The sequence below is a fragment of the Solanum dulcamara genome, chromosome 3 (genome assembly GCF_947179165.1).
Source record: "Solanum dulcamara chromosome 3, daSolDulc1.2, whole genome shotgun sequence".
Taxonomy (NCBI): Eukaryota; Viridiplantae; Streptophyta; class Magnoliopsida; order Solanales; family Solanaceae; genus Solanum; species Solanum dulcamara.
In genome coordinates, this window is record NC_077239.1 from 82,283,243 (window position 1) to 82,405,138 (window position 121,896).

The 121,896-nt window shown below is 33.6% G+C and overlaps 12 protein-coding genes and 1 long non-coding RNA gene across 21 annotated transcripts; 11 read left to right on the forward strand and 2 right to left on the reverse strand.

Moving 5' to 3' along the window:
• The first annotated feature begins 268 nt into the window (after nucleotides 1–268).
• LOC129883752 (ABC transporter G family member STR2-like) lies at nucleotides 269–3,215 on the forward strand. Its single transcript, XM_055958350.1, has 4 exons — nucleotides 269–727; nucleotides 1,068–1,807; nucleotides 2,002–2,468; nucleotides 2,692–3,215. The coding sequence occupies exons 1-4, from the start codon at nucleotides 269–271 to the stop codon at nucleotides 3,213–3,215; spliced, it is 2,190 nt and encodes a 729-aa protein (XP_055814325.1).
• A 1,337-nt stretch (nucleotides 3,216–4,552) lies between these two features.
• LOC129883397 (leucine-rich repeat receptor protein kinase MSP1-like) lies at nucleotides 4,553–11,405 on the forward strand. 3 transcript variants are annotated; one of them, XR_008765914.1, is made up of 4 exons: nucleotides 4,553–4,841; nucleotides 6,899–7,004; nucleotides 7,276–11,326; nucleotides 11,360–11,405. XR_008765914.1 is itself a non-coding variant. In XM_055958064.1 (3 exons), exon 3 carries the CDS (start codon nucleotides 7,308–7,310, stop codon nucleotides 11,118–11,120), a length of 3,813 nt encoding a protein of 1,270 aa, XP_055814039.1. In that variant the 5' UTR covers nucleotides 4,553–4,841; nucleotides 6,899–7,004; nucleotides 7,276–7,307; the 3' UTR covers nucleotides 11,121–11,405. The 3 variants fall into 3 exon arrangements, 1 of the variants encoding a protein (XP_055814039.1); XR_008765915.1 differs by lacking the exon at nucleotides 6,899–7,004; XM_055958064.1 differs by having other exon boundaries at nucleotides 7,276–11,405.
• Nucleotides 11,406–12,360: 955 nt separating this feature from the next.
• Nucleotides 12,361–13,406, forward strand: LOC129881954 (CRIB domain-containing protein RIC4-like). The gene is made up of 3 exons (XM_055956067.1): nucleotides 12,361–12,638; nucleotides 12,783–12,905; nucleotides 13,011–13,406. Exons 1-3 carry the CDS (start codon nucleotides 12,515–12,517, stop codon nucleotides 13,229–13,231), a joined length of 468 nt encoding a protein of 155 aa, XP_055812042.1. The 5' UTR covers nucleotides 12,361–12,514; the 3' UTR covers nucleotides 13,232–13,406.
• Nucleotides 13,407–14,336: 930 nt separating this feature from the next.
• LOC129883398 (V-type proton ATPase subunit e1-like) lies at nucleotides 14,337–17,675 on the forward strand. The gene is made up of 4 exons (XM_055958065.1): nucleotides 14,337–14,456; nucleotides 14,539–14,666; nucleotides 16,175–16,222; nucleotides 17,337–17,675. The coding sequence occupies exons 2-4, from the start codon at nucleotides 14,569–14,571 to the stop codon at nucleotides 17,401–17,403; spliced, it is 213 nt and encodes a 70-aa protein (XP_055814040.1). The 5' UTR covers nucleotides 14,337–14,456; nucleotides 14,539–14,568; the 3' UTR covers nucleotides 17,404–17,675.
• A 920-nt stretch (nucleotides 17,676–18,595) lies between these two features.
• Nucleotides 18,596–40,271, forward strand: LOC129883399 (uncharacterized). Of its 4 annotated transcripts, none has more exons than XM_055958066.1 (15): nucleotides 18,596–19,141; nucleotides 20,878–21,016; nucleotides 23,035–23,254; nucleotides 23,347–23,447; nucleotides 25,484–25,605; nucleotides 25,676–25,767; nucleotides 27,712–27,817; nucleotides 29,352–29,506; nucleotides 36,649–36,773; nucleotides 37,731–37,840; nucleotides 38,559–38,656; nucleotides 38,749–38,996; nucleotides 39,140–39,536; nucleotides 39,606–39,692; nucleotides 39,803–40,271. In XM_055958066.1, the coding sequence occupies exons 1-14, from the start codon at nucleotides 18,752–18,754 to the stop codon at nucleotides 39,679–39,681; spliced, it is 2,379 nt and encodes a 792-aa protein (XP_055814041.1). In that variant the 5' UTR covers nucleotides 18,596–18,751; the 3' UTR covers nucleotides 39,682–39,692; nucleotides 39,803–40,271. The 4 variants fall into 4 exon arrangements, with proteins under 4 accessions (XP_055814041.1, XP_055814042.1, XP_055814044.1 ...); XM_055958067.1 differs by having other exon boundaries at nucleotides 39,920–40,271; XM_055958069.1 differs by lacking the exon at nucleotides 18,596–19,141 and adding an exon at nucleotides 19,222–19,869.
• Nucleotides 40,272–45,307: 5,036 nt separating this feature from the next.
• On the reverse strand, nucleotides 45,308–52,152 carry LOC129881955 (uncharacterized). Of its 2 annotated transcripts, XR_008765708.1 has the most exons (4): nucleotides 52,070–52,152; nucleotides 51,868–51,935; nucleotides 48,509–48,570; nucleotides 45,308–45,442 (listed from the first exon to the last, which is right to left on the reverse strand). It is a non-coding gene; the product is annotated as an uncharacterized LOC129881955 (long non-coding RNA). The 2 variants fall into 2 exon arrangements; XR_008765707.1 differs by lacking the exon at nucleotides 45,308–45,442 and having other exon boundaries at nucleotides 48,439–48,570.
• A 10,544-nt stretch (nucleotides 52,153–62,696) lies between these two features.
• LOC129883753 (galactolipase DONGLE, chloroplastic-like) lies at nucleotides 62,697–64,139 on the forward strand. The gene has a single exon (XM_055958351.1). The coding sequence runs from the start codon at nucleotides 62,697–62,699 to the stop codon at nucleotides 64,137–64,139; it is 1,443 nt and encodes a 480-aa protein (XP_055814326.1).
• A 10,661-nt stretch (nucleotides 64,140–74,800) lies between these two features.
• On the forward strand, nucleotides 74,801–77,200 carry LOC129883755 (uncharacterized). The gene is made up of 8 exons (XM_055958352.1): nucleotides 74,801–74,920; nucleotides 75,047–75,139; nucleotides 75,244–75,408; nucleotides 75,555–75,605; nucleotides 75,798–75,953; nucleotides 76,046–76,099; nucleotides 76,245–76,382; nucleotides 76,829–77,200. Exons 1-8 carry the CDS (start codon nucleotides 74,801–74,803, stop codon nucleotides 77,198–77,200), a joined length of 1,149 nt encoding a protein of 382 aa, XP_055814327.1.
• A 1,779-nt stretch (nucleotides 77,201–78,979) lies between these two features.
• Nucleotides 78,980–80,915, forward strand: LOC129883756 (uncharacterized). Its single transcript, XM_055958353.1, has 8 exons — nucleotides 78,980–79,138; nucleotides 79,239–79,331; nucleotides 79,428–79,610; nucleotides 79,770–79,823; nucleotides 79,944–80,099; nucleotides 80,184–80,237; nucleotides 80,329–80,469; nucleotides 80,562–80,915. The coding sequence occupies exons 1-8, from the start codon at nucleotides 78,980–78,982 to the stop codon at nucleotides 80,913–80,915; spliced, it is 1,194 nt and encodes a 397-aa protein (XP_055814328.1).
• Nucleotides 80,916–84,812: 3,897 nt separating this feature from the next.
• LOC129881956 (protein CURLY FLAG LEAF 1-like) lies at nucleotides 84,813–85,990 on the forward strand. Its single transcript, XM_055956068.1, has 2 exons — nucleotides 84,813–85,204; nucleotides 85,462–85,990. Exons 1-2 carry the CDS (start codon nucleotides 85,040–85,042, stop codon nucleotides 85,801–85,803), a joined length of 507 nt encoding a protein of 168 aa, XP_055812043.1. The 5' UTR covers nucleotides 84,813–85,039; the 3' UTR covers nucleotides 85,804–85,990.
• A 2,066-nt stretch (nucleotides 85,991–88,056) lies between these two features.
• LOC129883400 (clathrin interactor EPSIN 2) lies at nucleotides 88,057–100,991 on the forward strand. 2 transcript variants are annotated; one of them, XM_055958072.1, is made up of 15 exons: nucleotides 88,057–88,137; nucleotides 88,292–88,329; nucleotides 89,166–89,258; nucleotides 89,492–89,543; nucleotides 90,869–90,948; nucleotides 91,035–91,113; nucleotides 91,419–91,502; nucleotides 91,606–91,751; nucleotides 92,980–93,339; nucleotides 93,579–93,620; nucleotides 93,820–93,927; nucleotides 94,010–94,200; nucleotides 97,003–97,211; nucleotides 99,296–100,256; nucleotides 100,339–100,991. In XM_055958072.1, exons 3-15 carry the CDS (start codon nucleotides 89,224–89,226, stop codon nucleotides 100,779–100,781), a joined length of 2,790 nt encoding a protein of 929 aa, XP_055814047.1. In that variant the 5' UTR covers nucleotides 88,057–88,137; nucleotides 88,292–88,329; nucleotides 89,166–89,223; the 3' UTR covers nucleotides 100,782–100,991. The 2 variants fall into 2 exon arrangements, with proteins under 2 accessions (XP_055814047.1, XP_055814046.1); XM_055958071.1 differs by lacking the exon at nucleotides 88,057–88,137 and adding an exon at nucleotides 88,185–88,202.
• Nucleotides 100,992–101,626: 635 nt separating this feature from the next.
• LOC129883402 (vesicle transport protein GOT1) lies at nucleotides 101,627–106,783 on the forward strand. Of its 2 annotated transcripts, none has more exons than XM_055958075.1 (7): nucleotides 101,627–101,816; nucleotides 102,478–102,548; nucleotides 102,705–102,796; nucleotides 102,880–102,954; nucleotides 105,205–105,302; nucleotides 105,409–105,484; nucleotides 106,419–106,783. In XM_055958075.1, exons 2-7 carry the CDS (start codon nucleotides 102,521–102,523, stop codon nucleotides 106,440–106,442), a joined length of 393 nt encoding a protein of 130 aa, XP_055814050.1. In that variant the 5' UTR covers nucleotides 101,627–101,816; nucleotides 102,478–102,520; the 3' UTR covers nucleotides 106,443–106,783. The 2 variants fall into 2 exon arrangements, with proteins under 2 accessions (XP_055814050.1, XP_055814049.1); XM_055958074.1 differs by having other exon boundaries at nucleotides 101,629–101,816; nucleotides 102,487–102,548.
• A 5,279-nt stretch (nucleotides 106,784–112,062) lies between these two features.
• On the reverse strand, nucleotides 112,063–116,991 carry LOC129883401 (extensin-2-like). The gene is made up of 3 exons (XM_055958073.1): nucleotides 115,563–116,991; nucleotides 112,537–114,590; nucleotides 112,063–112,451 (listed from the first exon to the last, which is right to left on the reverse strand). The coding sequence occupies exons 1-2, from the start codon at nucleotides 116,848–116,850 to the stop codon at nucleotides 112,576–112,578; spliced, it is 3,303 nt and encodes a 1,100-aa protein (XP_055814048.1). The 5' UTR covers nucleotides 116,851–116,991; the 3' UTR covers nucleotides 112,063–112,451; nucleotides 112,537–112,575.
• Between the last annotated feature and the right edge of the window lie 4,905 nt (nucleotides 116,992–121,896).

The following is a 121,896-nucleotide window of genomic DNA, read 5'->3' on the forward strand; positions in this document are numbered from 1 at the left end:
AAGCAAACAAGAAAATATTTTCTCCCTATTGATCAAAACAAATTCAAAACGGATTACTCAATGCTAATTAATATAATTATCTTAACTTTGGAATTCCCCCCTTTCACTAGGCCATCAATTTTGGCAAGTCATTTTCTTAGCCTTAAACTTATAATTCCCCTGCAGATCATCCAATTTTCTTGGGAGACATACAATAAGTCCCCAATAAGTCGATAAATCACACAGGTGAGCTTAAGTTTTGTGCACTGACAACGTAAATTACTTGACTATGGGGCATGTTGTGGACATAGGGAAGCCGGTAAATTACACAGGGGGGCTCGAGTTCTCGAGCCTAACATACACAGTGACAAAAAGGATCAAAGATGAAAATGGAAAATGGTTAAGTCAAGAAGTGGACTTGTTGCACCAGATAACAGGCTATGCACCTAAAGGTTGCATTACGGCAGTTATGGGCCCAAGTGGTGCTGGAAAGTCTACACTTTTAGATGGATTGGCTGGAAGAATTGCAAGTGGAAGCCTTAGGGGTAAAGTGTCTATGGGTGGGCTGGATATGAGCCCAAGTTTGATCAAAGGAAGTTCAGCTTATATAATGCAAGATGATAGACTTTTTCCAATGCTTACTGTCTATGAGACATTCATGTTTGCTGCTGATTTTAGATTAGGATCACTCTCTAGGACCGAAAAACAGGAGCGTGTTGAGAGGCTGATTGAGCAACTTGGATTGTCTGTAAGTCGACTACAACTCATTCCCTGACGTTATACAGTCAAACCTTTTTATATGTCATTTGTCTGCTGCTATAGCAAAATGTTGTTATGCAGAACATATAATATAACATAATATGAAAAATTGATTTCAAAGAAAGCTTGATTGTTGTAGTGAAATGTTGTTATAGAGAATGATTGTTATAGAAATGTTTGAAAGTGTATTCGTCGTGTTTCTTGAGAGCCAAATAGTAAACTCTTAAACTATGTTATTAGATATATTTAATTTGAACATCATTCTTGAGGACTATGGAATTTCTTACGTCTAAACCGTTGTATAGTTATGAATGTTTATTTGAATGCAGTCGACTAGGAACACTTACATAGGTGATGAAGGGACTCGAGGAGTATCTGGAGGTGAACGTCGTAGGGTGTCAATTGGAGTAGACATTATACATGGACCTTCATTGCTGTTCTTGGATGAGCCTACTTCAGGTCTTGATTCAACTAGTGCTCATAGTGTCATTGAGAAGGTGCACGATATAGCCCGAGATGGAAGCACTGTGATTCTAACAATTCATCAGCCTTCACACCGTATTCAATTGCTTCTTGATCATCTAATCATCTTGGCTCGCGGACAACTCATGTACCAAGGAGCACCAAATGATGTGTCTCATCATCTTGTTAGGATGGGACGAAAAGTGCCAAAGAATGAAAGCTCAATAGAACACCTGATTGATGTAATTCAGGAATATGATCAATCTGAGCTTGGAGTAGAAGCAGTAGCTGCATTTGCACTTACTGGTATGAAACCTCCACCAATAGGTGCAGCAGCACACGAGATGTCAGCTTCCACTGTGCTTCCATCACCTGCCCGTCCATCACACCGTGCTAAACATCAGGTCGTGGAGGCACAGGGTCGTGACAAGTCAAGCAAACGTCTTCGTTTGCAAACCCATGCACAAGATGACAGAGGATTTGATCACAGTGTTAGGAGTCCCTGGAATACATCTAAGTCCTGGAGTGCCAGCCGCAGTGGTGTCCTACAATCTGTAGGCTTTTCACCAGCTAGGCGCAATGATCATAGAAGTCCAACTGTTATGGGGTAAAAACGTTCACTTCACTTCTACTAGAAATTAGAATTCAACTTTTATACACAGGACAATCTAAAAGATAACTGGGAAAATAAGACAGATAGCTTACTACAACATGTTGAAATTTTATGATATTGTAAAACAATTTATACTGTCAGTATATATAAGTTAAATTTGACTAACAATATTTGGGATGTTTGTGCAGTTCTTCTCCAGGATGCTATGCCTACTCTACAGAAATCGTTCAAAGTACTCCAACTCCGCATAGTAGTGACTACACTGTTAATGAAAATGACTATTTGACACCCAATGATTTTGCTCATGACATCAATCATTCTTTCCATGATCTCGGGCCAAAGTTTGCGAATTCTTTCTTCTCAGAGACATGGATATTGATGAGACGAAACTTTATAAACATCATGCGTACCCCTGAACTTTTCCTCTCTAGGCTTGTAGTACTAACAGCCATGGGAATTATGATGGCCACTATGTTTCTGCATCCCAAAGACAACCTTCAAGGGATCACAAATCGCCTCAGTTTCTTCATCTTCACTTGCACCCTCTTGTTCTTTTCATCCAATGATGCTGTTCCTGCTTTCATTCAAGAACGATTTGTCTTCATCCGCGAGACCTCTCACAATAAGTATAGGGCCTCTTCTTACACAATTGCAGGTCTGATTACTTTTTTTGAACTTATTAGTCCATGTTAGCAAGTCTTTTTGAATAAATCTACTAGTAAACGTCGTCCTAATAAGTCTTGTGTACATAATGTTGAAAGTCTAATTACTTTCTTTGAACTTATTACTCCATGTTAGTACTTAAAAAGTACATATCTTTTGGAATAAATCTACTACTAAACGTCGTTCTAATAAGTCTTGTGTACATAATGTTGCAGGTCTAGTTACTTACCTTCCATTCCTAGCTCTTCAGGCTGCAGTTTATGCAGTGATTGTTTGGTTTGCACTATCGCTTCGAGGGCCATTCATATATTTTTTGGTAATTCTGTTCATGTCACTACTCTCCACGAATTCATTCGTTATATTCGTGAGCTCAGTGGTACCAAACTACATACTAGGATATGCAGCTGTCATTGCTTTCACCGCGCTATTTTTCTTGTTCTGTGGCTATTTCTTGAACAGCAATGACATGCCAAGTTACTGGAAATGGATGAATTATGTTTCAACAATGACTTATCCATATGAAGGACTTTTGATGAATCAGTATCAAACAAATGAATCATTTGGAAAAGACCCTCTTGGAAGAGATGTTACTGGTTTTGGAATCTTGAAATCACTTAATATTTCACAAGATTCAGGCAAGAAGTGGGAAAAAGTATATATAATGTTGGGATGGGCTGTTTTTTACAGGGTTCTGTTTTATATTGCTCTTAGATTCTTTTCAAATAACCAGAGGAAATGAAATCTGTAGGGAAAAATCCTTGATACGGTGCGCTTTTCCCCGAATGGCCATACTTGGTGGGCGAAAATCCGAAAAAGTCGGGCTCTAATGTGGATACCAAACACCAAGTGGAAAAAAATATTTTGTTTACATACAATTTATGATTAATATCAATGTATCATCTCTCGTCAAAATATTTTTACAAAGATTCTTTTTGTTTGATATGTTGTCTATATAGTCACAATATAAAAAATATATTAGTAATTAATTAAGCAAATTATAAGAAAATAAAGAAAGAAACTAAATTAAACTTGGAAAGGGTCGGGCGGATCAAGCTATGATCCATCATTTAGCCCATTTCATCTTAAGTAAACTAATCTATCTATTTATTAATTCGATCAATTTTGATCCTTTTAAATTCAGGCAACCCCACTATATAATACTCCTACATATACACTAATGTCCTTCAATATATGGGAACGATTAATCAACTTGAGAGGAACATAACCAATTGATTTTCTATAGAACTTTTTCCTCCAATAAAATAAAACTTAATCACAACTTTTTTATAATCATGTTATTTTGTAAATCTGATTGCATTATACTCCACTAATCTTTTTGTTTAATGATCTGAATCCGTTACAGTTTTAATGATGTCATAGTCTATGTCAGATTATCATAATTGAACTCTTATTTGATCATCGAATGATAAGTAATAATTACAAAATATTGAAATTAAGGAGTTATTAACCCTAAAAATAAAAACACTTCTTACTTTCCATAATATTTGGCATGGACAAACCATCTTTATTCAATGACACTCATTAATTATTTGACCCAAACAACTATTCACTTCTTTATTTTATTTTAGAGTAAGGAGTAGTTGGGTAGACATACATACGTAGTTTGGCTGTTATTAGTATCTTGTTTGATACATTTATTTAGTATATATATATATATATATATTTTATCGTATATTGAGGTGTGTATTATTAATATCATAAATTTCTATATATTAATAATAGATTTCAACATATGCATTAGACTGAAATCCATATTCATTGAATAAGTTTCTTCGATTTGGATTGGAGTAATAGTACGAGACATTTTTCATTTTTCAAAGTAAAATATTTTATTTTTACAGCATTATATAAAAATTTAATTTCAAATATAGTTAATACAAATATTACTAATACACTTTATTCATTATTAATTTTGTACATTATACCAACTAAACACATGATAATAATGAGTCAAATGCATAGCGCAAACAGAAAGTATTGTGTGAAAAAGAAGAGCCAAAAGGGTGATGTCAGGTAATGGAGCAAAGAACGTAACCGTCCTTCTCAGAGTCCCTATTTTGGATGCATATATGCTCAGACTCACGCCTTTTGCACCAGCCCCGGCTGGCATCTTCACACACACCATTCATGAGTAGTAGTAGTAGTAGTACTAGTACTAAAAAAAGGAATCAAATTTTCTGATACTACAGATTTCATTTTCACTTTCAGAGTTTCTGTTTTCTGCTTTTTTCTTCAGTCTTGGTGTTTTCAGAAACAGCTCCTAGCTCCCCCTATAAATTGTACGGAAACTCTGAAAACCCCATCATCAAAAACACCAGCTTCCTCCTCTACTTCTTCTGAAAAGGTAGTCTTTTTTTGTTTTTTGATTTTCAACAACTCAATGTTTTAGTTCGTTTTTGTGGTTATAAAATTTTGGGTTTGTGTTTTTCTGCTGATTCTTTCATTACCTACATGCCCACATTGTATCTGATCAGTTTCAAAATGTTGGTTCTTTTTTTGTGTGCTTTTCTTGAGTATAAATGATGAGTATGTGAGTTTTCAAGAACACCCACAAAGTGTATGGAACAGAATGTCACACCATTGATGAGTAGTAGAATATCACAAAAGAATCAAATTTTCTGAACCCCTATTTTCAGATTACAGATTTCATGTTGTCAGTTTCATAGTTTTTGTGCTTTTTTTTGAGTATTCGGTTTTCAAAAAGAGACCCCATTAGGTGTACGGAACATCTGCTGCTTCTGAAAAGGTAGCTCTTTTTGAAGTTCTTTTTTTGTTTCCAAGAACTCCATGTTTTGTTTTTCTTCCCAATGATTTAGCTCAGTTTTGTGCTTATAATTCTTTTGGACTGATTTTCTCCTGATGCCTATTTGTGTAACTGGATTCTGTTGTATCTGATCAGTTTCAGTGTTTTGTTATGCTTTTCATGAGTGAATGATGAGTTTGTGAGTTTTCAAAAACTCCCATTGAAACCCTTTCTAATATAACTCTAAAATCCCCATTAACAGCATCTTCTTCTTCTGAAAGGTAGCTTTTTGAGGGTTTTTTATTTCTAAGTACTCCATTTTTACTACCTTCCCTATATTTTTAGCTCATTTTTGTTGATGGGGTTGTATCCTTTTTTCTTTCCTTTTTGATTTTATGCTGCTGCTTTTCTTAAACTTTCTGATTTGCATTGCCATCTTTTATTGGTTCTTAGTTCATTTTTTGTTAAGTGAGTCTCTTTCTGTTGTACTTTCTTTTTTCTCCTTTTCCATTTATGTGGTTTCTTTCCTTTTTTTTAGCTTGTAGCTAGGTTGAGAGTAATTCTTTTTAAGGTTATATATGTTGTTTTAGCTCAGTGTTTGTGTGTGAAGAAAGTGATGTTCTTGGCAGATTTCTATTAAGTACTTTACTTGAATTTGGAAAAAAAAAAGGCATAAAGAAGTGTTATGGGAGTCTCATTTTTAATCATTTTAGTCACACATAACGTGTAGATTTATAAATGTTTTCCTTTTTTTCTCTCTTTTTGTATGGAACACATTTGCTTGTTCTCCAGTTTCTTTGCTATTTTTAGCTAAATTTATACGTGTGAGAAATGTTAAAAGATTTATGCTTTTTTTAATTGGGAATATAACGTGCATATCAAATGTTCTTCAGATCTTTCTTGAGCCCAATGCCTAGTTGTCTAATACTATAAAGTTATCAGCTTTAATTTTCTGGAGGGTCTTTTTTTGCTCCACAGTTTTGCCAAGCAGATATTCCTATTTTCACTGTTGTCTTTTTGTGACTTGCTGATTTTAATTTAAGAGAAATAACTGATAGCCTTATTTTGGCATTTTTGTGGCGTTTGACCATGAAAATTGTGAGTATTTGAAAAATGTAGTTTTTTTTTCAAAGTGAGAAATAATATTTGAAAATTGAAGTTGTGTTTGGTTGTAAATAAAAATAGGATTTTTTTTTAATTGTGAGTAATTTGGAGTGAAAAAAAATACCATTTTAGCTTATCTTCGGAAAAAAGTTTTTAAAGAAATTATGGCCAAACGCCCACTTAGCTTTAGTTATGCTGAAAAATGACAATTTTTTACAGTATAGGTAGTTGTTTGTACTTTGTACAAATTATTAATTATAACCTTATTACCAGCTTTAGATGAAGGTTTAAGAGGGAAATATATTACAGAAGATCAAACATTACCATGTTTGTGATGGATAAATATTATGGTTAACACAATATAATGATGTTTTTAAGCCTGTTTTTTTGAACTTCCCAGGCACTGTGAGTACACTTACTGATCTTGAATATTTACTTCACGTCAATCAATTCTTGACACCATTTCATAATCTAAGAGAATATCTAATAATTTGTTCTATTATGACAAAAACAGATTTGAAATTTATTCAGTTTTTTTTTTTGCTTTATTATAGGAGAGTTCTGTTCGGGTGTCTTTGAGTTTAGCAGGTTTCTTGGGTGATTGAGTTGGTACATTTAACTTGAAGGTGCCCACTGCATTTCATGTTTCAACTGCCAAAGGTATATAAGTTTAATTTTATGCTTGCCATTTGTACCAATGACTTTTGTCTTCTGATCATTAATCCATGTTAAAAATAGATTGAAGAATGTATTTTTCTTCTTTGCTGATTGTTGTTGATCGAAGAAGCTATTTTCTCCCTATCCATGTCTTTACTAAACAAACGAATTAAGGTGTATGTTTGTGTGTAGCTTTTTTGTTCATCTTGGTATGATGCATATTTGATTTCACTTTATAGCTTTGTTTCATCTTATTCATGGAATAACCTTGCAGGTCATTGTTTGAAACTAAAGTGAACCAGCATAATGACAAACAAAGCTTCAACATGGAAGGCTTGTGTACTAATGATCATTCTTCTCTGCTTTACACCACAACCAGTAGTTACAACTGGCTATTTGGTCAATGACATGGAGTTACTAAAGGCTTTACGAAATTCTCTTGTCCAGAAAAGGGATGTTATTCCCAGTTGGTTTGATACAAAGAGTACTCCATGCAATTGGACCGGCATAAAGTGTGAAGGTGAACGTGTTATCCAGATTGACTTTCCATGCACAGCATCACCGCTAAATGTACCATTTCCTGCAAACATTGGAAAATTTAAATCCCTCAAGCACCTGAACCTCAGCCACTGTGCCCTCACTGGTACTATACCTACAGATATTTGGAGTCTGGAGAATATGGAGATACTAGACTTGACTGACAACAGGTTAACTGGCGAGCTGCCTCCAACTATATCTAACCTGAGAAACCTGAGACATCTTGTACTCGACGATAATGGTTTCTCAGGCAGTTTACCATCAACAATTTGTGAGCTAAAGGAGCTCAGGGAACTATCAGTTCATGCGAACTCTTTTGCTGGCAATCTTCCTGGTGAGATTGGAAACATGGAGAAGTTGCAGTCTCTTGATTTCAGCTCAAATTTCTTCTCTGGTAGTCTACCTTCCAGCCTAGGTAATTTGGCGGAGCTTCTATATGTCGATGCCAGTCAAAACAACTTGACTGGATTGATATTTCCAGAAATTGGAAAACTAGGGATGCTTAGAATTCTTGCTCTCTCATCCAACATGTTGATAGGACCTATACCTGCAACAATTGGCCATCTGAAGCAGCTGAAGGCACTTGATCTCCAAAACTGCAAATTCACTGGAAGTATTCCTGAAGAGATCTCTGAATTGAGTAATTTGAGTTACTTGAATTTAGCACAGAATGAATTTGATGGAGAGCTTCCCTCAAGCATCGGAGAGCTAAAAAATCTGGTTTACCTTATTGCTTCAAATGCCGGGTTGTCTGGAACAATCCCTTCAGAGCTAGGGAACTGCAAAAGGCTCAGAACAATAAATTTGTCCTTTAACTCATTTTCAGGCGCATTACCTGACGAACTTTCTGGGTTGGATTCACTTCAATCACTTGTGCTTGATTCAAACTACTTATCAGGCCCCCTGCCTATGTGGATTTCCAACTGGACGCAAGTAGAGTCAATAATGGTGTCAAAGAATTTCCTTAGTGGACCTCTCCCACCACTGCATCTCCCTTTGCTATCTGTTCTTGATGTCAGTGCCAACAGTCTATCTGGTGATTTGTCTTCAGGGATATGTGGTGCCAAATCATTGAGCATTCTGCTGTTGTCGGATAACAACTTCACTGGTGACATCCAAAGTACTTTCAGGAATTGTTCAAGTCTCACAGACTTGGTGTTGTCTGGAAACAACCTCTCAGGTAAACTGCCTTCTTATCTAGGGAGGCTTCAGCTCATTACTCTTGAGCTATCGAAAAACCAATTCTCCGGGAAGGTACCAGATCAACTATGGGAGTCAAAAACATTAATGGGGATCTCACTCGGCAATAATATGCTTGAAGGTCCAATTCCAGCGACAATTGCAAAACTTTCAACCCTTCAGAGATTGCAACTTGATAATAATCAGTTTGAAGGAAGCATACCGCGTACCATTGGTAACTTGAAGAACCTGACCAATCTCTCTCTTCATGGTAACAAGTTAACTGGAGGTATTCCATTGGAGCTTTTTGAATGTACAAAGTTGGTATCTCTTGATCTTGGTGCAAACAGTCTTTCAGGTGAAATTCTGAAATCAATATCTAAGCTGAAATTGCTAGACAATTTGGTTCTGTCTAATAATCAGTTTTCTGGTTCTATACCTGAGGAAATTTGTTCTGGGTTCCAGAATATGCCTTTACCAGACTCTGAGTTCACCCAGCATTATGGGATGCTTGATTTGTCCAACAATGAACTAGCGGGGTCCATCCCACACTCAATTAAGGATTGCATAGTTGTGACAGAACTACTTTTACAGGGAAATAAGCTCACGGGAAGCATTCCTCCTGAAATTTCTCAGCTCGGTAATTTAACAACGCTTGATGTATCTTTCAATTCCTTGACAGGTCCAGTGTTTCCTCAGTTGTTCTCAATGACAAGCCTGCAAGGTCTCATACTTTCTCATAACCAGATAACTGGATCTATTCCTGATAATCTCGACTCTATAATGCCAAGTTTAGTCAGGCTAGACCTTTCAAATAACTGGTTGAGTGGCTCATTGCCACCTTCTGCATTTAGCGTCAAAAGTTTGACTTACCTGGACATCAGCATGAATTCTTTCTCAGGAACGCTGTCTTTTAATGTTGGAACCTCCAGCTCTTTGGTGGTCCTAAATGCTAGCAACAACCAACTCTCTGGTGCTCTTGATGATTCTCTCTCTAATCTGACATCCTTGTCCACACTAGATCTGCATAACAACTCAATTACAGACAACTTGCCATCATCACTTTCAGCTCTTGCTTCCCTGACATATCTTGACTTATCCAGCAACAGTTTTCAAAAGTCCTTTCCTTGTAGTATTTGTGACATAGAAGGCCTTATATTTTCCAATTTCTCTGGCAACAAATTCATTGGCCTAGCCCCTGATGTGTGCACTAAGGCTAGGAAATGCATACCAAGTGAACCTGTTTTACCTCCCAGGGAAAACTATGCATCTGCACCAGTTCTAAGCCATACATCTGTCTTGGGCATTGCCTTTGGTGCATCAATCCTTTCTCTTGTGGTGCTAATTGCAGTTCTCAGATGGAGAATGCTGAGACAAGAAGCTGTACTTGTTGGCAAAGGTAAAGGTAAACAAGGAAAGAAAACTGACCCCGCATCTACTGATGAGCTTTTGATTAAGAAGCCAAAGGAGCATCTGAGCATCAACATTGCAACCTTTGAACAGTCTTTGTTACGGATCAACCCCACAGCTATTCTCTCAGCCACAGAGAACTTCAGCAAGAGTTACATCATTGGTGATGGTGGCTTTGGTACTGTCTACAAAGCCAAACTGCCTGAAGGCCAGACCATTGCTGTCAAGAGGCTGAATGGAGGCCACATTCATGGTGATCGCGAGTTCTTTGCTGAAATGGAAACAATTGGGAAAGTAAAGCATGAAAATCTGGTGCCATTGCTTGGTTATTGTGTCTTTGCAGATGAGAGGTTCTTGATATATGAATACATGGAGAATGGAAGCCTTGATTTCTGGTTGAGAAACCAAGCAGATGCAGTAGAAGCACTGGACTGGCCAACTCGTTTCAAGATTTGTCTTGGGTCAGCTGTCGGACTTTCCTTTCTACACCATGGTTTTGTTCCACACATCATCCACAGAGACATCAAGTCAAGCAATATACTCCTAGACAGGAACTTCGAACCACGAGTCTCTGACTTTGGCCTGGCTCGAATAATTAGTGCTTGTGAAAGCCATGTTAGCACAATCCTTGCTGGTACATTCGGGTACATACCACCTGAGTATGGACAAACCATGATGGCCACAACCAAGGGTGACATCTACAGCTTTGGAGTGGTGATGTTGGAACTGGTAACAGGCAGGGCACCAACAGGACAGGCTGATGTTGAAGGAGGCAATCTTGTTGGCTGGGTGAGATGGATGCTTGCAAATGGCAGGGAGATTGAAACGTTGGATCCATTTGTTTCTGGTTCAGGATTATTGAAGGATCAAATGCTGCGCGTTCTTGGCATTGCAAGGTTATGCACCAGCGATGAGCCATGGAAGCGACCATCAATGCTCGAAGTGGTGAAACTGTTGAAGGAGGCAAAAAGCAATGGTGCTTGTGGAGAGTGATTGAATAACAAACACATAAACATGACTAGCTTATTACAAGCCACAACAGAAGGTAATGAAAGAAAGGCGTAAAAGGATTATAGTTCTCTTATGTTATGCAGCTATCTGTATTATGAGTTTATACAAGTCAGGTGTAAGTTATGTTGGAAGGAAACTAGTTCTCTTATGTTATGCAGCTATCTGTATTATGAGTTTATACAAGTCAGGTTTAAGTTATGTTGGAAAGAAATTAAAGTCAGGTTTAAGTTATGTTGGAAAGAAATTAAACTATGTTGTTCCCTTTAATTCATGTCACCTGTAAATCATAATCTTTCACTAAGGACTATAGTTTTAATTTCTTCACAGATGATAAAGCAGGGAAAACATACTCCCTTGATTGCTACCCCGAAATCGATAACTCAACCATACGAGGAATAACATAGTCCCATATTTTATGGTTAATTCTTATCCCATAAACCAAACGATGGATTCAATTAATTAATCAATGGCATAATAGTATAAAAATGGACATCGTTCTTCATGCCAGACACAATGGACTGTGTTCACGAGATTAGAGTTGGTTTAATTTGTTGGGTCTGCTTAATTATTTGGACAAGTAATAGGACAAAATCAGGCACCTAGTACTCTAACCCAATGAGCCCATCCTCGTGATTTTCTTACGGATAAATATCGTAGGATGATGCGTTCAGTCAAATACTCTTTATATAAAATGAACAAGACAAAAAATTGTACAATCATTTGTGTGCATGAACTTGCATCAGTAAATCACAATTCATCTAGTCAATGGTGGGACCAAATTATTACTAAACGAATTCAAAATATAAGACAATAAATATTTTATAAATTATAATTATTCAATGAAGTAGTGTTAATTAACTTTCTTTTGGACAAAAATAGGTCTGCCACACCACAATATCTATCCTTCACAAGCGTAATAGTTGCACTTGGACCACATGGGAAAGGTGGTTATGTTGAGTTGGTTTGTGGGCTCTGTTTGTTTTTCTTAGAAAAAATGGACAACTAATCTGACAAAATTAGGCACCACTACTTGCAACTGTTTAACAACCTAACCACTACTCTAACCTACATATTATTCTCTTCAATTTATTCTAATTATTTTTTAACTGCACATCAATGCATAAAACTTAAACTATATTTTTTATTGGTTTGTCTATCATATATTACACCAATCTTGTTCAATATTGGGAGTGTCGTCACATCTTTTTCTATACATCTAAAATCATTCTATCTTCTTTATTAAGCCAATTGCTCTCTCCTAATATAAACTCCATTTATCTCTTCAACTCTTTCCATTTCTCTCATGTGATCATTTCTATCTTCTTTTTATTATTAATTACTGGTTTTTTCTTCCAACATAAATAAATAAGGGAAGCATGAAGGAGAGATCCATGGAGAAGTTTGTAGTTTTTCCATTCTCTTTAGGGTGTGTTTCTGAATCAAGTGTTCCAGTTGCCAATACCAACACAAAGAATTCAGAACTAAATCAGGTCCCAACAAGTATGGTTCTTTCTTACGTTGTCTATATGTATTTTGAATTCTCTTTATTATATTTTGTTTTCGCCTTAATGAAAATTCCGATCCTTGTTTTTATTATTTAATTGTTGACATTATAGTTTATAATTTGGATGTGATTTTGTGAAGAAAGACAAGTAGGAGAAGATAGTCCATCAAAAGTGAAAATCAATGGTTTTTTGGTGAGACAACGAATTTCTCAAGGAGTGCACACATTGAAAAGGAATTTCAAAGGTTTCTATCAATTATTTGGTAAGTATTATAGTTTTTTGTACTCATGGTATAATAAGTTACTTGAATTAGATGATTTTTGAGTAATCTCTTGATAATTCAACTATATATTTTCTTGTCTTTCAGTGTACAAAGAAGAGATTGAAGAAATGGAGATGGAAATAGGGTATCCAACAGATGTGAAGCATGTAACACATATAGGATGGGATGGATCTACCAAAATTAATCCAATGATCAAAGGCTGGGATAATTCAAAGGAACCAGATTTACTTTCTTTTCCCTCAATTTCTATTCAACAATTTCAACTTGCTATGACTTCGCAAGCTGGTGGATCATCTAGGTTTTAGTAGTTGCAACTAATTTTCATTGACTTTTTATGTAACTTTTTTTTTTCTGTTTCGTTTGATATCGATCAACTAAATTCAAGTATGCGCGGAAAAAGTCTTAAGACAATTTTATAACTAGAGCTCGAATTTGAGATCCGCGATTAAGTATGAAAGAGTCCATTATTTTTTGTTGGTATCTGTATTGTCATTTTTGCTTTTATTTTTGTTGATGTTTTTTATGAGTGTATGGAGTAAACATTTGTATTGTGTCATGGTGGTATTAGTGTGTGGAAATTAAATGTATATAATATGTCAAAATTAGTAGGGAAGTTGTCTTTTTTTTTTCCTTCCTATTTCCCCTTCTCTATCTCTTTTTCTTTTTCTAATAATGCAATTTTTCAAAAGCTCGTCTCTCAATTTTTTTTATTGTTGAAGACTAAATTAAAGTTTGAGTAGAAATTTAATTATTTAAAATTTGAATTATGTACAAATAAGAATTGTAGATAAAAAAATAAGGAATTGAATTTTTTTAGTTGAAATATATTGATGTGGCAAGATTTCAATTTTTCAAGCTCAAATTCATTCCCTCATATTTGAAAGCCTAAAATTATCTAAAAATGAAACTCAAAACAAAGATCAATTGCATTTAAATTAAAGGTTCTGGCCGTTGAATAAAACATTGCTGCTAGCGCTTGAATAATAACCTCTTTTTTCAAAATTTAAAGTAAATTTAAACCATCTTGCATAGTTTGAGGAAAATTTAACATTTTTCTTTGTAATAAAAACCTTATGTATTAACATAAAGTAAATTTGAATCTTTTAACAAAGTTTAATACTTAAGTCATTTTTTCTATACAAGAAAAGAAGAAATATTGATATTCTCCGTTTTCTTTTTATCATAAATATTTTTATTGGCTAGTTAAATTAATTTTTTACTATGTATGAATATCAAATATATGTACTTTTACTTTGTACGTTTGGCTAGTTAAATATCATATACTATTTACTTTTATTATTAGGTTAGTTAAATTAATTTTTACTACGTACAAAATATCAAACCCTTTGAGCAAAAAATAAAATATCAAACACTTTTAAAAATATTTAATTTCTATAAATGTAAATACTACTATTACAATAATTTTTCAGATCACCGTTTCTGCTTCTCCTTCATCCAACAACAGTGAACAGTTCCATTCCTATTTTTACAAAACCCAATAATCTGAAATTCTGAATAAATTCAGATTTGGTAATAATATTTTATTTATTTATTTTTGTAGTTAAATCTTTTTAGTATATTAACCAATTTTCAAATCATAATGTTGTTGCAGAATTTATCAAAGTTTTGACATTGGAAGGAAATGGGGTTTCTGGTGACAACCTTAATTTTTGTTGTTGTCGGAGTTATTGCATCGTTCGGTGCCGGAATCTGCTGCAACAGAGGACCTTCCACTAATTTGTATGTTCAATTTATTTGGGGCTTTTGCTGTTGATTATTCTGGAACTGTCTGATTAAACTAGCTTTAACTGTCTGGTTAGTGTATTTGAAAATCATACTAATTCGCTAAAGTTAGTAACTTTTTGTTTCGATTGAACTAATTAATGGCTATTCACTTATCTAATGATCATATATAGAATTAGAGTCTGGCCCTTATTGTACTTCTTTTCCATGTTTCTTTCCCGGTTCCCATCTCAAGCTGAGGGTCTTTCGAAAACAACCTCGGTAGTGGTAAGGTCTACGTACACTCTACCCTACTCAAACTCCATTTGTGGGATTTCACTGTGTATGTTGTTGTTGGTTCCCATTCAGTGTCGGGACCAAGATCTCTTGTTAAGGGCGGAGGGATCCCAACCATATCACCACAACTCATGTTGGTCTTTTCCATGCTTCTTGATATTGCATAAGTTGTCTATTTGTTTTGTGCTTAGACTTTGTTATGTCTTGCTTAGATTAGTGAGTGAAGTCTATCAAAAATTATTTCTTTTACCTTTGGATAATGGTGGTGTTGAGCCAGCTTGATTATTCTGCCGAGTACTTGAATCCTTTCACCTATGTTGGTACTAGATAACTATACCAACCAAGCCTTCGGTAGATTTGGAAAATATCACCTGTTTCAGTCTATATCCATCGTTGTTCATGATTTGAGCACAAGATTGTTGAATGATTTATGCTGCAATTTCTTTGATCACCTCTGATTTGGAGTAGTCTGGGAATTTTTGAATAGGACTTGAGATAACAAACAACCGGGATGTATTTATGAGAGAAAATGCCAGAGTATCGACTTCATATACCCTTTTCTGAATATCGTGACATTGAATAAACCTTCAAAACTGAATTTTCATGAGATAGCAGGGTTTTCTACACTAATGTGCAGTCTTAAGATTTCCCACCTTGATATTTCTAAATTTGAGGTCCCTCCACTTTAAGTTATAAATTAGTTGAATTCAAAATGCTATGTGATTTGCTTCCTCAGATTTTGGTATACTTATAATTTGCTTGAACATCAGTAAGTGAAGTATCAGTTTAATTGTTTAAATGTTCCCACTATAATCACTCCTCAGCTCCTTCGTAGCGTTAAGATTGCAATTTAAACAAAAGAATAACACTAAAAGCAGTAAAGCTTAGTCTTGGTAGAGTTAAATATTTGAAATCATTTGAGAACAAATCGTAAAATCAAAGGGGTTTCAAATTCATCTATCCTCACTCTGCGTTATGAATATCTGTATAGTCCTTGTAGAGTTGAAGATTGAATTGACTTATGCTGGATTTCATGATTGGGCTAACTTAGATAACTAAGAGAACCAAACACGTTTTAGTAAACAGATCTGATGCAAATTATGAATTTTTTGCTTGGTTTTTCTTCTTCCATGAGTTGTCTTATACATTTACTGCCATCTTCCAAGTTTTCTGGGAACTGAAACTTTGAGCTCTGTTGCGACATTTCTAACTGAACTTTGGTGATGCAGGTTACACCTGACATTGATTATCACTGCTACAGTGTGCTGTTGGATGATGTGAGTCTCTCTCTTTCTCACATACACGTACACCCCCACCTACAAAAAAGAAAAAATGAATAAGAAAAACACACTTTTAGCATGCACAGGGTCAATAAAAGATCAAGACATGGTACATATGGCCATATTCCTTGAATGTTGACGTATCAGTTCACATGTTTGACCTGATACGAGAAACTATTTAAGTCGTAATCTGAATTATTTTCTACATTGCATTGTGTGGCTTAAATCTTTTGATGTTCAAAGGGATCACATGTGTTATGTAGACTACTCTGTCAGGCTCTCAGCTTAGTGCATATTTTGGTTTACTAGTAGTTTAATATATTGTCTGCACTCTCCAAATTGCCTGAGTGTGCATAAAATATGCAGAGGGTTGTTAGATTTATCTGTTTTTGGTTATCGGGATGCTGCTGCAATGAAGAACATATAGTCATTTACAGAGTTGTCTGGATACGTAGTTGAGCCATGTGCTCGGTAGTTCTAGGATAGATGACTGCTGACCATTGTCGCTGTAAAAGGATATACATGATGATTTTCTTTTCTAGGATTTACTTTGAATTTCTTCATTTTAGAGAGAGATGTTGTGGTGTTCACAACCTCAGTTTCTATAGGTTCATTATAGCTGTTTTTCTTCTATTCTGCAATATTAAAGAACCACCCTGTGAAAAAAAGATAAAGAAGGACATCGTGTAATTTTAGTCAGTTTTCTGCATAAGCCACCAAAATTCTCCTTCTGCCGGAAGGCTATGTTGCTAGTTCTGGCTGTCCTACAGCAGGAGAGAATACTACTTCATAGTTTCCCTTTGTTATGCTTTGCTAGCCTTGGAAATAATTTCATTTCCAATAGAAATTTTTAAAATTATTTGTATATTGCTTCTTCACCTTTTCGTCAAAATATTAGTTGAGTTGTTGCTACTCTGACTGGTTGGACCAATGTTGAACCATAAGTTCTTTTAGTTTGCCTATTTGTGTCGGCGTTTGGATATAACAAACAAGAGCTTTGAGTAAACAAACTCAACCAACATGAGTGACATATCAATGGAATTTTAACTAAATCTAATAATCAGTAGATTACTCAGATATTTTTATATTCTTTTTATGTTTTTATGGATAGGTGGGCGATTGTGTACCTTGCCCAGTTGAAACCACTCATCGTACCAATCTTGAGTGAAGGAGAATGAGATGCTCATGGAAGCCAGCAGTCATTCAGTACTCATGGAAGACTGACGAGGGGAAGAAGTATTTTGAGGCATGTAATAGATTCATAGTATTTTGAGGCTGAAGATACTGTTGTATCAAAATTTCTGTGTACTTATAGTAACAATTTCGTTCATTTTGTAGATTCATAATATGTTTTCCAGTTTGAAATCCTTTTGGGGAACTTTCTATGAGCTTTGGAGTAATTGGGCAAAAATAACAGATGGATGAAATCATTATCCATCTGCATTTGTTACTTTTTTCCCCTTTATCATCTGTATTCTCTTTTCTGTTTGGTGAAGGTAAATTATCTAGTTCTTTGAGTACTAATTTCTTCTATACAAAAGCCTTTTATACCTTGAAAATATTGGTACGATTTTTAAAAATTCTCTAGTGATGACTATGACGACCACATTGAAAGCCTTGTGAAATAGTAATTGTCTCGGTGGATAGATTTATCGTGTGTTTGTGATGACGGGAGGTAACAAGTAATCTGATCTGAATATGACAATTTTGAAAAGTAGTACTGTAATTGGCTTAGCTGTAGCCTTCCATCACCTACAAAATATTTTGAGGTTGTTATTACTAAATTCTATTGCTAAAAGTAATTAGACAAAAAAATTATATGACTAGTTGTAATAACAGTTGAGAAATGCAATTATACAAAATAAATATTTGTAAAACCTTAAGAGGGTATTGTTCCAAAATAGTCACATTCAGATTATAGAGCCCGTTTGGATGAGCTTAAAAAAAGTAACTTTTATGTATGAAGTGCTTTTAGTACTTTAAAGTGCTGAAAGTTATTTTTATAAATAAGCAGTTAAGTGTTTGGATAAAAGTGCTTAAATGAGGAAAATTATGTGAATTTTAGGGTTAAAAGAATAAAAAGGGTTGTTTGGGAATTTAGTTAAAATATAAGGGATATAAAAGTAATTTTTATGGTCAAAGAAAATGACTTTAAGCACTTGGAAAAAAAAGTTAGGAATTCTAACTTTTTATTTTTGACTGACTTTAAGAACTTTCTGGCTTAAGGTTAGCATTAGGCAAACACGTCCAAAAGCTAAAAATCAACTTAAAGCCAATCCAAACAGGCTCATACTAATTTCAGGAAAACCATAAAAAGAAAAGGATAACTTTCGAAATTCTTATATTTTATACATCATAAATTGTAAACCAAAAATTGACAATATTAACAAATGAGATTTGTGTGTTTTTGTTTGTTGTTGCAGGAGGCATATTGCTCTGTCTCCAGCGACGACGATTCTTAGGTCGAAAAAGATGATCGGAGAAATCACAACTCCTAAAATGTCAAATACATTCATCTGTTAATTCATGTCTCCTCTTCTTCCTCTTTTACCCAATCCAAGTAATTTGCGGAACCGTTCAAAGGGATTTGGATTGGGTTTGACATTCCCCAATTCATTCCGCAAAATGATGCCTATACCGGCACCGGAATTGAAGAGGTTAAGGAGGTCGGCAGTGGTGTTGGGTGTTTCCAATGCCCTTATAATTATCATGGGAACTGTTATTGTTATTGTGGCGCGTTCTACATGTGGGGAAAACGATGGTGTTGCGCCGGTTTTTGTTGTTATGATGGTTTCTTTCATTAGGATTGGTGCTATGATCGGGACTGGTATTGCTCAGCAACATACCGCTTCCAGTATTTTAACTTCTCAAACCGATTTGCCTGATTCTCAGCTTGCTATTCGACACCAAAGACGGGTAATTTTTAACCCTTTTCTTTTTCATTCTACAGTAGCTTTGATTATGACACACAATGGAACCTTTTTTATATTATATTATGATGTATGACGGTTCGCCTTTTCATCACTTTGGCCTGGAGCCAGTCGTGAGTCAGTGTTAACTAAATGTAACAGCAATGACAACATATCTAGTGAAATCGCACAAGTGGGGTTTGGGGAAGGCAGAGTGTCCGCAAACATTACCCCTCCACTAGTGGAGGTAGAGAGGAATCATTAGTTCGACCAAGGATAGGAGATACAATTTTATTGTTAAGCTATCTATTAGGGAAATAATTGAAGAGCTTATGGAAATCATGAAGGAGATCTTGACATTTCATGAAAACAAAGATAAAAAGGAAATCTTGAGATTTTATGAAATATAGTGTTCGTAGGAAGAAGAGACGGTTGCACCTATTCTAGAAAAATAAAAATAAAAAGAATGAGTGATGGTTGGCATCTCCCTAATTTGTAAAAAAGAGGTTGGCATCTCCCTTGACAAGGATGGGAAACAAAATTGAGACTTCATTCAAATGACAAGAAAAAGTAATGCCATTGAAGGAGGAAAATGAGTTGTATTGGGAATAATTTACTGATGATGAGGTGTAGCCAGTTTTTAAAGTAATGCAGGGGAAAATGCGAGGAAATGATCTTCTACGGTCACTTACAATCCAAATAGAAGAAAATGATCATTTCAGATCTGTGACACAGGTAGTGTTTGCCTAAATTTTTTCTTGAATAGACTCATATTTTGCACACACAGCTGGATTAAGTATGTCCTAGTTTTTATTTTCCAGAAGTCATGATTAGCCTTTTAGACAGACCTGATGCTGTTTATCTCCTCTGGTTTTTGTTTTCACATATGTATTTATAGTATGTTTACGTATGCAACTTTTGGTTATTGGTTATATTTATGATTTAAACAGAATATGATGCCAGCGTGCTGCTTTAGATATATTATTACTTCATTTTGGCAAGATATGTTGAATAGTTTTGGGAAAAACTTGGGAACTAGTGTTTGCCCATATAATTTGCCATTACTTGGCAAATATATTTGACAAACATACCAAGTTCCCAAGTTCTAGAAAAAACTAGAACTTGGGCCAATTTCTAGAAAAAACTAGAACTTGGGCCAAGTTCTAGAAAAAACTAGAACTCGGTCCAAGTTCTAATATTTGGGAAGTTTTAAAAATTTTAAAATTACCCAAACTTTTGTATTTTATAAAAACACCCATCATTTATTAATTCCAACTAATATTTATCTACCAACTTACTCCATTAACAGGGCCAACCAACACCATTAAATAACATCTCTATCTATTTTTGAGTGACAAGATTGTGAAAAAAGAATAATTTATTTTTAATTCGATTAATGTATTGCTCTTGCCGATATTGTTATTTTGTTGTCGTTGATTGTTATCAATTATGTTATAGGTTTTTTTTAACGGAACGTGTTCATTATAAAATGATAACACAAACTTATGGGTATTTATAATAATTTTTAGAACTTACGGGTACAAAATAATATAATTTTTGAAACAATCAAATATTCTTGGAAAAATTTGTGGCCAAACGCATGGTGAAACTTCGCCAATACTTCACCCAAAAATAACTTGCCAATAATATTTGGGAATTTATGGCCAAAAGCTAGCCATTAGAACTCTCTGAATGACATTTCTTATTTGTAACATACTTTTGAGTTTTATGTCCTGATTACAGAGGAAATATAGGAGACTGTTATTGTGGACTCGGATTGCCTCAGTAATTACAGTGCTGCAACTTCTTGGGGCTGTTTTTCTTTTGTTCAGTGTCACCAATCTTTTGCATCATGATACAGCATCAAGCAACTGTCTGAGAGGTAATATGAAATTGTATGCATGTCTTCTTGAAAATCTATCTTTCACGGGCATATTATTCAGGCTTTTACATGCTTTATTTTCTATGATGAGCACCTGGTGGATATTCTTTGTTATGATGTTTCCACAATATGTATCCTCTGTTCTCCTATTTTCTTTTTGGTGCGACCATCATTTTCTTGGGTTCAACTTTTCTTCAACTGTCAAAGATTGTTAATGGGTGGACTGGTAGATGACTGATTCTGTGAATAATTAGGCATTAAGGGGAGCAGCATAAATACTACTTTTTGAATTTTGATCAAATTACAATATTTTACCTTATTTTACTTTATCATTTTCTTATTGCTGCTTCTGAATTAAACCTGACATCTTTGTTATATTATGCTAGCAGAAATTTTCACATCCTATTATGGGCATTCTGATGCGGCTAGTTGATTGTTTCGTTTCTTTTTAATCAAGAAAAGGGTAAGTTTTATTGATGATGGTGAAAAAGTCCCATATACATGAGGTATACAAAAATTAGAGAATCTACATAAAGTTTGTCTCTCTACAAAACGCACCCAACCCCTTATACAAATAGGAACCTCGTGGATGAACCAACAAGACATTAAAAACATGAGGCCATTCTTCAGATGTACAAAACCAAGCTCTTTCCTTGTCAAAAGTTCTCCTATTGCTTTGCCTCCACACTATCCACATTAGTCCTAACAGAGAAATATCCCACGCCTGGTGTCTTTTCTTCCATACTATAATGCCCCAACTAAATAGTGCGTTCTTCATTGTACATGACATGCGCCATTGTATCCCGAGCCATCTTAAAATCTCCCATCACAGGGATGATGATATCTGACAATGCATTAAGTGATGACCCATATCCTCTCCTTAGTGTTTACACATGAACCACCAATATATGTGATCCCTTCATCTTCTAGTTTTCAGTTGTCAGAATCGTGCGCCTAGCTGCTAGCCAGGTGAGAACACACACCTTTCTTGGGTGCTCTAGAGATCCAAATCAATAGATGAGAGAAATACGACTCCCAGGGCTTTGGTCTAGTGGTAAGAGTGCAGTTCGTGATGTGTGTGTTAGGGCACGTCATGAGTTCGAATCTTGCCACAAACAAAAGCTTGGCATTTGAGTGGAGAAGGGCAGAGGGACAAGTCCATTATCCATCGAATTTCAAACCGTGTGCCATTAGCTGTTGGAAATTTCTCAGTTAAAAAAGATGAGGGAAATCCGATTTTTCTCTAGCTAGCAGCTTACTGTAGTAGCTCTTTACAAAGAATAGTCTAGTCTTCCTTATCCTAGGAAATAGGTGTCTTCTTTCCTGTTGGTAGTCTATAGTGAAACAGAATCTTCATATTGAGAGTACACTGTCTTTTTATGGTAATGTTTATGACTTGTTAATCTGAATGATCTTTCATTGGTCTTGTAACCATTTAAGACCAACATCCTAAATGATGACAATGCCATGTTATTCCAACGAAGTTGCATGTAGCGAATTGTTTCAAAAGCCTAATTCAGTTTTTAGAATCATGTCTTTGTCTGTCTTGGATACTATGTTTTAGGAAGCAACAATAAACAATTTATATAACTAAGCAAAAGAAGAAAAAATGAAAAACCTGTATGTTAGGGGTCTGCTGCGAACCTCGGTATATGTTGTATATTGTGTTGAGCCTTTTTTTTTTTGTTAAGTAAAAAGGTTATGACTTTTTTTTTATCAAGTAAGTAATATCTAATTAACAATGGAAAAAAGTAGAAAGGTTGCCTTTTATATGTGTGACTTGTGTCTTGTAGATTGGTTCCGTGCTTCACTAGTTATTAGAAGATATTAAAACACCACATGGATAACTCCATTTCTTATAATCATAACTCTTGTGACATACTTGCATTTGAAAACTTACCACCTTTCCTTTCTTCCCCGACACCCCTTCCCCTTCACTGATTGCAAATAACACTATCAACCATCATTTTTTTGTTTCAGTCATCAAACTGAAAGTACTTATGAACTATATCTTGCAGGGATTCTCTCAAATGGTTCGAAGTGGCAACACACCATGCTTATTCTTTTTATGGTTATTATATCTTATGTGGCTCCAGTACAATGTTTTACTGGGGCTGACGTCTTGAGATGGAGGTCTTTCTACGCAACAGAAGATAATGCTTGGAGGGCACATTATAGGGAGATATTTGATCATGGCATTCGTGAAGCTTTGTGCTGTCTGGGACGGGTCAAATACTTGTAGGCCTCTCTGCATATTTTGACCACAGGATTTGAATTGTCATTCAGATTGCTTAACCCGCTTTCTTTGTTATACTCTGTTTGCTGCACAGGACTGTGCTAGAGGAAGATGAAGTTTGTTCTGTGGCACAGTTACTTGGTGATCTTGTCACTTACCGTGCATCTGGAACAGGTCATTTGGAGCTCTTGGCAGGTTCGTGCTGATATAGGGGTCTGTGTACTTTACTTTTAGAGTAAATACATCAAATCCTCCCTGAACTTGACAGCAAAACTTACTTTAGCACTTTAACTACACGTCTGTTTAAATACCCCCTTAACAACTTTCAAGTGATTTAAATATCTCTCAAGGGGTGATGTGGCAGCTAAAAGCGTGTGAAAAGAAAAAAAAATCTGAATTTATAAAATTGTACACGACATTTTTTTATTGGTCAATATATAACTAATATTTTAAATATTTTTTTGTTGATATATTAACTTTTTAAAAAATATGGAATTTTTTTTATAAAAACTGTGCCCCCCTTTTAAAACAATCTTTCAAACTTTTTTCTCTTTATTTTGTTGTCTTCCCCAATACGCCTCTTCCCTCCATTGAAGCCCATCTTCCTCTATCTTCATCCCCATCTCTATCCACTATTTTCACTCCGCTATTCCTTTAGTAATCCACAAAATTCAACACCAACACCATATTATTGACCTCGATTTCACTCTATATTATTAAATATCGATTTCACAAATGTAGACTTTCTTGAATTTTGAGTGACGCATTTTGATTTTTTAATATTTGTGATGCAAAAAATGTGGGTCTATCAACTTTCTTATATAACCTTCATTTTTCATTTAAGTTGTCAAGAAATAAATGACTTCTAAAAAATTCATTCTCCCACAAGGCAGATCCGAGGGGGGGTTGAGGTGGGGAGGGGAGGGGAGGGATTCGAAGAAGATAACATGGTATTGTAGTGGTTCTTCTCTAAAGTTATTTTTTAAATTGAATGGTGAAGAGGAGAAAAAATGAGCAGTGAAGGGCTGAAAATGTTGAAGAAGAAGGAAGAAGAAAGAAGTGTGTGTGGGTGGGTGGGTGGGGGGGGAGGTGAGGGGGAATATAAATGGGTATACATTTTAAATAATGATTTTAGAAAATGTATTTTTATTTAATTAATTAGTGTAAATTAATTTTAAAAAGTGTTAGAGAAAAAATGGTGAATAAACAAAAATAAATAAATAAAATTAATGACGTGGTGTTGACATGGCTATGTTGTGACGCTTACATGGCTATGATCTGGCAAATGAGAGTGGTATTATAATCTTAGGGTGATATTTAATTCACTTGAAAGTTATTATGGGAGGTATTTAAATGCCCGAGTAGTTAAAGTGCTAGAGCAAGTTTTGAAACCAAGTTCATGAGGGATTTGATAATACAATCACCATTCTATAGGAAGTGTGAAATAATCTGAGTACTCAACCTAAAATCTTAAGATAATTAGTAGAGTGATGCAAGGCCTTAAAATCCTTTTGGATGCCCTTTTACACTCGATGTGGGATATGAAAGATTCTTAGAAAACAAAGTTGTTCTAATATTGTATTATGTAGTCTAACATCTCTGCTAAAATCATGCTGGCTGTACATGCATCTGTTGAAGTGTATCCCACATTTCTTAACTCATGAGGGTACCTCCTTAGTTTGTTAGGTGCAATCTTGTGCAAGCATATCTCACAATAGGGATGATATGGAAACATAAATAACCTTCGCTCACCCCAAAAAAGCAAAAGGACATAGGATTATCTATACTTACCACAACTAGTGTAGGATGTTAGGATGCTGCAGTTCTTTTTAGAAATAGCAATTGAGATGTTCAGAGTGATTTCACAAGGAAAAGGTGGTATTGATTTTGAAATAGTTATATAAGAAGTCTCAAAGTTTCATGTTGAAAATAAAATGGAAAAGAATAGAAAGTTCATTTGAAAAACTTACAGATTTTAACTGCAAGGGGTACTAAGAGGATAATACTAATTCAATTGACATGATCAAGTTTTTTTGTATTGTTTTGCAATCACTTTGTTCAGTATAGTTCTCATTCACCATTACAGTCAAAATGATAGTTATGAATGCCAGAAGTGCTTTAAGCATTGGATTTGGTTTCTATTTCCTCAATTTGGAAGTATTCACTTTGAAAACAAGCTTATCTATTTCTATCAGTAAGGTAAAAGAAAATGATCTCTTCTTGATATTCAGGACTAGCTTTATTGCAGAATCGTTGTTCCTTCTCTAAATCATATGAAGAGTCAATGGTTGTACCCATGGAAAGGATGCGCAAGGCTGCTTTCTACCATCCATTTGCTGAAGCAGCCTACACGGTATGACCAGGCATTTCAATTTGACTTGATTATAATTCTTCTTATTTTGATGTGGAATGGTCAATTGCAGGGTCTATTACTTGATATAGGAAGAAATCCTGTACTTTTTTCTTGTTCATGGCTCTATAGGCAAGGCATTCTTGCTCCCTGGCTTTGGAACAGGTCAGACACCCACTGGTATATCTTGGTTGTAGATCAGCTACTTGGATTTTTATAGCATGTAACAACATTTGCTTTTTAAAAGTTAAAAAGAAAGGGTTTCAGTGGAAAAATATAGAAGTGTATCTGGCTGCAAGTTATACATTAGGATAAGGATTAAATACATGGGAACAAAAGCCCGAAAATAAATGAACTCCTATGTGAGTTGACAGGATGTAATAACTGGAATATGGCATAGAAGATTCTCTAACTTCATGAGCAAAAGGATCGGCATATCAGACATGTCACACATCGTATTGGGGTAGGGTGGATGAAATGGAGGCTCGCTTCCGGAGTGCTATGTGACAAGAATGTGCCACCAAAACTTAAGGGCAAGTTCTACAAAGTGGTGGTTAGACCGGCTATGCTGTATGGGGCGGAGTGTTGGCCAGTTAAGACTTCTCACATTCAAAAGATGAAAGTTGCTGAGATGAGAATGCTGAGATGGATGTGTGGGCACACCAGGAGCGACAGGATTAGAAATGAGGCTATTCAGGACAAGGTAGGAGTAGCCTCGGTGGAAGACAAGATGCGGGAAATGCGACTGAGATGGTATGGACATGTGAAGAGGAGAGACATAGATGCCCTAGTGCGGAGGTGTGAGAGGCTGGCCATGGATGGTTACAGAAGAGGTAGGGGTAGGCCCAAGAAGTATTGGGGAGAGGTGATTAGACAGGACATGACGCAGTTACAGCTTACGGAGGACATGACCTTAGATAAGAGAGTGTGGAGGGCCCACATTAGGGTAGAATGCTAGTTCATAGTCTCGTTATTCTTCTCTATTCATAGGCGTAGTAGTGCATTACGATCTCTTGCGCTGTGACTTCTGATATCTGTTATTTCTGTTATTATTTATTACTTTCTATGCTTTGATTACTCTATTTTACCTGTGATGCTATCATTATTTATTTAATCGTTATTTGTTATTTGTATTTATTTATTTGTATTTATTTGTTAACTATTCGTTATTTGTTTGTTGTTTTTCTCATAAAGCTTTTAATTTCCTATTCTTATCTAACATTTTTTATGCATTTATGCTTTTACTGAGCCGAGGGTCTCCAGGAAACAGCCGTCCTACCTTGGTAGGAGTAAGGTCTGCGTACATTCTACCCTCCCCAGACCCCATGTTGTGGGATTTCACTGGGTTGTTGTTGTTGTAATGTTTTATGCTAAAGTTGGAGGTCACAAGTTTGAGCTGTGGAAACAACCTCTTGTAGAAATGCGGGGTATAACTGCGTACAATAAACCCTTGTGGTCTAGCCCTTCCCTGGACCCCGTGCATAGCAGGACTTATTGCACCAGGATGCCTTTTTATGGGAGGAGAGTCCAGCTTTGTTATGTGGATGAAACAAGCAAATGATATTCCCTTAAATAGACCATATACAGGCTCCAATTCTCGCTTGTAAAAGAAGTAATATTCTTCTGATCACCTCTAAGAGCTTTGGATTAAAGGAACTCTCTACTTAGCCTTCTTAAATCTGAAAGATCTTGAGAAAAATAAGGCGCTCATCACTCTCAAGTATCCAAGAAGCAAGTTTGAGTATCATACATTCATACACGGACAACCCGTGGTGCATGATAACTGCTTGCTCCACTCAGGGGACTTCAAATGCAAGTCTACTCTAGTACTGGTGGCAGCACCTGATTTTAGACATAAAAGGATGAAGTGGAATTACCATGGTTCCTGTAGCTTTGTTGATTTATATTCAAATACCTGATAATTTAAGACCCAGCACAATCAAATGAAGGTTCCTGCTAAGGATTATTGACTTCTTTAAATCTGTTTTCCTTAGAGGAATTCTAAACCCTTATTTCTATGACACTTTGTCCTTTTCAAACTGTTGTTTGATTGTTCACATAGTGGCTTGATTCTTCTTTTCTTTTTGGAATCAAAATTTATTGATGTAGGCGACCTTTACTAGAAGGTGACAACTGGTGGCGAGGTCATGCAGCAGCCTTCTTGAAACATGTTCATTTGTCAGCACATATGCTCAGGAAAGGGCGTGTTAATCAAGTAAGTCTAGCTTTAGATCTGTAGGCTATTTTTGGCCGCAAATGTTTTGTGATGACATTCCTAAGTTCTGATCTGTGATCACCTAACCATCCAGCTGTGGTACTAATAGATTTGAGTGTAATATTATTTTACGATTGTACAAGTTACCTATGTAATATCACCACCAATTTCTGATAAGAACCAATAAATCACGACCTTTTGTCCGGTTATTTATTTGGTTCTGCGTTTGTAAGGTCATATTGGAACCATGTGATCTCCTATCCTTTGAACTACATTTTTGATGTCTAAGTTATTTATAAACCATGTGAAGTTTGAACTGTCAGATTGTCATTTAAGGACTGTAATTTCGTAAGTTTAAATTGGTTTGAGACTTCGATTCTAGTTCTGAAAAGTGACCGCTTCGTCGCGTGAGGCGTGAGGGGTTATCTCGCTGGGGGTAACAGTGCAACTTCACTGAAGTGCATGCTTAGATAGGAGAAGCTCAAAGCTTGAAGATAGACAAATATTTTTTGTCTATAGTAAAGCCCATCTCATCATAAAAAGTGGGATAGACGTTTTGGCAGTAGGCATAATATATAAATATAACCCTTAACTTGGTTTCAGCTGGCAACTAAGGCCTCTAACCTTTTTTTTTTTTTTGAAAATATGACCTCTAACTTTATTAGTGCACAAGTAGGCACTTTAACTATCCAAAACTTGAGCAAATAGACACATTCATCCTATATGGCATCCTACATGAAAAATTTGTATCCTATGTGGCATCCTATATGTATTATGCTACGTAGGACACGTGTGTCTATTTGTTCAATTTTACACAAGTATGAGTGCTTACTTGTGCACGCCCAAAGTTGGAGGACATAGATGTCAGTTGTTTATTAGAGAAATTATGACTTTGAACTGGCATGTGTGACACTGCAACTCCATTCCAGTCGATTGCAGAGACTCTTATGCAACTTTTCTTCTTCTTCTTGCCCTCCGACTAGATTTGTCTTTTAGTTTCCATCTTAGCTCTTCTATGTTATTGAATTCCAGGCAACAAGTCTTCTTCATCCCTCAAAATTTTGCAATGTCCTTTATATATATATATATATATATATATATATATATATATATATATATATATATATATATATATATATATATATTGAATCAAGTGAAACCATGAGCACTTTACATGTCTTATTTTGGATTTATTTTTCTTTTTGGGCAGAAATAGGTTTTGAACTGTTGTGCTTATTGTCTTTTAGTTTCCATGTTAGCTTTTCTATGTTATTGATATTCAGGCAACAAGTCCTCCTCATCCCTCAAAATTTGCAATGTCCTTTTTTTGTTCTATATGTATATTTTGAATCAAGTGAAACCACAAGTACTTTACATGTCTTATTTTGGATTTTTTTTTTGGGGGGGGGGGGGGGGTGAGGAGGGGGGAATATGTTTTAGACCCTTGTGCATATTGTCTTTAATTTTTCTTATCCAAAAAAGAAACAGTGTCTTCCGTTTTAAAAAAGTAACAACTTCCATATCTCTTTTTCAGGGGAAGTGTAAAGCAGCATACTTTATTGTGGTTTTGCATAATGTGAAATCTGTTGTAATTGCTGTGAGGGGAACTGAGACCCCTGAAGACCTCATAACTGATGGTTTAGGCAGGGAATGCTGCCTTACTGAAGAAGAATTAGATAGCCTGCTAAAGTAATCTCTCTTTCTCTCTCTCTCTATTTTATCTTTCTATCTCCTCTACACTCATTTGGTTCTTGTTACATATGCACTTGCACTTAAAATATGCTTCTGGCATCATTCTCAGGCATCCTTTGACTGCCTTCTTTGTTGACATTTTTTTTGACAAAGGTAACAAGTTTGTATATAAATCTTCAGGCACTAAAGCAGGGATCCCAAGAATTTACATCATAGAGCTACATACAACTGAGTAGGCTCAACAACCCAAAAAAAGAAAACCGATCTCTAGGTCCTATTTCATCTTATAAGGATCCTAAGATGTCTACAATTGCCACAGGATCACCCATATACTCCGAACTACACCAATAGCAAAAAGTGATAATGCAGTTCATTTTAATCCTATGCAAAGGACTACTGATACTTTCAAAACATCTTGCATTTTTCTCCTTCCAAATGGTCCACCATATCACTGCTGGGACAATTCTCCATCTGTTTTTGTCTGTGCTACCACTCCCCTCATTGTTCCAGCTTACTAGAGCCTGCCCTGCCCTTTTGGGCATAGTCCACCATATGCCTCTGAAACTAGTAAACAGGTTCCATAGTTGGCTAACCAGTTTACAGTGTAAAAAACAGATGGTTGATTGTCTCTGCCTTTTGCTCACAAAAATAGCATCTTGGACACATTTGTATGCCTCTCTTCACGAGGTTTTCTTGAGTTATAGCAGCCTCTTTCACTACCAGCCAAGTGAAGACACCACTTTGTTGGGAATTTTCACTTTTCATATAAGCTTCCAGGATAAGAAACTGATTTGAGACCCCATCTGATTCAAATTCTTATAAGCAGAGCTGACTGTGAAAAAGCCTTTGTTATGGCATTTCCATCGGAGGGAATCTTCTCCTTCCTTGGTCCTGTTCCTGTATACTGATCTAAGGTGCCATAAAATTCAGCCAGTCTTTCCATCTCCCAATCTTACGTCATTCTTCTGAAAGTCAGGTTTCATCCATGTGTAGACCATGCTTCATGCAAAGTGGACTCCTGTTGCTGAGTAAGTTAAATATCAGGGTGCAATTGTTTAGGACTTCCATTCCCTAATCAATTATCCTTCCACCATCCTTCACATTGAAGCTAATATTTTCAACGAAGCTAGGCCATGACGACCTGACAGATTTCTGGTCATCAAAAAAAAAAAGTTCCTGATAGATTTCCACAAACTAAGTACTATTTACCCCTTTTGTCCTACAAACATTACAAGGTACTCTTTTCAACTTCATTGGTCTGGTATCCCTCTACTTGTTGAGCCATAACTCCAGAATTTGGCATAAAGCTCTAATCCTTTCAATTCATTCGCCCCCTTCTTTTTTACAATGTCTTGCTCCCCCTTGTTCATCTGATTGTTGTTTTCTATCTTCATAAATAATTCGTTGGCTTTCTTATTGCATCCTTTAAGATCTACACCCAATTCTGTACTTAGTTTGATGATGTGTTGTTGAATCCATTTTGAAGTGTTTGTGTCTCGAATGCCCTCCTCAACTAGGAATTGGATTTTCAAAGGAACTACATCTACTTCGATGCAATTTGCTACTTCATCTGGTTCCTTCTTTTGCAAGGCCTTAGATTCCTCTTTGTCTACTTGTCAAGCTTCTTCTAGTGATAAGTTTTCCTTTAATTGTACGATTTCAGTTGATTTATTCTCTGGCACCGTTGTACTAGTCATACAAATGTTGAACTGGTCTTCCTGTGTCTGTGCATGTTGTTCCTCACCCTCGTGTATCATTGTGTTCTTCACTACTTAGTTATCGCAGATGACTAAATGTGCGATCTTGTTGTTCTTTCTAAGGGTGTTTGCTTGAATTTCAATTGTGACTGGCTCTTTAGTTTGGGCTTCATTCTCAGGGAAATTGAGAAATCTCTGAATTAGTGAGTCTATTTTTGTTGGGCTTAAAATTGGGCCCAAGTTTTGTAGTTGAGTAAAAGGTCCAAGAATATCTTTAAAAGGCCCCTTTCTGTTACTTACACCCCATGTGCCTTTGACCTATACTTTCCTCCATCGACTGACGTACCCACGTGCCCTGTCGATTTTGCCCAGGTGTCACGTCTCTATCAAAGAAAGCTAGCGCTATACTATTATCCAGCAGATAATTCAAAGGCTCCCCACTTCTTCTTCCTTCTGATTCACTGTGACTGGAGCTTCCACCCAAACCGGAATTGTATAGACGAGACATTCAATTTCCACTTCAACCTCTTTAGGATTTCCTTTCCATTCCTCTTCACTTTGATTCGAGCCCAATGAAGATTTATCAGAGATGTCTCCTCCTCTGTTTCAATGAATCCACCACAACGGTTATCTATCTCTACAAATATCTTTTTTGGCCAGGGATTCAATGAAATACCCAACAATCTGACCCAGTACCAGTCCCAGTTCCAGTCTGTTGATCTTCTCCGGCCAACTTTTGACTTTAGAATTCCATCATTGGAGATTCAACTTTTTCTTTTGCCAAGTCCATTTTCCTGTCATAACATGTGGCTTTCCTCATGGAGTTCAAAAATATACTGAGATTCATTCATGTTGATGACATTAACTCCAAAAGTTGACTTCCATGAGTTACAGGCCCATTTCCTCACATCACTCAGAGTTGGCGTCTCTTTTGACGACAAGTGAAATTTTACAACTAGGCATATGCTCAACAAATCTGATTCTGTCCTTGCTAAACCCCCAATTACAGATATTTTGTTGTTCCTTGTTGTTATGTGTGCTATTTTTGTCTCCTCCATCATCCATCTGCTGTTGTTGAAAGCCTCCTTGTACGAGGTTTTTGTTTGTCTATTTCTGCGAGGAATAGGGTTCTTCACTGTGTTTGTATCATTGATAAAGTTGATATTTTTTTGGGCAATATTTCCCCAACCCTCTTTAAGAGGACCCTCTGGTGTAATAATGATAGATTTACTTCCCCCTTGAATGGCTATGAATCTGATGTACCTACCACTTTCATTATATTCAAGAGTACAAAAGAACTCTGAAAAGTGGTCCTTCATGTTCCATCTCTTTATCATCTTCCTCTTTTCTTCTGTAGCTGCATTGAAGATGAACACCAACCACTTCATGACATTAATGCTCATAGTAACTGTTCTCATTAAATATCTACTGTGCTCGATCCAGTCGAACCATACTTCTGAATCTGAATATCTCCTTGTAATGTCATAGGATTTAAACTCTGCATTATAAAAAATCCTATCTTCCCCCATATCTATTGAAAACTCTGGCCATAGCAGCCGGAAAATTTCTCCCCTGTGAAGTGAAAAAATTCAAAAAGGTTTGGTGTAATAATGATAGATTTACTTCCCCCTTGAAATACTATTAAGGCAACTAGTTTGCAGCTAATGTAGCCCACCACCTTATTCTTACATAAAAAATGGCCCCAAAACATCCGGTCAAGTTATACGGCCAAGAAAATATTTGCAATCCCTAACAAAAAAAAAAGAATAAGAAAAAGACCAGCAACCACAAAAAATCACCATAACTTTCTCTCCTACTACACTTGCAACTATTAATGTAGCTCCACATGAAAAACTTGAAGAGAAAGAAACTCCAGCAACTAAAAATAAAAAGAAAAAGAAAACTTAGATCCAGAAGAGATGAAGAACCCATTATCTATCTCTCAAAGGCCCAGATGTATAATCAATATATAAGTAGTGTATATATAACATATAAAGGTGTATATACACCTCTATACATTATTATACAACATATTTACACTACCGTATGTACATTATATAGTGTATAAGCTGTGTATATATAATTTATAACAATGTATAAAGGTGTATATACACGTCCTATACATTGTTAAACAATGTATATATTCTTTCGTGGACTCAAAAGTTCCTCTCAAACACCACTGTATCTCTATTTGTACACCACCATCCATCAGTTTATTTTTCTCCGAATCTCACTCACTCACCCCCCCCCCCCCCACGAAAAATATCAAAAACTCCACCAAAACACCATAATCACCACACACACACAAAGAATAATAATAAGATACAAGTCTGTTAGTTTTCTATTGAACCTTTTCGATTTCAGATTTGGAAGCTCTTTCTCTTTGAGATGGGTTTATAAAAAATATCCTTCCATAGCCAAAATGAATAAGAAAGGTGACAGGTGATCACCTTGTCTCAAACCTCTTTGAGAAGGAAAGGAACCTTCACATGAACCATTTATCAAAATAGAAAACCTGACCTTGCTTATGCAAATTTTCATCCATCTAATCCATTTTCCTGCAAACCCCATCTTCTGCAATAGTCCGACCAAAAAGTTTCAATTTACATGGTCATAGGCTTTCTCAATATCCATCTTGCACATGATGCCAACTATCTTCTCTTTCAATCTGGAATCTATACATTCATTGACAATAAGAACAGCATCAGTAATTTGTCTTCCTCTTAAGAATGCCATATGTTGTGTCTTCAAGTTTTCTGTAAGGATCTTTGATATCAGCTTATAGATGCTCCTTATTAAATGGATAGGTCTGAAATCCTTCAGTACCTTAGCTCCATTTGTTTTAGGAATTAAAGCCACATAAATGACATTAATGCTCTTTTCAAATACTTCTTGCGAATGGAAATTCTGCACAGTAGCCATCACATCAATTTTTAGAATCTCTCAGCACTTGCTAAAGAATCCCATGTACCCATCTGGACCTGGTGCTTTATCTATACACATAACTTGAGACCATCCAACACCTCCTTCTCATCAAAAGGTTTCTGCAGCTCATGTTGTTCCTCTGTATTAATAGTAGGGCACAAATCCATATTGTAAAATGGTCTCCACTATAAGAAGAGATGATCTCCCTTTTTATATTTTCTTCACAATTTCCCCACCTTCCACCATCAGTTAATCAATGTGGTTATTCCTCTTATGAGCATTATCATTTCTCTGGAAATAAATTGTATTTTTATCTCCTTATTTTATCCAGTGTTCTTGATCTTTGTCTCCAGGTCCAGGCTCTCTCTTCCTTTTTAGCAGTCTTCAAATTCCATGAAAAGATTGGCTTTCCTGATGGCTCTTATTCATTTAAAGGTCTGTGTTGTTGAATGTTGCCCAGTTTTGCAATTTGATTAAGAATTAGATTCTTATTCTTCTCCAGGTTCCCATTAGTATTTGAACTCCAAACTTTCAACTAGTATTTAGAACTTCTGGAGCAGTTCCTATGTTGAAGTCACCCTTTAAAAACCATACGATCTTTAGATTCTATTCTTTAGCTTTACATGCAACATCATTCAATCAACTTCACTTAGATTCTCTTTTTATCTTCATTTCTCTTTTGTTTTTTTCTTCTTGTTTGGACTTGCGGAAGGATGTTTGCATCGTGCTATAATCTAATTGCTTGAGAATATAAAATCTAAAAGGCTATTGACCTCTGGAAGGAAGAAATAGTGCTAATATGAATAAACTCGCCGCAAAATTGGACAAAAGATTCTAAAAGGTACGTACAGTTTATTTGTTTCTTTTCAAGTGAATTCTAAGGTATATGCAGTTGAAAAGCTATTAAAGGAACAACCTAACGGCTCTGTATCAAGGAAGGTCATTCATCGCCTAAACTTGTCTTTAAAAGATCCAAGTATCTAGATTGAGCCTAAATACTATACTTATGCGTACTTCTGAAGAACTCTCCTTTTTTTTGTGACAAGAACTTCAAAATAATTTTGTTTTTATTTGGAGTTCACTTAGAGTAAAAGAATATATACATGATTCTTGAAAAATGCTACACATATGCCACAATCTTCCTAGCATTGAAGTTGAGTATATTATTTACCCACATGTTACTGGTAAAGTTGCTGCCATGTGACCAGGAGGTCACGGGTTCAAGCCTTGAAAACAGCCTCTGGTAGAAATGCGAGGTAAGGTTGCGTACAATAGACCCTTGTGGTCGGGCCCTTCTCCGGACCCTGCGCATAGCGGGAGCTTTAGTGCACCGGGATGCCCTTTATGTTAGTGTAAATACTTCCAAGTGGTATAAAAAGGTTTTGGGCCACTCCATCATCTCATCTATTATTGTAATATTTTGGATTGGACTATCAACTTCTTTTATATGGCATTAGAGCCACTCCACGTGTAATTTTGAACCAGGCTGAGCCGCTGAGACTTCAACAAAAATGCTGAGTCCCTAAGGAGACATGTAGTTTATATAACACCCTAGGTGACTCCATGTCGACAAGACACAAAAGTGGTGTTACACATAAGGAAACATGTCTTAGACCCTTATGTTGCGTTTTAGAGTCGTATGATGTATGTCCAAAATGGACAATATCACTAGTGGCTCTGTTATAATTTGTACAACGCCAACCAATGATAAGCTAGTGTTTGTTTCAGTACGTTTGCACTAAAATTCACGTGTGAACCTTAAAATAGAGTTATATGTGCAAGAAGAGTGTTGAGTATACTATTGTCTGTAAGTGTAAAGAGTTCCAGACGGTTTAAAAAGGTCTTGGGTCACTCCAACCATTGTCTGAAGATCTTGCGTTGGATGTTTGGATTTTTTCATGGTATCGGGAATGGAGGAGGTGTTAGAATCCCACATTGTATGAAGTGTAGATGTAGTAGAGCTAACTTTTGGAGTTGAGTTGGGTCACTAGTTCATTTTCTCTATTGAAGCAAATGTTATATGAAATGGAAATGAAACACACAGTAGTAACACATTATATTGTTCAACCTTAAGATAAAACCATACAAATGAAGTGGGTTGAGAATTATGAGGTCAGATTCAAATTCCAGCAGAGGCAAAAAACACTAGATGACTTTTTCCAACCTTGGTGGATAGAGGTACCTGGTACTTGTGTTGGTGGGAGCCTGGAAGGTAATAGCCAGTAGGTACCTCGTGGAATTTGTCAAGGTGCATGTTAACTGACTCGAACACGATGATTATAAAAAAATCATAGAAAGTAAGGAAAAATGATCTATATTCAAAAAGTGATTTATTGGGTTAGATTAAGGAATCAAGAAGAGATTCAACATTCGTTGTAGCAATATTTGTGATTTTCTTTTTGCTCCCATTACTGCCTAAATTTTCTGTACTTGGTTTCTGCATGGCATATAAGCACCACTATTTGACTATTCTTCATTTGTTTTCTGTTTTTTTTTTAATACATCATTCTCTTTCAGTGGCAATCATTGTGACCCATGCATTCGTCAAAGAGTGGTTTCATCCACACCACACTATGCACACTCCGGAGTAGTTGAGGCCGCACGTGATCTTTACATGCAAGTAGATGGAAATTGTGGAGATGGTATAGTGAATTGCTTTCTATATTATTTATTGATTTCCTGTTTTTCTGTGGAAAAATTTAAGAGTTTCAATTTTGTACTGTTTTTTCATTCTTACAAGCACTCTCTTGCAGTGCTTTGGTGGAAGCACTGGCTAATGCTTGTACTTGTTTATTTGTGACCGGAAATCAGTCGTAGCATCAAGTTAGATGCTGAGATTAGTTACTAGTGCTAGAATTGCAGGTTGATCTGTTTGATATGAAGAAGTATGTGTAGAAAAAAGTCCTTATATAAGGTAATTTCCTCATGAGTCCATTTGGATTTTGTGAGCTCCGAGGTTGTATATTTTTGTATGGTTAGCTCTAGGGATGTGATCTTAACAACGGAGAATCTGAGAAAGAGGAGGATTACCTATGTTAGCTGGTGCTTTATGTGTAAGAGTGCAGGCAAAAAATGTAGATCATCTTCTTTTGCATTGTAAGGTGGCTAGTCGGTAATGGAGGGTGTTCCTCAATTTGTTTGGAACGCATTGGATGATGTCGGATACAATGAAGGAAGCTTTGCATAGTTGGACTCAAAGAAGGGGCAAGAGAAGCTCGAGGGCATGGTGTGTTTCCCCCTTTAGTAATCATGTTAAGTCTTTTGGAAAGACAGGAGGAATAGGAGAGCATTTGAAGGGGTAGAACTTGATTTTGTAAAAATGTAATGTAGTGTTTTGTCTCTAGTTTCTTTTTGGTGTACTTATGAGGTCCCTATTTGTATAGAGGATTGAATCTCTTTTGTTGAGAGCCATATTTTGGTCTAGTTTCTCTTCTTTTGGTATATGGCTTGTATACGGGTTTCCCTCATTTGTTAATAAATTATTTGCCTTGTCAAAAAAAGAAGTCATGCAGTGAATTGCTTTTTCTTTCCCCTTTGAATTAAACCTCCGCATTTGCTATGATATTTTTGTAAAAATATGTGTGCTTCATCTATATCAGGTGGATTTCTCTCTTCAATGCTGGGAGTAGGTTGTGAGTGTGAGGGATATGGTGTGCGAATAGTGGGACATTCCCTTGGGGGAGCTATTGCTGCAGTACTGGGAATGAAGGTATTCATTTTCTGATGAAATGCATTCCTGGAACTTTTCTTCATCATGTTTGGGCGCTCTTTGTACAGGACATGCATTGCCGTTTTCTCTCTCTCTCCCCCCCCCCCCCAAATAAAAAAAAACACACACGCACACACAAAAAAAAAACACTATTGCTTCTTTAAGCATCTGGATTCAGAATGATAGAGGATGATTGAATGAAATTCACTGGTTTGTTTATCTGGCTGATCCTCTTTGTTAAGATCACATTATGGCATTGGTAAAGAACTAAATATATTGATCTGATATTTTAATGAATAGTAATCAGCTCCAATAAATATGCTGTCAATAGATTTCAACAGCTATCTGTGGGGTATGATCTGAACTGGAGTACATATCTTCAAAATATATATAGTTGAATATGCAAGACCATTTAATAGAAAATGCAGTTCCTTTAATTGGTAACTGAATTGCTGATTAATGCACCCTGATTTTATGAATAGACTCATTTTGTGTTAACAGTGGCAGATTAGTTCAAGCACAGAACCAGGAGATTTATTGTTATATCTAGATTCAAACCCTAGTAAATATATTGAATCTTCTAATGGTCACTTTGATCTTCCAAGGTGCATGTATATCTCCATGTATTACCAATCAGTTCTTCTCTTGATAACATAAATCTCTCGAGTTAGTACATCTAGTTTATTTATAAATCAAATTACTATATTGTGTTGAGCAGCTACGCAAACAGTACCCAGATTTACACGTCTACACATATGGTGCTCTCCCATGTGTGGGTCTGGTGGTAGCAGATGCTTGTTCAGAATTCATTACCAGGTATTGCCAGTGTGTTATTATCTGTGACACAATTAAGTGTTGCTGCTCATATGCTATAAAATTAACTTCCGGTCTTGTTAACATCTTTTCAGCATTGTAAACAATGATGAATTTTCAGCGCGCCTTTCAGTAGCATCAATTATGAGACTTCAAGCAGCTGCACTCAAGGCACTATCAGAAGATGGCACTGTTGATATTACAACAATTCTTAAACTTGCTCATCACTTTACTTCATTGAGTGTCTGTCAGAAAAGCATGAACGACGGAGAATCGTCAGTGAATTCTTTGACAGCAATGTCAAGTTGTACAAACCAAATCAACCATAGCCAGCTCGAAATTGGTACTACTAGACTTTTTGAATTTGCCGTATGAATACATGCCTCATTTAATCATGTTGTGTCTAGTTAACTGTATTTGTCTGCAGTTCTTCTAATTGTAACCATTTCACTTTTTCATGCAAAAGAGCTACTACTATTTCTGCAGGATTGGTAAAGTGTGAACCAGGATCCTCTGTTTTGCATGACATAGATACAGATTTTAGCTCTGATGATAAAATCAGTTTGACTGAATCAGCAAATCGTTTCAGCAGTCCTTTCAATTGCTCCACTTCTGATTCAAGTCCATTTAGTGATCCTTTAACCGAATTTATGGAGGCTGTTCCATCTTCGGAAAATAAGTCGTCATTGAGTATCCCAGAGTTGTATTTACCTGGTCTTGTTATCCATATTGTGCCACAGAAGGATGGCCTTCATAAGCCACTGTGGAAGCGCTGGAGACCTTGGGAGAGAAGATGCAGGTTTAGGGCCTATGTAGCGAAAAGAGAAGCATTCAAAGATATAATAGTATCACCATACATGTTCCTGGACCATCTACCTTGGAGGTATTTAAATTTGCGTTCTTTTTTCAAAAAATACATTTTCCGTAGACATACTAACATCTACTTCTTCAGATGTCAGAATGCACTGGAAAACATACTGAAGACTGGACAACTTAAAACTCCAGATGATGCATCTGAAATTGTGTGATTGCTGACAAGGTCAGTTGTCACGTCGTCAACTTTGTAGTCCTTGACGTGTTAATTTCAATGTTTTATCCTTCTCTTACTCCCTATTGTATTTTGATTGAACATTCTACTCTTTCTCAAAGAGAATGCCAATTCAGTCCACTTGGTTCTTGAAAAAGCATCATTGTAGTAGTCTGGCAAACCAGATATCATTGGAAAGTACTGATTCATAGACAGGACCATGACAATTAACTGAACAGGCATTTACTTCCAAGGATGTACCAGATCAACCGAAGCATATGTATCGTCATTTTTCTTGACAAGATTCCACATATATTTCCTCAAGTAGTCAACTACGATGTATGCTATCATTGCATATGGCGACCCTTTGTCTTGGGTGATTCACAACCTCATCAGAGCCTGCATTCAGAACTGCTTCACAACAAGTCAACTGAATCATTTTATGTATTCTAATTGTATAAGCACTCTGAGGGTTATATCCTTTCTTTTTGACTTTGGAAGGGCGATAAACTGAGGGAAGGGCATCATAATAGATTTCAGTCTGGATTGTTTCATTTGATACGTTGTGTATATAGAAGAACAATTTCATCATTTGTAACTCTTTCATCAAGTCCAGCTTTCTTTCGGGTCCAAAGTTCACTCTACTAGGACTTGTATCACTCTTTTAAATCAAGTTATTTAGAAAAAAAATAATCAATGAAAACCTCGAGATGAAGAGATTCTAACAATGTATGTTAACTATCATGATATAAGAAATAATAATAAATAATTTCCCAGAAGTATGACAGCCTAGAAATAAGCATCACACTTGTTTTGATTTGTATTTTAAAAGCGATCCTTTTGTGGCGAGTATTTGCAAATAAGTGACACATACTCTTGATGTCGACTAAGTCGTCGCTAGCACGTAGCACATATACTTTATAGCGTTAGTCGCTAATAAATGAAACATATACCATTAATGGTGAGTCTTTTGCCTAACGCTAATACATGAAGACCATAAATTCAATGACATTTAGCTGCAATAAGCCGCCGCTAATTATTAAATCATAGAACTTTAGCAAAACCACAATTCATTCGACCTTTAGCGACAACCTTTTATGGCGACTATGTCGTCACAAATACTTCATTATTTAGATCTTTACCGGCGTTAACTCTTTTGTGGCGACTAAACCGCCACTAATTATTAGTAAATAGACCTTTAGCGACGCCTTTTTAGTGGCACCTATTTTGTCGCTAATACTTGGTAGATAGACTATAGCGACGACTTTTTGTAGCGACGGTTTAATTCATTTTACCTTTGGCGACGACCTTTGGTGGCGACTAAAGCGTCGCTAATACTTTTTATATAGCATTGGCGTCAACTCTTTTGTGGCGACTAAACCGCCACTAATTATTAGTAAATAGACCTTTAGCGACGCCTTTTTAGTGGCACCTATTTTGTCGCTAATACTTGGTAGATAGACTATAGCGACGACTTTTTGTAGCGACGGTTTAATTCATTTTACCTTTGGCGACGACCTTTGGTGGCGACTAAAGCGTCGCTAATACTTTTTATATAGCATTGGCGTCAACTCTTTTGTGGCGACTAAACCGCCACTAATAATAATTTCATAGAAATTACGAACTGCCTTTTAGTGGCGACTCTGTTGTCGCTAAATACTTCGTTGATAGATCTATAGCAAAACCCTTTTGCAGCGACTAAGGTGTCGCTAATACTTACTTAATGAAGCTTTAACGGCGACTAAACCACTCCTTGTAATCATTGTTTTTCGACCTTTAGCGACGAACTTTCTATGGCGACGGTGTTGTCGCTAATACTTGTTAATATTGTGACAAGTTTTTGCAGCGATGAAGTTGTCCCTAATTCTATTAGTAGAGCTTTTGTTGCGACTAAACGCCACCAATAATTTTTCGACAAAGTATTCTCTAATACTTTTTAATAAAGCTTTAGCGGCCTAAACTGCCACTAATAATTATTTCATAGATCTTTAGCGATGACCTTTTTGTGGCAACCGGTTGTCGCTAATACTTCGTTAATGGATATATTGCGACAACCTTTTGCAGCAACAATGTCTTCGCTAATACTTCATTAAGCTTTTGTGGCAACTAAATCGCCACTAATAATTATTCGACAAAGTTGTCTCTAATAGTCGTTAATAGAACTATAGCGACGACCTTTTCTTGCGACTAAAACGCTAATGCTTCATTAATAGAGCTTTAGAGGCAACGCCTTTGTGGCAACTATACCGCCAATAATTATTAATTCATAGACCTGTTAGCGATGGCCTTTTGCTACGATCAAGTCATCGTTGATACTTTATAATAGACCTTTAACGGCAACCCCTTAGTGGCAACTTAGTCGTTGCTAATACTTAATTCATACACCTTTAGCGGCGACTCTTTATTCACGACTAAGATATGGCTAATACTTAATTCATTGACCTAGTTACGAACCTTTTGTGGAAACTAAGTCGTTGCGACTATTTATTTCATATATACCTTTTGTGGCGACTAAGTCGTCACTAATATATGGCACATATTTAGTGGTGACTCTTTTGTCCACTTAGTCGCCGCTAATATATATGGCGACTACATCATCACTAATACCTTGCACATGTACTTTCAGTGGTGACTCTTTAGTGGCAACTAAGTCGATGCTAAAAAATGAAACATAGACCTTTAGTGTCAACCCTTTTTTGTCGTAACTAAAGCCTATCTTGGATCCCTTTGTGGCAACTTTGTTATCACGAAAACTCATATTTAAGCCATTTTGTGACGATAATTTTTCATTAAATGGCATAGTTTAATCATTAAATATTATTTTTAAATCTAGATTAATTTCTTTATCAGTTTTTAGGACAATAACTTTGTATAATAACCTACTGTCACCCCTACGTAAATTGAAAGTCTACGGGTCTAATTATAATGTTTTACGTCGTCCATCAATGCAATGTCAAGAGATAAAATTCGTATGCGCCATGTCAGGCTAGTGCAACAACTGCTCAACAGTGGCAGAAGCTCGGGCAACGAGACCAACGTGAGGCCCAAGGCAAGGCATGGGCTCGCGCTGGCTCTCACGATTCTTGGATAGTGAGGAGATGGACATATATATATATATATATATATATATATATATATATATATACGTGTGTGTGTGTAGCGGTAAGAGTCCTCATTTCTCTAATTTCCCAAGATAAAACCCCTCTCCTTCTCTACAGTTCTTTCCTCTCTTCACTTAGCATCCAAGATAAACTCATCTCCATATTAAATCCCATCAATTGCTCGATATTTTCACGATCCTCACATCATTTAGATTCAAAGTATTGCGGATTGTTGAAGTTGGGACAAGGAGCGTAGAACAAAGTTCCAGGCTTAAGTAAATAGAGGTAAGACTCCTTATCCTTGATTTTTCCTAATTCAGTGAGTATGTATGTTAATTTCTTGATTATGACTCACGGAATGGTGTTCGAAAATCATGAGTCCGGATAGTGAAATTGTGTAGTCAATTGAGATTGCTCTTCGATAATTGGGAACATAAAGGAGGTTGGTTTGCTCATGAATCGATAATTGGAGGGTGGTTTAGAGTACATCTTTGAGTTCTAGCCTCGAGAGCTTGTCGCGCCTTTTAGTGCTCGTTACTGTCATTGAATTTTTCATAATTGTAAATGCTTATCATCGATGTGAAGTTCAGAGGATTGGTGGGATGAAGAAGGCTCTATGCAGCCGTCTATGTACAGAGCTCGTCACTCACAGTCTAATCGTAGTAGTTTTTTTCTTGGTGATGCTAAAGTTGTTATCCCCTTTTTTTGTGAGTGTTCTCATATAGCTTCGAGAAGTCAACGTTAAGGTATGTAATGGATATCCCTTTACTCTTTTTGGCATGAATTCATTTTTATGTTGTTGTCTTCCAAAAGAATCTTAAAAGAAACATCCTAACAAAAATACTACATTCATGGTATATATTTGAAGGTCTAGTGATATCATTTGATAATGTCTTGGTTGAGTTGAGTCTCTTAATTCAAGTTGTGGAGGTATGTGTCGGAAGTAGCATCAATAATGTAAAAGACTATTGTGTCATTCCTACTCTCTGCTTATAATCACTTAGGTTCACAGGCCTACTTGTAGTACTATTTCGTTTACTGTCACTTGCTTCTTATATAAACATATAGAGTCTTGATTCATTCTGATGAAAAAGTATCGAAAGAACTGTCCATAATGTAACTAGGAAGCTAATGACCTTATGTCCTTCCGATAAAGTAAAGAGTTGTTAACAGTTGAGTCTCAGATGTCATTCCTGTTTATATATATATTGTATGAGTTATGCACACCCCCAAGCTATAATCGATCGGTTGTACAGGCCTTATATGACATATATATGAGTTATACGCATGCACTACCGAGCTATAATTGATCGGACCAGCCTTATATGACATATATTTAAGTTATACAAACCACCGATTGGTATATATATGTAAAAGAGTACTACTATGACTCTTTAGTTTTAATATTGTACGTCCGATGTGACATTCAGGCTTCAGGTTGTTTCTTGTACTTGTTCATTGTTGCTATATATCTTTCATATGTTACTCATGCCTTACATAGATGTGCATTGACATTCATGTTGTCGGTTGTCGGGGACGCTGCATTCATGTTGCATGTCTAGGTAGAGACCCAGATAGACGTCAGCGATTGGTTGGTAAGATCTATATATGTACGTAGTTGAAGGTTAGGTTTAGGCCTTGTCGTGATCGTATGTCATACATTATATTCTTAGATACTTGTAGACTTGTGGTGTACGTGTAGTATGTCATCTATAACCTTGCCGGCCTTGTTGGTTGTCATCTTAGATTGTGGCCTTATCGGCCTTATATGTATATATTTATGTTTCGGGTTGTTTCCTGATCATATTATATTCCCATCTTGTGATCATGTTATTGCATTTCGTTATAGATTATTTTATGTTGTGACTTTATCGGCCCAAACGTTCTACGAATCTAAATTGTATGATTTCTGTTTGATACGCTTGATCAAGTGAGATTTGCAGCGTGATAGATTATAGTAGTTGTCATAATAACAATCATAACATGATGAGAAAAGTTGAAATTGGGTGTATTAGGAGGAGAGATGATGAAGAGCAACATATTTATAGCCTTGGATTTCAAGAAATATATTATTATGGCCTTGGATCCTACCATCTTGACAAACAACACTAATGTTATTCTATTAATTGAAGAACAATTATGAATTTGTTGATGTTTTAGGATTTATGTATTTTTGAATCTACTTGTTACTAGATCTCTAGATTATTATTTATATGAAATCAGGTTCTTGTAATGTTTATTGAATATAGTATTATTTTTCATTTAATATATTTTACAAGGATTTTGAGTTATATATAATAATAAAGAAGCAAAAAATAATAACGGTTATTTATACAGCTAAATCCGACAATTCGTTTATAGTGGATTAGAGGGAGTAACTTCTTTTTCGATGAGATATTTTTTCATGTATATATTTTCTTTAACTAGATCATGATGAATGAACTAACTTTTGATCTAGTCAAAAGAAATTTCATCTAAAGATATATTCATATATACAGAGAGATAGAGATAGATGTGAATGGTCGAAATTAATTATTAAATTATATATAAAAAAAATGGTGTTCACATATGGCTAGCCTTACTATAGCATCATAGACTATAGGCTTTTTTGTATTTCCAATTATGTTACATGGGATTGGGCCCATTTGTTGAATCTTCTCCCTACACAAACGTGAAAAATAATGAATACACCAATTTTAAAAAACATTAGTATGTTTCTTTTGGACTAGACAATGAACAAAAACAAAACCAAAAACAAAAAATTGTTGGTCGGTGTTCAAATTGTAACACGTCAGAAATTAAGAAGAGTGAACAAAGTGTTGCAGCCTAAGATAAAATATGTTAGTTTACTAATTAAGTAGTTTTTCTTGGATCAGTTTTAATTGCTAATTATACTTGCACGCACTAATTGAGGACCTGAGGATGAAATTTTGGAGTAGGAATCGGGGTTGGAAGTCGAAACCCGAGTCAAGGTCAAGGGTCGAGTCGAATTTCAATTTGATGTCGAAAGTCAGATTCTGAGTCTAGACTGAGGTTAGGAATCTAGTCTCGAATCGGGTCAAGGTAGAAGTCGGGGTTTCAAGTCGAGTGTCGGGTCTTTGGTTTGGGTACAGAGTAGGGTCGGGAGTTAGGGTTTTTGGTCGGATTCGATGTTAAAGGATTTGCTCAGATAATACCTAAATATTTTTGGGATAATATTTTTTTCTTGCTAACCAAATATCAAAAAAAAAAAAAACTACTTATGTTACAAGAAAATATTTGTTGGAAACCTATTTCCGTGAAAAATATTTTCCGTCATACCAAACACACCCTTAAGAATCAATATTTGGTTAACTAAAGCAACTCCCTAAGCAATGTTTAAAACCCATTGGTCTATGTTATCATTTTCTTATTGGCAACCTATATTTAGGCATTGACGAATATATCTAGAATTTAAAATTTAGAGGTTTTCAATAATTTCAAATTGAAAAATAATAATTTTTTATCTGTCGAAGGAGAATCAAACTCGCATTACAAAGAACCCTACTAAGCTTAATTAAGTGGGTTCCTTCACTATTATTGAATCAAAAACGGCTTTGTTACTGAATTCCCATCAAATATTTCTTATATGTTTACTAGATTTTTCATTATAGATAAAAAAAAAAATACATAATAATTACTATATTCCCAAGAACCCACACCTAATACTCTAAATCCGCTTCAATATTATTAGACGAAAGTCTTGTTATGATAAATTCTATGTGGTGTTGCTATTATACCAGACAGCAAACTGTATGATTTGTTTATTTAGTACTATTCCTTCAATTGCGTCATTTTTAGTTGTCATGTTTATTTTTTTTTGTATCAGATATAAAGTTTGTGGCAATATGCCGGTCAAAAGCCAAAACCAATAGTTAAAATGACACGATCTATATATATTGGAGAAAAATCAATTAAATTATTATAGTTAGATGTTTACGTTCAAATCGATGAAGGAAAATTGAACAATCAAGTCAGAGTAGTTACCTTTCTTTTTCATTTTAATTTCAACAAAATCGACATAATGTTGGTAAAATAATTCTCTAGGACCGGGACCAATCCAATAATTGTGCTGTCTAATCCTTTTTTAATTGCTAAAGCATCTTTTAGTCTTTGTCTGTTATGTGCTAATTTTGTTTTTTAATTTTTCACCTGATGTTTATATTGACATTGAGGCCCCCGACATATTAATTCAAATTTGTACTATATATATAAAAAGCATTTTAAGACAGAAGTGCTCTATTAATATAATTGTTTTTTGTTCACAGAGTTTGAATCTAATTAAAACCTCGAAGTATTATCTGTCCAACACAACTCTTCTTGGTCAGCTGTGTCAATTACATCTCAATAGTATAGTATACTGCGGTGATGGCATCATGAGCCAACTGACATATATACTAGAAGTAGACATGTGTGTTTATGATGTATGATATGTGGAACACTTTAGTTTGTTAACTAGAATATAATGAGCATTAAGCCTTTATTTTATTGATTCACACCTTAATTATTTTATCTAGTTTTTTGGTACTTTCCATCCATATAAATATCAAGTAATTTTATCTTTCAACTAGTTAGGTATATAAAAAAAAATCACTTACGTATTATATATAATAAATTAAGCTGAAAATGAGCTTCGAAGTATTTGAAACACTTAAAGAGTGTTTGCATGTAACTATGTGACATATTTAGAGTTGTCAAAATGGGCTGGCTCAATCCATCCAACTCAACCCTAAAGGACTGGTGAGTTAAATGGGTTAGGGCGGGCTGACCATTTTAACTAAATGGCCTATTAAATAGCAGTTCAACCCAACTCTAAGCGGACTATGGTTGGGACGGGTTGACCCTTCAATCAAAAGATGAACAATATTGACCTCTTAGAAAGACTATCGAACATTGATCAATACAACACCAATATATAAAAAATTCACATGTCCATGAGTTTTACATACTTTAGTGAAATACTTACAAAATAGTAGAACATTCAAGATACAACCGTCAACAATCATAAGATTCATCATAACAACATACATTGCATGATCATTTTTTCATAAACTAGACAAGATAGGAACGAGAAATTAGGCATAAACACAATAGTAAAAGAGGTTAAAGATTCATAGTTATAATCAGTGGCGGACCCAGGAATTTTATGAAGGGGATTCAAAAAAAATTAAACACGCTAATCAGAAAAAAAAAATGTGCTTATTCGGATTCGAACTCGCGAGTTGAGACAAGCTAAGGCGAAATATTGAACCTCATTTGCCACTGAGCTAGTCCTTTGGCTTATGCTCAGGAGGTTCAATGTTAAATATATACACATAAATTAAAAATTTTATCTTATATATATAGTGTAATTTTTTAACGAAGGGGGTTCGGATTGTCACGCCCCGAGAGGGTACCCTAGGCGTGGCCGGCACTCAGAAACTATTTCTGGCTTCCGAGAGAACCACTTGGTCTCATTTCTTATTTATTCATCAGCGGAAGACTTAAGAATACTAATGTGGGCTTGTCATAATCAAAGAAAAATAGATAATTCTTATAAGAAGTAGTTTCTAAGGAGAACTACTCCGATTACATCATCAGACTCTGTCTATGAAGCCTCTAATACTCTTAGATTGTGACAATGACATGTCCATGGCTACCTCAAAAGAAACATCACACTCAACAATAATAAAAGGATAAGGAGTTCCTTCGAATACAAGAAGGACTCACCAAATAGCCGAAAAGAAATGATCTTTAACGATTCGCCTGTTGAGGATCTCTAATACCTGTATCTGCATCATAAAATGATGCAGGTCGAATGACGTCAGTACGTGGAATGTACGAGTATGTAAAATGGCAGGAAGGTAAGGACAGATATCAAGAAACTCCTCTCAATAAAACTCAGCTCATCATCTCAACATCAATATGTAATGCAAATTTAAAATATAATAATAAAAATAATAGTAATAAGCAATGCTTACTCAGTTGAGAGTTTCTCTAACCGACAACCATCACTTATGAGCTAGCGATGATACAACGAAGCGATGTCGTTGCCACATCCATCCAATACCTTGCCAGGGTAAAGGACATCACCATCTTGGATCCACTCATCAAAATCCTCTTTTTGGGACTTAAGAGGCATAGCCTCCATCCTACGTTGGCTACATAGTTCTGGGGTTTGAGTCAATTAAACTCTTACCCAACTCGGTGCTCAATACTACTCCCAAAATATGTGCTCATATTAAACTCATCATCTAGTCTCATTGGACTTTAATTTAAATCATTAAACTTATCTCATTTCATGTTCATCAATCATTATACTTTCAAAAACATCATTTACATCTCATCAAAACATCTTGCTCAAATTCATTCAAACTCAACTCTTTTGCTCTTTCAAAACTCAATAAAATACACATATAGTATTAATTCATATAACTTTCTTTTTATCAATGAAAAGAATAAAAAAACCAACATCTTTACTCAAAACATGTATAAAAATATTCATGAACATCAAATCAATTAGGATTCATGGGAAAGTAGCCATGAATAATAATTCCAATAATATGAGAGATAACAATAATAATATTAATGCATAAATATATCAAACTCAATAGAAGAAGAATTAATTTATTTAGAATTCAAGATTTGGATAAAACTCAACTATAACTCAATTATAATGAATTTAAATATTGGGCGCATGGACGAACTCAATTCAATGCTATGAAAGCCTTACATAGCTTAAATCCGAAGGTTTACTCCGAATTGGAACACTCTTGGACCCCTAGCCTTTTCTTCTCGCCGAAGCATTTTGTGTACTACCCGAAGTATAAGAATAACCGGAGTAGTATTTTTATACTACTAAAACTAAAACTATATTTGAGAAAAAGTATATAGAGAGAAGAAATGCTTAAGAAAGCTTGGTGAATAAAATGAGGAAATAAGGTGGGTATTTATAGGTGTGGAGGAGGGACCTAACCATAAATAAACATAATCATAAAGGATGATCTTGAAAATTCAATGGAGAATTTTGATGTCATGGATGATGTCAAATGGTTCTAGATCTTTCTATGGTAGGTGAGATGAAATCTCTTTTAACGGAATATCCATTTTCGAAGCTGCGTTTGAATAAGATAAATTCCTTATTAGGATTTGATGTCTTCATAAGAATTGTAGATATAGAAGTCTAGTTTCAGTTGGTTCAAGAATTATTCAATTTGGAGCATTCTACATCGAGATATGAATTTTATTCTACAAATACTCTATTCCGTCACAGCACTATGTCTTGCAAAGATCAATTTATTTGATCTACTTAAACTCCGAATCTTAAGATATGTTCTTCATGAAAGTTGTAGGTAATGATGTTGTGGTTACCCAGAAATTTGAATCACCTAATTTGGACCATCCTATGAAAAGTTATGCCCAAATTACTTTAGGCATGAGAGAACATGATCAAAATACTTTTAGAACATGATCAAAATACTTTAGAACATGATCAAAATACTTTAGAAATGAAAGAACATGATCAAAATACTTTTAGAACATGATCAAAATACTTTAGAAAATGATCAAAATACTTTAGAAAATGATCAAAATACTTTAGTAATGAGAAAACATAATATAATCAAAATACTTTAGTCATGAGAGAAATAATTATGATCAAAATACTTTAGACATGAGAGATCATAATATAATCAAAATACTTTAGTCATGAGAGAAATAATTATGATCAAAATACTTTAGACATGAGAGATCATAATATAATCAAAATACTTTAGTCATGAGAGAAATAATTATGATCAAAATACTTTAGACATGAGAGATCATAATATAATCAAAATACTTTAGTCATTAGAGAACATAATTATGATCAAAATACTTTAGAACATTTTTATGTCTTCATATAAGGATTTTTGATAACTCAACAATTTAATGCATTTAAAAGCCAATATAAGTTAATATAAGATAGGTAATTAAACTTCAAATATTTAATAATTTATGCATTTGGAATCATGATATGAAAATCCATAAAGTTTCATACTTGAATTAAATAGAAAATTTTGATAATTCATTTGGACTTCATGAATGAAAGGATCCATGAATCAATAACATTTTAAGGGGTGTTACACGGATGAACCCCCTGAACTTGCCTTGGGTCCGCCCCTGATTATAATAACTTCAATTGCCTACTTGCTGAAGATTCGACCAAATAAAACACTATTTAAAAAATATATAATAAACTAGAGAAATTACCCGCGCTTTGCACAGATAACACAACAAAAAAATTATTAATCAAGATATCTACGTTATATTAGCATGTAATTCTTGTTTATTAAAAATTTCTAATTTAATTATCTTATTTTTATTCCCATGTCTTTTCAAAATTCACATTGAAACCATGGAATATTAATTAAAATTTGAGATGAAAAAAAAGAAGAAAGAATATGTCACATGACATAAAATGAATTGTAAAAAATAAGTCATGATATTATTCACTGACTTGATATGATACTTACCTATTCCAATCATATAGATATTAATGAGAGAGTGACAAAGAAACATTTTTTTAAAAAGGACATGTGCATGCAGTATTGAAGATGTAGAAAAAGTACTAAAAATTGAGTAATTTTTCCCCCTTAAATATATTATTTTTATATCCAACTTTATTATTATATATAGATTATCCATTGATGTCGAATAAACAAAGTAAATTTCTATAAGAGAACCCGCTGAAAAGTGGAGCAATATTGAATTGGTCAAGAGTGTAGTGAAAGCAAAACTTGCAAATTGCATGAGTCTCTTTATATAACTATCCCAATAAAACATGGCTTTTGTTCCTCTCATATAAATGGATCTCCTTCTCTCCCCTCATACACATTTTTACATATATTTATTTTACACTTTGTAGCTGCTATTAAACTTCGTAATTGTAGCTAGCATGCCATTATTTTCCTATTTTCTTCTCTAGTGTTGTTTCTTAAGCATAAAAATAAAAATAAAAGGTTAAAAAAAGGTGGAAAAGATAAATAAATTATAAGAACAGTATGTAACTTTGCAGGAAAACCAAAGTTTAGAAATTGCTTTCAACTCACCTTTACAATATTCGATAAAAATTGATATACTTTCCATGAAAAGATCTTGCCAAAATATTTTCAACTTCCTGCCAAATTTTTAGAAAAGACAATATAAAGTTTAGACATCTTTTGTATTCACGATTAGAATAGTATCAGAGAATAAATCTACAGAAGGTTATAAAGAGGATGAAAGATTAATGGGAATTATTTCATTATTCACCAGAGAAGAACAGACTGTGAAAAGTAAATAATGAAGCATGATTCTCTGGGATCTTTATATTCTGCCTTGGCTGTTAAAAGGCATTAGTTTGGATTTAGAATTCTAAACGATGTCTGCAATTATTATAGCCTTCCTCAAGGTTAAGAGCTGCAATTAGAATTTTAAACGGTCTCTTTCTCTTTCTTAAATTTTAATTAACTAAAATTCATGAACGTGAAAAAATAGGGGGAAAAATTCAAAATCTGAGAGAATAGATAAATACATTTCCTGATCATTGAGGCATGTCACATCAACGGGTTGAAGATCCTCTTTTATATATATATATATATTTGATACTTTTAAAATTCATGACCCATGGGCCGGCCTTTGAGGCTAGCGGGTTGAGCCCATTAGACCGGTGGACCAAATGAGGCTGGGCTAAAAAACCTCGTTCCTAAATGGGCTAAAAAAATTTAGCCCAACCCTACTTAATTCAAGGGTTGGGTTGAGCCGACCTCACAGGTGAAATCCATTTTGAAAGCTCTAAATATATTGGGTAATATATATACACCCACATACTCATTGTGGCAGGTACATATATTTATTTACACATACGAATCAATATAAATGTAACACCCCCAATTTTTTTTCGCCAAGACTCGAATCATTCTTCATATGCATATAGACTCGAACTGAATGACTTCTAATTGTATATATGACTTAGGATCAATTCCTAAGTATTCTAAGTGTATTAGATGTGGTTTATGGTCATAAGGGATCTCTAATACCAGGTTAAGTCCAAAGAATTTCTATCGGCGAAGTTTTCGAATAAGTCCGTATAAGGGTCAACTTCAAACGACCATATCTCCTAAAATATAACGAATTTGGTATCCCATGACCTATCAAATTAAAGTCTTTGAGTCTTCTTTTCAATGCCACCAAGATTGTATTTTTTGAAGTTAGGAGTAAAAAGTTATGTCCAATTAACAAGAGAGGTGCGTGCCAAGTCTGCGTCGCGGACTTGGCCAGTTTTTGCTTCAACTTGAAATTTTGGGAAAAAATGAACTATGGTGAAACACCTCCATGATGCGGACTTGTTCCACCTTAGTTCAAATTTCTGCCAAGTTTTCATTTTTGGGAGGGGCTTTTCGATCTTTTCCCCACCTTTCCCCTCTACGTTTTAGGGCTAAATTTCGCCCCCATATAAGTTTCTAAGGAGTTTTCTCTCCAAAAACATCCAAGAACATTGAGAGAAAGAATTGGAGAAGAGAAGAAGAGTTAGGATTCAAGTTCTTCGAGTGAGGCCATCAAATCCTTGATTTGTTCTTCAAGTCAGGTATGTAAGGCTACTCACAACGTTGGATTTATTTCATATACATGCCCTACATCTTCATTGATTCAAGTTGAGTTGAGTTTTGAGGTTCCATGAGTTGAGTTCTTGAGTTATCTATAATTTCTATTGAGTTTTGTATATAAATTCATATATATTAATGATGATTGAGTTTTGTTAAGAGTACGGATTCATGTATTCATTCACATGAATCAAAATGAGATTTCATTTTGTCATAATTTGTCTTGAGGTTAAGATTGATGGCTTTTATGAATAAATAAAAATATTTCTTTCAAAGTGAGATGATCCATATTTTAATGAGTTTGATGAAATTGAACATAGAGCTAAATGAGTATTTTGGAGAAAGATGTTTGATGATGATGTAAATGATGTCTATCGTTAAAAAGGTAAAATGATTGATGAAGAGATAATGTTGATGATGATGTCTTGAGATAGAGTGGATTAGAGTCTAATGTGACTACATGATATAATTTGCATAGTTCGATTTGATTGGAGTCTTATGAGGATTTTGAGTATAAACGATTGTTTGAGAAGGAGTTTTAAAAACAAATGATTTGTGAGCGTTTTGAATAAATTATTTATGCACTATTTTGATTTTAAAGAATAATTATTTTCATCTTCGATTTAGAAAGAGTTTAAGCATGAGTTGAGTTTGAAAAGTCTCTTAATTATTATTTTGAATATAAACGAGTTGAGCATTTTTACATTAAAACGTCTATTTTGAGAATAAGTTGAAGGTTAAAAATATATTTTAAATGCATTTAATATTTACTACATTCATTGAGTTGAGATTGTATCAAATTTAAAGAGAAGAGTTTGATGATTGAGATGAGTTGATTTTTATGAAAGAAGGTCCAATGAGACTAGATTGATTGAGTTTTGAAAAAAGTCCAATGAGACTAAATGAGTTGATTTGAACTAAGTCTATAAGAGACTAAATGATTATTGTGAGTATTTTACTCAACTGATAGATATGAGCATATTGAGTCTTGGACGAGTATCGAGCACCAAATTGTAAGAGTATAGTCCCTACTTGAATTCCATGAACTACATAGATAACGTAGGAAAGAATTGGACGGTTAAAGTCGGATGTTTCCTATTTCGTTGTCCTAACATGATAAGACTTGATTGATTGTTGAATTAATGATTGGTTGATTCGTTCATACCCTTGTAAAGTATTAAACGGACATGGCAATAACGTCGGCTTGTTGCACATCACTAGCTCATAGATGGTATTTGTCAGTTAGAGAAACTCCCAAATTGAGTGGATTGTGCATGATATGATTGGTTTGATTGAGATTGTAGATGATTGAGTCGAATTGTAAAACATTGCTAAATTCTAATTTGCATATCTGTTGAGTCGAGTCCTTTGAGTTTATTATTGAGTTGATTCTGCATGATATGATTTGTTTGATTGGTATTGTAGATGATTGAGTCGGTTTGTAAAATATTTCTATATTCTAATTCACATATCTATTGAGTTGAGTTCTTTGACTTTATTCGTTGATTTGAATTGGATTGGATGGTATATGATCGGATTGGCTCGGATTGTCTATGATTGGATTGGATCGAATTGTATATGATTGGATTGGATCAAATTGGATTGGATGGTATGTGATTAAATTGAATTGGATTGTATATGATTGGTCTCTGTCTAAATCGTATTCTTCTTTTAGACTTATGATATTTTGATTGAGTCTGTCTTATCTTTCTGATTTGAGATATCTGAACTGGTATTGTTCTACCTTGATGCATGTTTCATTTTGTCATATTACATACTCGTACATTCCACGTACTGACGTCCATTTAGACCTGCAACATTTTATAATGCAGAGACAAGTTTAATAGATCATCAATAGGCGCACCATTGAAGATTTGTTCACACTCAGCTTATTGGTGAGTCTTCTTCTATATTCGGAGAATACCACTTATGTTATTCTTGCGTCGAGTTTAGTCTTTTCATTCTGATTTGAGGTAGCCATGAACTTGTCATTGACACTAATTAGATAGTAATGATATATGCTTCTTAGATTAGATAGTGATTGATCGATTGAGTATTTTATTTCCTTGAATTGTTCTTGTCAGACTATTTAATGACATAGATTGAAGTTCGATTTGTTGGCCTATGACCTTTCTTCTTTGAACTAGATTGTTGATTGGAATTGCCCACTAAATTACCTTTTTATTTTAAGTCTTCCGCTGATTGAATGAATGAACGGATGTGTGATCAGACTTAGTGGTTCGCTTGTGAGCCAATAATGATTTCTGAGTGCCGGCCACGTCTAGGATATCCTCCAGGGTGTGACAATAAAGTTCAAATTACACACTTAGGATTTGTTTGAAAAGTCACCTGGTAATTGAAATTGATATAATTACTAGCCTAGTAATTACACAGTCTAGTAATTACGATGGCCTATTTGTTTGCCACAATGTAATTTCAGTGTAATTACAATTGTTATGTTTTTATTGCACAAGTGTAATTACAAAGTTATATTAAAATTTTAAAATAAAAGTTAATTTCTAAATTTAAAATTTATATTAGACAAATAAGGATTTTTATATTTAGTGCATCAGGCTGTCCGTTTTTAGTATATTTTAAATAATTTAATCAAATAAACTAAAGATATAAGATTTTATGAACATCATGAAATGTATGTTTGACAAAAATGTTATTATTATAAATATAATGTCATAAAATTATTAAACCATTTGACAAAAAAAATAATCTATCAAGTTTAACTAAAAAATAAACGTTTTGCAATGTGAAATATCAAGTCAATAATACTAAAACAAATGAAATTGAAAATATGACATAAATTCTAAATTCAAAACAAAAAATTTAACATAATGCTCTTATATCAAATTTTAACACAACATATGTTGACACTCAATTTTGATCATCCACAACGCAAATTAGCTATCAAGTTTCTTTAAATTTCGAACATATTTTGAAATAATTAGCTTTTATAAAAAACCAAAGATATTTTCATGTTATTCTTAATAATTTTTATCTTTTTATAAATTTTAATATAATATACATATTTCTATATAATTATATCTTTGATTACTATTTATGTGGTTATTCAAAAATCATCTCAAAAGATTTTAGTTTTTACTAAATACAATGTTAGTTAGGTTAATTTAATTATAATTTGTATTTTTGAAATTTTTAGTTTTTTCTAAAAACACAAACCATTCTCTCACATCGAAAATTGATGAAGAATTTGAGATGTTTGGAACCTATATAAAGGCTCATATTCTCATTAAGAAGGAGGAAGAAGTGGGAGGTTTTTTAGTCACCCCAAAGTTAGAAATTTTCTTAACTTAGATAGGATTTTGGACTCTTGTCCCCAACCTAAAAGTTGTGAAAAATTTCTAACTTTCAATCTATATTTTTCTTCAAGAAAAATAGGAAATTGAAGTCAAAATTTAGGCTAAAAACAGTGTTCTTTTAACATCGAACCCACGAAGGTTCGAGTCTAAATTTTCAATTTCTCTTTTTGTCGATTGGAGTTCCATTAAACTCTTGGGTGGTGGTGAAGTTGTCTTCCGCTCGTCGTCTTTAATCTCGCTGCCCAAAAACAGGTAAAATCTTTTTTCAGCTTTATTTTATTTAATTATTTTATTTTTTATATTTAGTTGGTCTTGTTTTTTTTAGTTAGCATGTATTAAGAATAATTAGATTAATGATAGAAATTTCTTATAGTTAGCATGTGTTAGGATTAATTAGCTATTATGTGTTGAGATTATTTCATGAAAGATCTTAGTTTTGTTCATTATTTTTTTAAATAATTTTCTTTGACAATATAGATTTTCATGTTTTTAATTTCTTCTTTTAACATGATTTAGATAACAAAAATATGCTTAAAGTTTTTATTTAATTAGAAATTTCATGGCCTAATTGATTTAATTCTTTAAAATTTGAGCTAGTATAGCGTATATATTAAATCCGTGTCTTTTGTTACTTGAATATATTTCTTCTTTCCTTTCCTTTGTCTACATCTATGCACGTTGTTAGTCACTTCTAGGATGCCCATCAATTTGATAACTTAAAATATCATGATAAATTCCTTGGTTTAACTTAAAATGAGTAAATGCTTCTCTAATTTTATTTTGGTGCACGTGATATCAATTTGAGTCCATCTTTGGACTCCATCCTTGCATATCATTGAATTTTGAGTCTCCCATCATCTTGTTCGAATTGCTGAAAATTTGATACATGGAAAGGAAGTTAATATACATGGTTTGAATATTGATATTGAGTTGTATACATGAAATAGAGGTGGAAAAAAGTATCGTATACACTGATATACAGTATCTATACAGTCCGATATGTAAGAAAATAATGTTGTATATATTGATATACAGTGTATATACAGTCTGATATACAGTGATATACAATAGATACATGGAAAAAACCGGTGGTATACTGTGTGTATATAGTTTGATATATAGAAATAATATTGTATACACTATATACATCATATATACAGTCTGATATATAGTGTATATACAGTTGCAATATATAGTGGAATTGTGCTTAAGAACCAAAACGCAGATAGCCCAATAACTTAGTTTAGGCATACAGAAACTAAGTGTCGAGCCATATTTCCATGTGTTATTTATTATTTTTTCATATTGATTTGGATTGTAATAATTTATTTATTTATGTTATTTATGTTTGCTTAGATATTAATTTTAATTTATTTTAACTTAATTAGATTCCCCTAAAGATAAATCAATTCATTTTAATTTACTATTTAAATGGTTTTCTACCTTTACTTAGTTATTTGATAAATTTTTACTTTTTTCTTATACATATGTATATTATTTTCAATTTTTAAGTTTGATTGTCTTTTTTAAAAAAATAATAATTTTAAAGTCTTCATTTCCTTTTAAATTAATATTTTCAAAAGTTAGTCAAATAATTTTTTAAATCGTCGCATAACCGCATTAGCGGCCACTTTGAATGTTTAATATCTTCTCAAAGTGGAAATAAGAACCTCGTACCCTTTTCTCTAAATTTTTAAGATTTAAATTTGTTAGAGTCTTTTAAATTAAGTTTTCTTAATTTCTTTAAAAAATTAAGTGGCGACCCTTTTTTTCTAAAATTAATTTTTTCTCCAAAAAGTTGAAATTAATTTTAAATCTTCTTTTTCCAACATAAAAACGTACATAAATATGGTTTTAAAAATTAGACTAATAACAAAATTATTTTTAAAAAGAAATAGAATAATAAATAAATAAGTAGTATGAAAAATTGCATGAAATGAAAAAGTAAAGGTTGGGAATGAGAATGAAATAAAATATAAATAAAAAAATAGAAATATATATTTAAAAAATATTAATATAATAAAAATACTTTTTTTAAAATAGTAGAAATAAAAAATAAATTAAAATTAAAAAATATAAATATAAATAAAAAAAATAAAAAAAACTTCATGTAATTATATGATGTAATTACACAAATTCCTTACCTTCGCTTGAGAATAGAAGAGTGTAATTACTCTCCTTCAATTACACCAATTCCTCTCTTACCAAGTAATTACTTGGTCCACCAAACATGCTAAAGAGTATAATTACAACAATTACGCCAAATTCCAATTACATTGTGACTTTCCAAACATGCTCTTAACATTCACATTCTTTTCACAAATTTCCCTTCAATATAATCCTCCGGAATTTAAAAGTTAGTTGGAAATTTAATATTTTCAATGTGTTAGAAATTTGAATGGCCCTATAATTTTTTAATTTTTTTCTAAATCATGTTAGACGGCAAAGTAGAAATATATGCTTCACGATTTCTTACCAACTGTTGTCACTTTCAAGTTCCAATGATAGAGAAACCCAGTGTCTAATTAATTAATTGTCTTAAGATATAAGTTATATATAGTTTTTAGCTAGTAAAAAAATAGTTAGAGAAATACAATTAGTACAACGTAGCAGGTATATTTATGTTTCCATTAATTAATTGATGGGCAATTGTAGGACTATATATATAACTTCATTAAGGACTATTAATTAGTTAACAATTTTTCTATATATATTATATGAGGGTGAGAATTAAACTCACCCTTATATATAAATTTATATATATAAAATAAAATAAGGAGATTTTATAAATACCACTAAATTATAAGTCGTCATGATAATTTTGCAGCATTATATTGTATATTGCACTTTTAGACCGATAAAGTCGTAAAACAGAAAATCAACATGAGGCAATCGAAGAGACACTATTCATTTATATATGTTTAAGAAAAAATGTATACCATCATAAATTTCTAATAACTTTGGTGGTAGTAGTAGTGTGTGTATACTCCCCATGCTATAAACTTTTTTTTAGTACTTCTACATCCACATAGCTATTGTAAAACCCCGATAAGTTTTCAAATTAGATGATCGCACACTTCAATATGATATTAGAGGCTTCAAATTTCATAGTGATAGAATTAAGATTTTCATTAAAGAGGGTCAAAATATAAAGAAATGAATATACAAAAAAGTCAAAAGGAGTTCAACATATATATATATATATATATGGTGTAATTTTTCGTCGAAGGTGGTTTGAATGAACCCCTCGATGGCTGCCCTTCCTGACTACGCCCCTCCTGGTTTGAGTCTTATCTCCGTGTTCGCCAATAAATATATAAAAGAATTTTCATATGTTTGGTTCATGATTAAGAGAATCATGAAAAATATAATTAAGTCAATGAAAATATATTATCACTAATCACTTCAAGTTTTAGATGATAGGGTCAACTATTTATTATATAGTGAACTTTAAATTTAGATGAGATTCAGTATCTATAACTTCATCATGATGACTACAAGCTACATCAGCATATATATAATTTCAGCTGTAAATATTTTCATAGCTTTCTTATTTGGGGAAATTAATTTAGACATTTCTTTTGTTATATTTCCTCTAGATGTCTTTATTGTCACATATATAAAAGATATATTTTTTTTGCTCTGGAAATGAAACTGGATGATTAATATATGAATGCATAAACTAATATATATTTCTTCAGTTTGGATGCCTAGAATTAATTTTACATAATTAGGAAATTATAATTTAACATTTAATTTATTGATGAAACTTGCGAGGCTTTATATATATATGCGCGTGCGTGACTATCTTATTTTAAATTGTTAGAAAGAGTACTACAATTATATCTTAACCAAGAAATATAATATTGGAAAAATTTGAATTTTGATTTTGTCCAAATTATGTTCACCCCTACTTAATTATATAAATTAATTAATTCAGTTGAATCAATCAATAAAAACCTATTGGATATATATAATCTTAAGAAAAAAAATATGATTTAAAACCCATAAGCTAAAATTTCGGATTCCGCTATTGCATATGTGACATTATCTTTTCTCTTTTTTTTCTTTTTGGTAAAATTTGCTACCAATTATTATTGGGTTGGTCATGTTTCATTTGTAAAGAAAGTACAAATTAAAAAAATATGATGGGTGCATCTTAAACTCGTGTTTGGGTGAAGCAAATATATGGATTCATCTCCCTCAATCTTGGAAAAATGATAAAATATAGAGCTTCTTTTATAGGTACATGAATATACAGGGTTTCTTTTTTACCCCCAAAAAGAAGGGGGGAAAATGATTTTAGTGATTTTAGTGAAAAGCATACGTGTTGACTTTCTTACGAGTAAACTCCTAATACAGAAGAATTCTCGCATTAGGAAACCTTGTATCGCGTTGAACATCTTGATTTTTTTAAATTATTGTTTTTACAATTTACTATAAGATAATGTGAAGAAAAAACTCGTGAGAAGTTATATTTAACATATCTAAATCGTCATCCACAAAGCAAGATTATTTTTTTGTATAATTGGTGATACTTCTTCAATAATTAGAAAAATTAGAATACTATTAAGCCTTTATTACACGATGATCAATCGACCATCATTATCATATTAATCATTATTGTCACCATTCACCAACTACCTTTACTATATATCTACTTCCATCGTACGATCACCGCCATCAAACACTTCCACCGCTTGTCATTGGCACATTGCCCCCAACTATCCTCTTCTCGCCAACTTTTGTAGAAATAGAAACGGTTAGAAGGAAGAGAGAGTACTTCTCGGGTGAGAAGTCCAACGTACCGGCCAGTGGCCATCTATCACTGCAATTCAACACTTATGTCCACCACCTCACTAGCATCATCACCAACCTTCTTGATACAATCGTAACCATTTAGTAGATAGATATCACCTTATAACTATCACTGACGACTACTATCACCATGGGCCACTTTTAGTGTGTGGTTCATAAAAAAAGACATTTATTTATATAACACTATGAGGATTAATATTTTTTCCTAACTTTTGTAAATATAATATTAGTAATTTATTTAAATTCGTTTACATGTAGCTAATACACATTCAGATGCTAAAAAATCATTTTTACTTATTAAGTGTTTGAATCTAAATTTAATATCTTAGTGTATATTCAAATATGTATTCATATTGTAACCACATCTAAATTTTAACTACACCAAATATTAGATATCGTAGGTTGTCATCATCAAAATCAATTTAGTGCATAGCTTAACTTAATATTCAACAAACGTATGGGGAGAAAATAATTATATTAGAGATCATTTTTATTTTCATTTATCAATTGTGATGAATTGGTCCTACATTAATTAGATTGCGGTATATATGGTGAAACTTTCCTTTTTAGGACATATATTAAATTGTTGTATATATGGTGAAACTTTCCTTTTTAGGACATAGATCTTTCTCATACTAAGATACACTATAAAAAGAATAGGAAAAATTGAAAAGAAAAAAAAAGGGAAAAATAAGAAACACGCTAAAATTCGTCCACATAGCTAACGCACCTTTGATGTCAACCACTTGAAAAGAAAAATAGGAAAACGGTATTTTAACATTATGTTTTTTTGGCTCTACTTTATTTGCAGCCGGAAAAATTAAACAATTAATTATAGTCATGACTTGTGCCCAAACCGACCAATTTATTTAATACATTATATGGAATTTTTCATTGCTCAGTCAAATTACTCGCCAAACATGCCTTTACTTTCTTCATTTTTTCCCCTTATACACCCCACCCCCTTCCTCTCTCCCTACCCCACCTCAACAACACCTTTTTCAACTCTCACCGTACAGACCATGACAAATAAATACAATATATATGAGTAAATAACCCTTGATAGTTGATATATAATTCATCTAGAGTTCTCACTCCCTCTTTACTTCTTCCTAGCTCTTAAATATCATCTTTTTAATTCATACAATGCTTGGGTTACCAAATATTCCAAATCTAAACTTTCCTACATTTTCAGAAGAGTTTTTGCCTAAGCCATGTATGGTAAGACCAAATGAAGGTATCTCAGTTGCACCTGCACCACCTCTGACATTACAACAACTACGTCTCAGTCACAAACTATCACCTATGATATCCACTAAAGAAATATCGAAGAACAATGCTCATAGTGTTACTACTAGTACTGGTGTTGCAATGGATCGTCGTTGTAGTAATAGTAGTAGTAATATTGAGAGATTGGCTTCCAAGTGGAGAGAAGTTCAAGGGTCAAAAAATTGGGAAAACCTAGTAGATCCATTGGACTCTCTACTCCGATTGGAGATTATTCGATATGGAGAGTTTGTGGCTGCTTGTTATGATGCATTTAATCTTGATCCAAATTCAAAAAGATACTTAAATTGCAAGTATGGGAAGAGGAGGATGTTGAGTGAAGTAGGGTTGGGTGAATCAGGCTATCAAGTGACAAAATACATATATGCTACTCCAGACATAAATGTCTTCCCAATTGGTAGCAATATTACTATTGGCTCATCATGTGGAAAATGGATTGGTTATATTGCAGTATCAAATCATGAAGAAACAAAGAGACTTGGGAGGAGAGATGTGCTTGTTACTTTTCGAGGAACGGTTACTAGCCCTGAATGGATAGCCAATTTGATGAGCTCATTGACTCCTGCTCGTCTTGATCCTCATAATCCTAGACCTCAGGTTAAGGTTGAAGCTGGATTCTTGAGTTTGTACACCTCCAATGAGGACAAGAAGTTTGGCCTTGGAAGTTGTCGCGAGCAACTACTATCTGAGGTAGGGAGAATACTAAATAAGTATAAAGGGGAGGATATGAGCATAACTTTAGCCGGACATAGCATGGGGAGTGCATTAGCCCTCTTACTAGCTTATGACATTGCAGAGTTGGGCCTGAATCGTGACAAGTTGTTGAATACAGATCACACTATACCTTTAACGGTTTTTTCCTTTGGAGGACCAAGAGTTGGAAACTCAGGCTTCAAAGAGAGGTGTGAAGAGTTAGGTGTAAAAGTGTTGAGAATAACAAATGTAAATGATCCCATAACAAAACTTCCTGGGGTTTTTCTGAATGAGAATTTTAGGGTTTTGTGTGGGAAGTATGAGGCACCATGGAGTTGCTCATGTTATGCACATGTTGGAGTTGAAATCTTGCTAGATTTCTTCAAGATGCATAATCCTTCTTGTGTACATGACTTAAAAACTTATCTTAGTTTACTCAAGTGTCCAAAGAGGTTGCAAGTTCAAAGAGAAGAAGGCATTGATTTCTTCAATAAAGCAAAGGAGTTTGTCATTTATGGAGCTCAAAATAAATTAAAATTCAATGCAGCCTTGCAGTGGAAAAATGCTGCTATGAATATGGTGAACATGGTTCAATCCCAAAGGACTTAGAAACATCATGGTATACATGGTCTAGAGTGATGTGGTTCTAACCTAAAAATATATAGTTTTTGGGTTGAATTATATATAGATTATGCATCCTCTAGAAATTAAGAGCATGAGGTTATAGTTTGCAATACATATATTGTACAATATTAATGATGTAAATAATGCAAGAGAAATAAACTCGAAATCACAATCTACATTGTTTAGTTTATATTTTCATTTGATTTAGGTACATATATATATATATGGAGTTACAACCACAGCCTGACCGCTTAGTTATCAAAGACGAATCCAGAATATGAATTTTATGATTTCTCAATTCTATTATAACAACTTCAAATACTAATGAATGAATTTTAAATAAATATAATATATGTATGCATATTTAATAAAATTTATAACACAAATATAAGATTTAGGACAAACTAAACCTAGTGGGTTCAATGGAATCCGTAAGTTGGCTTCTAGCTCCACCTCGGTTAGTTATGGAGTCACCGACCAAAAAAATTCCCAAAACAGAAAAAAAGAATTAAAACAAAGGGAGATCGGATCATATGGTGTTTATGAAAGTTCTCAATTAATTGTTTCATGATGATTATGATATGATATTTGATAGTTAGTAATAGATTCTCAGACCAGGTCAATAGACAAGATCGATGAAATAAAAAAATAACTCAAAAGCATATCTTAACTATTATTCCTCCGTCCAAAACGTATGTTCCTATTTCTCTCAACCTATATAGATTATGACTATTTTTTTTCTAATTTAATTGAACTCAAGTTTCATAAAATTTAATTTAAATATATTGGACAAGTAAATATCTTTATCAAATAATCTTGTTTGCCTTCCTAGAAACTAATATATATATATAGAGAGCGCAACTATACATTAAAGAGGGTCGTATCTATGCTAAGAACATGCTAACTTGTACATCTTATGTCACAACAACAACAATAAAGAATACATTCGAAATATTGCTAGTCATTAAAATGCTATTATCAAAATCTATCATTCTTATATGAGTTTAAGTTATATACACTGAGTCACTGATGAAGTGATAAAAATAAAATTCAATCACTCACGCTATGAAGCATACTCAATGCAAGGGGGTTTCACTCTACAAAGATATAACATATATTTTGAGGATGACACAGACGGTTACGAATATTTAGAAAGAAGAAAAATAGTGGAAAAGGAAAACAAGAAAATGATGAAAAACAAGATTTTACAAGATTTGAAATTTAGATTTGTCTAGGGAAAATTAGGCAAAGGAATTCCAAATAGGATTCTCAAAGAAGAGATAGGTCAAGAGAAGAAATTATTACATTCATCAACAAACTATCTAGCTTGAATTTGAAACTTCTTGACATTCTATTCTTATATTTTTCAAGTCACCTTGATGCCCCAATGAAAATATATATATAATTAATTGTGAACTTCATCGCTAATTAATTGTTTATTACAATTACCCGAATTTTGTGATAATATATCATTAATTTGTTGTCAAATAAATTAGCAACAAATATTTTGTTGTTTATCTATAAATTTATTCATAACTAAAACTAAATTCTATTTATTTTAGTGGTGAGCAAATTAAAAAAAAAAAAAAAAAGGAAGGACATACGTTTTTCTTCCATCGGCCTAATCATCCTTTAGACTTTGTATCTACATAAGCTTTTAAACAAATTTCAACAATCCAGAGGTGGAATTATTAGAAAAATGATTAATGATAATTTTTCCATATGAAAATATTACTATTTTTTTTTCTCACCGATTCAATTAAAATATATGTTAGATTAGCCACTAAACTTTCTCAGTGAGAGATTTAAATAGAAAAATAGTATTTTTTTTTAATAGAGAATATAAATGGTTCAAATTAATCAACTTAAATCATTTTTAAATTAGTGGACTTTTGTGAATTGTCGTCGTTGAACATACATCAGTGTATTATATATATGAATGAATTATAATGCAAACGTCAAATTTCAAAAAGGGAAAACGATAAACTCCAGGAAAAGGTGGTTTACCAAAAATTGGTGGAATTAATGGATAGTAAGTTGTCGTGTTCCATTCACACAAGACAAGCATTGGTCAAGTTGCTTATAGTCAGATTGTTCAAAGTTTAAATAACAAGACATCCAGCTTCCTTCTCCGACCAAATTAAAATGCACATCTCAAATTATTTTTAAAAATCATGATAGATAATTTGAGATAGAAAAATAATTAAAAAATTAAAATTTGAAAATCATGATAGATAATTTGAGACGGAGAAACACTAAAAGAAACACAATGTATTTATAGAACATTTTTGGGATCCCACAAAAAGAATTTGCCAGTATACGTAAATTATTGTAAAGATGTAATGCATGGGTGAGAACATCACGGTCGCATACTTTTTTATTATAAAATGAAAATAAAAAAATTATTGTATTACATAAGTGGTAGTGTAAATATTTTAAAGTATTTTATATTCTCACATTCTCAATCTTTTACAGAAGAATTAACATATACAGTACGTATATATAATACTGGAATAATATTAAAGTGGTCTTATTATATAATTCATTGAGTCTCTAATTCTTTGTGTTTTTATTCAGTTTGTCCTCAATTAGCTGCGCTGTTTTCTCTTCTGAATCGAATCAATTTCTAAAATGAAAAAAATATATTTTTAATGCTATCGATGCACATTTACTCTAAACAATATTCAATATTTTCAAAGTTTCATATTTGTATGATACAATATGATACCGTTACCAAATAGAAATTACTGGACCTAGTTGTAGATCCAATATATTTTAGTCAGCATATATGAAATTAAAGTAGAAAAAATAGGGGGGGCAAACACAGAATTTCAATAAGTTTTGTGTCAATATATATTTAAAGCAAACAAATGAACAATTCGTTGTAGTAATAATTTAAGTATATTACTACTTGCAACAAAGTTTAAATTAAAGTGATGAAAAATAACCTACAATCATAAATAAAATATGATGAAACAGAAATTTTATCGATGAATAAACTGTAATCATAAATAAAATATATGATGAAATGGAGATTTCATCGATGATATTTGTGAGTATAACTCTCCGTTTAATCCTTGATTCTTCTCTTCTAAATATTCTCCATGATTTGATGAACGTTAATAGTGTATTTCTCGAATGTAAGACTATATGAAGTTCCTTGTGATATATTTGATTGCCAATAGAACATCGAGCAACACTATCCCCAAGATTTTATGGGATATTCGAGATCTCGATCTTATTGTAAATACTCAAGAGTTTATGGGATATTCAAGATTCTGATAGCTGTATGAATATCCAAGAGTTAATGGGATATTCAAGATCTCAATCTCTTTATGAACACCCAAGATTTTATAGGATATGCGAGATACCTCTTCAAGGGAATATGTGTCCCAAAATCGTCCATTTTTATATACGAGAGTTAGAGTTTAAGATAAAATAGCCTCCAAAAAATTCTAACAAAGTTACCAATTTGAAGATGAATTGAACACGTCTTGTACAATCTTATTTTAAATACCGTGAAATTTTAATATTTACATTTACAAACATGAGTAACTGTTCAGGAAAGTTAGGATCTACATAAATGAAAAAATCATTTTAAGACACTAAAAGGTTTTGCCATAGTGATTTTATTAGTTAATTGTTAAGTGTAAGTAAATTAGGATATGATTATCAACTTAGATTATTGTTGGATAGTTGATATATTCCTTCACCTTTAAATAGAGGTCTCAAGTTTGAATTTTTGGAAATACAAAAAATCTTATTGGAGCACCTCCCTCAGCAATGGGCCCTGCAATGTGCGAATATGAATTCAGTCAGACTTTAATATAGATATCAAATACCGAATCGAAAAAAAAGGGGGATTATATAGGATTCGGTTATTTCTTTTGACAAAAAAATTATGAGGTGTATCTAAGCATAAATTAAGATATGCTGCGTCATACATTGAATTGGCCTATAATTTAAATATTATGTTGCAGCAATTTGTATAGTAATTTAACATTAAAGATCTGATTAGGGACATACTCGTAGACAAATTAGGCTCCTTTTTGGTATTAAAAATTAAAGTTGTCTGGAGATTAATTATATGCATGTTGAAGCTCACGATGCAAATGGAAGTCATGGTCAACGACTTCAACATAAATTATTAATTCGAAAATATGCATGATCACCTTAATTAGATCCTAAACAACACAAATGTACCAAATCAAGAATAACTTATTTGTCCTATGTTAGTACTCCATTCTGACTCCGATCATTTTTACTTGTCCAGTTTGAAAAATCAAAAGATAATTTGTTATTTAGTTTCTAATTTCCTTTTTTTTGATTAATTGTAGTCATTTTTCATAATATTGGATTTATTATATTCAAAAAGTGATACAGTAAAAGTATCATTTTATTAATTACTCTCTCCGTTCCATTTTAGTTGTCATAATAAGGTTTTGCACAACCCTTCAGAAAATAATAATTAGGAGTATTATTTGACTAATATACCTCTTATTAGTTCTTTAATTTTTATATATTTACGTGCTTCTTGATTCTAGAATAATTAATGCTAAGGGTAAAATTGGAAAAAGATAATTAATTCTCACTTGATTGTTTGAGAAAAAATATGTCATTAGTCAAACATGAACAAGTAAAAATATATGAAAAGAGTATGATTCTTTTTTTTAATCATCTAGTACTTTTAACGGCCAACTTATTGACATCCACGCCGTGTTTAAGGTTTATTTGAGGAAAAGCTCTCTAGCAAAAAATTCTTTATTCTACGACTCAAATCTAAAATATATGATTAAAAATAGAGAGTCACATTCAAACATATATCCTATCATATCACTTTAAGATTGTGTTATCACTGCACATCTATGCTTCCATATGACATTTATTTAAAAATAATTTTATATATATATATATATATATTGGGGAGAGGTGATCAGACAGGACATGACGCATTTACGACTTACCGAGGACATGACTCTAGATAGGAGGGTGTGGAGGACACACATTAGGGTAGAAGGCTAGTACATAGTGGTTTTATTCACCCTTATTCGTAGGCGTATTAACGCACTATGATTCCTTGTACTCTGATGTATGTTATTTATGATATTTATGTTATTATCTAATAATAATATCTACTGTTTTTTTTGTGCTTTGATTATACTATTGTTTGGATCATTTTCGTCATCTACTTATTTACTCTAATAATCTTGTCTGACCTTTTTCTATGCTTTTATTGAGCCGAGGGTCTTTCGGAAACAGCCGTCCTACATTGGTAGGAGTCAGGTCTGCGTACACTCTACCCTCCCCAGACCCCACGATGTGGGATTTCACTGGGTTGTTGTTGTTGTATATATATATATATATAAGTTTTCGATTTTATTTACCTTTTTGAACACAAATTTCCCTTAGTATAACAGCGTCCCGGACCCAGCAATTAAATGGGTACTTGTGGAGGGCCAATAAACATACGTATATATATCTAATTTTATAAGCAGATGTCGATCAACAATTTGAACTTATGCATACGTTCTAAAGAACAACGACCTCAAATACTAGTATGTTTATAAATTTAATTTTTGTACATGCTTTGTGTATGTTTAGCCTACGTTCGCTCCTGGCCAACCCCAGATCCATTTACCCGATTAATCAAATTAAATTGGTTTAATATATCCTAATTCCTGATAACAAATTGGGACCATCTATATAAATCATCATGATCGTGTTTCTCATTTAAACTTTTCTCAAGCCTTTGATAAGAAAAAAATTGAAGGAAAAAAAATGAGAGAAACTAAACAAACTCGATTGGAAATTTTTTCTTGTATATTTCTGTAAACTATTGTATACATTGTTGTATTTATTTATACTACTAAAAGTAAGGGACTGAAAATGTAAATTCTATACTGTACAAGGAACGTAAATAAATAAAAATAAATCTGCTAATTATCCTAACTAACTTTGTCTCATTCAAGTGTCATTTTATATTATATGTAGAGTGTATGCTAATTATACTATGTGTCACATTATTGGGCTGAAGAGAAAGTAATTAAGTTTGTGTGTATCGGAGGCCCAAGTTTGAACCAAGTTTAATATGAGCCCAATAATGTGTAAAGTTCAGAAGCCCAAATGTGTTTGGTCCAAAAATTGTTGAACTTGAGTCAACATAAACTCTTGTGTTTTGTCCATCTTTTTCAAAAGCTACTTAGAAGCTTCTTGAACAAAGGAAGATATTTCATCAAAAATCGTTATTTTACGAGCTGGTGACATCGATCCATTGGGATGATAATATTTTTGGTGTTGTTAAAGGAAAAGTTTGTACTAATTAAAACTGTTATCTTTATAGTAAAATGGAATACATCTTTTTCGTTTAATTGATTACCACACGAGTCTGAAAAAGAAATAGAGAAGTTGAATTTATTTTACAAGCAAAGGTCAACTAACACGTATTCATATGGACACATGCATTGGTACTATTTTTCTTCTTTTGTGATTGAATATTAATACTATATATTATCTATATTATAGCTAGCGTATAATAATTCTCTTACACTTATAAGAAAGAAGAAACCACAAGGGAAGAAATATTTTCCACTTTTTTTTTGTAATGTTTCACGAGGTTAATTAACAAATAGGCTGATCGCTAAAAACTTTAATGAATTACATAGAAAAATTGTGCTAATGAACCATAATTATCAAAAGGATGTATCTATACGATGACTTACATGTATTATCAACTCCAAAATTATGAATTTATTTTTGCTGAGATGTGGAGTCCAATTATGAGGGGACAAGAATGGATTTTGGTGAGATATCGCAAGTCATCAAAAAGAAAAGAATTTGTCAATGTATTGAATTTTGAAAGTGAAAACTAATAATACGACGAATGATTAATTGGACATTATTGGTGTATTCGGAATGCAAGAAAATGTTTATCATGAAAATACTTAATTTCTTGGAAATATTTTTTAAGAAAATAAATGGATTCCTTACTAATTATTTTCTTGTGTTTGACATGTAAGCGAATAATATTATCCTAAAAGCATTTATATATATAATCTACACAAATATGGGAGGTGGAGATGAAGGTAGGGAGTGAGGGGTGGGGCGAAAATAAGGTGTGTTGGAGGGTGGGTAAGACATATTGTTATTTACGAAATTTGTTTTCCTTACTTCTACTAGAAAAGTCATTTTTTAATTTTTTCAGAAACTTATTTTTCTAGACAAAAATTTTGGCCAACCAACAACAACAAGAATATACTCGGTGAAATTCCACAAATAAAATTTGAAGATGATAAAATTTATGCAGACGTTACCACTACCTGTTTTCGAAAGCCTAGTAAATGTAGGGAACTAATATAACTGTGAAACTTGAGGGGGCGGGGGGGGGGGGGAGGAAGCATAAACACGAGAATCACGATGGTTCCTTATTGAAGAAGGTAGATTTTTGGAACTTTTACCACTTATAGATTGATTATTGACAAAACAGACCAAATTATTAGTTTAATTGTCTAATATGTATACACTTGTTAATTCCTCTAAAGTTTTTTCAATAATCAACATGATCATTTTGTTGTTTCCTACACGTACGATCTAGTAGTACGACTTTTTAGATTAATTTTAGGTGCAAATTGAAAGACGTGCCACCAAATTAAAGGTTAATTAGTGCCTATTAGCTATCCAATCATGAATCACGGAATTATATCTAATGGAATAATTCTTTTACACACCGAGAAATATCCATTAAATGAAAAAATAATCTTCAAAAAATAAACCTTATTTTCCCTTAATGTAATGATAACTACATCTACCCTTAAAGATTTCAATACTCAAGATGCATCATTAATATTTTCATTCAATTTGTTGTTTCCTAGGTACATTCGGACTTTTATGGGCTTTTTGCAGTGACAGGACAATGATCAATCCAGTTTTTTTCTTTCTAATTTTAATCTACTCTTTATTGATTTCACTAGATGCATAGCTTTAGTCCAATTATTTCACAAAGTTTTAATACGTGACTTTTGTTACCAATAGACTGTTTGGTCTATTTGTTTTTCAAAAGTTGCTTACTTTGCAATGATACAAGTGTATTCTTTTTAGAAAAAACAATACTCCTACTTTGGAAATTTCTTTTTCTAAAATTAGAATATTAATAGTTTGTATTTGGTTAAGAATTCAAAAGAGTTTATGGGGAAATGACTAATTTTTTAACTGATGGAACATTTCAACTCTCTAAAATAATTTATATTTTTTCCCTCAAAAAAGAAAAATAAATAAATACTTTTATCTTTTCAAAAGTTTAGTCAAACATGATATAATATTTTCAAAACTACGGTGATCATAGAAATCTATAGTACTTGAGAAGCACTATAGTACTTGAGAAGCATAGTTTTCATACTCTTACGTTACAATTATTTGGATCTGGTTCATTATAATTTAGGAGCAAAGCCTATTTTATCCCCTTAATATTTTGGATTCGGGAAACCATATCTCTATATATATGTGTGGCACCTCTTTATGGCCTCCATTCTTATTTATTTTTTTCTCCTTTTTTGGGCATTTGTTAGTTTAATTTTTCTCCTCATTTTTAATGTAGTTATTATTTATATAATTGTTGAATAGTTAACGTTTTGTTGTAACTATATTATATTAATGTTGATGTTCATAACTTCAAAGTGCAACTCTCATCATTATGTGTAATAATGCCGACACCTCCATCACCTACTTATTTATCTTCTACACCCCTTGATCTTCCCCCACATTTTCAAGGATTAATACCATATTTATTGCTATCTCTGTGATGTTTCTATGTAACAATATAAATGGAAGTCTTGAAGATTATGTTATACACTTGAAAATTTGAGAAACACTTGAACATATTTGAAAAAATAAGAAAACTCTCTTATGTTATAGTAGCATTGTTACTCTCCTCTTCTTCTAATTCTTCTAATGTTCATGAACTTTCTTGTTTTGTTTTTCAGGTACTATAGAGTTTTTGGTGTTAATTAATATTTTCTATATATATTGAAATATATGTCTTCTCACTCCTTTCTCTTGTATTATTGTAAATTAATAGTAAATTCTTAAGTTGTCCAAGAAGGATTGAAGCTTGAGAATTCAATTGTATTTTGAATTCTCTTCCTTTTCTAACGATGTCTTGTATTGAATTTGTAGAATTTTTTTTAAAAAAGAAATGAGTGATTCTTTTATATTTTGTGAATTGTTAATATAGCTTTAATAATTTTTAGGATGAAAAAAGAGTAGCTTTAAAGTGGAATTAATGATCAGTTATAAAGAATGTGATGTTCAAGTGAGAGAAGAAAAGAAAAGGTAGATATTCTTTCTTAAAAGGAACAAGCAATAAAGCAAGAAGCAGAAGGAAAAGATGGAGGAGAAAAAAAAAAGGAAAAAATTAAATCAAAAAATTAATCAAAGAAATTTTGTTTGTATGTTTTACTCCATTCACTTATTATTTTTGCAGTTGTTGTTGAACACTTTTTAAGTTTTTTTCTTTTATTAAAAAAAAGGGGCATTAAAGTGTAACTCTTGAAAGTTGGAGAAATAGTTAGATATATACTTAATATATTAAATAAACATATGAAAGTTATGTTTAAATTTATACACATATCAATATAAAGATATTATATATCTTCGGTTTTTGAAGATCTTCTCTTTTTTTCATGATTTCTTAAAAGAAAATATAAATTAGAGTTCTATTTATATAAATTGTTATCATTATATATAATTCAAGTATTTTTAGATGATTAAAATCCTAAAATTAAAGAAAAATAAAAATAAAATAAATGACAATAATAAATTAGAGCTGCCTGAGATCCAATCCATTTTGAATTTGAAGACTAAGAAGATTTTTAATAGTTTTGATATTCGGAAATTAAAAAAATACTTAAAAATTCAATAAGATTTTTATAATCGAGCAAAGTGCAAACTAATTCACTAGTTATTTCATAAAATTTTAATACTTGACTTTTGTTATTAGGATACTTTTAAAAGATGGTTTAGTTTTGAGATTACTCTTAATTATTATTCTTCTATATCCGGAAATCATTTTGCAGAAATCTATTCATGATTTTGACTGTTGAAAAGACTAATTAAGAAAATCATTTAAGATTAAAATTGAATGAAATTATAAATACGCATCATTAATCTTTAGTCAAACTAATTTCTTAGAGGTCATCATATCCATTAAATGAAAAAATAATCTTCAAAAATTAAACCGCATTTTCCTACTTTGGCTAAATATAATCTCCTTGAGGTAATTATATATGACCACTACATTTAATTTGTTCACACTTTTTCCCCGTGCAACATTAAAGGAAAAAATATAAAACATACAATATAATACAATCTTTAATACTCCTATATCTAGTAAATGGTTAATATAATCAGATTTGCTTAACACTTACTCTTTTAATCCAAAGTATAAAACCTTCATGATTAATTGTAGCATAGTTGAGAATTGTTAGCAAAATTCAACCTCAAGATCCTTGGTGAATCAAGTAGTGGTTCGTAATCTATTTATTTTTATAATTTTTTTCATTAATATATACATCTAGCATATCATTTTTTTTATTAATATAATCGTATATTAATTTATAGTCTTTGAATGAAATTTCCTTTATAATAGGTAGAAAATGGTGATGAATCGAAGGATTATACAACATTTTTTGTTTGTGCTCTTTCTATGTTTGATGAATTATGATGGGATTCGAGGCACAAAACTCCTTAATAAGCCTCCAATTAAAACGATCAAGGTATATGGTTTGGATGTAGGAATGTTGACAAGTCTTTTATATATTTGTGCATTCCTATATATAATTTTGGATTTTGATTTGGTGTATATAAAGTAAACAATTAATATTTTGTTGGAATTTTTACAGACTGAATATGGTGATATATATGATTGTGTGGACTTTTACGATCAACCTGCATTTCATCATCCTTTATTAAAGAATCACAATTACCATCCTCGGGTATATGTCTCCAATATATCCTCTTACCATCAATTTTTATATATAGTTCTAACAATTATGAAAATCAATAGTGATTAAAAATTAAAAAATATTTGGTTGAACAGATGAAACCCTCTTTGTTTGTGAAAGAGAGTGATCCAATTGCATCGACAAGTGATACGTTCCAGTCAATGGGATTACCTGATGGAGGTTGTCCTTCTGGAACGGTTCCTATTAGAAGATACTCTAAAGAAGATTTTAATAGACATAAGCTTTTGCCGCCACCAGAAGTAAGATTTTGTTGTTTTAATTGATATAGTTTTGTTTTTTTCAATTAATAAAAACAGATTACTCAAAATGTTCATATAGAAAAATTAAAAACTCAGCTTTCCAGTATATATAACATCTCTTCTAACATGATCTTACTTTTCCACAGAGGGACAATGATTCCAAAACTAGAAGGATTAAACCTTTGAAAGGATACAAGGTAGGTAAATATTATTACTTATGACATGTTATCTTTATATAGATTTATTATTCTCTTTTTGGTACTTTTATTTGAAGTAGGATATCATATGTTATCCTCTTTTTCAATATATACTGTAATCACAAAATTGAAAATAATTAAGTCATGGTGAAGAATAATTTTCTAATTTACACTGTCATTTATTCTTTTCAGGTGGCTATTGTTACAACTGAAGACAATCCACATAACCAATTTGGTGGAGCTTCGATGATAGCTGCTATATATAATCCTCGTAGTACAGGTCAACAACATAGTGGATGTCGCTTGAAACTTATAAAAGGAAAAAATATTATACAGACGGGTTGGAGAGTAAGTCAAATCAATTATATGTTCTTCGTGAATAACATATTTTCCTTGGTGCCTATGTATCATTAATTATTTTTATCATTTTGCTTTGTTAGGTTGACCCTACTCTATATGGCGATAATAAAACTAGATTATTCGTACATTTCGATGTAAGTTTCCTACTAGTAATATTGTTTAGCTTCATATATATATATATATATATATATATATATATATATATATGTTGTACTTGTTAAAATTTAATTTGTCCCTCAAATTATACATATTAATCCTTTTTAAAATATATTTTTCCAGGATGGTACAAATTCTTGTTTCGATTTGTTATGTCCTAGCTTTGTAATTGTAAATGAACAAGTCACTTTCGGTCAAGCATTTCCTCACATTTCGAACATTCATGGGAAACACTATGACATGACATTTCAGATAAGATGGGTAAATTTTCTGCCTTTATTTATATAAAACTGAGTCTTAATTCATATTGTTGTTCCTTTAATTATTGATAAGTTGTAATTTTAGTTCCTATAATACTTGATTTATAAGTACATCAAACATTCACTTGGGTTTTGGTCATATATGTTGCCTCAAATTCTCTCAAGATATTGTCGTGGTCGTACCGAATCCTTCAGAAAAGAATATTAATTATTGAAGGATCCGATACACATCATCATGTGAAGGATTTGACACACATCATCATGTGAAGGATTTGACACACATCACTAGGCAACACTCGTGTGAAGGATCTGACACACATTCAATAACATTTTTGAAGAATTCGAGCAACATATATAGATCAACCTCAATTAGAAGCACCAACTAAGTATGAATGACTATATATTTGTTAACCAAGTTTTTTTTTCTTCAAAAAAAATAAAATACAGGACTATGGGAAAGGGAATTGGTGGCTATTCCTTGATGATGTAGCAATGGGTTTTTGGCCAAAAGAAGTATTTGAGGATTTTTGGAATTTTGCAACAAGAGTTGAATGGGGTGGAGTTGTGTACAGTCCAGCTGGAGTAGTTGAACCACCAATGGGTTCAGGGCTTTACCCTCTTATGAAAAGTGCAACAGTTAATGCATATTGCAGAGTTGTTACACTTTTAGATGGCAAAGGTGAAAACATTGATATATTAGGTTCTAAGTTGCCAACATTTTCAACAACTCCTACGTTATATGGTGTAGTAGATGTTCCTGATTATGGAGCTTATGATCATAATCATACCATCCTTTATGGTGGACCTGGTGAGATCTAATCACTAATATATTATGCGATAAGGGTATAGTTTCAATTAATTACGCGAATTGACTACAATTTAATTAATGAAATTTGTTATATACAAATTTAATTTATGGGCTCAAATATAAATCTGAAAGCGAACATACAAATTGTTAAAGCAAATCCGGAAGCAATATACAAATTTTATACAAATCTGGAAGCGAATAAACACAATCTCTTTGAAAGCCCAATTTGTATAATGCAGCAAGATATACAAACGGAAAAGCCCAATTTGTATAATGCAGCGAGATATACAAACGGAAATTGGCATAACAACTGAAACTATAGCTATGAAATGTAATTAAGCAAACTGTAACTAAGGAGCCTAATTATGTTTTAAATTTTTGCTATTTTTGAAAGTTCTCTGTAAGAAAATCGGGGTAGGGGATAATAAAGGTGGGGAATCGAATCAAATTGTACCCACCAATAAGATGAACGTTTAGATAGTCAATCAGAGCTACTAAGATTCTCAGTATGTGAGCGAATGATATAAGAGATACAAAACTGCAAATATACTATATTAATTGATTATAATTAAGGATAATATCGAAAATATCTTCGAATTGAGCACAAAAATGGAAATATATATAAAGTTGTTGTTTAATTTTTAATGGACATTTGATTCCAAATTGCATGTAGATTTATCACTATATCTTACTAATTAGAAGCTGAAAATTCACTAGCTAATACGAATTGTCAATTTTAATATTAATGATAGTTTAACAGAAAAACTACGTATAAACATCAATTACGGCGCAATCTAACTTTAGAATCTAAAAGAAAGAAATTGACAAAACTTAATTTCAGATGATACACACGAGATGGACACTCTAAAGCATGTCATTATTAAGAGAAGCAATTGAAATAAAAGGGCCTCTTTTTCACCATAGTTATTAACCGTTTTACCATTTAATTACTTTAATATTATGCTAAATTTGTGATGGTAGATCATGTTTGATGGTAATATAGTTCTATAAATAGTCCAATATAACATAATTTTCACATACATGACAAAATCACATATTTTAATTAATTAAAAATTAAACATATTTAAGTCATACATCAGAAGAATAAAAAAAGGTAATTTATCAATAACTTGCATCAAATCGAGAAAGATTCATTGCAATCACAATTTTCCAACGTAATATATCTTCTAATATTATTAGCTCACATTTGCACAAAGGGAAAACTCACTAATTCCCACCAGGTCAAAAAAATAATTAATAAATAAGACAACCATTTAATAACTAAATAATTAATTACCATACACATGGATGAGCTTTTAAAATTGACTTCATGAACTTTGCTTTTCTAGAGGTCAATCAATATCCAATTAAATAGAAAAAAAGATCTTCAAAAATGAAATAATTTGTTCACTTTAGTTAAATAATTAAGCTCCTTTATGACAGTAATCCAATTTGATTACATTTGTTCACACTTTTTCCTCCACAAAAAGTAATTAAGAATATATAGACATACAAGTATTTGACAATCTTTTTAATAAGTAGATCATATCCTATACGGTGAATCTGCTCTACGAACTAATTTCTATATAAATCAAATCCAATTAATTATAAAATCAGTAGTCTAGGAAAGAGTTCCTAGAAAAATTCAAAATCAAGAAAATTGGTGGATTAAGTAAGTGATATATGGTCATTTTTTCATACTTTTTTTTAAAATATATTCAGTAAAGAAATTATCTTCATATTTATGATATCTTTTAGTCTCGGAATGAATTATTTTTTTTGGTAGAAAAATGATAATGAATCGAAGGATGATAGATCAATGTTTGTTGATGGTCTTTCTATGTTTGAGTTATGATGGGGTACGAGGAACAAAGTTGTCCAAACAAGAAGATTTAGAGTTGGAGAAGCAACTAAAAGTCCTAAATAAACCTCCAATTAAAACCATTAAGGTATGAATATTGTGTCTCAATAGCCAACTTTTTCTAACACTCTATGCCTTTCTTTATGGTGTAACGTTAATCAGTAATATTTTATTTTATTTATCAACAGACTAAATATGGTGATATATATGATTGTGTGAATTTCTACGAGCAACCTGCATTTAACCATCCTTTATTGAAGAATCACAATTATCATCCACAGGTTTGCCTCTAATATATAGTATTCTCTTACAATCAATTTTTATTTTCAAATCTTAAAATAATTAGTGATTTATCAAAAGAAATTTTGGATGAACAGATGAAACCATCTTTGTCTATGAAAGAGAGCGTTTCAACTATATCAACAAGTAATTACAAGTTGTCAAGAATCGAATGTCCAGTTGGAACTGTTCCTATCAGAAGAACAACCAAAGAAGATCTTATGAGACATAAACTTATGCCGCCACCAGAAGATGTCATGGTCAATAATTCACTTATTCGTGTAAGATAGTTTTTTTTTTTTTAATTTGACAAAATTGATTTTGATGTAAGTCATATTTCACTATATATCGTTGCTAGTTTATAACTTTTAAACATAACACTGAAAAATCATTGCTATCAGAAATTAAATTTAGCATTTTATATTACCTTACTTTTGCAGAGAGAAAACTCCAGTGATTTAAAAAGAAGATATAAACCTTTAAAAGGGTACAAGGTACATATCATAATTTACTATCTAAATTTCTAAATTTGAAATATGTTTAAATTAATCCTATTTTGTTGCGAAGAATTCTCAAATTTAATTATTGGTTGTATATATATTTACTATCTTCAGATTGCAATCGTTCATACCGAAGACTTTCCAGGTAACAAATTTGGTGGAGCTGGGGTGATAACTAATGTCTATAATCCTCATGTCGAAGGTCAACAACATAGTGCATGTCGATTGAAATTGATTAAGGAAACAAATATCATACAAGTCGGTTGGAGAGTGAGTTCAAAACTTTTTCTATATAGAGAGAAGTGAGCCACGTCCATTTAACCTACATTTATCGTTATTTTCTTTCTGATTTAGGTTGACCCAACCTTATATGGTGACAACTTGACTAGGTTATTTATACATTTTACGGTAAGTTTTAAATTAGTTAGCTTTTATATATTTCATTATTTCTTTTATGCTCAATTCTTCAATCATATAACTTTTTCATATTTAATTTCAGGATGGTAAAACTAGTAGTTGTTTTAATTTGTTTTGTCCTGCATTTGTTCTTCTAAACACACAAATACCGATAGATGGAGTGTTTGATCCCGTTTCAGAACGAGGAGGGAATATATCTGATATAGGGCTTTCGATAAATTGGGTAATTTTTCTTTCTTTCTTTAGTCAAGTGTAATTTTATACATATATCAACCCTTATTTGTTAAACATTTTTTTTTTTTTGAAAATATATAGGACCTAAAAGAAGGAAATTGGTGGTTGTTCTCTACGGAGTCTAATACACCATTTGGTTTTTGGCCTCGAGAGGTGTTTGATGACGACTTTGCACATTTTGCAACCAGAGTTGAATGGGGTGGAGTCGTATATAGTCCACAAGGAATACTCGAACCTCCGATGGGTTCAAGCTTTTTCCCTATTGAAAACGATAACTATGATGCATTTTGTAAAAATATGACACTTTTAAGCGATAGAGGTGAACGACTCTTTGCAGTAGAGAGTCAATTGTCCACATATATAGACAACAGTGATTTGTATAATGTTCTGACTAATCCTGGTTTAATGTATTATGGTGGACCTGGTGAACAGTAAGCATTAGTTTTTATGGCTAATGTAATTTATCTACATAATGCAAGAAAACGTGTGCAATGTATTTTATCTATGTCTTGTTATTTTTTGTAATAAGAAGCAAGCTCTTAATTAGTTTGATCCTTATTGTGATATTTGACGAAGCATGTTCAACTTTTAGAGCATGTTTAGAAACTCATAATGTAATTAAGATTTGGTGTAATTGGTGTAATTATATTTTTTGGCATGTTTGGTAGACCAAGTAATTACTTGGTAAGAGAGAAATTTAGTGTAATTGAAGGAGAGTAATTACATCATGTAATTACATGAAGCTTTTAAAATTCTTCTTTTATTTATATTTATATTTTTTCATTTTAATTTATTTTTTATTTCTACTATTTTTTTATTTTTTTTTATAATATTAGTTAAGAACATATGTTTATTAATTAATATTTAATTTAATATCAGTTATAACTACCCTTATTTGTCTAATATAAATTTTAAATTTAGATAATTAACTTTTATTTTTAAAATTTTAATATAACCTTGTAATTACGCTTGTGCAGCCAAACAGAACAATTGTAATTACACTGTGGCGAACAAACAGATCATTGTAATTACTAGACTGTGTAATTACTAGGCTAGTAATTACTACTCTAGTAATTATACCAATTCTAATTAGCAAGCAGCTTTCCAAGCAGACCTTTAATTAATTGAGATGTGTGTTTTTAGTTCTTTTATGTAGAAAATATTAGAAATTAAATGTATTAATACCGTCAAACATATACATAGACTTAACATAACATATGAGAACTCTATTGATAGAGAATAGAAACAGAAGGAGATATTCAATTCAATAATTCCTGCATATGATTTTTAATCAAAGAGGCTACTTGCAATAACCCAAAAATAAAAGGGTCAAGGCCCATTAGAGACCACATGACCATGCACAAATCTTTTTTTTTTAGTCATCATTTAATTTTTGAAAATTGTTTGTATATAGAGCTCTTGAAAAATTATTTTTTTTGGATAATGTTAAATTTGGATTTAATATTTTCTTATATATTGTTCAATCTTATAAATAGATAATAAAATATTTGAAAGACATACAAATGATTGCAGTAAAAAAAATATTTATTTAACTCTTAAAATTTGAATATGTCATATAATTAAATTAAACAAGAGAGAGTGCTAATTATATATTTCTATTGTTTAATGTAAATATCTGGTGCAGGTTAGGTTTTAATAACCCTTTACATCTAAAAAGAAATGTAAATGACCAAGTACTACATTATAAAGCAATTCCCTTTGTGAATTGAGGTCGGAATTAAGGCTGAGACTCAGATATCTAGTTAGTATCGTGCTATTCTATTAGACTCATTTTCTTATCCAACATAACCTCCTTCCTGATATCTTCAGCCAGGCCTCTTTGCCTGATCGGGCTGTTTTGGTCCAAATTCTAATTGGGTTGACCCAGCTCAAGACGGATATATATTGACTATACACATTATATATTTATTGATTTGACGTAAATATTAGCTTCTAGTAAAAAAATTATTAACTCTTCACATTGAAAAAAAAAAAGGAGGTACATGACCAAATACTAATGAATTAGATATGATGTGTCACCACACGACTTCAATACAATCAATAACTTCGTAAGAGTGTCAAAATAATTTGAATTATTGAGAGCTAAATTTCATGAACTACACCATTACTTTATATATAAATCATGGTCAAATTCTTCCAAGATTTAAATTGTATAATATCTAACTTGGATTATTTTCTAAACTCTAACTTGGATCATGTTTAAATGTTATTTGACTAAATGAATCTCTCCTAAAAAAAATAAAATGAGTAATAACAATAATTAAGTTAAGGGTCCATTTGGAAAATAATAATTAATGCATTTTCTTAGTTTTTTAAAGCGACACTCATTTTGAACTAAAAATTTGTTTTGTTAAAATGAAATTTTAAACGAATTCGAGGTAGTACTAGTGCTCTTAAAATAAAACACTAAATTTTACAAATAAACTTAAATTGATGTGAATTTTTCCAATTGAAGAGTATCCAACTAGGTTTGCAGGCTATAACTGCAAGTACTTATTCACATACCAATAAATGAGGTGTTGTAGTAGATAATATATACTCCCTCTCTCTTTAATGAATTAAATTCATATATAGATATTGCAGTCTCCCAACTTCTCATTAATTGCAAATAAGGATTTCATAGAAAAGAAGTTAATATATCCACTCACAAATGAAAGGAAATGCAATAGTTACTCATGGAGGTAGATTCAGAATTTAAAGTCTATGAATTTTTAATAATCTCAAATTATAAAGAAAAAAAGAGATCAAGTAGAGGCTTGCGTGGTATTTTTTGTAAAAAAAGATAAATAAGAAGAAGCAAATTTGTTTTATATATCTAATGAATTTTTAATAGAAATACGAAGTGTGAGTAAAACTATAAGTTTCTGAATGCCCAAACTTCATACCCTAATTGGCTACTCATAGAGTCATAGGGAGTACGAGAAGAGTGTACTTAGTATATACTAGTAATATTTGTTATATTATTTTTATTTAGTAAGGTGATCAACTAATATGAGATGAAGGAAGTAATTTTGGGACATTTCTCACTAAGCAGTTTGCATGAATTATTAATTTTTATTTCATGAAGTTCCTCTTTTATTCACATAATTTTGTCTTTCTAAACAAATATTTTAATTTTAACTAAAATATACAATTTTTTACGGTTCTAGTATATTAGTATGGTTTTCTCCCATTTAATGCCTAAAAAAGAGGTAATGAATCCATACCTTTCTAGTGGAGGCCTTCAATTAACCCTTCCATTTATTTTCAGCACTATACATTGCATAAAACATAACTTTTTCATTCAAGCTATCTTTTGGCTTTCTGTTATTTTAATCGCATGAACATATAAATGAGTTTGGGATACAGAAAATTTCCCTTTAATAATTGGAACACATTAATTGTAGTGTGTTAATGAATGATTTATATGTGAGATGACGGTGGTAGTTTAAACTAAGGACTTTCAAAATTAGGTACAAAATTACTGTTCCGTCCATATTTGTTTGTCCATGTTTAGTACTTTAAGAAATAATAAATAAAATAGTAATTTTGCTATATCGCCCCTAATTAGTAGAGAAGAGTGAGTTGCTCGAATGATAAGCATTCATTAATTCCAACCATAAGGTTCTGAGTTAGTCGCCAAAGAAGCAAAAAAAGGGTGGGAGCTCCTAAGAAGGGTAAAAGTATAAGTTATCTCACTCATTGGGAAATGAATATGAAACAATTAGTACTCCCTCCGTCCCAAACAAGTGACACTTTAGCAAAAAAGAAAAATTGTTTCAAAATAAGTGTCACTTTAGGAATTCAATTTTTTTTTATACTTTTCAATGATATCACTCTATCTTCTTACTAGTGTTCAATTCCCAAAAAAACAAATTATTAAATAGGGATAGTTTAGTAAACTACATATTGATTTCTTAATGGACGTGACTTTTACTAAAGCGATTACACTTATTTTGAGACGAAGAGAGTACTTAATTAATAATAAGGATAAAAAGATAAATTATATCTTGATTTTTTTAACTGTATAAGTAAAATTGGACATCTATTTTTATCAAGGTGGACAAATGAAGTTAGCTTGGCTAGGAAAATAATAAATGTTTGTTTTGGCAAAGGGGGTGAATTAAAGGAAATAGTTGAAATGGAAACACCACAATAAATTGAGGTTTTAATGTTTCATCTGTAGATGGAGGGATTTTAAATGCCAATATGAGAGAGTAGGATTTTGGGGCATTAAAGTGATATATCTACTTGTTTCATTAAATGCTTGGCCTGACCCCTCTTCCTGTAAATGTGTTTGATGAAGGCAATTTATGATCACTTTTAAGTGGACTCACCTTCTTGCATGACCCTCTCCTGCCCCTCTGCCAACAAAAAATATATTTCAAGTTTAAGTAGAGGAATTTAGTTTGTCCAATTCCTGATATGCTTTAAATTTTCCTTGCCCTTTTATCTTCTATAAGTAATTTGCCTTCATAAAACATGTACACTACACCATAACACAACAAGTCTACTTGTGATCAAAAGTTGATGAATTTGTGGTTATTGAGTATATAGTCATGGAATTCCCTGAACTTTCATTGGCTCCTTCTCATCTTTCCAATTATGAATCTCATGAAATCAATCTTCCAATGAAGAGAAAGCAAGATATGATTCAAGCAAGTGTTGATCTTCAACTTAAAGATCCTCTTCCTTTGGATTGGGAGCAATGTCTTGATCTTGAAGTATACCCTTTCTTTCTTTCTCCAAATTTTCACTTCAAATTCATCTTTTTATATTAATTAGCTTAAGTTATATACACCGACAATATAAATCACTTTGTATAGTATATACAAAGTTAAATCCTTTCTTATAGTATGTGTTGAACTAGGTGAAAATTTTGCTCTGCACTGCTGATGCTGGGTCAAGAATTAGTTACAATGCTTACTTTTACTCTGTTTTTTCTAAAACTAATGATGTTTATTTTGCAACAAACTTGCAGTCAGGAAGAATGTATTACCTAAATAGGAAAACACTGAGGAAGACATGGGATTGGCCAAAGGACCAAAAGCTAGACCTTGAACTAAACATGTCATCAAGGTCAATTCAGATGGATGATGATCATCATGACTATTACTCATCAAAGAAACAGAACAAAAGCAACAGTCATGGGAGCAACAGTATGATAGCATTGCCATGTTCAAATTGTCATCTATTAGTAATAGTGTCACAATCATCACCTTCTTGTCCAAATTGCAAGTATGTCCACTCTCTACTTTCCAACAATAACAATGCCGCCACCTCCACCCCAAAGTGTTATGACACTTTGAGCCTCTTGAACTAGCTACACTTTTCTACTACTACTTCCTGTTTCTTCGTTGGGAAAAATGTTATTAATGTGATGGTTACAAAGCTCCAAGTACCACCATATGTCATCATGCAGTGTTTCTCCTTTTCTTGTGTACTTGAAATAGTAAATAACTTTCAAACATCACTTAGTGCATCTAATGTTCAAGTTCTATTTATCGTGAGAGAGGTCAAGTGAAGTTTGAATCGTGTCAACTCATAACGCTATCAAAGTAGATCCATCCTAATATTGGGATAATACATAAAAAGAACTCCAAACTATTCCTGATTTTACCATTGCCATATTAACTTTGCGGAAGAAAACATTTTTTCCATTTTGTTGAGGCATGATGAGAGAGGGCGGCTCCAACTGAAGTAAATGGAGGCGGACCACAATTTCCCAAGTAAGAGATAGAATCTCACTAATTGGAAGGAAAAGGAGGGCTTTGATTGGGAGTTCCATCATTCAGACGTACAAGACAAATGGCGAGGCAAGAAGCTTTTTTTTTTTTTTTGAATGAGAGGTTCCAAGAGGTTGGCTAATTCTTCTTTTTTTCTTCTTTGGAGGCACTTCTGATCGATTTGGAATATTTGTTCTTCAACGAAAAGCCTTCGAATTTCCGAAATCGTCGTCTTAGTTAAACCTATAGAATTCTTCCTACTACTCTCCTAACCGGTACGAAATGGTATTACTAAAGGAGGCGCTTGTCACGCGTCAATCCTGTGGTGTCACCTATTTTATTTATAAAAATTTCCAGTATTAGATTGGACTTTCAACCAAACTATACGACGCTTTATTTATTACATAGTAATGTTTTACTCCAAAAGCCAAAACAGATCATGCTGTAATCTACGAGGAGAACTAACTTTGTACTCCTATATGCTTCATCTATCTCATATTAGATGAACATCTGATTAAAAATATTTGTCCATATTACTTGATCACTTACTAAATCAAAATAGAATTAATTAATTTTTTTTCATTTTACCCCGTACAATTAATATGTTTTGAAAGTTTAAATAAATTTTGAAGATCCAAAAATTTTCTTTTTCAAGAGGCTAATTAATATAAGCAAAGGTCAAAATAGTAAAGTTGATCAATCTATTAATGATTTCTTAATTATCATGTAAAATAGAAAGTGTACATCTAATATGGGACGGAGGGAGTGCCTATTAGTATATGACTCTATTGCATTTTATTTCAATAATAACTTATACAATAAGAACCAAAAATCATTTTGACATGAATTATCCACTTATAAAATTGAATCTTTTAATTTATTGCTCGATTTCAACCTTAATTAATGAAAAATTTCCCAAAATTATCTTTTATATACTTTCTCGAACCATGAAATGTCATTTCTCTTCGCTCAAAATAAGGTTAGTCTCTTCTCACGATGCAATAGACTATAGACAAGTTTACTCCCAATTTTATAATATATATGTAGCCTTTTCACAACTCTAAGAAACTAAGGACAATTGATAAAGGTGGGCAAGTTCAAACATTAGTCAAAAATGAAAAATCATCAAATGAATTTATAAATTACTCAACCTATGTCATGTAAAGTTGTAGTTGTCCATTTAAAGGACTCAATCATGTGTAATGTTACATTTCTAGAATTGCCATTGAAATATCAAAGTATAACCTTTATCAGTTATCTAGCTACTCCTTTATTTAAGCATAAATATATTGATCCATATTTATGGGATGAACAGGGTCTTTACATACAAATATATAAAATTATTATAATGAATATATAACGAATAAACTCTATTTCATACTCAAACGTAAAACAACATCATATTAAAAAAAAATCATTTTGTTATTACTGATGGAAGCACTAGATAGAAAAATATTTTGTCATGATCATGTCCTTTTGTGAAACTCAATTCAAATTCAAATTGTAAGTCCTTCCAAATTAGGCAAATATCCTTTGTTCATACGTATATAAAAAAAGGATTTTAATTATCATTTTTCACAATGTTTTGAAGGTCGAGAAAATGTATGTCCTCTTTCGTGTAGTAACTCCTTTTTGATAATACAAATCAAAAGGTTTAGAAGAACTTGAATGGGTGAACCTTCAATTCTTGACTCTTCATTGTTGGGAATCTAAACTCCAAGTTGATCTTCTGGATTGCGCCAAATTACTCTACTTATCTCAATTATAAAACACATTGAAAAAAAATATCCTAATTCATTGAGAACACAAATAAATTCAAAAAAAAAAAAAAAGAGAAATTTTTATCTAAATTTTAATAGACAAAATTACTCAACAACATGAGCACTGATGGAAAGTAGTAAAGTAGTAGAGATTATGTAAAATAAATGGAGGTGGTATAAACTAATCGACTACAAAATTATGAAAAAATATTAATAAGAAAATCGAGGATATATTGGTAGTCTACGTGCAAAAGACTCTTTTGTTTCAAGTTACACCTCCCTCCCTTTCATTAATTCATTATCTCTCTCTCTTTTGTTGTATCAGATCTCGTATTGGGAGGAGGGTGTATCAGATTCCATCAGGTTCTAATTTTTATTTTGGTTTTTGATTCATCGTGTAATTTGTGGTTATCTTTCATTAATTCTTTGAGCATTACCAGTTTTGAATGTTTGAATTTCCCCACCATCTCCAACTTGTGAAAAACTAACAACATTGCTGATTCGAGGGAAATCCAATCCCCAAATATGGAAAATTTATAATGCTTCATTTTGTTAATGTATTTGGTCAGCAAATTTTTTAAATGGTGAAATAAGAAATTGTATGCGAACAAAGCATATAGAATATGGTTAAGGGAACTGGAAATACTGGTCATTTGATTCTTTGCTGGATTATGGAGTTTGTATCCAACTTTGGGTTTATACTTATTGATTAACCTTTTATGGGGTTTGTTTATTTTATTGTTAGCATTGCTGAAATCTAGACCTTCTCTGTGAAGGTGCACTTGTTGAAAATGGCTGCAATAATGAACAAAGTGCTACTGCCTATGACTTGATTTCCTTCTTGGATTGGTTGCCAAAAGGAAATAAGGAAAAAAAAAAAAGAAGGCAAAGTACAAGTAACATAGGATATGTTGCAACATTTTGTTCTCTCAAATATTATATATGTAATGAAGCTATGCGATGTCTTATATGTAATGTACATGTTGATTGCTGTCATTGAACTTGTCTTTATTTAGTTGATTTCTTTGTGGAATCTATGCCTCTGTTTCACTTGTAAAGATAACTTGTGCATTGAGGAGATGACTTCCAACTAGAAGATAAGTTTTCTGGGTGAAACATGATATTCAATTCTGAACCTGGTTTTAGTTGGACGACAAAGATGGTGCATGGATATATATGACTTTCTTCTGTCTCTGCAGAATCACGTGAAGGGTGCTCGTTTTTGTAGAGTACTTGGCCTGCTAAGTATACACCAAAATGAAAAAGGCCTTTGATCGAACTGTGAGGGACCTGTAAGTTTAATTAGTTCTAAAACTCTTGTATAATGTCTGTACTAATTAGCAGAATACTGTTTCTGGTAGGTCCTCCATAATATGGTACTTCTCATTTCTCTATGTCAGAATTTAGGTATAGACAAAATAATTATTATTCAACAGGTTTTTAAATTATTTATGTTTTGATTGCGCTTATTCATGTTAATTCTTTGGATTTATATGTAATTAGCTACTTTTCCCTCTTATTGCAGCAAGAGAGGGGTGAACAAAAAAGTTCTTAAGGTCCCTTCTGTAGAACAAAAAGTAAGTTATATTCCTTAACCCTTTAATTTGACTGATATATGCTTTTTCTGTGCAACTACAAAATTAGATCTACTTAAGGCAATACTGTCCGACGTAATATTGCACACCCTTAATATGGGGCTTGTTGAGGTTTATCTCTTGAAGGGAGGGGCAGAAAACATATATGTGGAGTATGTCTATTTTACTCATCATAAGAAAATGTTTTCTACATGAAACAATTGTCAAGATAAGCCTTTGAAAATGTACAAGAACTCGTGATGAATAGTGACATGTGAAAAGAAATTATAGTACAAACTTTTCTAAGTATTAAGAAAAATGTCATGTTCTTTAGTAGCCAATAATCAATTAGGTATAACCTCAAGCCTAATGAAAAACATCACAAGGTTTGCGAACCAGGCCTATTGCCTTGACATAAGCATCACACCTCGATACAAGAAGTGCTAGTTTCAAAACAGATCTTTTTAATAAGTAGTTTCAAATTTATTAAAAAGCATGCTTCTTCGTGTTAGGCATTATCTATATTTTCGTTCCATCTACGCGGTGGTTTTCTTTCACTTATGTTAGTTTGAATCTTGTAAATAGCTTTTGCAGTAGTACAACCACCACTGATCTTGCCATAGATAGTTAGTAAAATGGGAATAGGGAGAAGATGTGGGGGGTATGAATCCTGTTTGAGTTCACAAACAAACAGGTTATGTTCATAATCTCATTCCTTTTCACTAGCAGACCCTTTTATATGTTTTTATGCCCTTATGAATGAAAAATTGGCGTATCCAAGGGTGTGATCTAGTGGTCACTAAAGTGGGTGCAAACCTTTGAGATTAGAGTTTAGATCGCAGCAAAGAGAAAATCCATTTAGGTGATTTTATTAATCTGCCTAAGTTTTGATGAACAGAGTACTTGGTATTTGTGCTGGTGGGGGTAGCATTTACCTGGTGGAATAGTTGAGATTCACGCAAGCTAGCCCCCTCATACCATTGTTGTTACAGAAAAGAAGACCAATTACTCCAGAACTATGTTTTGCATTTATTTTCCTTTTATTTTGGTACTATGTATTTTTTATATTCATATGCCACAACAAACCTAACTGTGTTCGCATTTAGCTTGGTGCTGAATGAGAGCCCAAACTTTGGATCAGAGATTTGGGTAGACAAAATTCTTACTTACCTGTTGTCTTTGCCAAGCTTGTCTTATTCCAACTCTAGTTTTACTTACTGAATCTTAGCTAACTAAAGCTGACGGAAAGCGTGGAAGATATGTTGATCTTCAATTCTTCATAGTACCTTAATAATTTTCCCATCTGTTGGACTTTTTGGCATATTAAGGTGCTTGATGCGACTAGCAATGAGCCCTGGGGTCCTCATGGATCACTTCTTGCAGATATTGCCCAAGCTTCAAGAAACTAGTAAGCTTATCTGTACCAGCATCTTCATTTAATTGTACTATTCTTCTTTTTTTCTCCTACTTAAGAGCTCAACTCTAAATTTTCAGTCATGAGTATCAAATGATTATGGCTCTAATTTGGAAGCGTGTCAATGATAATGGAAAAAATTGGCGGCATGTTTACAAGGTTTGTGATACTTGATTCTATTTTGCTCCTCCTGCCCAGGTCGCATTAGATCGTCTCTGGGAAATTTTTAGATTGGCGTGATATCTCCTGAATGTGGCATTTTTTATGTTACAAAATCCTTCTGTTTTATAACAACAACAACATACCCAGTGAAATCCCACAAGTGGGGTCTAGAGAGGCTGTTTCCAAAAGACCCTCGGCCAAGACATAAATCCTTCTATTTTATACCAAGACATAAATATGCACATTATTGTTTTGCTTGCTTTGTTATATGTAGTCTAATAAATACTGATGGTTAATTTCAGGCTTTAGTTGTTTTGGATTACTTAGTAGCCAGTGGGTCTGAGCGTGTCATAGATGAAATAAGGGAACATGCATACCAAATATCTGTAAGTGTCTTCTTTGTTTTGATATACGAGTATGGTGACATAATCTGCAATTTTAGTATCTGGGAAAAATGGTTAATTTTGTTTTCTCTGGTCTTTATCACAGACGTTATCTGATTTTCAATACATCGACTCCAGTGGAAAAGATCAGGGAAGTAATGTTAGAAAGAAATCTCAGAGTCTTGTTGTTCTTGTCAATGATAAGGAGAGGATACTAGAAGTCCGCCGAAAGGCAGCTACCAACAGGGACAAGTGAGTCTACTTCAATCTGCACTACATTCATATTTGTTCCTTGTACACTGGTGACATGTAATTATCCCCAGTTACTCCTAATTGCACCCCCTACCCTCCTCCACATATGCACAGACAAAAATAAAGAAGAAAAAAATTAAAGAAATTGATTGCTACCATTATGTCTCTATATTTAGTCGTTGTTCTGTATTCTTGTGTTCACTGATATCTACATTTCCTGTAATCGTAATCTTAGTAAAATGTGATGCGAATATAAGCTTTTTGAGATCTTGTATTTCCAGATAAAATGTGATTAAAACATAAGCTTTTCTCTAACCTGTTATTTTCCGGATGGAAATTGTTCATCTACATTTTGTGGATGCTTGAACTTCTTTCTGGTTGCCATTGAAAAGTTCAAGTGAGAGTGTCAGTGAGACATAGTCTGGACTCCAAAAGATTCTTCTAAAAAGAAATATTAACGGTGGTGTTTGAGCAAAAGCACACCTCGACTCCGAAAGATTGTTAACAGTGTTGTAGTACCTCCATCAAATTTTAGTAAATTCATTTCAAGAATTATGTGATTCTGAGGTGCCAGTGATAGTTACTTGTACTAGAATTGCTTCAGAGCAATTTCAATAATACTTCTTTCACAAAATATGAACTTGCCTCTTCAGACTGACTTGGTCACCAGTGGACATCCATTGAATAATCATTTGACTGGGGCTATTTCACTTGCACCAACTTCTTTGTTGTATGGGAAGAAAACACTCTATTGATCTGTTTGTCTCTCTCTTCATAACAAAACCTATCTTTTGTCCTTCTGTACTAGTTTGTAGTTCTGGTAAGCTCTGATGATGATCAGCATCGATAGATTCAACACTATTACTAAAATGCAAAACACAAAGGTGGAAAGTACAAACATCAGCTAATCGAAGAACTTGTTTTATTGTATACTCGACTCTTTGAAGCATTAAATCTTTTCTAATCCGTTTGATGTACGGTTAGTTGAAGAGCAGCTTTTCTCATTGAAGAAATATAATCTTTTTATTAATTTGAAGACGAAAAAGAAAATTTAACTGATGGTGCGACAACATTCTGATGGAAAATTTATAACTGAAATGAATGATAAGATTTAAGCTGAAGGTATGACTACATTCTTAAAAGGCAAGTTTTGCCAAATTTATGTTCTTTTTTGTTGGTAGTCCTTACAATGGCAAGCTATCTTAAAATTTTTTCATCATCTTGATAGATTCCACACATCAATGGGTGATATGCATCGACCTGGTTCATATTCAAGTTCAGGAGGGTATGGTGACAGATATGAAGAGGATCGTTATGGAGGCAGAGATGAAGAGAGAAATGGATATGGGAGAGAAAAAGAATGGGGTTATGGGGATGAGGACAAATATGGCAGGTATGGTGATACATACAGCCGTGATGGGGATCGCTATGGTAGAGGTTATGATGACCACAGCCAAGATGGAAACAGGGATGATGATCATCGTGGAAGAAGTCAGAGTGTAGATGACTACAGTAATGGCTTAAGAAGTAGAAGCTCTGACAGAAACAGGGATCGTGCTTATGATGATGATGGTCAATACTCTTCTAGGTTTGTCTTCTCACCTTTTCATAAATAGTCTTCGAAGGCATAGTTTGTTATGACGTAGTGTAAGTTTCAAATTCTGATAGAAAACTGAATAGGTTCTTTTCTAGCACCATATTTTATTCCTGCCGTTATTCTGAATTTTGATTTGCAGTTTCCATCAATTCAGTAATATTCTGACCTTCTTCACTAGTACTAATGCATTACTTTAATCTTCATGGTTGACTATTACCTTTTACCAATAGAGGAAGTGGTGCAAGGGCTGAGGATCGCTCTCAAGATGGAAGGTGATATTATTGACTCCTTTTAGTTTTTTCTTAATTTCTGTTATTAGACATTGTATGTGGTTTCGCTCTTGTATGAAGTATACCTTATTTATATAATGTGTATATGTAGCATTAGATGACATGTACACACACATATAAAACATTGGACTAATTAGGGAATTGTTAACCTTTATGACAAAATTTACACGCTCAATTTCAGTGTTAACGGTATGCAGCATGAGAGAAGGTTTTCTGAACAAAACCTTGATCTACCTCCCAGTTATGAGGAAGCTATTGGTGCATCACAAAGCCCCACACATAGTGAGAGGTAATAGTTGTGTGCAAAGATTCTTAACCCGACTTTCATTTCCTGCAAATTCTGTATTGATCTTTATTTTTCATTGTAAAAGGAATGTGGAAACAGCTTCAGCATCTGCTCCTAAAGCTTCCTCACCTCATGTTGGAAGTCCAAACCAAGCAACCACCCCTACTCCTGCACCAGCTGCTGCCTCATTGTCCACTCCAGTTCCAGCTACTGCTTCACCAGAGAACAAGGATATTGAGAGCTTTGATGAATTTGATCCTCGGGCTTCTTTTTCAGGTAAATGGACCTACTTTGACGATCAGCAGGCAAATTATACTTATAATCTGTTTGGCTAACCTCCTGAAAGGCCAAAAATGTTGTTGTTCTTAAAAGCATTTATTTTTTCACCAAAAGCTTGACCAAACACCTTCATTCCCGAAAGTAAGTGCTCTTTTTTAGCTATAACAACAACAACCCAGTGAAATCCCACAACATGGGGTCTGGGGAGGGTAGAATGTACGCAGACCTTACTCCTACCAAGGTAGGACGGCTGTTTCCTGGAGACCCTCGGCTTAGTAAAAGCATAAATGCATAAAAAATGTTAGATAAGAATAGAAAATTAAAAGCTTTATGAGAAAAACAACAAACAAATAACGAATAGATAACAAATAAATACAAATAAATAAATACTAATAACAAATAACGATTAAATAAATAATGAAAGCGTCACAGGTAAAATTGAGTAATCAAAGCATAGAAAGTAATAAATAATAACAGAAATAACAGAAATCAGAAGTCAAAGCGCAAGAGATCGTAATGCACTACTACACCTATGAATAGAGAAGAATAACGAGACTATGAACTAGCCTTCTACCCTAATGTGGGTCCTCCACATCCTCCTATCTAAGGTCATGTCCTCCGTAAGCTGTAACTGCTCCATGTCCTGTCTAATCACCTCTCCCCAATACTTCTTCGGCCTACCCCTACCTCTTCTGTAACCATCCATGGCCAGCCTCTCACACCTCCGCACTGGGGCATCTGTGTCTCTCCTCTTCACATGTCCATACCATCTCAGTCGTATTTCCCGCATCTTGTCTTCCACCGAGGCCACTCCTACCTTGTCCCGAATAGCCTCATTTCTAATCCTGTCGCTCCTGGTGTGCCCACACATCCATCTCAGCATTCTCATCTCAGCAACTTTCATCTTTTGAATGTGAGAAGTCTTAACTGGCCAACACTCCGCCCCATACAGCATAGCCGGTCTAACCACCACTTTGTAGAACTTGCCCTTAAGTTTTGGTGGCACATTCTTGTCACATAGCACTCCGGAAGCGAGCCTCCATTTCATCCACCCTACCCCAATACGATGTGTGACATCATCGTCAATCTCTCCGCTGCCTTGCATGATAGACCCAAGATACTTGCAACTACTTCTCTTTTGGATAGCCTGAGCACCAAGCCTAACTTCAACGTCAACCTCCTGAGGTGTCTCACTGAACTTGCACTCTAAGTACTCTGTCTTTGTCCTACTCAACTTAAACCCTTTAGACTCCAAGGTATGTCTCCAATCCTCCAGCTTAGCGTTAACTCCGCGGCGAGTCTCATCGATCAGGACTATGTCATCCGCGAAAAGCATACACCATGGCACCGCACCTTGAATTTGTCGCGTCAATCCATCTATCACCAAGGCAAATAAAAAAGGACTAAGAGCTGATCCTTGATGCAACCCCATCACCACTGGGAAGTGCTCTAAGTCCCCTCCTACTGTCCTTACCCTGGTTTTGGCTCCCTCGTACATGTCCTTGATCACCCTAATGTATGCCATAGGTACACCTTTAGCCTTCAAACATGTCCATAGTATTTCTCTTGGGACTTTATCATAAGCCTTTTCTAGGTCGATGAATACCATATGCAAGTCCCTTTTTTTTAGCTGAGGCTGAAAAAAAATTATCTTCTCCCAAAAATAAGTGCTTTTGATTTTTTAGGACAAGATTACCCATATCATATTTTTTTACCAAATTAAAAGTAGTATTATCTTCCTTTTTCATAATTTGACATCCAAAACACTTTTTGAAATATTGGCCAAACACAAATTACTAACAAAATCATTTCTCAAATGATTTAGTCAAACACAAACTGCAATCCCAAAGCACTTCTAATAAGAAGTAAATCTCAAAATAAGTTGATTTCTGCAGCTTGGCCAAACATGCTATTAATGCTCAAGTATATCAGTGTAGTAAAACACTTTGGAAAGGTGTTTTCTGGCAATGAAGACCTACTAGTTTGCTGTTGTCTTCACTAGCCGGGACTTTCATAGTGCAATCCTTAGTTGTGTCGGTAATCTACTTATCTGTCAATGGAAGGTGTTACTCAAGCGTGTCACACAATTAAGGTTATTTTACTGTGATTGGGGTTGATGATAAGGACCCAATTCTTTGAAGGTTTATGGTTTCGTCACTAGTGGTAGAAACTGCTGAATGTGAAAATATACTTTGCACATGTTAGGTAAAGTTGGAAATCATTCTATGGAGTACAACTAAATTAAACAGAAAATTCTGAGCAAAATATATATGCTGATATAGATATACTCCTTTGGTTTTAATAAGCACGAAAACATTCACTTTTTGTCTTCATAAACAATGATGAGTTTCTCAAGAAGAGAATTTTGCAATTTAAGATGGCCAGTTTACCAGAAAGGGAACTTCTGTGATTCACTTCTTTTATGAATCACTTCTCACTCAAACAACCGTCTGCTCCCTTACTATAAGATTAAAAAGTATCTTGTGACCCCACATTGTCCTGCTTTTTTCACTTATAAAAAGGTGTACGATCACATGTAGACTTCTTTGTTTGACATTTGGGATAATAAAGTAAGGGGCAATTCAGAGATTGATGATATAAGTTGAAGCTTATATACGGAATTCGGATTTCTTCATATGTTTGATTTGTCATATTTATAAGTAAATCTTCATTGATAGGTCATTTTCCATGTCACATTGGAATATTTGATACTTATATTTGCTATATTTTTCCTATTATTGCACATCACAACACGTGTTAATTTTTCTGAGCTAATAATTTATGTTACTGTCTGAGCAGTGGCCAGGGCTCAATCAAATGGTGCTATTCCAACTACTTCCATTGGCACTGAAGTGGATATACTTGGCTCCTTATCTGAGCCATTTTATCCTAATTCATTAGTCCTTGCATCAGCAACTACAACCACCTCTGAGGTTAATGCTTCTAGGACTACTGTTTCTGAACCCTTGTTTGGTGGAGCATCACCGGCATCTTCTGTCACGAACCAGGTTGGCTTTACTTCGTATATATGTTTATTTTGTACTTCAGTTATATGCCCTCCTTATCCTAATAGTCCTGCAGATTTGGTTGGAACATGAGACTAATTCGCCTTTTAGTTAAGTGCAGCCCCATCATGGTTGGGGAGTGTTTTGAGTCACTTCCCACTGTTCTTATCCGAGTCTTGGCTCCGTCGAACAAAAATCATATGCAAACTTCAACAATCAAAATCTAAAAATGAACAGAAGAGGAATTGTACCATTATTTTTTAATAAAGGTACCATTAGAGGAGGAATTGTACCATTATAGGAGCTGCTTTAAAGAGTATAAGCCTACAGAGAGCCGAAGCAGTCCCAAACAACAATATGAAGCAGCAAACAACTAAGTTTCATTGTTAAATGGATTATCTATGAAGAATTTTGGGTTTAGAATAGTTGGAGAGAGATGTGAAGACACGAGAATATGGATTAATTAATGATTTCTTCCGTAGCCTCTTTTAACAAGAAGATAATAATTTTTTTGAGAAGATTATCAAGAAGATAATAATTGAGCCAAAAATAACACAAATAACCTCTCATTGAACAGTAATTTTAAAGGCAACTTGTAGTAGATGTGCATCAGGGGGCAGAGGACATATAAATTTCCCTGAAGCAGACAGGAGTGGTGTGGTTGAGGCGTACATCTTGGAGGTAAGGGTCACTCTTTTTTCACCTATCACTTGGGGCGACAGTAGAGTCTTCTGTAATTACTTTTTAGTATACCCAGCCTAAAGTTACTGATTCCCACCAAATAGATCCTAACTTTCGTCTAGATGTCTGAAAAGCCCTCTCTCTACCTAGTATCTAAACAGTTTTATTAGTCAAAACTGAATCTATTTGTGCAATGAGTTTAAACTGTATTTTGAAAAATGCTATATACAATGCAATCTGATGCTTGGAAACCAAAATTTGGAAAGGAGAAATTTTCTGTTCTCTTTTTTGGTAGTGTCTTTTTTTACGAGCTCCACCTTATTGTTTTTTATAGGCAAGGCAAATTTTCCTCTTTTTTTTGGCAAAAGAGGAAGCAAGGTATTTCCACCCCTACACATCAACCCCATAATATCTAGCAAGTAATCAATTGTACAGCCCCACATTTCGAAAGAAAAGTAGAAGATGCCCTCTGTGATCACCCTAAAACTGTGTTACCTGTACAAAATCAGTAGAACATGAACCAGCACTAGGAGCAATAATTTCTCCTTTTTCCTTATATTTTGTATTAAGATGATTGGTGTTTGTTTGAAATATCTTCCATGCCGGAGCAATTTTCACCTTATTATCTGTTCTAGTTTCTGGTATTTTCCATTTTCTTTTTCCTCTTCTTACTCATAATATATTCTTCCTCCAAAACTTTTTCCGGTAATCTCTTCTTACTTTGATTATCATATGGTTTATCTTCTGAAACTACAGAGTGGATAATTTATATTACTCTCCCTCCAGCCTACGGAAACAACCTCTCTACCTCCACGAGGTAGTGGTAAGGTTTGTGTACACTCTACCCTCCCCAGACTCTACTTAGTGGTATTTCACTAGGTATGTTGTTGTTGTTGTCCCTCCAGCCTATTTTATGCTTTTGGTTTTGATACCATTTGCATGGATGCTTATTGACAAAATTTTAACCACTTGTGGCTTTATCTGTGAGTGCGGGAGAACACAAGGACAAGAGGCTAGAAGAGTAGATGAGCCAAAAACCCAGTGCTCACAAAGAGGACTATAAAAGGGCAGCCCGGTGCACTAAAGCTCCCGCTATGCGCGGGGTCCGGGGAAGGACCTGACCACAAGGGTCTATTGTACCCAGCCTTACCTTGCATTTCTGTCAGAGGCTGTTTCCAAGGCTTGAACCAGTGACCTCGTGGTCACATGGCAGCAACTTTACCAGTTACTCCAAGGAAATTGAAGATCCTAAACATATATGCCTATATCATATTACACACCAGTATTTTAATCAAGTGTTTTTTTAATCAACTAATAAGACTTTGTTAACAAAGGGCATAAACACCCGCATACCAGAAGTTTAATCAAGTGTTGTCATTTACTCACTGACTGCACATTTCTTGCAGATGTTTGAGGAACCTTTTGGTGATGGTCCTTTCAAAGCTGTACCAACCTTAGACACAGTGCAAATTCAGCCGCAGAACATTTCTCCTCCATCTTTCCTTCCTAACTCAAATCAAAGCCCTGAACTGCCAGTCCCTCAGAGTGCTGAGGTCCCGAGTATAACATATACAGCACCCAGTTATGCTCATCAGGAGCTATCCACATCCAACCATGATGTTGATATATTGGCTGATATTCTCCTGCCTTCTGCTCCCTCACCTTCTCTGCATCCCTCTAGTGACCATGCAATTCCAAGTGTCCCATTTACAGCGCAGACAGGTTTTCCATCTTACAGTGGGATAGCTGCACAACCAACAGGTTATGCAGCTACCCATGTTCAGGATGCTTCACTAACAGGTTTTGCAGCTCAACCTGGTTTACAGTTACCACAAACAAGTTTTCCTATCCATGGGCAACCTTTATCTCAGATTGGGTTTTCTGGTCAAACGAGCAATTCTCCACCTTTTGGTGGTTATTCAGTTCAACCTGGCCAAACACCGGAGACAAGTTTTGGTCCGCAAAGTGGTCAATCTGCACCTCTTAATGGCTTCCCATCTTCATCGGGTTCCTTTTCCCACCCTGGAATTCAGGTCACTGCTGGTCAGTCTCTGCAGACCAATGCTAACTTTGGAGGTTACAACTCAGGATTGGGAGATACAGGTTCAGTTAGTAGGCAAATGGGTCAAATTCCTGCTGGACCATCTTTCCTTATGCAGGCAGCTACTGCATCCCATATGTCTACACAAATGAATCTTCAATATTCACCAAATCAAACAAATAATGTGTCAATGCCCCCACAGTCTACTCCAGTTTCAACAGCTCTCGTCATCAGCAACCAACCAGCCAAAGACAAATTTGAGACAAAATCTACCGTGTGGGCGGATACACTGAGCCGTGGATTGGTCAATTTGAACATTTCTGGATGTAGGTTCTCGTGCTTTTGCCTCTCCGAATATCTTTTGTTTTTTCTTTCATAGTCATAACGTTGCAGTTTTTGATATGCCAGCTAAAACAAATCCTTTAGCTGATATTGGAGTTGATTTTGATGCTATTAACCGCAAGGAGAAGAGGATGGAGAAACCTAGTACAACCCCTGTGACATCAACTGTTACAATGGGCAAAGCAATGGGTTCTGGTTCTGGTATTGGCCGTGCTGGTGCAGGTGCTCTAAGGCCTTCGTCAAATCCAATGGCAGGGGCTGGCATGGGTATGGGTATGGGTGCTGGTGCTCCTGGAGCAAGTGCTATGGGAGTATATGGAGTAAACCAGACTATGGGCATGGGAATGGGGATGGGGATGGCTAGACCAATGCACATGGGAATGGGGCAAGGAGTACAGATGCAACAGCCAACTGGATTTCCCCCTGGATCTACCATACCAGGAGGCTACAATCCCATGATGGGTGCAGGTAACTATGGACATCAATCATTCGGTGGTGGATACCAATGAGCTTAAGCCTGTGAATTCGGGAACTAAAGAATGGTAGAAAACCATTCTGTTTTTGATAATGTCCAGATTGTATTCTAGTGAATAGCGGCCTGTTGAGGTCACCATCTGTTGTAGAGTCTATACTTTTGGGTAATTCATGTAGCATTTGCAATCTTAATTCCTTCTTTCAGGGTTGCTGTTTCATTACCAATGTCCCCTATTTGGGTCAGAGAGAGATGACTTGCAAATTTTTTTTAGCTGCTGTGTACAATTTGAGGATCACCTATCTCAGGTGTCCTTTTTTGCAACTTGATCTATTTGTATACATGTAGATTTTTTGGAGTCACAATTGATTATGGTACACATGATTTCTGAACAATAATTTGATCATTCACATATGCTTTCTTAAAATTTCATACAATTAGCGAAATGGTATAAAGGAATAGTACGGTACCTCTACTTGTTTCATTTTGACTGTACTAAGTTTCAATTAAATATCTATAATTGTTTAGACGTATTATTTTAAATTTCACTAAATTGTTGACAGATAACTGAGTTGGATAAAATGTGTGTATTTCACTATCGAGTTTCACTGGTTGATACATGTTCTTGAATTCCCATTTTTTAGTGCGAAGTTTATTTGATTTAGAGATGATGTTTTAGACACAAGAAAAAATAGTTTTAATCAACTTTTCAAATAATTTTCTTTTCCTCGTACAATTTCAACTTTATTTTTTCAAACTAAATGTATGCGTGAAAATAACTTTAGATACTACTCTTTTTTTATATAAAATAATTATCACATTTTCATATTCATACACCAACCAATAATTTCCTAATTGATCTAAAATATGAAGAAAATAATAATGAAATACTTTTTTTTTGGAAATAGATCATCGAAGAAACAAATAGAATTGATAAAGAAAAAAAAAACATTTTGGTTTTGGAAAAGAGAAAAGAAGAAAAAGAAGTGAGCAGTAGGAATAGGATAGAAAAGGTACAATTTGCGCACAAAGATCTGAATTGTTGAGAGAAGCTGAAGAAAGAATTTGAGTGGTAATTTTCTCTAATTTCCCTTTTTTTTAATTCTTTGGTTCCCCCAAATTTATTGTTGTTTTGCACGAGAATTAAACTCCGTTCTAATTTTAATGATTTTTTTCTTGAAATAGAGGTATGCAAAATCTGAACAAACGGAACTTGGAATATCTTGTTACCCAAAAATCCATTTCCCCCCCAAAAAATCGAGGAAATAAACCCATTTCCACCCAGTTGGGAAGCTGGAAACACTAGTTCATGTTCAAACAAATCTATTTCTCAATATACTTGCTGTTGATATGCTCACAAAAAAAATACATTGATCAAAGAATGGATTTTTTTTTTAAAAAAAAAAAAAGAAGAAGAAGGTCTGCTACAGTAGCCCTTTCAGTTTTATGTTTACTTTGTTTGTCAAATGAAAGTTTCAAAACATTTGGTAAAATAAAGAAAAAAGAGAATGAGGTGCTTTAATTAGTTATAATTTGGGGTTGATGTTGCTCTAAAAGAGCTGATTCTGTATTGAGATCCATCAATACATGTAGGCTATTAGGATGAATCTGGGTTGGGTGACTTTCTGCTGTAATGTAACAGTTACATTCGCCTATTTGTTACTATCACTTGCATTGAAAATCTACTTACTGGAAAGAAATGTATATTCTTATGCTAATCGTTTTCTTGGAAGGTATTGCAGGCGGTTGCAGCTCTGATTTTGGAAAAAGAGCGAGATGGCATATGAATTAGATGAGCAAAAAAGTAAGCACATTCCATTTTGTGTTCAATTTGCATGCTCTTATGATAAACCTTATCCCTTGCAAGAGGCTTCGAAGAGCCATAAATGCATTCAAGATCTACAGCTCTATTTACTAATATAGTTTAGCATCTCATCTTGAAAAATTTATAACCTTGCAGAGGTTGGGTTAGGTCTCATCGGATTTGGCATCCTTTTCACATTTCTTGCCATAATTTTGTTCTTCGACAGGGGTTTACTTGCGCTGGCTAATGTAAGTAACCTGTAGTATGTATGTTTTAACTAATCTTGGTTTATGAAACTACCAACTAATTTCTTCTTCATACCTTGTCCTAGATACTTTTGTTGGCAGGTGTAGCACTTCTCCTGGGTTTGCGTTCCACATTACAGCTCTTCAAAGTAAACTACAAGGTAGGGACATTGTTTAGATAAGTAATTGAGGAATACATCCTATTGTCCGCATAAATGTGTAGTAATAGCATTTTCTGCTGCTTATATTAGTAATTTTCTGTGTATAAGAGCAATCTCATATTTCTGTGGTGTAGCTTAATAGATCTAGCAGATTTATCTCTTCCATGTGATCGATTGACATTATCATCCTTGTTGCAATACCTAATCCGTACGCATTGCTAAAGCTTCGGTTGTTAACTCCGAACACAATGTCTCAGTGTGGCTTAAATACGTCTCTGAAAACTAGTTGCTCTCTAGCACGAGGTTATTTTACTGTCTTTTAGATAGATTTTTAGTTTGTTCTCGAGCCGAAGCTTTTTAAATCAGTTTTGCTTTCTGTTTACAATTACTGAAGAAAGAAGATTAAGAAGTCCTGGAATAGAAGGTCACAAAGGAGCAGATCATGAAGTATGGATAACTGTATCTTCCAGATGCTCGTGAAATCCACAAAAGCACCTATGAAGGGATGGGAAAAACACTAAATGTTAATCCATAAAGTCTTAAAATATACTGAACAAAAGGCTACCAAGGCAAACCATCTGATTCTCTGGGAAAAGGTCATGAATATAAAAATGATTGGTGAGGGCGTGAGGCAATATAAATTTCTTGTTTTAGTAAAGGAAAGAAAAAAAGGTTCAATGTTCACAATCTCCCATATGTATTGCAGCAACTACAACAACAAACCCAGTATAATCCCACAAGTGAGATCTGGGGAGGGTGGTATGTGCGCAACCTTGCCCCCACCTTATGAAAGGTTGCCCCTACCTTATGAAGATAGAGAGGTTGTTTCCGATAGACCCTCGGCTCAAGTAAGGATATCAAAAAAGGATCAAGTATGTAAAGAAAAATAGAGTAGCTAAGAATCTGAAGAAGAGAATAATAGCAACGACAAATAAATACGATAATTGAAGCAAAGAAAACAAGAAGGTTTATACTAAGATCAAAGAATAAGGTAGCAAGAGAGTACAACAACAACAACAACATATCCAGTGAAATCCCACAGGTGGGGTCTGTGGAAGGTAGAGTGTACGCAAACCTTACCACTACCTCATGGAGGTAGAGAGGCTGTTCTGAAAGACCCTCGGCTCCAAAGTATCTGTTCCAAGAAAAAGAGAATAACCATATATATATACTATATCGGCTAAAACTAATAAGGGAACTAGACAATGCTCGACTACCTACTAACTTTCTACCCTAATCCCCAACCTCCATAACTTCCTATCTAGGGTCATGTACTTGGTAAGCTACAGTTGAGCCATGTCATGTCTAATCACCTCTCCATATCTCCCACAGGTATTGAAATTCTATAATTTATAAATTGCATCTTCAGATGTTTCTGGTACCCATCAATGCAACTTCAGATTGTTACATATCCAACTAATAGTTTAGCTGTTAATTTGATTCCAACTTCTTCTTTACTTGATCAGTTACAAACCCCACTGAAGTATTCCTATTGCTCTATGTTAGTTCGACTTATTTTTTTCTAGCTATGTAGAATAATTTATCTTCCATCTGCAGTCTATGATATAGAGCTTGTTTAGGTGGCTTGATTTCCATTTCTCGTGGTCATGACAACTAGGCTTAAGTTAAACCACTAAGCTCTTTCCGGAAAATAGAGAGGGAAAGCACGTCATGGGTTCGAACCCTACCATATACAATATCCTGATATTTAAGTGGAGAAGGGTAGATGGGTGGGCTATTATGCACCAAGTTTCGAACTGTGCGCCACTGGTCCTCGGGAAATTCTTGGTCATCAAAAAGCAAAAAGTAGGGAGGGGAATTGCCAAGAGCTGCTCTTCTATGTAGTTCTGCATGATACTTACGTTAATGTTTCGGAAGTTAACAGCTTAGAACCTTCTGCTTTATTACAAGACCTTCTAACCTATCTTTCAAGGGCTATAAATTCTCTAGGCAATGCATCCTCAACCTTTGCATTCATACCTTGCTGTTTTAACCATCTTCTGAAATTTCACTACTGGATCTAAATGCCTATGTTCTCAATTTTTGCTGTTTTAGAATGAAGACAGTAATGGTCTTCATAATGTGAGGGAGAGAGCTGGGGTGGAGGGGGATGAGAAGGGTACTGATATGTGATTGTCTACCTTGCATAAGACATAAATGTTTCTTTATTCAGTATCTTTCTTTGACTGTCACTAAACAAGTTGCATCACTTCAGTTTTCTTCTTAGACTCTTTTTCTCTTTTACTCCAGGGCACAATATCATTTATGCTTGGTCTCTTCCTCATATTCATTCGCTGGCCAGTTGCGGGTATCATTGTGGAAATATATGGATGCATTGTTCTCTTCAGGTGAGCACATTTGGATATTTACCGGACAAGTTTTCTCATTTTTCTCTTCTCATTCGTCTTTCCTCGAGTAACATAAGATATTTTGACTTTGATCTTTTCCCTGCAGTTGTTTCTGGCCATCCATCAAGGTTTTTCTTTTCCAGATTCCTGTATTTGGATGGATTCTGCAGTATCCTGCTCTGGTGAGTTAATACTTATTTCTATCTCAAATCTGGTGGCTAAATATGGCTTCATTGGAGATGGAGGGTATTTAAAGCTTCTGCAGCTCTTTCAAGCCATTTTTCCTTAAAAGAGGCATCTAATTAAACTGATACATGGGGTTTCTCCTTCATCAAAAAGAAAAAAAATTATACTGATACATGGGGTTGATGTTTTTACCAAAAACAAGTGAAATGGGCTTTGTCCCTTGATTGGGTTTGTTAAGTATTGTACATATGCATGCCTAATTTTGATTTTGGCTATGGTCGCGTTTCTATGCTTCTCATTGTTGGTTATTTTGAGGTTGTTAGAATGGAAGTTATTTTGTGGTCCTCGATGGTTATCTGAAGTTTCAATTTGGTCCCCAATGCTTTGGTTGTGCAAACTGCACTCCTATATGTAAATTTGTGCTCAAGGTTCCTGGTTTCATCAGATAAATGGTCATATATTTTTTGAACTCGCATTTGATAATATGATTAAATGAAGGACCAAAAGGTTGAATGGAGGGAGTAAACATGCTCAGTGTGCCACTATTGCATACCATAGGGCGCCACATTTTGGTTACGTTCAAATTTATGTCATAGTCTACTCTTTGGGAATAGAAACATATTAAATCCATTACATTGGTATTATTTAGTGCCTTGAACCTTCCAGCAAACTCTTTATAAATCGGAGTCATGGATGTACTTGTGCATCCTTAGAACTCATAGGGGCAAGTTTCTTTTTCTTATATCTATAAGAACAAGAAAGGTAATTGATCTTTGATCTGGAATCATAGCTAATAAGTGGCCATTATGGTGTAACATGGAAAAGAAAACGTTTATATGATTGACAGCTGCATTTATTTTACAGATATATGTTTCAGTTTTTGTATCAGGTATCATGCTAGGTTCTAACATCTTCCCCCTTTGTTTTCAGCTTCTTGACCGCTTTCAGAGCTAACTGATCAATCTGCTCCAGTTATCCTGTTTGATTCCTCATCATCTTTTGATGAGTTTTTGTGCAAAGGAGGAAGACTATACTGCGCTAGGACGCATCAAAGTTGTTTGTCATGTAATTCAGATTGCTGTCTCTTTGACCTTCAAATGTATATTATATGTAGATTAGAATTATCATTAGTTCTTAACTAGCAATTCTTGTTCTCAAGTTTTCAAATGGTGTTAGCATATGTCATACTGCCTTAATAGACCATTTTCAGAGTACAGTGTGAACTTTTGCTAGTCCCCACAGCAATGTTGGAAGGTCTCTGACTACAATTTATATAAGAAAGGAGATTCTACTTAGTACTGTTCAAGAAAAAGATTATAAATAAGTCCAAACTTGTATCTCTAACGAATAGAAAACAACATGGACTATATTCCTTCAGACATAACCAAATATCAAAATCCATGATGTAAGATTTAACAAAATATACATGATGCAATTTTGTTTTTGTTTTTGTTTTTATTTTGTTAGTTTGTTTTAGAAAGAATGCTGCTTTATATTTAGCAACCCTTTCATTTCAGTATCTCACATGACATATTTAAGACTACAAGATTCAGAGAATATTCAAAAGTTTTACTTTCTTAATTTCCGTATTAAGTTAAACTATGATACATAAAACGAAGCGGAGGGAGTATCTCTTTTTCTTTTTCTTTTTAATAATTACTCTTTTTGTCTACTTATGTGACATTCTTCTCTTTTTTCTCCCAAGTTTGTTCTAAGGCCACATTTCTGTATTTAAAAATACTTTGACTTTATAAGTCACATTTTATTGTTTAACACGCTAGCTGCAATCTAAAAGAAACACTAATTACTAGAAATAGAAAGGCTTCCAAAGGTATTGGCTAACTTCTAGCTCACCATTGCGCTAGGCGCTAACACATCACTCGGCTGAAATAAGCCTTCAATTTTGCAATCTCATCAATTTAACTCACAATATTAAAGATATTTATTATGATTTGACTGACTTTCCCACCTTTTATTACAAAGATATGCGTGATCAGAAGCACACCTTTGTTAGACAATCTAAAATATGAATCACACCTTTATTAGTCAATCTAAAATATGAGGAGGACGTTTTTCTTCTCAGATCGTTTAAGGGATGATGATCTTAGGACTCCATTTTCCACAATAGAATTGATTATTCCTTCGTATGGGGCATTTTTCACTGTCTTTAATCATTCCCTTACCGTGCAGATAAAGCTAAAAAATCATCATTCACCCGATAACTACTAAGCAAACCTTTCAATTGATCTTATATGTTAGCATCACTTATCTCACATTAACAAGAAAAAGATTTCAAATGAACATCTCATGGGATAGCTATAACTTGAACCTATAACTCAAACAACAAAAATTCGAGTTGGATGGCAATTAGTCTTCCTCCTCTCTTTCGAGTGGGGGGAACTGTCCTTGTTATTATAAGCTATATTAAAATATTGATCTATTTCCTCTTCTTTGAATAATTAGTTAGAATAAAATTCATTATGCTTGTTAGAAAAGTACATAGAGAGTTGATCACACGTACGGCCGGGGACATTCTTAATTGATAAAAAAAACCATACCCTGAATCGGACGAATACGATAACAATTCAAAAAATAGTGAATCAACGAAATCAGTATGGTCCATAGTCAATACAAATATCGAGTATTATTTAATTTAGTCCAAACATTAATTCCTCAACAAAATATCATTTGAAGTTTGTATACTTTTCTTCCCTTGTGAATACTGAATAGTGTGTGATTGGAATTTGGATGATGCATGATTACACAACTGTCATTATAATACTTTTCTTCCTAATGATTATTTCTCCAACGTTCTACAACATGCAGTCTTGTCCCCATTTTCACTAATATTTTCTTCCAGTCTTTGGTACTATGTGCTTGTTCTATATTTACCACTTGTTCGGGTCGGGTCATTATAGACTATATGTATTAGGACCACTTATAAAGTGACCATCGCCCCTTTAATCTGTTTTTTTCTTTCAAATTATTAATAGTAGGAAAGAAGAAAAAGATTAAAAGTAGACCTCGATCATTGTGCATGATATATTTTGATTATAACAAACAAATGAGGTAATACAACAAGTTGATTAATAATTATTGTAATAAAAAGGGACCAGATGAAGTTGATTGGAAAAGGCTGAAAAATCATAGTCATGTCTATCCCTAAAGTAACAATTTAATAATTGTATACATGGTTCAAGGACATGCAGATTATAGTGACCAAATAATTAGATTGTTAATGCTAAATTGCTTGTCAAACGTGATCAAAGTGATGAACAAAAAGCAGTGAACAATAAAATGATTGACAAACAATGGCGAAGCAAGAATATTTGCTTCAAAATATAAAAAGTAAATTCAGATTTTTGAACCACAGAGTTGAGCAGCCACAAGTGACTAAATTAGAGGTGCAGTTGAGTTGAAGGAAAAGTCGAGATGCTTTTATTTATTTATATCCAAATCAATATTAAATATAATATATAGTACTGTCCGAGGTGAGTTGTCCTTATAAATGTTTCATCCAATCCAATCACAGGAAAATGGAGTGCAGGCGGCTATTATAACAGAAAAGCAATGAGACAATTATACACAAAAAGTTAAACGGCATAGAAACATCTAAAAATATATATTTCAAAGAAATATCAATTGGTATCTAAAACTATTGGAATTTATTTCCATCTATATATATAGTCATATAACTCACATATACACAATTTAGTGGTAGTCAAACCTATCACAATCTTGGCATTGATGTTTACCACCAACTTAATATGAGCTCTCTCTCATGCGTTACGTTATATTCCAATTAAATGTTTTATTTTCCTAACAACAACCATCATACCAAATTTGAACTAGTATTTCACTCTAAATATTGATGGATTTAACCATTCAAATTAAATAGAGTTTGGCTATAACTTAGAAGAAGACAAAAAATGTAATTAGTTGTTAGTATAATTGGAATGGAATTCTATGATATTAGTGATAGAGACATCCTTTAATAATTAACAAAATGAATTCATTTATATGTATTAGGTCGATATAATACAATGTAGTACGTAAATATTAATTTGAGACGACACAAATTAAATCCCCATGCCTTGTTGACATAGTGCATGCGTCAAAATTTCAACTTGTAATTGTGTACTTATTTTCCCTATTTTGATTTTTTGTTTTTGAAAATGTGTTGCCAATTATTGAGGACAAAAAGGCAGCTACTCGTCAATTCATAATTAATGTAGGGTTTCTCCAATATATACTTTTCGAATGTGGCATGTGTTATGTGTTTTTGGGACCAGTACCAAAAACAATTAGCAATGAATCCAAACAAACCTAGCTAGTGACTAACTTGAAAAAATATTATTGCGATACGAGAATGACACCAAGTCAACATGAATATATCATTTTTTAAAAAAAAATAATAGTATTTGCAAATCAAGTTATATTTTGGACATTCATTTAAATTTATTTATTTATTTATTTGAAGTTTTGTGAGTGAAAAAATGATCAATATTAATTTTACAAATTTGAAACTCATTTTTTCAAATATGTAGAAAATTGAAATAATTAATTATATAGTAAGCATGAACTCATTTCCCAGTCCTTTACACACGATGTGCCCATCCCCTCCATTTTCCAGTCCCCCTATATATGTTTGTGTTTCATAATTGATATGCAATACTTAGTTTATCTCCCAGAAAAGTAAAAAAGAAATTTGAATATTGTGATATTAAATTAAAGACATATGAAAAATATTAAAATGTCTTTAATTAAGAAAAGACATTCTTTAGAAAAAAAATAAGATAATTAAATTAAAATAAACAAAGTATCATTTACTTGTATGGTTTGTTGGTTGGTTGGTTTGTTTTTGCCACAAGTAACGCTGATTATATATCAAAAAAGTGATTATCATTTCTGCAAAAGGAAAAATTAAAGAAGGAAAAGAGTTATCGTAAAAAGAAAATTAGAAACCAACTAATATTATAGTAATATTGGCCACTTCATTCACCGTCTTTCCTTTCTTGTTTATCTTTTCTGAGGTTCTTGGGGAATGATGCGAGAGAAATGTATTTTTTTTAAAGTATAGATTAGTTACGTCATATGCAACCAAGAGGAAGAATCTTTAATTATCATCACATGTAATCACAAGGATTGTATTGATATATCAAGCTATCAAAATAAGTACAAATATAAATAATTCGTTTAAATTTTTATGGATTGAACTTAAAATAATTTAAATTGGGTTTAATTTCAATATATTCAAGCTTTAACTCATTTTTTTTAAAAAAAACACGAATTAGCAAATATATATTAGTTAATTAATATACATAGTTATAGTTTAAGTTAATTTTCACTCGCAGCAAACTTTTGACAGTAATTAATATATATAGCTATAGTTAGTCAGAATTTGTATAATTAATCTCCCAATTATATAAATTCAAAATTTTTTGTATAAATTCAGGATTTCCTAATTGAATAAATCCAAATTTTGTATATGCTTACCCTACCGTGTATATAATTATAATATTGATACATTTGATTTGTATAAGTTCTGAAAAATTCATAAAATATAAAAATACAGAATTTGTATATACTTAACCTGTTTGTATATTGCCAGCGAATTATACAAATGAATTTGTATATACTTAACCTGTTTGTATATTGCCAGCAAATTGTACAAACGAATTTGTATATTCGCAACGAATTATACAAACGATTATGTAGATTATACAAACAACTTCTATAGCTATAGTTACAGAATATAAGTACCTAAACTGTAGTTATTTCGGCCTATTAAGATGTTTATAGTAGTTATTTGTGAAATTTTCACTTAAAAAAACTTCAATTGAGTCCAACTTATTCTTCAATTTCAATCTGTTTTAATGCTCTTTATTTGCATTGGCGTAATGTATGTTTTCATATTAAATGTATGCATTACTATCTATTTTATATCTTTTAGGATTTATCTATTAATTTGTAATTTTTTATTTTTATTTTCATTTTCTTGAGTTGAAATTCAATTGTGGTTATAAAAAAAATATATGTTAAAATTATTAAGATTAAGCGGATCAAATTGGATGGGTCATGACCCAACCCAAGTTTCAGCCCATTTGAGCTAAAATAAAATTTGGGCGGGTCATGGCCAAACCCAATTTCTATTTCATCTCATTTTGATATTTCTAATTTCAACTCAACCTACCTATTTGACACCTCTAATACTCCCCTTTCTATATTACTTGTCCGCACTTATTAAAAAAATATCTATCTCAAATTACTTATTAATTTACAAAATAAAGATTATATTAATAAATTTTTTTTCATTTTTTCTTTTAAATTAATTACTTTTTACCGTATAACTATCGTAAAGTTACAAAAAAAAAATCCTCTGTTCTTTATCTTTTTCATCATTTAGAAGTCTAAATAGTGCATTTATTGTTTGGATACAAGACACTGTATATTAAAAAGACTAAAAGGTAAATTAGTAAAAATATAATTTTTTTTATTTATAATTCTTTTAAGAGACGTACAAAAATAAGATGATGAACAAGTAATATGGGAGCGTGTAAAAATTAAAACCAAGTGAAGAAAATTCATCTCTTTATTGAATCGGTGCACAAAAGCACAAGTAGGCACTAGGAGACAGCCAACAATAATTAAAAGCAAACGAATCAAATTACAAAGCCTATACAATATAATAATAAATTACTATAAAGAAGCAACATGAAATTGTACACTATATATAATTACTATAGTTCCAACTAAGCTGTCGAAGCCACTTTCCACGTGAAGACACACAGAGAACAATGTGTAAGAAGGCAACCAGAGTAGAAGCAAAGTGGTCCAAGTCACTAGGAATCAACCTTGCAAAGTTGAACATCTTATTATTGATTAAATTAATTGCTTTTGACCATGGAACTCTTAATCTTCTCCTCAAGTACCCATCACTTATTTTGTGACTGAAACTGAAATCTGCAAAAGAATATATTTATTAGAGAGCTTTATCAAATTAAAACTTAGGTAAAACAAGAAGATTTTAAAGTACAATTAAACTTACTTGAGTGGTTGTGGAAAATGGCCAAGATTTTCGAACTGCTTAGTAGTGGACTGGTGGTGGTGGAGAACCATAGATGTATACTGGAGGGGGAGGTGATTTTACGGGTGGGGGAGGTGAGCTGTAGTAGTATGGAGGAGGAGGAGACTTCACAAGGGGAGGTGGAGAGTGGTAGTAGTAAGGAGGTGGTGGAGATGGTGATGGCGGTGGTGGAGAGTGGTAGTAGTACGGAGGTGGGGGTGATGGTGATGGGGGTGGAGGAGACTTGTAGTAGTATGGAGGTGGGGGTGATGGAGATGGTGGAGGTGGTGATTTGTAGTAGTATGGTGGAGGAGATGGGGATGGTGGTGGTGGAGACTTGTAATAGTATGGTGGAGGAGGAGATGGCGATGGTGGTGGAGGAGATTTGTAGTAGTAGGGAGGTGGAGGTGATGGGGATGGTGGTGGTGGGGAATTGTAGTAGTATGGTGGAGGAGGTGATGGGGATGGTGGTGGTGGGGACTTGTAGTAGTATGGTGGAGGAGGTGACGGTGATGGTGGGGGAGGAGACTTGTAGTAGTATGGTGGTGGGGGTGATGGAGATGGAGGTGGAGGAGACTTGTAATAGTATGGTGGTGGAGGAGATGGATCCGGTGGTGGTGGAGACTTGTAGTAGTATGGTGGAGGAGGAGATGGTGATGGTGGTGGAGGAGACTTGTAATAGTAGGGAGGTGGGGGTGATGGTGATGGGGGTGGTGGTGATTTGTAGTAGTAGGGAGGTGGGGGTGATGGAGATGGAGGTGGAGGAGACTTGTAATAGTATGGTGGAGGAGGAGATGGCGATGGTGGTGGTGGAGACTTGTAATAGTATGGAGGTGGAGGTGATGGTGATGGTGGAGGTGGAGATTTGTAGTAGTATGGAGGTGGGGGTGATGGCGATGGGGGTGGAGGAGACTTGTAATAGTATGGTGGTGGTGGTGGAGATTTGTACACGTACTTTGGTGATGGAGGAGGTGGGGACTTGTAGACATACTTCGGTGATGGTGGTGGTGGTGACTTGTACACATACTTCGGTGATGGAGGAGGTGGTGACTTGTACACGTATTTAGGTGATGGAGGAGGTGGTGACTTGTACACGTATTTAGGTGATGGAGGAGGTGGTGACTTGTACTCGTACTTTGGTGATGGAGGAGGTGGAGATTTGTATACATATTTAGGCGATGGAGGAGGTGGTGACTTGTATACGTATGTTGGCGATGGAGGAGGTGGTGACTTGTATACGTATTTAGGTGATGGAGGAGGTGGTGACTTGTAGATGTATTTAGGTGATGGAGGAGGTGGTGACTTGTATACGTATGTTGGGGTTGGGGGAGGTGGTGACTTGTACACATACTTCGGCGATGGAGGAGGTGGAGATTTGTATACATATTTAGGGGATGGAGGTGGTGGTGACTTGTAGACGTATTTAGGGGATGGAGGGGGTGGTGACTTGTATACGTATGTTGGTGATGGAGGAGGTGGTGACTTGTAGACATATTTAGGTGATGGAGGAGGTGGTGACTTGTATACATATGTTGGGGTTGGAGGAGGTGGTGACTTGTACACGTACTTCGGGGAAGGTGGAGGTGGAGATTTATATACGTATTTAGGTGATGGAGGTGGTGGTGACTTGTACATGTACTTTGGTGATGGAGGAGGTGGAGATTTGTATACGTATTTTGGTGATGGTGGTGGAGGAGATTTGTAGTAGTAAGGAGTTGGAGTTGGCTTAGGCTGCATGCATTCCTCATATGGAGTTTTTGGAGCATAAGCAAATGGTTTAGCATAGAGCACAACTTCATAATGATTCTTTGACTTTACTTTGAGGTTAGCACCCTTCATGCCCCAATGAAGATTTGTGGGGATGTTACATTTTGAATCCTTTGGTGCTTTGTGGAGTTTAGCCTTGCATGCATCTGCTCCATATTTGGCATAATCAAATCCTTCAACAGTGATGCTAAACTTGCCATTGATTTTAGTGGTACCATAGCTCTGGATTTTCTTGTCACCAACCTTGCATGTCACCTCAACAACAGCACCTATACCAAGTGTGAAAATTGATAATACAATTAAAATCTGTACTTAATAATTGAGTCATGTAGACATATCTTAAGCTTATTTTGCCTACTAGCTACAATAACCAACTTTGTCCTCTTCTTAATATAAAATTATGTGTTCCATCACATGATCAAAAGCTCATTATCCACTAATTCATGTTCTTTTTTTCCTATTTATCTAATAAGGAATTCAAAAGTCAAGAATCTATCCGTCTTCAATTATTGCTTTTAGTGAGCCAACGAAGACTCTGTTTGGCACCACTCTGTTTTTTTCACCATTTTGTTGATTTCCAACGAAACTTTATTATTATTATATATTTTTAAAAAGTTAATAATTACTTAATTATGAAAAAGAAATTCATATATAATACCTCAAATAATTGCACAATCATCAATGAAAATATATCTCAATTCTTCTTTTTGTATGGCAAACATAATTAAGTGACATTGCTTTCTTACTTTTACTTTTGAATTTTGATGTTTCTTCATGAGATATTCAGTTGTAAAAAAAACTTCTCCAATGATTTTAAAGCATTTTTTGACAAACATATTTAGTGCATTTATCAAACTTTCTTTTCTTTCTCATCTTTTTGTAGGGGAATATAATATAGCAAAGAGTTTTCATATTTTGAGCTAAGTCTTTAAAGCAAGGAGAAACACATACTTAGGATAAATAAAAATATCACTTTCATTTTCAGAATCAAGTATTAATAGTCCTTCACTTTCACTATAATACTCCATAAATATAGAAAGAATGTTGGTTGACACATGCTAAATTAAATTTAAGTCCCTAAAGGCATTTCACTTCAAATTCAAGCATGTATCATAGTATATGAACAAAGAGAATAATAGATTCACATATAAAGATCTAACTGAATATGGTTATTTATGAACAAATATTAACAGACCAAAAATAATGTAAGAGAAAATGTGTGGCAGAGGTGAGTAGTATACCTTTGAGGTGCTTCTTGTCATGGGATTTCTCTGGGTATTTCCAGTCGTAGCATCTGTAGCAATAGACTTTTCCGACAACCTTAACGATCAAGGGATGATGAGGAGGATAGTAAGGAGTAGGTGGTGGAGGGGAAGTATAGTAATATGGTGGAGGAGGTGACTTAACTGGTGGTGGAGGGGAAGAGTAATAGTATGGTGGAGGAGGAGACTTAACTGGTGGTGGAGGGGAAGAGTAGTAGTATGGGGGTGGGGGTGACTTAACTGGTGGTGGTGGAGAACTGTAGTAATATGGTGGAGGAGGGGACTTCTTTGGTGGAGGTGGTGAGGAATAGTAGTATGGGGGTGGGGGTGACTTAACTGGTGGTGGTGGAGAACTGTAGTAGTATGGTGGTGGAGGTGACTTCTTGGGTGGTGGTGGTGAGGAGTAGTAGTATGGTGGTGGAGGTGACTTCTTGGGTGGTGGTGGTGAGGAGTAATAGTATGGTGGAGGAGGAGACTTAACTGGTGGTGGTGGAGAACTGTAGTAGTATGGAGGTGGAGGTGACTTCTTGGGTGGTGGAGGAGAGGAGTAGTAGTATGGTGGAGGAGGTGATTTCTTGGGTGGTGGTGGGGAAGAGTAATAGTATGGTGGTGGAGGTGATGGTGAAGGTGGTGGAGGAGACTTATAGTAATAAGGTGGAGGTGGTGATGGTGAAGGTGGAGGTGGAGACTTATAGTAGTAAGGTGGTGGTGGTGAGGGATCAGGTGGTGGAGGGGACTTATAGTAGTAAGGTGGTGGTGGCGAAGGTGATGGAGGTGGTGGAGACTTGTAATAATATGGTGGAGGAGGTGATGGTGAGGGTGGAGGAGGTGATTTATAGTAGTAAGGTGGTGGAGGAGACGGCGATGGAGGTGGTGGAGACTTGTACACGTAAGGTGGTGGTGGAGAAGGAGAAGGAGGGGGTGGTGATTTGTACTCATACGGTGGTGGAGGAGACGGTGAAGGAGGTGGCGGGGACTTGTACACGTATGGTGGTGGTGGAGAGGGTGATGGAGGTGGTGGAGACTTGTACACGTATGGTGGTGGTGGAGAGGGTGATGGAGGTGGTGGCGACTTGTACTCATAAGGCGGTGGTGGAGAGGGAGAAGGAGGGGGTGGTGAATTGTACTCATAAGGTGGAGGAGGTGGAGAAGCATATACATAAGGGTCTGCAGAAACAAGATTAGCAACAGCCAAAATGGCCGCCAATGCCACTAAGATGTGTGGCAAATGACGACCCCGTCCGGGGCCGCCACCGAGAAGCCTCATTGCTAGCCGGGAAATTGCACCACCAGCTCCTCAAATGTGGCTATAGATGAATGTACAAGACTCTTTGTAAGAGTCAGAAAGAAAGGAAAAAGGAAGAGAAGTAGTGGTTTAGTTAGAGAGGTGATGACTTAATGGGAAACAATGGGCAAAGTATTTATAGTAACACTAGTAGTCGTTGGTGTGGAGCTGTCAATTGCCACCAATTCAATTTGTCTGATTGTGAATATAGACTTTTCAAAATATGAACTCTATACAGCTGGACTTACTCAAATTTTATTTTTAAAAATTTCCATCACTCTAAATTTTCCATTGTCTTACAAGTGGCTACCTGCTACATAGATTTATTTACAAAAATTAAAGAGCATTACACAATTAATTGTGTAATAAGGAAAAAGGAAATCTAGTTTTAATTATTTACTAACATTATCACTCTTCTATATATTAGAGTAGTTAATAATAATTTGTGTTGCCTCTAACAATGAAGGGTGCTAATGAGATCATAGAATTTGGTCTTTATTGTTGTCTTCTATTTTCCTAGCCGCCGTGGTGGGGTTGAGGTTGGGGTCGTCCTATGAGATAAAGGTAGGTAGAGTTGCCTTTAGTTTGGATATATTTTCCTATTTCGCGTTCAAAGGGATTAATAATGAAGCCTTTTTTTTCTTCATGTGACCATTTTTTATCTTCAAAGAGAAATTAAAGTTAAATTCTCTCATCAAAAAGCCAATGCACAAGAATCTTCCATATAGCCAATGCACGTGCGACCGCAAACCGTAACACACATTAAAGTTAAAATACACCAGTTTCACCTTTATTTTAATCTTAAAATAAGATATGGTAAATATTGAATAAATTAAACAAGAGATCTTTCAGATTTTCCATTGAAGTTAAGGGACTCTTCAGTATCACATTTAGCCCGGGGAAGAGAAAAACACTAGCTCCATCTTTCGTTCATGTGATACACATACATACGTTTCACTTTACTGATTTGTAACTTAACGATTAAATTATTTATTTTGATGCAAACACTAATTAAGAATAGATAACGCACCAAGGGGTCGGTGTGATATCGAAGTGTTGATGGCTATAGGAAGATTATTTCTTTGCCAACTGGAAATAGTCCACAAGAAACCTTTGAAGGGGACATTTAGTTTGACACAAAAACGTCTCAAAAATCCCAAATGGAACTCTCTCAGCGTTTTCCTACATATATGCATGATAAATAATAAATAAATATTAAAAAGATTATTTTTATTGATGTTTCTTCATTATCAGTTGGAGAAGCAATTTGTTTACTTTGAGATATTACTTTAAAAAAAAGTATTCCCGTATATGTTCAATATTCAATGCAAGAAATTAAATTATTATAGCTTGTTAATTTAAAGAGACTTGGTATGCACTACTAATTCAAAAATTACAATACCGCGTTATTATGTAATCTGAAAGTTCTTTTTTCCATGTTTCTTTATTAGTGCATGCATAAACAAAATGTGTATTTATTTTTTTATTTTTATTTTTTTCATTTTTGTATAGTATCAAAAGAGAATGACTTGGTATAACCTACTTCTACTAATTCAAAATTTACAAGCCGACATAGTTCTAATATACTTAATTAATTGCTGTTTAGCTGACTTGACTTTGCTTATATACCGTTACGCCACCTTTTTTATAAATTGTTTAAGTGATCTGTAAACAGATGAAACTGTCCTTTCAGAAATTATATTTCCTTCTTCTATATAAATCTTCCTTTAATAAAAAATTTAATCCAATATATTTGTTTGATGTTTGCAGCAGGGATAACACAATCTGCAGAAAAACAGATATGGTACGTTTTAATTACTATTTAATTTATTGTCGACGTATACGTCCTTGTAAAACTAAATCTAATATGTATTAAAATAACGAAATTGATATGATGCCTTTTGTAAGTCCTCAAATTAGACAGACTTGAGTTGTAATTTGGGAGAAGTTGACTGAGTTGATAACGTTCTCTTTCTCACCAGTTTAATTTAAATTTTCATCCATTGGCAATTATCCTTAATTTAGAAGTAGTGGATGTATTCAAAATTAATGTGATCTAATTATATATATACATGTTAGTTTAATATATTTTCTTGCATATTGTATATACAGTTGGAATTGAAAATAATGAATTCTCTAAAATTTGTTTTAGATACACATCAATTTTCACGGGTTCCATGTGACCAGGAGGTCACGGGTTCAAGCCTTGGAAACAGCCTCTGGCAAAAATGCAAGGTAAGGCTACGTACAATAGACCCTTGTGGTCAGGCCCTTCCCCGGACCCCGCGCATAGCGGAAGCTTTAGTGCACCGGGCTGCCCTTTTATACACATCAATTTTCAAGGAGTTAGTCATTTTTTATGGAAAACTTACAGATTTCTGACTAATTTAGGAGTTAATTACTTAGACACACTCTAGTTTGCAATATTAAGAATTTTACCAGATTTTGGTGCGTTCAGATACGTCCAGATATATGTATCTCGAGATACATTGAGTCAAAATTAGGTTTAATTTATTCTATATATATTGTGTCCAAGTGGATTCGCATGTATCTGAGATACATAGACAAATCTAGCTCGCCTCCCTCCCATTTCGCTTGTCACTCTCCTAGATACATGTGAATCACATCAGTTACATACAGATACATGTATCTAGTATGATTCAATTGTATCTAGGATACATGATTATCTCGCTTGTTTCTCTCCCTAGTTTTAGTGTATCTTCTTCAATATATAAAAGAAACTCTTAATTAGTAGTAATATATGTAATTATTTGAAAATATAAATAGGATTAATAAATATAGTATAGATGTATATATGTCTAATAAGATAGTTTCTCTTTTTTTTGTCAAATTAAATTTCATTAATTCATATATCAAATTACTTAATCAAGAATCATATATAAGCCTTTGTGATCCGATCCACTACTCCTCCACAGTGGAAGACTTGTTAGAATATATAATTTTTATTTTCCTTATATATTTTCAGTGTAATATAATTTTTGAAGGTGCATGTGATCTGAATGATGAGCTAGGATCAAGTGCATGTGGAGGCAATTCATTATTTTTTGATGATCTAAGTGTCAAACAGCAAAGAAACACGTAACATATAACAATTTATTAACATGGATTTTATGCTTACTTTTTTGTTGTTCAATCGTTTTCAAACAAAAAAAAACGAAGAAAAAAAGAACTCCTAGCTAGTTTCTTACATTCCAAATTTAAGTCCCCACTCATATATCATTGTGAAAATTATTATTCGTACAATGCTTGCAACCGATCCTTCAATACCAATTCTTTTTATAATACATTGTTTATACAAAAAGCATGATTTATATTCATAAATTTTAAGTACATTAATAATAATGAATAACATGATCAATAATTTCTACGTCTAAGGAGAAGAGAAGTAGGAAGTATCCACGAGCTAGGAAGTGATAAGCTTGGATCTACGCGTTGTTTCTGATTGAAGTAATTAAGTTTGAATTTGAAAAAATTATATTAAAATTTTGAATTGTATCTAAACATTAATTTTATTTTAAAAAAATAATTGAAGTTTTGTGAGCAATCACACATATAAGATATTATTTCAATTTATTAGTTTATCATAATAAAATATATATTGTTTGAGGTAACGGATACTATCTAGTTTTCACGTTCCCCAAGCAAAATGCATACTATTATTTAACTTCTTTCGATAACACATACATATATATTATTCATAAATCTAATATGTTTTTCATCTTTAAATCCTTAACCATGCACAAATAACTATTAGTATTTCTCTTTATGTTCCCACATTTACAAGAGAGCAATTTGTTCGAATTGAAATAATCAAAAGGTATGATAACATGTGAAAATTCATAAATCGGTGATAGGAAATTAGATAATAAAGAAAAATAATATATCAAAAGAAATATAATAAATTAACCTATGTTGATCAATTGACATATATATGAGCAATTCACTAGTGAAAAAAATACAAAAAATATCGAGAGAAATTACATTGTGAATTTTTTCCGTATGAGAGAAAAAAAAAGAGGAGATTCAATTTATAAAAGGCCAAAGTTATTTCCTTCGAGAAAATAAATAGCAAAATATGAAAAATATTTATATTTTTTTTACGAAAACTAAAGACAAATTATTATATAAATGTTTTGCGCTTCCTTGAAGAAAAAAATTCCAAATAAGATAAGAAAATAATGAAATTTTCATCCATTGGTTCATCATTTGGATCCAAATAAAACGTTCAAATTTAAATCGTAATTAATTATACCATCTTTTGATGGTTGATTCCCTTGAATATGATGGAAATTATATATTGATATAATTTGGAGAGGGTGCTAGAGTAATGCTTCCCCACACAATGCCCACCTCTATGATTTTCAACCGAAATTTAAAAAATATAAATTTTATTTCGAATATTAGGATCACATGGAGGATCATGATTTATCGATTATTAATATCACCTTCTTAGAAGGTATGTCTCACTAATTATATTATGTGTTGTTCGTCAACTATCTTATATGGTTACAAATAAACAAACAAACAAATTACATGATCTACATACTTGGTTTGTGATTAATTTGTTTTTCCTTGTCGCGGAGACTTTGTGTAATTTTAAAATAAGAGCGAAATATTAAAATTAAAATTTATATATAGAGAGAGACAATAATATTTGAATTTTTTTTCTATTATTTCAATCATGTAAATAATATCTAAGCGTCAATCAAGGTTGTGGTTGAGTGGTATTCATCTTTAACTATAAGTCTCAGGTTTAATTCTTGAGTATGAAGTAGTCTTTGTTAGAAATACTTTATAACTCAATATGGACTTCCTTTGCGGCGTGAATCCAGATTTAATCGGGGCCCAATATAGATATTGGATGCTAGGGAGAGGCAAGAAAAAGTATATTTCAACAGTCAACAAATTCCTAAAAATATCAAAAGATAATTATCTTAATTTATGAAATAAAATACTTTCTCTGTTCCAATTTGCATTTTCAAAAAATATGATAAAAAGAATTATACA

Coding starts and splice junctions, on each gene's coding strand:
- LOC129883752 (XM_055958350.1), top strand. CDS start 269: ATGGGGCATGTTGTGGACATAGGGAAGCCGGTAAATTACACAGGGGGG. Junction 728..1,067: donor TTGAGCAACTTGGATTGTCT/GTAAGTCGACTA, acceptor ATTTGAATGCAG/TCGACTAGGAACACTTACAT. Junction 1,808..2,001: donor AGAAGTCCAACTGTTATGGG/GTAAAAACGTTC, acceptor ATGTTTGTGCAG/TTCTTCTCCAGGATGCTATG.
- LOC129883397 (XM_055958064.1), top strand. CDS start 7,308: ATGACAAACAAAGCTTCAACATGGAAGGCTTGTGTACTAATGATCATT.
- LOC129881954 (XM_055956067.1), top strand. CDS start 12,515: ATGAAGGAGAGATCCATGGAGAAGTTTGTAGTTTTTCCATTCTCTTTA. Junction 12,639..12,782: donor ACTAAATCAGGTCCCAACAA/GTATGGTTCTTT, acceptor GATTTTGTGAAG/AAAGACAAGTAGGAGAAGAT. Junction 12,906..13,010: donor AGGTTTCTATCAATTATTTG/GTAAGTATTATA, acceptor CTTGTCTTTCAG/TGTACAAAGAAGAGATTGAA.
- LOC129883398 (XM_055958065.1), top strand. CDS start 14,569: ATGGGGTTTCTGGTGACAACCTTAATTTTTGTTGTTGTCGGAGTTATT. Junction 14,667..16,174: donor AGAGGACCTTCCACTAATTT/GTATGTTCAATT, acceptor TTGGTGATGCAG/GTTACACCTGACATTGATTA. Junction 16,223..17,336: donor ACAGTGTGCTGTTGGATGAT/GTGAGTCTCTCT, acceptor TTTTATGGATAG/GTGGGCGATTGTGTACCTTG.
- LOC129883399 (XM_055958066.1), top strand. CDS start 18,752: ATGTCTCCTCTTCTTCCTCTTTTACCCAATCCAAGTAATTTGCGGAAC. Junction 29,507..36,648: donor GAATTAGATAGCCTGCTAAA/GTAATCTCTCTT, acceptor ATTCTCTTTCAG/TGGCAATCATTGTGACCCAT. Junction 38,997..39,139: donor CCATAGCCAGCTCGAAATTG/GTACTACTAGAC, acceptor CTATTTCTGCAG/GATTGGTAAAGTGTGAACCA.
- LOC129883753 (XM_055958351.1), top strand. CDS start 62,697: ATGCTTGGGTTACCAAATATTCCAAATCTAAACTTTCCTACATTTTCA.
- LOC129883755 (XM_055958352.1), top strand. CDS start 74,801: ATGGTGATGAATCGAAGGATTATACAACATTTTTTGTTTGTGCTCTTT. Junction 74,921..75,046: donor CTCCAATTAAAACGATCAAG/GTATATGGTTTG, acceptor GAATTTTTACAG/ACTGAATATGGTGATATATA. Junction 75,140..75,243: donor ATCACAATTACCATCCTCGG/GTATATGTCTCC, acceptor TTGGTTGAACAG/ATGAAACCCTCTTTGTTTGT.
- LOC129883756 (XM_055958353.1), top strand. CDS start 78,980: ATGATAATGAATCGAAGGATGATAGATCAATGTTTGTTGATGGTCTTT. Junction 79,824..79,943: donor AACCTTTAAAAGGGTACAAG/GTACATATCATA, acceptor TACTATCTTCAG/ATTGCAATCGTTCATACCGA. Junction 80,470..80,561: donor TAGGGCTTTCGATAAATTGG/GTAATTTTTCTT, acceptor GAAAATATATAG/GACCTAAAAGAAGGAAATTG.
- LOC129881956 (XM_055956068.1), top strand. CDS start 85,040: ATGGAATTCCCTGAACTTTCATTGGCTCCTTCTCATCTTTCCAATTAT. Junction 85,205..85,461: donor AGCAATGTCTTGATCTTGAA/GTATACCCTTTC, acceptor ACAAACTTGCAG/TCAGGAAGAATGTATTACCT.
- LOC129883400 (XM_055958072.1), top strand. CDS start 89,224: ATGAAAAAGGCCTTTGATCGAACTGTGAGGGACCT. Junction 91,503..91,605: donor AACATGCATACCAAATATCT/GTAAGTGTCTTC, acceptor TCTTTATCACAG/ACGTTATCTGATTTTCAATA. Junction 93,928..94,009: donor AGCCCCACACATAGTGAGAG/GTAATAGTTGTG, acceptor TCATTGTAAAAG/GAATGTGGAAACAGCTTCAG.
- LOC129883402 (XM_055958075.1), top strand. CDS start 102,521: ATGGCATATGAATTAGATGAGCAAAAAA. Junction 105,303..105,408: donor GGATGCATTGTTCTCTTCAG/GTGAGCACATTT, acceptor TTTTCCCTGCAG/TTGTTTCTGGCCATCCATCA. Junction 105,485..106,418: donor TTCTGCAGTATCCTGCTCTG/GTGAGTTAATAC, acceptor CTTTGTTTTCAG/CTTCTTGACCGCTTTCAGAG.
- LOC129883401 (XM_055958073.1), bottom strand. CDS start 116,850: ATGAGGCTTCTCGGTGGCGGCCCCGGACGGGGTCGTCATTTGCCACAC. Junction 114,591..115,562: donor TGACAAGAAGCACCTCAAAG/GTATACTACTCA, acceptor CACTTGGTATAG/GTGCTGTTGTTGAGGTGACA.